Raw genomic sequence first — 144,179 nt, 5'->3', positions numbered from 1 at the left:
GATTGTGGGACTGTGGGGCTTGGTGGAACCTGGAGAGAAGCTCTCCAGCAACATTGTTCTTTCAAATTCATGGCCTCTTCTTCATTAATTGTTGCTACATGCACATGTGTATATATAGATGTATACATATATACATATATATTTCTAACTATAATATGCTCAATATGTATAATGCTACTCATAAGTTTTCAGGGCTGGCCAATTGGTATTGGAGAACTAATTGGTGTGCTCTTCCCTGGGGAAGACTATTTCTTAGTTGCCTGCAGTTCTTTGTGTAGGGTTGAGGCTTCACGGTCTTTCCCTGTCCACTTTGGCACGTCTATTAGTGTTGTCTTTGTTCAGCTCACATATGGGAGGTCATGCTGGTGATACTTTGTGTATAAAGCTTCTGACGTTCCTAGAAGACACAGTCTCACAGCAAACTCCCCTGTCCTCTGGCTCTTCCAGTCTCTCCGCCCCCTCTTCTGCAATGTACCCTAAGCCATGGGTACAGGAGCACTTTGTATATGTACACACTGGGACTGGACACCACTTCTTTGCATTTTGACTGGCTGTGCTTCTCTATCATGGTCTCCATTTCTTGCAAAGAGACGTTTCCTTGAAGAGGACTGAAAGCTGCACTCATCTGTGGGTATAAGGACCGATACTCAGAATCCAGTCGGGGATTGTGCTGACTTGGTAAAGTGGTGGCTGTAGCTTCTCCTCCAAGGCCCATGACTTCACTAACCTTGGGGAGTCGGCTAGGTTTCCATTATTACATTTGATTTAGTGTGTGGGTGCACTCCCATGGAGGTCAGAAGGCAACCTGCCAGAGTCGGTTCTCTCCTTCAAGTCACTGAGGTTGGTGGCAAGTGCCTTTACCCACTGAGCCATCTTGCTGGCTCTCAAAAGTCTCTCTTCAAGATACAAGTAGAGTCAGAAATAGCTTCCCAATATCCAGTGCTCACGTTAGCAGTGAATAGAGACACTGACTCCATCCTTCCCTAGTTCAGCCTCTTTTCTTTCTCGTGTCTTATCGCAGCAGTGAAGGCTTGGAGCACCTATACCAAGAGTGGAGGCATGAGACCCTCTGGCCTCACTCCCAATTTACAGGGAATGCTTCATGCTTCCCCCTCGTGGTATAATATAGAACCTTCATCATGTTGAGGCTGCTTCTATTCCCATTTCTTCAGGGCTTCTATCACGAGTGCTTGATGAGCTCTGTTGAAAGCGTTTTCTATGTCTATTGAGATCATGCGATTTCTGCCACCAGTGGTCATTTTTGCCCGCTTTTAACCTCAGCAAACTGGGTCACATAGATGCATTCTTCTGGGTCTGGCTTCTCTAGCTCAGGACTGGATTGGGATCCAGCCATGTTGAGGAATGCTGTCGCAGCCTCCTCTTCTTAGTGGCCATGGAATGGCTGAGCTGTCCACAGTGGTTCACCCATTCTCTCTGGGGCAGATGTCTGGGTGGTTCCAGTCTCAGCTCTGGCCATTCTCTTCTTGAACATCTATACATACTTATTTCAGGTTGCACCCAGGAGCAGGACACAGGTTGTGGTGTGTCTGTGTGCAGCCACGATAGATCCTATGAAATGGCTATTTTTTTTAAGATTATTTTGTATGTAGAGTATTTTGCCCCGATATGAGGGGACAATCCTCAGGCTCCATATGCCCACTCACACTGGGTACCTTCAGGCTCCCACTGAGTCACTGGGCTGGGCCTAATGGAATACAACTATCACAGCTCTGTAGTTTTTTGGTTTTGTTTTGTTTTGTTTTACTCCTTACTCCTTGGGAGCCTGCCACCCAAATAACTACACAGAGACTTATTCTTATTTGTAAATGTCCAGCCTTAGCTTGGCTTGTTTCTAGCCAGATTTTCTAACTTAAATTATCCTGTTTCTCTTTAACTACATTTTGCCTCTGGGCTTTTCACCTTTCTTTATTCTCTGTATCTTTTTCTTCCCTTCTTACTCTGTGACTGGCTGTGTGGCTGGGTGGTTGGCCCCTGGTGCCCTCCTCTCCTTCTCCATTTCTCGCTCCTCCCCCTTTCTTCTCCTCCTCCTATTTTTTCTCCCTGCCTGGTAGCCCCACCTACCCTTTCTCCTGCCTAGCTATTGGCCATTTGGCTCTTTATTAGACCAATCTGTGTTTTAGGCAGGCACAGTAGCACAGCTTCACAGAGTTAAAAAAAAATGCCACATAAAAGAAGGCAGCACATCTTTGCATCATTAAACAAATGTTCCACAGCAGAAAAGAATGTAACGCATCTTTAACTAATACTCCACAACACAGCGCCACCTATAGGGAGCCCACAGAGTTCACTGACACCATTAAGCAGTGATTCTTTGAGGGCATCAAAGAGGGCCAATGTGACCCTACCCCAAGCCTGGGGAAGGACAAGCTGTGCTCATGAGGGCACCAGAAGGCTAGGCAGAGAGAACCAGATTGGGGTCTAGCAGGGGTTAGCACTCTAAGCCCTGCCCACCATTGTCCAAGACCCCAACACTTCTATCTCACTCACAGTCACCCCAAAGGCTCTGCTTGGTGCCTTTCATCTCCCCACCTACTTTGTGGGTTCTCCTCTACCTCCTACCTATTGTGTGGCCCTAAGTGACCAGGCAGAGCAGGAGGCAACAACAGCTGCCTTGGTTACTGTTCATGGTGCACTTGACTGGGAGCCTGAAACCCAGGGGACAGACCCTCTGCCTGGGGAACACACAGACCACCCACTGTGGGGAAGTAAGAGCTGAACAGACGCTGGTACAGCATACCGGAAACACCTCTGAATGACAAGGGCCACAGCCCTGACTGTATGGGGTTTGGAGCCCGGTGATTAAGAGTTTTGCAAAGTTGGGCACAGTGACCGTGACACACACCTGTAATTCCAGCACTCAGAGGCTGAGGTAGGAAGACCACAAGTTTAAACCGGTTTGAGCTACACAGAAAAACCTTGTCTCCAAAGCAAAAGCAAGAGCTAGAAGTGCAGCTCAGCTTATATGGTGATTGCCCAGCATGACCAAGCCCTGGTCCAGTTCCCAGCACTGTACAAACTGAGTGTGGTGATGCATGTGTGTCTATGATTCCAGTACTTGGAAGTGAACAAAGATGGATCTGAGGTTCAAGGGGATCTTTGGCTACATGATGGGTTCAAGGCTACAAGAGACCCTGTCTCTAAAAAATAAAAATAAAAACATGCAATAAGAGAAGCCTAGGAACTACCTGGGAAGAAGTTGAAGAAGGATCTGGTAAAGGGGGGGATTGGGAGTAGGGGGTAGAAATGGGCACAACTCCAATAGGAGGCCAGAGAAGCCCTCTGAGGAGGAGCCGTCTGAGGGGAGATTAGAAAAAGAAGGAGCTGGACCCATGGGAAGACAAGTACCAAGAGCATGCCGGCGGAAGGAAGCAGGTGCAGAGGTCTCAAGAAAGAGAGGGCCAGGAAGCTTCTAGAAGCCAGCAGAAGGTTAGAGAGTTGAGATCTGGAGAATGGTGAGGGGTGAGCAAGAGAAGGAGGCTACAGGTTGGTCCAGGCAGAGCCCCAAGGTAGGACTAAAGAGCTTTCTTGTAAGGGCCACAGAAAGTCCAGGACACTCAGAACGAGGCAGCAGACATCGCATCACCCGTCACCGGTCACCAGCAGCCTGTCACCCTAGCATGTCTCTCCTTCTCCTGGACTGTGGTGAGGGGAGGGACAGACAAGTCCTGGGCCGCACTGCTGGGGAGGCTGGATTCCTGCTCCGTTTTCACTGACAGAAGACAGGACGCGAGGCAGGGTTGGATGCGTTCAACCCACAGGACTTGAGGGCCCCAGATTTGCTTGGACAGCTGGAGACATCTGTGAAGCCTTCCTCCAACACGCTGGAGGAAAGATTGTCCTGAGGAGAAGGACAGTCAGGAAACAGACGTTAGGGATGAAGAAAAGTCCTTGGCATTTGTTAGTTCCATATTCTGGGGCACCTGCAGTAGCGACAGCCACCTGCCTACGATGTGCTTAGAACATGTCAGACACACAGGAAAGGGCTTGGGGGTGACTCTGTGGATAAAGTGCTTGCTACACAAGTGTGAGAATCTGAGTTTGGATTCCTAGCAGACACATAAAAGCCAGGTGGGTATGGTGGCTCCCCTGTAATCCCAGGGCTGGAGAGGTGGAGACAGGAGGTCCCTGAGGCAAGTGGGCTGATGAGACTAGCTGGAATCAGCAAGAGAGCCTGCCTCAGTAATGTGAAAAGCCATCAGGTGGAGGAAGACATCCAATATCAACCATTGGCCTTACACACATACTCTCACATGCACAAGCACATGCAGACACATGCCAGCACGTACATCTACACACACAAAATGATGTACACCAGATTTCAAAGTTTCACTAAAAATAATGTAATATGGACTCTATTTTAATGTGCATGTGTCTGCATGGGTATGACGTGTGTGTACCTATGTGCATGCCTGTCTGTATGTGTATGATCTGTGTCTGTGTGTATGCCCATGTGTGTTTGTTTATGTGTATGTGTCTATGTGTGTATCTGTGTATGTATGATGTGTGTCTGCCTGTGTATGTGTATGTCTGTGTCTGTATGTGCCTGTGTGTGTCTGTATATGTACGGTGTGTATGTATCTCTGCATGTGTCTGTTTATGTGTGTGTATCTGTCTATGTGTGGGTCTATGTGTCTGTGCATGTGTGTCCATATCTGTTTGCATGCATGCATCTGTATGACTGTGTGTGTGTGTGTGTGTGTGTGTGTGTGTATGATGTGTATGTGTCTCTGTATGTGTATGTGCAGGTCAGTGGTTGGTGCAGGTTGTCATTACTTAGAAGTTGTCTATCTTGGCATTTGAGGTAGGGTTTCTCACCAGCCTAGAGCTCACCAATTAGTTTAGACTGTCTGGCCAGCGAGCCCAGGATCCTCCAGTCTCTGCCTCCCCAGCACTGGGATTTCAGGAGACTGCCACCATGCCTGGATTTTTCCTTGGGTTCTGGAGTGGTTAACTCAGGTCCTCATCCTTATATTGCAAGCATGTCACTGACTGAGCCCTCTCCCCAGTCCCTCTATAATACTTCTGACATTGATTCATTTAGAACTAATCATTTGGATGCACAAGATTAAATAAGATTAACTAAAATATATTATTTAAAGGAATTTTACCATTTCCTTTGTTCCTTCTGAGTGGCACGACCAGGGAGTCAGGAAGCTCTAAGATCTACTGCCCTTCACTTCCCCAACATAGTGCGAGTGACTAGTCTTAGCTTTTCCCCAACGCCAAATGCCAAAACTCTGCTGCCATATAGAAGGGGCTTCTCATAATGGTGATTCTTGACCCTCATTCTTGACTGGCCGGACAATTGATCTGAAGATCACACTCATCCTGGGGATCAGCAGAGTGGCTAGAGACCACACACACCCCAATCCCTCCCTCTCAGGCCCCCTGCTTCCAGATCTACTAACGGCTTCTCAGGTCCACCCTCTGGCTCCACCTACCTTATCTCCTGATCGTCCTCAGAGTGATGATGTATGGGGCTATCAAAGGTAATTAATGCTATACTTACAAAGCCATCCCAATGTAATTATTGTGTAATTGGATCATAACTAGGCAATTCCCCCCAAAGTGCCTATTGCCTATTGGAGAAATGCAGGGATTTTTTTTTTTTTAACAAGTGATGGATGGCGGGTGCTGGGGCCGCACAGAGAGACTGTGACAGTCTGAAGATGCTCTAGTGGGGGGGTCAGAGCTTGCAGCCCTGGGTGGAACAGAGAGATGAGGGAAGCAGATGTGCCCTGCATTCTGCCGTAATCCAAACCTGCCCTGTAGCCAGACTGACCGGAAGCCCCCTCTGCTCCTGGCTCCCCATACCTTACGAGCTTCTGCCCCCAGCCCACAGCCGGTTTCTAGCTCCTGTCCCACTCAGTATCCTGGGGCCTCTCTGTGTTTTCAGTAAGCCTGCTCAGGTCACCTCCCCCAGCAAACCCTGCATCGACCTGTTTTCTGAGTAAGCAGGGATTCTCTCTCCCCACCTCAAATCCACACATTGTTGTTGACCACTGTAATAGGGCAGCTAGCAGTAACGGCTAACAGACAGACAAGTTCATAGCTAGCACCATCTAGGTGTAGCTGGAGAGTCCCAGAAGGCCCAGGTCCATCCCTGGCTTGGTCCTGCCCACGGATTGATGATAGACCACTTTGGCACACTGTTGATGTCCAGACTCGCCTCTGCAGGCCACTGCTCACCTGTGTGGCCTGAACTGAGAGGGTCAAAACTTCCTGGAGCCTCGGTTTCCTGACTGGTTAAGGGGATGATCACAATTTCAGGCCCTTTGGAGTTTCTGATTATGAGGAACAGACACCCACACTAACGGAAAGGAATAGGGCTGGGTGTGTAGCTCAACGGTAGGGCACTGGCATGTGCAGGGCTCTAGGTTCAACCTCCGACACCACTTTAAAATTAAGTGAATAGAATCTTCCAGAAGGCTGTAGGACCCACAGGAGGTTAGAAGTCAGACTTGGGAAATCGATATCTGAAGAAATCACAGAAACAAAACCCAGCATGTTGGCAATGACCTGGTGTTGGAGAGTGCCCCCTCCCCTCCCCCCAGGAAGACAGGGTAGCAGAGTGATCAAGACCATCCATGGGGGCAGCATGTGCTCCTTGCCCGGGCTGTGGACCACAGGTGTCTCTAGCACCCCCCCCCACAGGTGTGCACCTCCCCCCACCCTCTGCCCCCCATGCTGGAGTGGAGACAGGGTGGCCTCAGGTGACTGCATCACACTGGGTGTCCTTATTCTTGTTCTTTCACCGATAAATTGTCCTCGTTAAATTAACGTGCCCAATGTCCCGCAGGAATCCCAGCTCGCCAAGGCTCTGGCTGAACTCACCTCTTCCCACCCATCTACCCTGGCCACGCCCTGTGGGAGGAGCTGCGTTGTCACAGGGGTGTCTGATTGGTCAGCTTAGGTCTGGCTCAGGTCCTGTCCCCAGAGTAGACAGAGGGAGGTCATTCTCCACTTACCATGTGACAGCAAGTGCCTGAACTGGCCCTGCCCTAGGGACCAGGAACAATAAGGGTGGTTGGGTGGCCAAAGGGAATTCTGGAAAGGTACGGTGGACTGGTAAGATAGATTCCCTCTTGAATCCTTCTGGACCAGCATTCTCAACCTTCCTAACGCTGCCACCCCTTATTACAGTTGCTCATGTTGTGGTGACCTCCAACCATGAAACTATTTCGTTGCTACTCCCTAACTGTAATTTTGCTACTGTTACAAATTGTAATAGAAATATCTAATAGGCTGGTTATCTGATATTCGACCCCTGTGAAAGGGTTGTTTGACCCCCCTGGGGGGTCACGACCCACAGGTTGAGAACAGTTGTCTTGGGCTGGAAGCCATGTTACCTGGAGGCAGTTCCTCATTCTCTGCCATGACGTCAGTGATGACAGCCACTGCCCGTGGGCTTGTCAGCCAGAGCCCTGGGACCTCGGAGCCACAGACGGCCTCCGACCTACCACCTTTAGCGTCATCGCAGCCGCTTCCCAAGGTTCTCCCATTCTACAGTGTTTATTGAGCAGCTTCCATATGCCAGGCCCTGTCCTGGGCACTGGGTTAAGCAGAAAGTGAGACCTGCAGACATTCCACCGGCGAGGCAAGAGATGTGGTCACAGGATAATGTGCAGTGGTGCCTGCCCTGTCACCTGAGGGAGCCACTAAGAAGTGGTCCGGTGTCCGATGACTCAAGCCACCCCACCCTGAAGGAGTGTACGTCTTCAGCATCTGTACCCACACAGCCCCAGAGCATCCCAATCCCCGAGCACCTGTCCTAGCTCCTCATCACCAAGCCACCAAACGTGCTGGCCATTGGGTGGGTGGGTCGGGGTAGCTCAGAGGATGGAGCATTCCCTGTGGGCTTCCTGGAAGAGGCTGAGGTGATGAGGACATCTCATGGTCATGATAGACCTGTGACCACACGACTATCTTTGGGCTCTTGGGGAAGCTTCCAGGCGTGGCCCCCATGGTCTAGGTAAGGGGTTCAGACATGGCCAGCCTCCTGGCCTCTGCTGGCGTCTGCCTGGAGCACACCATGCCGGAGTTGGGGGGGAGCCCTCTTCCTGTGCAGCACGCACACACCATCAGACCTAGTCTTGGCCACCAGGTGCCTCGTCAGGAAGCGAGCACCACGCCTATCCAAGAGCATGTCTCTTACCCTGCTTTCTACCCTGTCTGTAGTACACTTCCTGGTGCGTTCAATCTATTTTCTCTCTCTAAAAATAAGATGCTTGAAAGGCGTTCTATTTAAGCACAGAGACTGCACGTGTAGTGTTGGCGAGCTATCTTTAGAAAAGGCACACCAGGGTTCCCGCCTGTCTCATGTCCCGGACCATGGAAGCAGAGCCTGAGGCAAGGATCTAGGCCACAAGATGTACTGAGGGAACATGTCTGCAGGAACACCTCATGGTGTGTGTGTGTGCAGGGGGGCGGGGGCAGGGAGGAAGGAGGCTGAGAGGAGATGCGGCACAGCACAGGCGTGGCCTACCCCGCCGAGTCACAAGTAAGCTTCGTCACGTGGAAGGGCTGTCACCCTCCCAGGGTCCAGCCCTCTATGAGGTATCAGACCCTCCACAGGCTGTGACTCTGACTCCCCCATCCCATCCCAGTGTTTCCGTCCATGCTTTATCTGCCCATCTACCTACAGAAGAAAGGGGGAGAGGAGAGAGGAGGAAAAGGATAAGGAGGAAGGAGGACAGGCGGACAGAGGACACACAGCCTCTAAAATACAGTCTGAGAAGAAAAAAAAAACAAACAAAAAAAACTTGGCACAGAGAGAGAATGAAGACCAGGGGTTCCCAGTGCCCAACCCCCCCCCAACACCCCAGCCCACATCCTGAGTCACTTGTAAGTCTGGAGGCTGTGGGGATGAGCAACTGTTTGAAAAGCCAGGCTAGGGTCTGCCCACTGCATGGTTCCCGGCAGGTCATCTCCCTCAGTGAGACCCACTTCCCTCCCTGGTGGAGGGAATAAAGTCATTAGTCCTGCCTGGAGGGCCAGTAAGGAAAAAGGACCATAATTGGCTCAGAATACAACCAAGATCAGAGGGGGAGGGGAAGGGGAAGGAGGGGTCTCTCAGAGAGGAGCTCCAGGCTCTCAGTCATTCTCTCCCCCCTACCCCCCCCCCCCGGCATTTAATATCCATCAACACCATACCAACAGGACTGTTACACCCATCTTACAGATGAGGAAAAGTGAGGCCCAGAGCCCCAAGGCTATCCAACTCGTAAGTGGCACAGGCTGCACTCCAAACGGCCTTCACACATTAAATTCCTGTGCTTCCTACTATGCCAAGTAGGACCAGGAATTAATGAGGCCAATGTCTCAGAGGCAGTGAACCAACATCGTAAATAACCTCAGAGGCCTTGGGCTTCCCTTTTTAAATCACTGTTGTAGCAAAGTCATGGGCATACAAACCATGCTATTCCAGCCCTTTTTTTTAATATCTTGTGAACATTTTCCTGTGTCATTAAAATATTCTTTTACTGGGTCATCATTTTTAATGGCTGTATGGTATTCCATCACACAGAGGACCCATAATTTATTTAACCAATCTCTGGGTTGGCCCTCTGAGCCGTTTCCGGGCTTTCGGCCTCATAAACAAGGCTGTGATGAGCATCTTCAGACATAAATCTTTGCATCCTCCACATATTGCATCCCTGCGGCAGGAAGGGTGCATTCTTTTACGTGTCCCGAGGTTGTTCATTTTCTTTCCCTTGTTCTCAAAGATGATTAAAAAATTTTAACCCGAAATTGTTTCCATAGTCTGTGGGTTATCAATCACATGATGTTGGAAGGCCACCTCTTTTTTCTGGTCTTTTGCATGTCCATGTATCAAGCAAGGGTCTGGGGAGCTGGTCCTGGTGGAAGCAAGTCCTGTAGGCTTCCTGGATTTGGTTTGGACCACCCTTAAGAGACACACAAGGGGCGAGAGGTGGAGCTCGGTTGATAGATTGCTGCTAAACTTACATAAAACCCCCTAGATCCCGAGTACCACATACTCTGAGCATGGTGGTACACGCCTGTAATCCCAGCATTTAGGAGATCAAGGCAGGAGGATCAGGAGTACAAGGTCATCCTCACCTACACAGCAAATTTCAAGTTAGCCTGGGCTACCTAAGACCCTGTCTCAAAAAAATAAAACTTTTAAAAATAATAGACAAAATTGAAAGATGCCCAAGGAATCGGAAGAGGCATGGATGAAAGGGGTCCAACTGCCACTATCCTTGACTGGGCCGAGCTTGGAGAGGGAGACGAAGAAGCCAGAGAACAGGGAAAGAAGGACGTGAGGTCGAAACAGGATGGTCCAGCCTGGGGTACCAGGAAATGCTTCCTGGAAACATCAGCGTTTGTATGATGGAGGGAGAATACACAGGCATTCCAGTAAGAGAGAAAAGAGGGAGCCATCCATGACCTCCAAGGCCAGTCAGTACAGGGCCATGGAGGGGAGGACAGGAGGAGAGAGGTTGAGAGCTGGCAGGCCGCTGCAGGCCAGGTGTAACATGGGAAAGAAGGCCCTGAGGGCTGAGGCAGGGGTGTGCCCAGCTTGCAGAGAAGGGCAGAGGGAAATGAGAAGAGAGTAAACTCAAGAGCTGGGTGCCACGATGCCCATTTGTGGCCGTGGGGGTGCAGCCTGCCTAGATGTGCAGTGAGATGTGCATGTGACTGTCCCGTTCCTCATAACCGGCATGGCCAGCCAGGACGAGGAGGCTGCAGAGAAGAGGGGTCAGCTGTGGCAGGGCTGGAAGGTTGTAGGGAGACAAGACAGGCCCCGTAACTGTCGTCTCTCATGGAGACTGAGACCTCTACCACACTGGCCACCCAGCCAGATAGTCGGGGTATACACTCACCCACAGGGGTGGGTGCCCTTCCTGCTTGCCTGTGTGAAGGGTGGCCTTTTGAAATGCTGGCACTGGAGTCCACAGGTGACCTTCCAATGCAGCCCAGGTGCGAAAAGTCAGTCCTCCAGCCCCACTTACTGGATTCTGACCCAAGGGGGACACTGGGGTACAGCTCAGGAGCCAGGATGGTACACCAGGCTCTAAGCTGGCCCTTCCACTCAAGGCCTTAACCCCATCACCATACTAGGGTGGCAAAGCACCCCATGTGAAGATGGGGAAATGAGGCAGGGACTCCTCTCCCAGGGCCACACAGCCAGCAGCTAGAAAAGGCGGGTTCTCCCAGAGCCTATGGCCCACCCAGCTGAAGGCTCCCTAGGGTCATCCGGATGCTGGTGGGAACCCCAAGGCAAAGACTAGGCCCAGAGAGATGTCTCAGTCAGTGAATGTCTGCTCCACAAGTGTGAGGACTTGGCTCCAACCACGGAGCCCATGTCAAAAGCTGTAGATGGTGTAGTCTCCTCCAGCCCAAGTGAAGTTGCCGTAGAGGGCTGGACATGGGCAGCCTTGCGGCATGGGGAAGACAAAGCCCATGTGTAGCACACTTGCATCCCCCACGGTGGGTAGCCCTGGGGCCCGCTGGCTAGCCAACCCAGACGCTTCACTGATCTCCAGGACCCTGTCTCAAAAAGCAAGATGGATGGCACCAGGGTTGATCTCCGGCCTCCACATGCATACATTTTAAAAAGGAGAGAGAGACAGAGACAGATAGAGAGACAGAGAGGAGAAAGAGAGAGACAGAGAAAGAGAGACATAGACACACACACACACAGAGACAGAGAGAGAGGGAATGAATTAAGACTCCCCCTGCCACCACCACAAACACCAGTTCGCTGACCTCAGCTAATCAAAGCAGCTCCCTGCCTCAGTTTACCCATCTGTACATCAGGGTGTAAGATGTTGAGCTCACAAAGAGATGTGAGAATCACAGAGGATGTTTTGAATGAACACAGATGTGCAGGGCCTGGCGGGCAGTGCCGGTGTCCTTATTAATGTCATTAATATCACAGCCAGGTTTGCATCTCCAGTCCACCAGGTCACGTGATAAAGAGCAGCACATTGCTAATTTCCCCTCCTACTTGTCTGGCACTCGAAGCTCCTTAGGACCCTTCCAATCTATTATCCTTTAGCCATCCCATATTCTTCCCTGGACTTGACACAGGGGTCACCTCTGTTGACACACCGGAGTCAGAAGTGAACACAAGGAGTCAAATTCAGAGTCTCCTCCAGCCCAAGTGAAGTTGCCGTAGAGGGCTGGACACGGGCAGCCTTGCGGCATGGGGAAGACGGCGCCCATCAGACCTACAGGTCCTGCTGTGCCTCTCTGAGTGATGCCCATTCTGTGGACTTCGGTTTTTCTCGGTTGTGAACAAATCCGAGAGCGTCTGAGAGAACACATTTGAACGTGCCTTACACAGATTCTGCCGTCTGATAGATAAGGGCTTAGCCCAGGCTGTCCCCTTTTCTTGTTTTAGTTATCCAGGGAAGCAGCGCTTTGACAGAGTCTGTGTAGCCCAGACTGACTTTGAACTCATCATCCTCTGACTTCTGCTCCCAAGTGCTGCGGTTACAGGTTTAGGAGGGTGCCAGGCTGGGAGCGGGCAGGCCGGACTGTACAGGGCATTATTGACATATTGAAAACTGGGTCACTGTTTTCTGGAGGACCTGTCCCATCTTCTCCCCCCGCCACTAGCCCTGTTCCAGCCGCACCCCGACACTTGCCGCATTTGTCATTTTAATGTTCATTTCCTGTTTTAATAAGCGTCTGCTCATAACTTATGGTAGCTTAATTTACTTGCCACTGGTAACGTCTTTGTTGTTTTCGCCTTTTTGTGTTTTGAGACGGAGTCTCACTGTGTAGTCCCGGCTGACTTAGAACAACCCCTGTGTGGCTCAGGCTGGCCTTGGTCTTGCAGCCATCCCCCTGCTTCTGTCTCCCAAGTGCTGGGTTCTCTGAGCATGTTTAGTGAATGTCCAAGTATTTCGCCCATCTATAAAACTGGACTCTTTGTCCACGGTATTCTGTTGTCCAAGTATTTTGCCCATCTATAAAACTGGACCGCCAGTATCCACGTCCTTTCAAACACTCTTTCCACATCTATGGTCTTTTCACATTCTTACTTTTTCTAAGCTCAGAACTTCAACTCTCTCACACACGTTACAGTTTATTGATTGCTTTCTATTCCTAGACTGCTTGCTACGTTTTTTATTTTAAACTTTTTTCCCCCTGCATCTGTTGAGATGACCACACAATTTTATTTTCCAGTTTAGTTCCCGCATGGCACACCATTGACTGATTTTGAAGTGGTTTGCTAATCTTGCGTTTCTGGGATATGCCTCATTCGCTCATGATGTATTAGTGTTTAAAAGTATTTCATATAAACTTTCATTAAAGATTTTCATATCTATGTTTGTGGTATTAACCTGAATTTCTGTTAGGCTTTGAAGCATTTATCTTCTGGTAACAAGATTATCCTGTGGTTGAAAAATGAGAGGACTAGTCCCATGTCTATGCCAAGCTATTTTTAAAAACATTTTAATGTGTTGGTGTATATGGTGTGTATGTGTAGGCATGTATGTGTATATGTGCTCATGTGTGTGTTTGGGTATGAGTGTCGACACAGGCCTGTGAAGGTCAGAGGACAACTTTATGTGTCTGTCCTCATTCTCCACCTTGTCTGAGGCAGGGCCTGTTCATAGCTAGACACTCCCGGCCACCTGGACCTCTGACTCTTGGGGATGATCCTGTCTGTCTTCTCCCAGCTCACTGTGGGAATGCTGGGGTTACAGATGAGAACCCCCATGCCTGGCTGTGTGTGGGCCCTGAGAAGCCAGACTCCAGTCCTCACACTTGGGTGTATACACTTCATGCACCATGCTATCTCCCTAGCCGCTCAAGCTGTTCTCATAGACTTCTGCTTGTGTTAGCCTTCTGTCTCTGCAACAACATGCTTCATCTCTGAACTCACACCTCAGGGAGACCATGGGTCACAGACACTGCTTGCCACTTACCCTTCTCCCACCCTGGGTCCCAGGGGAGGGGACCACCAGGGCTAACCCCTGAAAACTGTATATATATCCTTCAAGGAAATTCCCAGGACCACACCCAGGATGCCACTCTCTTCAAAACAACAACAATGGCCTCTGTCTGGGTATGGCCTAGCCTTCCTGTACCTGTGTGCCTTGGTCCCCTAGGAAAAGGATTCTTGAAGTGGGGAAAGGGCACAAAACCAAGGGCCAGCCAAGGAACCCTCTCTCCCCTCCTGTCCTGGTCCCATCACCTTGAACTTCAGCTCCCTCATCCTCGGATGCCATGCTGTTTCTTCAAAGCCAAGGGCAAGTATAAGGCCCAGGAGTTCTGAGCTTCGAAACCAGGATACCAAACTCACATCAGCCTCATCACATGGTTCTTGCATGGAAAGTATGTATGAAGTCCCTCACTGAATAACGGGGTTTTCCCCCCATTTATTGGTTCATTCTGTATGTGGGTGTGCATGTTCCACAGTGTGTGTGTAGAGGTCCGAGGGTTCTATGTGGGTTCTGGGAATAGAACTCAGGTCATCAAGCAAGCGTGCCCGTATGCACTGAGCCATGCTGACAACGCTGGGTACTGTTTTAACTTTGTCACTGTGAATAATAACATCTGTAGTCACCACATGTCATCCTGACTCTGAGAGAGATGTGTCACACAGTCAACTGCTAATTCTCACAGCATATGGAACAGACATCATAATGACACTCGGACAAGTGGGAAACTGAGGCACAGAGCTGTGGGCTAATTTGGGTGGCGCTCCAGAACCAGGAGACCAGCAAGGTTGCCCAGCTTCCAGCTCAGGGAGAACCGAGGCACCATGTCCGAAGTCCCTCAGCCAGCCCAGAGCAGAACCACTGAAACTTGCTGGATCCCTGGAGTGGCCTCTCTGGCAAAGCTCCAATGAATGGTAGAAGCTATGTTGTTCCCATGGAAACCTAACTATGGTGAAAAAGAAACCTGCACAGACAGCGTCAGGTATGGCTGCAGGAGTCGCTGGGGTGGGACCCACCTCTCACACAGGTGCATGGCACTCTGGAGTTTACACTCTCTTTCTTGAGGGCGCTGACGTTGCCCCTGCAACAAGCTGAGCAGGCATTTACTATACTTGGTTTACAGATGAGGAACCTGAGGTTCCGAATAGTGACACATGGCCCTCTGATTATCAAGCACTTCATGGATGCCCCAGACAGGGACAAGAGATGGCTAGCCGAATGGCCCGAGATGACCATCACAGGACCTGCCTGATCTCAACATCATTGGTCTGAAAGGTAGTCCTGAGTGGGGAATGGAGGGACTTGAGCTCAGCTGGGCCCTCTGAACCAGAGCCTATGCTAAGGACCTGAATGAGGCAGGATGTACAGGGAGCCCCAGGGAGCAATGACCTGGAGACCTCTCTCTTTGGCACTAGCTGGGACTGAGCTGGGCCAAAGGGGCCCCAGCATCTCTCCCACCAGCAGTGGTATCTATCTGGAGCCAGGCAGAGGTCAGTGACCTTTTTCTGTCCTTTGCCCCTTTGCTATGAGCTCAGAGCAAGGCTTGGGTGGGATTGTCCTGGGAAACCTGCAATCGGAGCTCCCAAGGCAATTGCGAAGACTGACTCAGGCCGTGCATGGCAGAACAGAGAGCCAAGGACATCCTCTGAGCCCGGTGCTCTGAGGCCTCTTGGGAGGTTCACACGCATCAAACGCGTGTCTGCCAGGTGTAGTGACCAGGTGGGCCAGGCTGACAAGTGGGAACGGACCCAGGGCCAGCTGAGAGTTGTGGCTGCCCTGCCTCTGCCTGAGCAGTCCACAGTAGCATCCCCATCCGGTAGACAAACCAAGGATCTGAGATGCTGTGACTGGGCCAGGCACACAGCTGCCTAGAGGCAGGCCACCAACCCAAGCAAAATGGACTCACTCTTGTTCCCCCACGCCCTGCTTAGTACCTCTCAGTGGTGAAACAGTTTCCCCGGGCCAGACCATCCACTGAACGCTTTCTATTCATACTCCTTGCATTCCCATAATCAAGCCTTGAAAATCAGACTGTAGCAGAAAGGTTAGAGATGAGGAAATGCCATAGAACGGCTAAGTGGCTTGCTGAGACTCACATAGATCGGAATGTTTGACAGCCCAGGAGGCAGGGGCCTGAGGTTGATACGAGAAGCCGAGTCAGGCCAGCTGGGGAATGCACCAGCCATGAGAGACAAGTGGTTGAAACATAGTAGAGAGGTAATCCTGGAGAACCTTCTAGAGGAGGCAGACTCCACAGAACACAAGGGCCACAGCACAGTCTCTGTGCTTGGCTCCCTCTACTCTGTTACTCCCAGGCCTCCGGAAGCTTAAAGGAAAATGCATGTTTCTGGTTGAGCATCCAAACCTGGCAGGTCAAGATCCTGTGTTTCCACGGCAACCGTATCCTAACAGCATCCAATAAGGACATTTTTTGGCTGCTAGTAAGCACACAGGATCTTTTGATTTTTGCCGAAGGTACTGAGTCTCCCTCCCTCCTCCCTCCCCCTCTTTAAGAGCCTCTCTTTCTCCTTGGGAAAATAGATGCTGCCCCACCAAAACATGGGGGGATGGAAAGGGGGGAAGTCTTCATACAGAAGAGGAATAAATGGGGGGTATCCACACTAGCAAGAAGAGAAGTGCCCAGTGGGTGCTTAGATAACAGGAATATCTTCATTTTCCAGAGGCAAAAAAAAAAAAGTAATTGCTCACTAATGGTGCAATTCAGAAATTAATTTATGCTACCATCTCCAATATGTCATCATTAATCAGCGGGCCGTGGGTGGTGGGAGGAGGTGTTCACTAGGGTCTGCTGTGTTCAGGGTTTGACCCGTATTTAATGGAGAGTTCCATGCTGTGGAGGGAGCACTCAGCTGGGACTTGGGTGGCTCTAGGTCACTGCTTGTCTGAGTGTTGACCAGGGCTTACCGTGAGCAGGGCTCTCCCGGCTGGCTCTCCCGGCACTGCCCAGTCCATCCGTGCACAATGCTTGCATAAGCAAGGTCCTGGCGGCGGCGGCGGCGGCGGCGGCGGCGGCGGCGGCGGCGGCGGCGGCGGCGTCGGCGTCAGTCATGACCGCTCCAAGCCCCTCGGTTCTGCCCACTGTCCCCAGGCGTGGTCTCTGGGGCTCGGAGGAGCACTTGCTTTTCCAAGGCGTGAACCTTCAGGGAGATCTCCACAGTCCTAGCCCTGCTAAACACCGCCCCACACATTGTTCAAGTCCTACATGGACTCTCTGGGCTGGCCAGGAGGAGGCAGAAGGGTCAGAAGGGAAGGTTCACCTCGCCCACCCTCTGTACCTCCAAAGCCTAGACTACAAACTGGTCTTCAGTGGGCGCTTAATAATTGCTCGTTGGGTGAACAACGGTTTGGTGTTAGGCTACTAGAATGCGTAGAGTCAGCCAGATAGGAGGGTCCCATGATAACGGGCCAAGAGCCCGGGTGGGTTTGACCTGTAGGGAATGGAGGGCAGAAGGGAAAGAGCCAAAGGGGTCAAAGGTCAGGTTGAGGACTATGGAAAAGACGTGCCCTGGTTGGCCACCAGGCACCGCAGCACAAAAGCACAGGGAGTCACTTCAGGCTGGTGGTGCCAGTCCCGCTCAACGTGTCTCAACACGCTGACCATCTCAGGGTCCCCCCAGAACCCACAAAGTCAGCTACCGTTGGTGCCAACCACGGCCCTCCTAGCTCTGACTAAATACCTGAGAGAAATAATTTAGTGAGAGGATGGGAGGTTTTCTAAGATTTGTTTTAGTGTGCGGGCGTGTGCGCATGCGCATGCACAAATGTGCCAACAAAGCCAGAAAGGGGCATTGGATCCCCTGGAGCTGGAGCTGCAGGCACCTGTGAGCTCTGTGAACCAAAAATGAGTTCTCCACAAGAGCTGCGAGCGTCCCTAACCACTGAGCTATCACCCCAGCCCCAGGAATTCTTTAGCTCACAGTTTCTGAGAGGGATGGGAAGGGATGGGAGCAGCATGGAGCCCCCAAGTTGGTGCTGGCGGTGGAGAAGAAACTCCAACTACACCCACCCGAATCTCTCCTGCTGTTGGCGAGGAACTGCAGAGGCATTGAGGAGAGACGTAGCATTCGGCATGGTTTCCCTGACGACACCAACTGCCCACAGCCATTCTTACCCATGACAAATAGTAATTATAATCCTTCATGCCAATGGACATTCACAGCCGTTCTCCACACCCAGGGCAGGGGGAGGCCGAGGACAGGCAGAGTCATACAAGCTTCAAAGCCTGGAGAGCCATGTCTAGGTTCCAGCTCTACCCCACCCCTGTCCCCTCGTCAGTTAAACAGAGTTAGATGTGCCAGGCTTTGTGGAAAGACTCCCGCTGGAGGAAGCAGGTGAGGCTGCGTCCATCACTTCAGGCTAGTGAGTCTTTTGGTTTACAGCCCCCACCCTCCCACCACACTGACCTCCAGTGGGCGCTGAGTCATCTCACCAAGGTATGGCACAGGCCGATGACATGACCGAGTCATCACCTGCCCGGGGCTACAGATGTCGTCAGCTCAGAACGGCCCCTCAGGCTACAGCTGCCTTCCTCAGCACCTGCTCGGGCTGTAATCACAACCAGGCTCAACATAGCCAGCCGCATGCACACACCTACTTAAGCCAAAAACGTAGATGCACACGCCTGCTCACAGAGCTACGGCTGCCCTGGGACAGCCATGAAAGATGACCTCTCAGTGCATCTTCTAATGAAGCTCAACCCTGCGGGAGGGGGAGTTGGCGAAAGTAATCGGGAACATCACCTGGGCCGACCCCGGCAGCATCTGCCTGGGCACCCTTTCACATGACACAGCTCCTCATCCTTCCGTCCTCCCCAGAGGTGCTCCTTCAACAATGAGACTTGGCAGTGAGGGACCTGAGGGGAGATCTCAGAGGATAGGAGGCTAGGCACCACAGGGACCCACAGCAGGCCAGAGTCAGGGCAGATGAGAGTGTTGAGGGGGGTTGGTGGGTGTGTTAGGACAGAGCTTGCACCACTGTCGTCTGTGAGGTGCCTAGAGACTGGGTCTCCAATCCAGTGGGCAGGTCCTACTGAGACTCCCTACAGTGGTCCTCCTCCTGAGGAAGCTGCCATTTTAGAGCGTGAAGCTCTCACCTCAGAGTTCAAGTTCTCTGCTGCATAGCCTCAGAAAGGGGGGTGACTTTGAGAAATTCAGGAGCTTTTGGTCTCCACCAAGCACAAAGCAAAGGAAACAGCTCACTTCCCCTGGGTCAAGGCCAGCTCCAAGTTGGGGGTGGGGTGGGGGAATGTGTCACCAACTCATGTGACAATTGTAAGCAGTTGCCCAGGAGATGCTGTCCTCGTCTGTGCCATGGAAGAGGAAGGAAGGACAGTAGGTGATCTTTGTGAGTCCTGCATCAGAGCCCAGCCACACACGTGGTGACCACAGAACAAGGGCAGGAGTGCTGTACACATTATCCTGTTCTGAGGTCTGGAGCTGTAATTTCACAGCAAGGCTGCTGATTGTCCTCCAACCATTCACATTCATCAGTGCCCAGCCTCGTTCTGGAAACAACTGGGAACCACTGGGGAACCAGAGCAATCTCAGGCACGGCACGGTCCCCACCCTGTCTCCGGAAGAAGACAAAAAACACAAGACTGATTGATGGGCGTGGCTGGGTTGGGTCTGACCTATTACGCAATTTGCATAAAGCAGCCCACCACCGTTTCCTGGGAGCGGCTGGGAGTTTCTGAGCCCACAGAGTTAGAGGGGATTGGTGAGGGGGGAAAAGCCCTTTCTCTGTCCCCTGAAGCAGATGATGTGGCCCTGGGTTGGGGATGAGAGCTGGAAGCAGAGAGAACAGCCCACACAGTTATAAGGATTGTGGGTAAAGCAGTCCAAGCCGGTCCCAAACAAGTGTCTCGTCTCTGGCTACACTGATGGGGACATGTTGGGTTGTGGGCCACCTGAAACAGCCAAGGACCCACAAAAGCTCCTCCCAGAACACAAGGTCTCTGGGAACCTGGTATGTGGGGCATCAGTGATGAGAACAGAGAAACCCCTGAAACCTGAGTGACCAGAAACCCCCCTCCCTTTCTCTGTGACCCCCTCTGTCGCCCTTCCCCTAATTTCAGAGAGCTCAGAAGCAAAAAAAGGAAAAAAAAATGCACAAGGCTAGCAAAGCAGACTCACCCTCCACACAGCGTGTCCGGAAAATGGGGTGGAAATGTGGGCTGACCCTGAAAGTAAGACCCAATACAGAGGACAACAAATAGATCAGAAACGACGGAGCCAGTCCAGGAGGCCGAGAGACAAGGAGACCGGAGAGGACTGAGTTGAAAGCCAATGATGGACTCCTGTTCCATGTGCATCCCACCAAGGCCACCCCTCCCTGTGTTAGAGAATTCCCCTGGATGTCCGAACAAACAGCACCAAGGAACTCGGTGGGTTTGCACAGCTAAAGTTTACTTCTCAATCCAGCCAATGTAGCGCACACTTGTGATCAACACTGGGGGAGGCCTGAGGCAGGGGGATTGTGAATTCAAGTCTGGTTTGGGTCATACAGCAAGACGCTGTCTCAACAAAACCAAACCAAAATATATTTCCCCTTCGTGTAAAATCCGACCACGCCAGGCAGCTTTCTTGCCTGGATCTCTAGAAAGCAGTGACTCAGGGATGCAGGTTCCTTCCATCATCTTGAAGCTTCAAGATGATGCTGGCATCAGCCAGGTGTCAGTCTGGGAAAAATCTCCCAGAGGCTTATTCACCTAACACCAGGAATACCACACATACCTCCTGCTTGCGTTCTATTGGCTGGAAGGAGTCACAGGACCAAGTTAAGACTTCAGTTTGGCTGGGAATTATACCAAATGATTACTAGCAGTCATGGTGCTGTATACTGCCAAGCTTATCAGTGGCTGCCTGTGAGCTAGGGGCTATACAGGCCCTGGGAAGACCACGGGAAAGGGAGAACCTAGGGCTTGTCCCCAGCAGAGATATGTCTGCAGTGCAGTAGGCAAATAAGTCAGAATAACATGACCTGAGCCTACGTGGGAAGTGCAGAAAAACACGGGTGAGGAACTCCATAGCTCAGGTGAAGTAGGAGAAGTTCCCTCCTAGGCATGCTGGACAAAAAAAAAAAAAAAAAAAAAAAAGCACTCAGGAGCCCTTGGCTCATCTGGGTGCTCAGAGCTCTTTCCCTCGATCAGTCCAGATAGGGTCTGCCTGTGGAAACTCCCCATTCATTCATTCCCCATTCATTCATCCCATTCTTCAAGCTCGGCAGGTTAGGAGAGATCACCCTTATGCTCTATGACTTTGGACAAGTCAGTAAAAGTCAGTCCACTGATTCCCTCCCCCACCCAGGCCTTGACTTCCTACTGCTTGAATAAAGCAATTAGAAAGGTCTAGAAAGCCCTGTAACTCAAGTCTATGACTGATCCACCCGAAGCCCCTCCTTTCTATATCTCACCTGCTCAGTAGAGCAAGGCAAGCTGGACTGAGGAAGGGGAGGGAAGGCTGGGCTGGGACCAGGTGCTCTCAGAAGGACAGGGGTAGCAGGAGAAGCAGTCTGTCCCCCACCTTTCAACCCAAGCTTGTCACTAATGAAGCCTGTCTGTGGAGTAATTAGCCTCAATCATAGTCCACATTAGGCAGACACAGCCTCAGTATGGTGGTGGCAGTTCTAGGGACGTGCAGCCCAGGGCTTTGAACACTACATTACGGCAGCGGATATGTCCTAATGTCATTTAATTACCCCTAGACAGCCTCAGATGTAATTGAGCCTAAATGCACTGGCAGGAGAGGAGGCTGATGTGTGGGTAATGACGGCACTTTACAAGACAAAGCTGGTCTCAGTAGGCAGGGGCAGGAGTAGGAAGCAGAAAGCTGAGGTAGCATCCAGGCCAGCGCCCCCTTATTCCCAAACCTGCAAGGTTTTGACACTAGGTTGACCAGATGTCTTCATGTATCTACCTGAATCAGTAGGAAATTGAGGGGCAAGCCTTTGCCTTGGCCCTCTCATCTAGAGATCAGTTTCCCTCTTTGTGCTTCCATTTTGCTCCCCGAGAATAACAGATCACATGGAATGGGGATCAGTGGGTAGAAAGCCTTGCATGGTTATCCTTTCCTGTAATTCTAGCACTGGGATGTGGAGAGAGGAGAACCAGGAGTTCAAGGCCAGCATCAGCTGCATACGGAATTCAAGGCCAGCCTGGTCCACATGAGACTATCTAAAAAAACCAACAATAACAAAAATCCTGCTTTAATAGTAGAGAGATGGAAAGAATCTGTAGGTGGAAGTCGGGGAAGGGCAGTTCCAAGGGTCAATGGTCAAGGGAATAGAGGTGAGCAGTCCTCAAGGATGCTGTCTGAAATGAGGAAGTACTCTGTGCTATGAATCTGAGCCCTGAGCCTCAAGGGTAGACCCTACAGATAGCTGCTGCCATACAGCGCCCTCTGGAGGCCCGAGAGCCGCAGTACAGCAACCTGGGATGCATGGAAGGCTCTCCAGGGAAGGAGCACCTTGACCTCACTTGAGTGATCCCAGCTCCTAGCATGGAGCCTCAGGGGGTATTCTGTGGCATGAGTTTGTGACTGGATGCCATTCACTCACGGGTCACCTCGACATGTTCCCCTCTGGACTTCAGTGTCTTCCCAGGGACATGGAGCCTTTGAGGCACAGCTCATCTTCTGGGGTGGGGATGGTAGTAGCAGGTAAGCCCCAGACAAGTGGGGGTGGGGGCAATTCCACATGAGGCCTACTTTCTGTCTTGCCTCTTGAGTGAAGTCTCACAGACCATCTCAATCCAGACTGACCTCCTGAACCATAAGAAGCAAGGGTTCTATTCAATTCCTGTCTCTTTCTTAGACCTGTCATGGCCCCTCTGTGGACGCGGCCATTTCTAGCTACGGTGCTTCTGACATCAGGGATGGCCGCTATGGGAGGGCTAGTTGTTGGGGGTGTCCCTGATTAATCACAGAGTGGGGACATGATCTCACATGGTGATGGAGCAGAACTCAGGGTGGGGAGTTTGCCCACACCAAATTCAGAAGGACAAGCAGCAGCACATACTACTGCAAGAGACCTTCATGCACTTGAAACCTATAGATTAGCCAATGAGAGGGAGAGGCTTTGGAAGACAAGCCACCTTCTCAGGGCATGCGCTCGTGGGTAGGAGAGGTGGCCAGAGACCTCAGGCTACCAGGCAAAGAGCAGACAGGGTAGATGAGGGGGTGCATCTTTAATGGTAGTCCAGAAGTGGGAACTCTACCATCCCTTCTACCAATCCTGACCACAGCCATGTAGTGAAGGCTCATGGGCATACTCTTCCCTCCCTTTGGACCTCATAGGATCTTTTCAGGAATTTCTGTCCATGACTTGCTGTGCAACTTTGGCTAATTCAATAACTCCCTCTTGGTCTGCACAAGGACAATAAGCCATTTGAACCAGGAAGTTGCTATACACTTCTAACTTTGACATCCAGTCTTCTGGTCACACAAATGGGACACTGAGAGGTGCTTGCTCCCCTGGGGGTCATTGTCCCTCTGCCCCAGAGTTCCCATGTCCCCCTGCTAAGGGCCCAGCAGTGACTGGGTTCCACAGTGACATTGAGGGACATGCAGCTCTCTATCCTGCCCAATGGGCCATGTGCCAACACCTGCCTCCCTCCCCAGGGCCATCTGTCACTGTCTTGACATGTTAGTAGGGAGATGGCTTCATTAGCTCCCCCTGAGCCATCCATCCTTGGGTGCAGAGAAAAATGAAGCCCTCCTATGCCCCCCCATCAGCCCAGAGAGCTCAGAATTCTCAGGGCTCAGGGGCATCTCTGTTCTCTGCACAATTCCTCTACCCAAGGGCATAGGAGGAGAGATGCCTCACCTCTGTCACCATGCCCAAAGCACCCACTGTTAGGGGAGTCACTGAGTTAGTTCAGCCTCCGTGTGTCTATTAAAATGCATACAGTCCTGGCAGGAGGAAGAATTGCATAAGCTTGGGGCCAGAGGACAAGGTGGTCCTACCCCTGCCATGGGACCTGGGTGGCTACCTTCCCCTTCATAGGGGAGCCTCAGTTTCCACATTTTCTAAATGAAAGACTTTACTTAGAATCATAAAAAAGGAAACAACTAATCAAGTCTGATCATGACTTGAAGCACACACACACACACACACACACACACACACACACCTTTTTTTTTTTTAATTGTCTCAAGACAAGGTCTCTCCACGCAGCCGGATTGGCCTGGAATTCACGATGTAGACAAGGCTGACTTTGAACTTTCAGAGATCTGCCTCCTCAGTTCTGAGATTAAAGGTGTGCATGGCCTGGCCTGGCCTCCTGGAGAGCTCCAGAAGACACAAGCCTGGGCTCAAGGCCCTAGCATAAGAAGCTAGAAACACGTTTAAGGTGAAGCGTCTGCTGTCCATTGAAGAGCCCAGAGGGTCCATCCAATCGTAGATCAGAAGTGGAGAGTTATAGGAGGGAGCAGGGCAGTGGGGATGATGAAGGGCCGAGGAGCATGTCTGAGACCAGGGTGAAGGCTCTCTTGACTAGAATGAGAACTGCACGAGAGGCTGGAAGTGGCCACAGAGCGCGATCGGAGCCTGGCTACAGAATCCATACCTTGTTCTTCTAAGCAGAGAAAAACTGTGAAGAGCTCTGTGGAGCAGAACAGGCTTGAGCCTGAGAGTCCCGAGAGAACACCTAATCCAGCCCTTCACATCACAGGTGGAAACCCGAGACCCAGCAGGAGGATGGAACGTGCTGAACGCCAGCCGTAAGAACCACCGCTAGACGCAGTCAGCTTAAGCCACTGTCTCCTCCATGTCAGAAGCAATTATGTGCCCAGCCACTCCAGCCTGGGGACAGTAGATCCCTTTGACAGCACACAGGCCGTGAATAGCTCCTCTTGGAGCTACAGGAGCAGTGGGGAGATGCGTGGGGGCGGGAGGGGGAGGTGTCGATGTCAGCACCAAAGCTCATGGACAGCTCCAGGCCCAAGGCATCGCTCCCAGTGAGATATTTAGATCTTTGCAGATGTATGCAAACGATGGACACCAGTCTCCTAGTGTGAGCCCTGGAAGGGAGCAACTTGGAGAGGGTGGTATGTTGACTTCTGTTATCGGCGGGCCCAGATGTAAAATGAATGCCTGTGATACTTATCCACCGCTAATAATAAGTGGCCTGATTTGTCAAACAGGGACAAAATCAAAGATGTCAATTAAGAAGAGGGGGGGAAAAAAAGAAAAAGAAAAAGCCCAGCTGTGCTTCTGCTGTGCAGATGCTTGCTGGCGAAGCAGGCTACAGAACTTGAGACCTGCACGACCTCACCCCTCCCATGCCACTCACACCTTCTTCCCTGCCCACCCACCCCCCCCCCACCACCCGGCCTCTCCTTTGTCTCCACCTCACTAGCTCTCCCTTCAGGTCCCCTTTGTTCCATTCTCTCCCCCATCTTTCCTCTTCTCCCTCTCTCCTACTCCACTGAACTGCCTATCTCTCTCATTTTGGCTTACCCCTCTTCCCCCACACCAGTTCCCATCTTCTCTCCTCCCCGGATGCTCCTTTTCTCAACCGCTGGTTGCTCCGGCCAGCACCATTCCAGACTGGCCTCTTTCCGTAATCTCAGATCATAAAGCATATCCAGAGTCCGTTTCAGAGTAAACAGACATAAAGCGTGGAAGGGAAACTGAGAGACTCGGAAACCTGGAGTTTAAGTCACAAGCCAAGCCAATCTCTGAGGGGTTTCCCTTTGGAAAAGAAATAAAACCCCATCCTAGAAAACCCCCTGGACCAAACCCTCTGCCACCTGGGTTTGTCACCTGCACCTAAATCTAAGCAAGGACTTCTCAGCTCAGTCCTTCTTCTCCTGGCCCCACACTAGTCATGCCTGGGTCTGGAACCTCCAGTGCAGATCTCTCCCTCGCAGCTGAGGGCTCTGAGCAGCACCAACGATCCTCACCCTGCCTCTGGGGTCGCTCCCATTAAAAAAAAAATCACAGGGAGACAGGCCCCTAGCATGGAAACTAGCCCCGGAAGCCATTGCACTCTAAGTGTGATCCCAGACGCGGGGAGGGGATAAAGAGGTGCTGTCTGGTGGCATCATGGGAAATTGTCAGCCTGTTCTGGAGGACATAACCCCCACCCCCAGACATCCCAAGTTGGGGGTGCACTCTTTCCTGTCTCTGCCCTACCAGGGCCATGGCTTTCCCTCTCCCATAAATAGTGAAAATGGTTCATGGGTTATGGGACTCAGGCACCAGGACTGCTTGCGTGTGTGTGAGCCCCAGGCCCATCACCTCACCAGCCCACCATGATTCCACACTGCAGAGCATTGACTGGCCATTGGTAAGCACATGCTAAGATGTCCCCACATCCATTAGGAGATGGAGAAATTGTTCCCACTGGTTTTAGGATGAGCGCCCACTTCCTGGTTCCTCCATCTCTCTATCCACCCCTTGCTCATGTCTCAGAGCAGACACCCCTTGCTCATGTCTCAGAGCGGGACTTTAGGCCTCCCCTCCAAAGATCCTACTTCCCCATGTAGTCTTCCTTCTGATGTTCAGCCTGAGCTGTCCTTGGCAAGACATAGCACCACATGGCTTCTCAAGTGGACGTGCCACCTGGACCCTTTGGAAGAGCCCCAAGGGATAGTGATCATCATCTGACTCTAGTCCCAAGTCTGTCACTTCAGATGGTGAGCTCTCGTTTTCAAAACCATCCTACATCCATAATCTTATTGGGCCCTCACAATAGCCCTGGGAAGCAATGGACATAACACAGTGTTATCTCAAATTCCGAACAAAAAAACAGAGAGTCTGAAATTGAATCCCAACTCCTTGTCTTGAAATCCTTTTTCTGTTCCTTGTCTTCGGGGCCTGTTTTGAGGTCAACCTGGGGGTCACACAATGCTGAGCAGGAGATGCCTGAAGTTCAAGTTTATATACCAAGTCTGTGTTATCTGGGGGTGGAGCCTTTGGGAGATAATTAAAATACCTGAAGACATGAAGTGTGGGGCCCACAGGACAACATGGCGTTTTTAATGTAAGAAGAGAGGTCCTGGGCAACGTGTTATTTCTGTCTCACCAGGTGACGCCCTCATCATGCATCATGCCACCAAGTGTTCATGACAGGCTTTTGGATTTCCCAGCTTACAGAACCACGACCTAAACAAACCTCTAGTCTTTATAAATAATCCAGCCTGTAGTGTTTTGTTATAGCACCAGAAAACAGACTCAGAGGCGGGTATCATAAAGAGGTGATTGTCGCAACCACCGCCAATGCCCACAGGTCTGTAGACAGTTGGATCTCAACGAGTCCAGGAGTCTGTGGGTTAACTCCGACTGACAACAGAAGCTATGGAAAATGGCTGTGGGATGGTAATCCAGTGGCACTTTCCACAAACCTGCATCTTGCTCCTTTTGACACTTGCAAAACTCATGTGTGTCCATCCGTAGGCACGCATGTGACAGAGGTGTGCCTGTGAGGGTCAGAGGACAACTGGCAGGGGTCACTTCTCTCTCTCTCCCTACCTTGTGGGTTCTAGGGACTGAGCCCAGGTCCCCAAGCCCGGCGGCAAGCCCCTTTACCCGGAACATCTCTCACCTTTCACGCCTCAACTCAACGTCCCACAAGGAAGGTCACTGCCAACCCCTCCAAGAAAAAGTGACTCCTTCCTCCCTGGAGAAGCTCCCCGCGGACCCGAGACAGCCTATGTCGGTCTGTGTGACCCACTGCGGGGCCTTCTGGGTCTCCTCTCCCACAAAATGGTAAGCTCCTTGGGGTGAGAGTCAGTCTGTCTCACCTTTGGCTGTCAGAGTCTGTGTAGCTCGGGGGTCACCCGTGTGTGCGTGTGGAGACCTCAACCTCGAGGTATTGCTTGGGAGCCATTCACCTTGGTTTCTGAGACAAGGCCTCTCGCTGGGACTTGCTGAGATTTGCCCACTGGGCTGTGCTGTCTGGCCATGGAGTTCTGCTAATCCAACCGGCCCTGCTTCCCCAGTGCTGGGGTTACACATGTACATGCCACACTCGCCTTTTTTACATCCAACTCAGGCCCCTCACCTTTCCTTCGCCAACCGAGCCATTTTCCTAGGCCAGGCTTTGTCTTTGCGGGGTCAGGACAACCCCCTAAGAGCTGTACCTTGTCTTCGCTGAGGTGGGAGGAGGCAGCACATAGGGGCCTCTCACATGGGCATGCTGGGCTCTGCTCTGGTCTTGGGGTCTCTCCCCCAACGCTCCAACAGTTGAGCTCGTTGAGTTCAGTGGCTGTGTGTGGTGGTCTGAAAGAAAATGCCCCCCCCAAAGGGAGTGGCACTTTTAGAAGGCGTGGCCTTGTTGGAGGAAGTGCGTCACCGTGGGGGTGGGCTTTGAGGTCTTTTTCTCAAGCTTCACTCAGTGTGACAGTCAACCCACTTCCTGTTGCCTGCAAGAGGTAGGACCCTTGGCTATTTCTCTAGCACCATGCCTACCTACACGCCGCCATGCTCCCCGCCATGATGGACTGAACCTCTGAACTGTAAGCGAGCCGCCATAATAAAATGTTTTCCTTTATAAGAGTTGCCGTGGTCATGGTGTCTCTTCACAGCCATAGTAACCTTAAGACACTGTGATTTCTTCCCCTCCACCTACACCAGAGTCCTCTGTCCACCCACTTTGTCCCACGTGAGACAAATACTGGGTTTGAGCACAACCGGATGTGGGCCCTTGGCAAGGACGGGGGCTTTGGTAACATGGCCAAGGCCAGGGATCGTCAGGCAAGATTTCCACCAGGGCCCACAGTCTGAGTACCAGAACGCTGAGTACCACAGACCTGGCAGTGAACCCAGATCATCCCTGCTCCATCCCGGCCCTCCCCCGCAGCGTCTCCCGCCCCTCCCCACCCCCCAGAAGGGTTCTATTAATAACTTGTGACACCATTAGCTTTTGCTGTCACCAGCACTGACAACTCAGAGCTGTCTGCAAAGACACAATGAATGAGAACTCTTCATTAACACCTCCCTTAACGAAATAAATTAATTTTATGCAGTCGTGATGTCAGCGATGTGACTTGCAGAGATGGCTGAGGCAACGTGGACCCACCTGGCGGGGCCTCAGGGTGCACCAGGCTGGCGGGCTCTGCCAGGAACCTGGGAGCACAAGGCATGAGTGTGGCCGCTCAGGCCAGCCTGGGGACGTCACAGCAGCAGTGACCCAGGAGAGGACCAGAGCAGAGGTTGGGGACCAATGGGAGCTTCTTCCAGCTCTGCCTATGACTCCTGAACCACCTTGGGCAGGTCTTTTCAATGTCTCTGTTTCCCCTCTGAAAAATGGGCTTCGTCGCTTATCATACTATGTCTCAAGATTGTGAAGAAGATTTAAAAAAAAAAAAAAAGGTGAGCTAGGAAGGAGTTTAATATACTGTAGAGTGCTGTGCACAAGTAAGTGAGATATGGTGGCTGCCAGAGTCAAAGGGAGAAGAACCCTGCATTTTTCTTGTCACACGCGGACGAGACGAGATGGTCCCTGGAAGCCCCGAGTTTCTCTACGGATACCCCAAAGACAAAGGGGACATATCTGTGACCTTGACCCTCAGAAAGCCACTCTGCTGACAGGTGCTTACTACAAAGGAGGTCCTCCCCGTGGCTACCTTCCATCCAGCCCTTCGAAGGGAAAATGTATTCTTGTCTTGGGCTGAGTCTGCCCTGAGATGAAAGAGCCTCTGTCCAGCCCAGTCCTTCCCAAGTTCAGGACCCGGGTTCACCCTTAGGCCCTGGACAACCTCCAGCCCTCAGCTCCAAGGTCGGTTCATGGGCGGGACTCACCCTGGGAGAGGCGGAGGCCCTGCTTCTCCCAAGTTCATGCTGTCCTCCTACAAAAGGGAGAGTCCTCCATCCCAGAGCCTTCTCAGCATTTAGCCGTTACTTGCCATTCTTCCCAGTTAGCACCATCCCCAGGCATCTGTGAACAGAGACATCTCACAACTCCCCTTGGGTCACACAGCACAGCTGTGGCCAAGAAATGTCTGGGGTAGCCAAGCAGGGACCCTCTAGTGCCCCTTGGGGCTGGGAGGAGTGCTGTCCTTCTATCCCTGTTCTCACTTTTCCTGGGCTAAGGGTGCAGCCGTGGCTAATTCATTCTCTCATCCAGCCACTCCAACATTTCCTGTGTTCATTCTCTCATCCAGCCGGCCAAGTCCACCGGGGTCAGAGATTGACAAAGCAGGCGTGGCACCTGCTCTGCTGTGCACAGAGCCTGGGAAGAGAGAGAAACTGTCCCTTGGTAACTGTAATAAGCATTCCACAGTAGCTGCCTCCCTCCCTCTCCGACACACGCACACGCTCCGGGCTGGCAAAGTGAAAGCATGCCCTGGAAGGGGCTTTAATGGGCCCACTGGGGAGGGATGGGATCACTCTGTCCATCCGCACCGCTACCAGAAGAGAGGCGTCGTTGATGGCTGTGGGAACACCGAGTGCCGCATTAGTAACCCAGTCTGCACGGGCAGGGGAAAGCAGTGATGTCACCCCGTCCCCAAGCCCACAGCTGACCCAGGGTGACCTCACCTAGAACCCCACATCTCTGCAGCCACAGTGGAATGGCTAGACAAAAAGCCAGACCAGGGCGGCAGCCCCTAAACTTTCCCACGTGTGAGCCAAAGTCCACAGCCCAGAGTCCCCTGGCTCGTGACATCAGCAGATCACGGACCCTTCCAGCTTGGCTCCTTGAAATAATGGAGCCTTGATCTCATGTTCCTTTTGAAGAACTGGCCCTGTTCAGCTCACTGATTTCCCAGAAGCCTCCTCATCCCCTCAAACTGAAGTCACCCCAAGAATTTCAGAGGCAGGAGGCAATAGACCCTTGTTGCTCCCCATTTCCCATGAGCAGCTGTGTGGCCTTGGGCAAGATCCTGACCTCAGAGCCCCTAGCATCTCCTCTAAGAACTATGGCAGCCTGCAGGACCATCTCACAGGGCTGTAGCACCCTTAGCTGTTCTTGGAGTAGGGACAGCCTGACTCTTGCAATGGAGATCTAAGGTACATAGTCACATCCAAAGTTTCTTTGCCCAGATCCCACATACAGCTCTTCGTCTGCCTAACTTCAGGCTTCTGCTGCCATTCTCTGGAGGATGGAACACTTCTCTACTCAGAGAAGGCTGTGTAGGCCAATTCTGTGCCTTCCTGGGCCAGCTTCATATCCTAAAGACCTACCTGGTCCTGGTGATTCCCACACCTGTGACCATCACCCAAGCTGAGCATCACGTTCTCTAGGCTTTTAAATGTGAGCATCTCAGTAAAAGCAAACCTGAGGACCGGGTCAACACAAGGTGTCCCTTCCCATTTTCCCACATTCCACTATCTTTCATCCCCTTCCCTCATACATGAGTTTTCCTGATGTCTAGGGCCTCCAAGCTCTACTCACAAGGCACTAAAAGACATCACATCCCCAAGGAGCACTCCATCTCCTGGCCCTGTAGATTGAGAACTACAACTACTGACCTGAACCTCTCCAAAGACTGACTTCCTACAATAGAATTGTGGACATCAAGGTGTTTTAGAGACACCTTCCAGGCACACAACCCCAGGCTGCCCAACTCCTATTGCAGTGAGATTTTTTCCTGCTGAGACAAAAGATGAATGTTCTGGAGTCGCATCTTGCTCTTAGACAGAACACTGTGGCTTTAAGAAGCTCTGTGCTGGAGTGTGAGTGGAGAGCATTGATTTGGGGGGTGGGGGGGAGGATCCTTCTGGAGATTTGGATCAATGTGGCAATTACCTGGCAAGGTGGGACATGGCCACTGGGCTGCAAGCTCCTCTGTACCCCAGACTGCTCTTGCCTTTTCTGGAAGAGGGCTCTGCTGTGTCAAGAGATTCATCCTGTACCCTAGGCCTCTTGTGACAGACTCTTGAGAAGTCCAGGGCCTTGTCAACAAGGCAGGGCCATAGACTAGGCTTGGCTTAGTGGCAGGAAGCCAATTTTCTGGGCCCCTGGGTTTTTAGGAACCCAGAGGGAGCCCCTGGAGACTCTCAATGGCCTGAAGATCAGCAAAGTGAGGGCAGAGAGGTGTCCATCATGGCCTGCGGCCTGCGTCTGCCGGCTGACCATGCTGCTAGACCAGCAACTAGACCAGCTCATCTCAGTGCCCTCTAGTGGACCCCCAACTCCATGCCCCCAACACATCCCTAAGGAAGACAGTGGCTGTAGACTAGTATTTCTCAACCTGTGGGTCATAACCCCTTTGGGGGAATTGAACAACCCTTTCACGGGGGTCACATATCCGATATTTACATTACAATTCATAACAGTAGCAAAATTACAGTAATGAAGTAGCAATGAAAATAACTTTATGGTTGAGGAACACTACAACACGAGGAACTGTATTAAAGGGTCGCAGCATCAGGAAGGTTGAGAACCACTGGTCTAGAAGATCCTGGGGAAACAGGGGTGTCTCTACAGAGCCCTGGAACTGCCTGGAAGAGACTCCACAGACTGGGGCTCTGGCTTGTCTTTTCTGCTCTTCCCCTGCGCTGTGTGACATTGGATGAATCCCCTCTCCACTCTGGGCCTACAAGTCTTGTCTATAGGAGGTACGCCTGGAAGGCAGGAGTCATCAAGTAAGGTCAGATAGGGTGACTCTCAGGTCCTAGGCTGTGATACCAGTGAGGATTTTCCAAATGCAACATCCTGTGTTTGGGGAGATGTGGGCCTGGTGTCTGAGACAGGGTCATCTGCAGCCAGGTCCCCAGTAGGTAAGAGTCCTTTGAAGACTTGACCCCAAGCTCATGGACTCTAGCTTTCTCCCCTGACTCCTGGGTGAGGTTATAGGACATCAGAAGGAGCTCAGCTCTGCCCTGATGGCCTTCATTTGAGCCCAGATCTTGGTAGCTGAGTCTTGAGATTCCTCTACTTCCTAAGACTTTCATAGACTGTTTCTGAAACATATCAGAAGGGCCCAGCCAGCCCTCCCTGAAGACACAGAGTTAGGGGTTAACATTTCGAGAGGCTGCTAATAATGTTAATTTAAATAAGGCAGACATGGTTCTACATATCAGCAACACCAGCATTTGGATGGCAGAAGGGAGATTGGGAGTTTAAGGTTATCCTTGGCTACACAGAGATTTTGAGGCCAGCCTGGGCTACATAAGACCCTGTCTAAAACAAAACAAACAAACAAAAACTATGTTAATTCCCTAAGTCGTTGTTATATGCACCTTTTCTTCTTTCTGAGATAGTATCTTTGAGTTTTGTTTTGTTGTCTGAGACAGGGTCTCACTGTATAGCCTTGGCTCACCTAAAACTCATTAAATAGACCAGACTGGCCTGTGACTCCCAAGTGCTGGCATTAGAGATGTGTACCATCATGCTCGGCTGAGACAATACTTTATGCTTCTCAGGCTGACCTTGAACTCACTGTATAGCTGAGGATGACCTTGATGTTGGCTCTCAAGTTCATCTCTCAAGTGCTGGGATTACAGGCATGCACCCCATCCTGCTTTGGGCAGTACTGCCAATCAAACCAGGCTCTTTCTGGACAAGGACTCTGCCAACAAAGCTACATCTCTGGGCTCTGTTTTTTTAAACTACTTTTCTTTTTCTGAGATGGGTCTCATACAGCCCTGGCTGGCCTCAAACTTGTCACATAGCCAAGGATGGCCTTGAACTCCTAGGTCCTCCAGCTTCTACATCCTGTTAGGATTATAGATGGATGCTACCATGCCTGTTTTTTGTTTTTTGTTTTTTGGGGTTTTTTTTTATTGCTAGGGATCCAACTTGGGCTTTGTGTGTGGTAGGCAAGCACTCTACCAACTGAACTACAGTCCTAGAGCCCTTTAGTGTCTTGAACAGGCAAAAGCTACCAGGAGTGGGGTGGTTGTTGGTTCACTATAACTGTTGATTTTCCCCTTATGCCCGGGTACCTTGATCAGGAAGCTGCCAACCAGGCAGCCTCCTCTTCGTCAGGCAGCCTGTCACGGCAGCAATTCAGCTCCGTGAACACTCTACAGTCAGTCAGAAGAAGCTCTGCTCTTCGGCCACGGCAGCCTCTGAAATCCCAACTTCCGCTTCACGAAGCTGCATCAGTCATGACTGTCGTAAACAGCCTGCGCAGCTACAAGCCCTGGTGAAGTCTAGGTGACCCCGCCCACCCTACAACTGTTCCCACTGCAGGGGAGGGGAGCTTTTTAGTGGATCACCAAAAACTTCCGGCTTGGTGTTCATATGAGGCTTGGCTTGGTGGCACCAGATGTGTGCTACCATCCCTGGTAGCGCGCACACACACACACACACACACACACACACACAAGGCTATGATTGGTGGGATTACAATCCATGAACAAGCGTGACCTTCCCTCTAGATCCGGCTATAAGGGCTTTTCCACAGTTCTGGGGTTAGCCCAGGAGGCTTGTGTCATATGTATTACTCCACTCACGGTGTTGGGGACACTGGGCCCAATAAAGGGTTCTCTTGGCTGGTGCTTTGCTGACTTGTGATCTGTGTCCTGGGTGGAGCAGGTTGGGCTGGTTCAGAAAGAGAAAACACGACTCCAGAGCATTCTCCCTCCGCAGCAACAGCAGAAGGAACACAACCGTGGAGCATCAGAGTGGTCGGGGGCAGAAACTACAGATGGCGGAGACTGAGGGTGAGAAACTGCTAAGTGCCAAGACAGTGAGATCCGCCCTCCCAGGAGCTGCTAAGAGCCATGCCACCAAGAGCTCAGGGGCCTCAGTACTCACCCCAAGGCCTCTGGCCTGACCACCTAGAGCACTAAGCCTCTGGGTAAAAGCCAGAGCTGTAAGTGCCAGCTGTGGTGACTTAGAGTGACGGACTTTGGGGTTGGCACACACAGTCCAGGAGTCGCTGGCCATCGGGCACTCCAGCTGCTGGGGGGCTGTTCTCTGTTGATAATCTCTCCTTGAATAAAGCAAGAGGACCCTCAGCTAGCCGTCTGTGACACTCTCTCTGGAGCAAACGTTGGGTGAACAAGCTCTTCTCAGTCACAGTCAGCTGAGCACGACCCTGAGGTTCAAGGGTAGGCCTACCCACACCTCCTTCAATCCAACATGGACTCTTTGAATTGCCTCCCAAACACCAGATCCGGCTGAGAGCCAAGTGGCCTCTTCCCAAGTAGCAGGAAGAGGCGGGAAAGAGGCCTTCTCCTGCTGCGGGGAACTGATGGCTCCATCTGAACAAGGAGTATGTAACTCTCCCTCCACCTCCCATAGTCTTCCTCCACTCTCCCCACCCAGTGAAGGAGAGAACCACACCAACACAGCATTGGATGTCTCCGCACCAGCCATAATACAAGTAGATTACATGCACATGCATGTATCCATCCACCCTGCTTGCCCTCTAGTACAATATCAGACCAGGGCCCGGGGCAGACCAGAAAAGAATGCTACAGAACACCTGTCCCCAGAGAGCCCCCAAACCAATAGCAAGAACGGCACGAACAAGGCCCACCTGCCCTGAGACAGAGAAGGGTAGACAGGACCCAAGGGGCTTAAGGCCCCTCTTCCCCCAAAGAGTGCTACTAGCCACCCAGGGAGTGAGTGGCATAGGCTGCCCCTCTCTCCACCCTTCTCATGTAGAGAGGCCAGGCAAACAGAACCTGTAGGGTCATCTAGGATGAGCTCCCCTGTGCAGACATCTGGGCTCCTAAGAACATGTGCCTACTCTAGACGCATGGCCACTAAGCGCTAAGGACAGGAGCAGCAGGGTGAACTCTGAGTCTGCCAGGGAAGGTTTCTAGAGAGCCGAGGACTCCCCTAAGTTTTTGGGATGGGACCAGAAGGTGGGAGCTCAAGAGAAGAAACCAGCAGGTGCAGGGGTGAGCGTAGGGATAAGAGACACAGACCACGGTGCCTGGCAGGCACCACAGCTAAATGAAAGGGTGCTGGAGCAGAGGAAGCCCGCCAGATGCGGGCAGGAGCTCGCCCTAGCCACCACCCCCAGCATTGTATCAGCCAAGGTCTGTCTATCCTGCCTGGCAAGCAGGGGTCACCCTAGACCACGGATCTGCATCGCCCCCTTGTTCTTCAAGAGGCCAGCCAGAGAGCCAGCTTCCCAGCCTCCACTATTTCCCCAATGTCCAAATTTCTTTCCCTCGTTTTTCTTGCTAAGAGACGGTTTTTAAAAATGAGTCCTCGCGCTCAGCCCTTGCCAGCCTCGTTAATTTCATGCCCCACCTCATTTGTTCCCAAGGACCTACTTTCTCCTCCCAGCTGCCGCCTCCCCACCCCACCCCCCCACCCCCGCCAGCTATATTCGGGTTTCTGCTCCGTCCTCCGTCCTCGGTAACCTTGTGGGCCACTTTAGAGTGCTGCGTGTGTTTGTCTCTGCCAAGGAACTCTGGATTCAGAGGAACCGCAGAGGTCAGGTGTCTGCTCACATCCAAGCCCTTCCTCACACCTGAAATCAAGATCCCCTTTTCTGCGTGCCAAGCCCAAGGTGATCAATGCAGGTCTCAGCTGCACTCCTGCAAGGGTGGGATGCTTGCTGGCCACACGGCCTGCCTCAGCACATGGTGCCTTGCACTAAACCTGGCTTCTTCCAGGAAGACAAAGGCTGCTGGAGCCTCATTGTGCTCCCTTGACATGGTTCCTTCTGAGTGCTCTGTCTGTCTGTCTGAGCCTAGGCGGCAGGGGAGGGGGGAGTGCTCACGTCTTCCTTGGTAATATTTGAGACCTGATGTTCTTGGGTTGAGCAGGGCAGGGGACCAAGCACCATCCTTGGCTTGTATCACGACTGGTACCAAGATACCCCTTGCTGCCCCTTTTGGAGCCACTGCACTGGGGAATAGTAGGGATCTAGAAACATCTTCCCTATGTGAGCTGGAAATTGTCTCTGGGCTCCCCCTGCCCTGGAGTCAGCAGTGCCTTTAGAGAGCACCGAGAGGAAGTGAGACTCCTTTTACTGAGACAGACCTACAAGACACTTGACAACAGCCAGCCCTCTGCAGCCTCATGGCATTCACTGCCCTGACCCCCACCTGCTTTTCCACCCCAGCACCCCACCCACTCCCTCTCCAGGATCAAGTTTGACCCCACCAAAGGGGTGGAGGGCTGGAGGACAGTAAGACAGCTACCACATGCCAAAGATGCACAAGCACCTAGCACAAGTACCTAGCACAAGCACCTAGGACAAGCACCTAGCACAAGCACTGCTCTGGCTAAAGTCACCAGCAGTCCAGTCTCAGAGGGCATTTTCTATAAATGTCCCTCAGGCTAGTGTTTGAGTGACCGACTCTCGGGCCCTGACGGTGAGTTTAGCATTTGCTGAATGTTGGATCCAGTGTTTTCTCTGCCGTGGAAAGTTTTTTGGAACCTACAGGGGCTTCTCTTAGGAGGGCTGTCCCTTACAGGCTAGTAATGTTCGAGTTCCTTCCTTCAGGGGGGGAAACATAAACAGTGTCTACCCCTCTCTCCTAATGTCCCAACAATAAACCAAAGTACGATTTCACCAACGTTCACTCTGGGGAACCAATGAGTATATTTGGCCTATTTACAGGCAACTGGTGAGGGATTCCAAGGAGCCTGCGTGGCCTTAAAGAAGCCATACTGGACAGTCTTCACCCATCATAGATGATGACTCCCCCAGTTCCCACCCATCATAGATGACTCCCCCACTTCCCACCCATCATAGACGACTCCCCCACTTCCCACCCATCATAGATGACTCCCCCAGTTCCTACCCATGGTTATGTACATGGAATCTGCTCCCGAGTCCTTCCATGCTTATTATACACCAGCACTTCCCTGAGGCAATGTACGTTCAGGGTAAAATTGCATATGGCTGGTTGGGAGGAACGGCTGGATACACCGGTCCCTGACCTGAAGGTCCCTGGCCCACCCATCCCTCCTTCTATAAAGGAATGTCAACAGTCAACAGCCATGATGACCTTTTACAAGAGACCCAACTGACCTGATGATGGTGGAGGTTTGGCTCAGAGGATGGCTCCATAGAACACGGTAACCTTTGCCCTCCAGCTCTTACATTCTCTCCATCCCTCGCTTCTGCAAGGGTCCGTGGCCCTCGGATGGAGGGAGGGAGAGGTCTGACTGTCCTCCAACTCCAGCAAAGTACGGAACCCTCTCACTACAAGACACGAGTGAGGAAGAGGTTGAAACACGGGGAACTATCCAAACAGACTGGCTGCAGTAATACCCTGAGGCTGCAAACACAAACTAGTACAAGCCAGTGCACCTGGCCTGGCACGCCCATCACGAAGCATGCCGGACCCAGCAACCTTAGTAATAACTTCTGGCAGGCACTACAGGAGTTAGCTTGAACGGATGAGAGCCTTTTAGTTCAGCCTGAGCCTTCTTTCTCCAACTTCTGTGAACAATGCATGTGATGCCTTCAGCAACAGGGCCTTAGCATCTGGTTCTGGAATGCAACCAAGAGCAGTGAGAGCAGCCTTTACTGACCCTCCTCCCCAGCGCAGGAATTCTCAACAAACTTATGGCCCCTGGGATCCCCTATTACCATTCACACAAGATACCCTCACTTACTCCTTAGCATTTACAGGCCCAGGCTGGTGCAGAACTCTTCCACTTGGCACCAGTGGTCTACCCAATCATTAAAGTTCCCACCAATGCTACAGCTACACCTGGCCTTTGTACCCTTTGTAAACGAATTTCCCACACTTGCTCTTTCACGCACACTCCTGGTCTTTCAAATGGGTTCCCCCAACCTTCCATGCACTCAGAGGTTGGCATTGTGTGCCATCTGTATAGCAAATCCTTCTTTCAGAGGATGGGCTCAGCATCCTGAGAGGCCATTCCCATCACAAATAGTAGGGCTACAAAGATAACCCTGGGGAAGCACTCTGGAAGCCTGTTGTCATCTGTTCCGAGCACGTGTCAGGTGATTATTGAAGTCCAAAACCAAGATACCACACGAAAGTCGAAGCTGAGGTCTAACACGGCACCGAAAGATTCCACCCATTTGTATCAACTGCTTCCTCGACGGATAGATGTGGGGGACAGTGGCGTGGATAGGAGGAGGCACTAACTTAACGCTCCACAAACCTCAGTCATTCTCTCTGGGCTTTTCCACAGTGTTCTGGGGCTCTTCCATGGAGCCCCCTCCGTTTCTCCACTGGATGAATGCAGTGGGGCTTACTCAGCAGCCCTACCTTACGAGGACCAAGCGAGAATGAGGCCCCCACTCTTCTCTGCTGCACCCGCTGGTTACCTGGGTCCCGAGAGGCCCTGGGTTGGCTCTGTGGCTGTGACTGTAGCTGCAGCTGTTTGCAGATGTCTGCCACACCTGGCTGCGGGGGAGCCCCTGGCATCCCCACACCTAACATAACCTTTGGCAGGAGGGATATGCAGCCTCTTTAGCCTGGTGTGGAGGTGATAATTGCCCATCCCTGGGATAGGCTGGCTTAATCACCTTCAGCTGTGTCACTTTATCATGGATGCCTTCTGCGAACTGTTCCTCGGGCTTTAAAGCCTTCTCAAATCTCTTTAAAACAATTTGGCTTTCTTTCCCACCTCCCCTTAGGAACTTGGGCTCAACACAAATCTTTTGCCATTTGCCTTGGAATAGCCAAGACAGACCTCTCTTTCTCTGCTTTGCCCTTCTCTTCTCTCTAGGCTGCTCTCACTCTTGACACTCTTTCCATGGTAGTTTAAGCCCCCAAAGCCTTTCCTACTTGATAAAAATCTTGTCTCACAAAAGGACTCAGCAAAGCTGTTGACACTCCATGCTGGCTTGGCTGTCCTCACTGAATGCAGTTCCTCACGTTTCTGATGAACACAGTCCTTTCCTGTGAACTGGGCTTCAGGCATCGCTTCCCTCAGTCCTAGATCCCTCAGTAATGTCTGTCCCTGCTTTATTGTCCTCCAGGCCCTGCTATCCACGGGGACCTCCACTGGTGATCACCAAGCGTCTCTGATGGCTCCTGTGAGCCAGTCCATCCATCGGGAACCAGTTCCCTTTGTCCTGCCTCGGGCTATGCAGCTCACGTGTCAAGGACAGATGTGTGGTTATGCTGCTGGGTTGCCCATCTGCCTCCATATCCCACAGCCTCACAAGCCAGGCTATGAGCGATCGTGTATTGCCTGTTTAGAGCGTCCCCCTAACTCTGCAATTTTAGTCGTGAATATTCCGATTACCAGGGTCTCTCACACCAGACAGTTGCCCCTGTGTCTGCACGCTGGATCACTTTTTTTCCTTTCTCTGTGTCAAAGGTTGGCCTCCAGGGTTGTCTTCTGTGGCCTCTACTTGCTTCTTCCCTCTTGGCCACCTGACTCCTAGATTCCAGGTTTGGGGGGTTTCCAGAAAGAGCTCATTAATACAGAGATGCTCTGGGGTCTCTGTCCACTTGGGCCTCCCAGCTGTGAGAAGTACCAAGCCAATACCTCCATCTCCCTGCTCGTCTATCCAATATCCCACAGGATATCAGTTGTGTGTCTTTTTCTCATTGCAAACCCACCCCCCATACCTGCCGTCACCCTCCACGCTGCCCCCTTGGTCTCAGATCCATTATTACCCATAGCACGGCCAGGTCACCTCTGCAGCTGATTGCTGCTACTTCCACCCGTAGTGTGCTCCTCTCAGGGCTTGCAACATCTGCACTAGACCTTCAGCTGCTCTCAGAACATCTCTATACTCACAGCACAGACCCTACCCATCAGGCAGACACGCCATTTCACACCATCTAGAAGGTTTCCCCAAGAAAGTTCCTGCTTAGGGGGGGCTCACCTTAGTTACGAATCTCACAACCTTCTGCTTTGACCACGCCAGTGCCATGACTCCCCATAAGGCACACTGCAGGGGGGCCCACCCCCACTTTTACCCCAAGGTACTCTTGAGTAGGGAGAAGTGAGAAATATTTAGATAGAAATAAAGAAGGGAGAGAGGCAGATAGAAACACAAGACAGCCTAGGGAGGGCCTGGGTCAAAACCCACCAGCCCCTTCTGTCTCTTCTAAAAGGCTTTTTTAAAGGAGTGCCAAGGGGTGAAGCAAAAAGACCTCTCCCCAGCACAGCCAAGTGCAGACCCTTCCAAACACCTGGTAACCACGCCCGTGGTCCAGCCATCCCCCTCATGCAGCCCTGCTGGGTAAAGCAAGCTCAGATCTCACTAGGGAACCTCTGTAGACTCCCACAGCACACCTGCCACATGCCACACAGGGACAAGAAGCCATGCCAAATTTCCCGCAGCAGACGCTCCACCCTTAGCCAGCATCAACTTCAGCTCTTCCCAAACTCAGTTTCCCTCAGATCCTGCCTATGCTGCCAACTGGAGCTAGCTAAAACTCCTTCTCCTGGGGAGATGTAAAGAGTGTCTACCCCTCCGCCTACCTTCCCAGTGACAAACCAAGACACAGTTCCACCACCGGTCACTCACTCTGGGAACCATAGAGTTTATTAGGATGACCCACAGAGTAATGAGCAGGGGATCATGGGAGGACTGTGGGTGACCTTAAAGCGACTTCAGTGGAAGATCTGAACCCAGCATGGATGATGGAGCCCTCCCCCTTTGTCCTGCCATGCCTAAATCTTCTAGCCCCTCCCTGAGACCCATGGGCAATTAGGGGGAAAAAATGCATACAACAGGCCAGGGAGGCTGGTTGGATACTCAGGTGGGGGTCCTTCTGTGAAGTCAATAAGCCCAACTGTGGTGATCTTTTGCAAGCAGACACAACTGATCTGCTGAAGATGTGGGCAATGTGGCTCAGAGGTTAGTCCTGTACAAAAGGTAATGCAAGTCGCAGGTCCGCTCATCAGGAAGGGGCTGGCAAGGTGGCTTGATAAGTAGATGAGGCCCTTGCTGCTAAGCCCGAATTTGATCCCTGAAACCCAGATGGTGGATGGAAGGAGAGAACTGACTTCTACAAGTTGTCCTCTGACCTCCAGCTGCATACTGTGGCACGTGTGTGGGCACACATGGGTGAACACACACACACATCAAATAGATGTAATAAAGAATAATAAAGTGCCCCCACTGGAATCCTGTAGACAAATCAACATGTCACCCTACTCCCACCCCGCACCCAGGAAGGGCGTTTACCCAGAAGCTGCAGGCCAGAGAAGGAGACCATGAGCCCCAGTACTACAGAGAAGTGAGCCATGGCCTCCAGGCCCGACCCAACCATAGCCACCCTTAGACCTCCACCCCAAGCAGGTCCCTGGAGCCTAGAGGGAAAAGCTTGGGCCATGGGCAACTTAAGAGTACGGAGAACCATGTAGGACCAAGGATGGGGAGTCCACTGTTCCAGGCCCCAGGAACCCGGGACCTAGAAATGAGCATCAGATGTTGGGCAGAAATCATCTCATGCTCCCTCTGGTTTTTACTAGGCATCGTAATTAGGGTTTCTATTGCTGTGAAGAGACACCATGACCATGGCAACTCTTATAAAGGAAGACATTTAATCCGGGTGGTTCAGTCCATTGTCATCACGGTGGGACATGGTGGCATGCAGACAGACATGGTACTGGAGAAGGAGCTGAGAGTCCTACATCTTGATCCACAGGCAACAGGAAGTGAACTGAGTCACTAGGTGTAGCTTGAGCATAGGAGACCTCAAAGCCCAACCCCACAGTGACACACTTCCGCCAAAAGGCCACACCTACTCCAGCAAAGCCACACCTCCTAATAGCGCCACTCCCTATGGAGGGGGGGCATTTGCTTTCAAACCATCACACTGGGTGAGGACTTGGGTATGATTCACCACACTGAAACCATCTGGGGTGGGTACAGCAGATGGGCCCTGCCAGGCAACAGGTGCAAGGAGTCCAAGACAAGGGCCACTTCTTAGTGGTCTTCACACATGAGCTCTGCAGGAAGCTTCCTCCACACTACTCTAGGGCCTTCGATGCCGCCACACACCCCTTTGTAGGACATGCCCCAGAACACTGGCCGCCTTATACTGCCGGACAGGAAAGAGCATGTGAGCGTCAGGCAGCATCGGGACATTCCCAGGGTCACTTCTGGGGTCCATCACGATCACCTGCTGTGGCTGAGTGCTCCTGTCCTCACACTCGGGGACACACAGGAGTCCTGGCTAGTTGCTGCCCTGCTGGGGCCAGTGTGAAGTTGAAGATCTCTCAGGAATGTGTGAAAGCCGGAAAACAAATGGGAAGTGGGATCTGGCTGGGCTCTGTCCCTGACAAAGGAGGAAACAGAGGCCCAGGTAGCGTGGCCAAGGCTGAGGATGGATGGAGAGGGTTCAGACAGGGTCAGCTCACCGCTACCTTCTGATGGAAGCTAGTGCGTCTTGCAGCCTCTCTGGGGAAACTGGTTTCCTTCCTTGGTTTCCTGGCAACCTTGGGCCAGTCACCTTCGTGCTGGCCACCTTGATCCCTCTTGCAATTTAAAGAGGCCTGCAGCTATGTGAGGGGTGTAGGCTAGTGAGGGAAGAGCTGCTGCCTAGAGCTAGACAAAAAGGGAGCAGATCAGATGGCTCTGCAGGATGCAGGTCCCCTAGTGCTCTGCTGGGCTGGTCAGCAGGAAACCAGAGTCTGCTGCAGGACCCGGACCTCCAACCCAGAAGGCCTCATTTCCAAGGTAAGTGTTGTTCCCACCACTCTACCCACTGCAGTCTCCATTGTTCCTGACCAAGCCACTCCAGCAATTCCTCATGCTGACATGTCTACCTTTGCCTGTCATTCTATGGTGGCTCTAGAAATGGGATGGCACTTGTGCACACGCATGTGTGTGTATGCACGCACGTGTGTGTGTGTGTGTGCATGTGTGTGCGTGTGCATGTGTGCGTGCGTGTGTGCGTGTGTGTGTGTGTGTGTGTGTGTGTGTGTGTGTGTGTGTGTGTGTATGTGTGCGCGCGCCCAAGCCCAAAGGCATATGTGTGGAAGTCTGGCAATGGCCAGGGGTATCCAATAATGTTGAGTGTGGAGATGAAGACAGGTGGGGGGTGTCTGGTAGTAGGTGTAGGTATATAAAGCTGTGTGTCTGTGTGTATAAATACTTGTGTGCATGCAAGCATATGTGTTTTATGTGCATGTGTATGTCTGAGGTGGAGGAGGAGTCTCCTTAAAAGGAATAGCTCCTGCACCCACCTGAGGTGTCTGAACTTCAGCTCCTACCAGTGAAGCCACCCAGCAATTGGCAAAAAAGGATAATTTGTTGGCCTTTGAGTTTTGGACTGTCTCCCATCCATGGCAATGGGAACAGCGTAGAGCCCGTATCTCCCAGCTTCTAGGCTGGGCTGCCCTTCCATGTGTCCTCTGCTCTTACTTGACCTCAGCATGAATGATTGACACTCAACTGTGGGTGGCCCATGCTGCCCACCTGAGTCAGAGTGGGTCCCACAAAGGGACCAGATCTCTGTACATTGGGCCAGGGCACAGCTGTTCAAGGCTCTCTGCTTTATGAACTCTGATGCTCAGTAGGGGTTAATAATTATTGGTCTAGAAATGGCCAATAAGTCCTAGATAAAGAAAAGAGGGCCCTGGGTGATGCTGTCAGAGGAAGAGCCAGAATGCATGACCTCCGTTCCTGGCCCTGAACTAGAGATGCTCTCAGGGGTCCTGGGTGCCCTGGGATGGGCAGGAGGCCCCAGAGGGAGGGGCGGGGCCCAGAGGGAGGGGCGGGGCCTGCCTCCTCTTTGCTGCTGTCTTCCTCTTGCCTGAGCCCCAGATTGAGGCCGCCCTCCCCCTCCCTGTGTCCCCAGGCTCCTCCAGGCAGTAAACCTGTCTTATAAAAACCCATGAAAGGCCTGGCTGTCGGCCACAAAAGCCTTCTTGGTCCCGTGCTCCGGCCGCATGTGGCTCTCAGCAAAAGCAAGAGTCAGTGAGATGCAGGCATCCAGAGGCCCTGTAAATCTATCCGAGATCTTGTTTATCACTTCCCGACATGTCTCTAAAAGCCACTCCGCTGAGTTTACAAATTATGGAATTCATTCGATGTTGGGGACCTGGCTTCTAGCCTGGGTGAATCCAGCAGGGGAAGACAAGAGCCTGAGCTCAGCTCCTGTCCAGCTGGGTAACCAAATCAGGACAAATGTTTCTTCCTCTGCCTCTCTATCTGTAAAATGGGGGTGCAGGCAGCTGGACCAATGAAGCCCTGGGTGCGCAGACCCTGCTGGAGGCTTGGCACAGATGAGACGCTCAGTAAAGGAAGGTGACGAGATTAGGTTCTACCTAGAGTAAGAACTGGGTAACGAGTCGGGTGGGAACCTGATGCCTGAGGCTCCTAGCTTCCTCTTGCACAGTCCTGTGGCAGACCCTCCCCTCTGGATCAAAGCCAATCCCACAGAGACATCACCAGCATCTTCTTCCTCTTCCTCTTTCCACACAGCCAGCAGGAGATTACCTCTCCGTGGGGCACAGCTAGACCTTGTCTCTTCCAAACTAGTTTTATGCTTAGAAATTCAAGCTGTCCACGAACCGATCGGTTAAGGTTCGCTGGCTCTTACAGGAACAAGGATTCCGAGGCCGCTCCCAGTTGATTAGTGATGTCTGGCTTTAGAGAGTGTGGGGTGGCCTCGGGTATGATCTCACACTCTGCCATCTCTCAATCCTACTCTTCTTATGCACAGATTAGGAAGCCGACATTGGTGAAGGACACACGCCAGCCTGAGAAGTAGGAAAGGGTAGCCTGTGATTCCTTGTGCATCCCCTATGGACCACACAGGCCAGTGGCCATGACACAGCAGTTGCTGGGTCCTCCGTTGGTTCCAGTTGTTTGGAGGGGGTTCGGAGATGGGGGGGGGCAGAATTGGACTGGATCTGGAGCCCCAAACAGCCAAGAACAACCCCAGGGCAAGTCCCTGGGGCAGCGACAATGGAGGCCTGGGAAGCAGCTGGAGTGCCAGGCAGCAGGCTGTGGAGCCTCACCAGATCCATCCATACTACTTGCAAACTTTCTGACTATCACCTGCAAGGCAACCACCAGGGCCTCTCGTGGGTGGAGCTAGAGCCCCAGGCCCCTCCCACCTGAGCAGTGCTGGGAACTTCCCAGGTGCTGTCAGACCTGCAACCTCCAGTAGCCGCTGGGAGGCACGGAGGAAAACAAACACAGCCCATCAGCCTGCCCCAATCTATAGAGGAAGAAATAAAAGAGGGGGATATGCCCTGGCTGGAGGCCATTCTCTCCCCTCCCCTCCCCAACTCAAGTGTCTCTTCTGGGGTGAATGAGGCAGAACCGGGCAGCGCCCTTTTCAGCTTGCATCTAGAGTGAGGAGTGGCTACCCTCTCCTGTATGTCCCCTCCTCCTCCCCAGCATCCTCTAGCCCATCTACGATGCGCCCAAATTGTGGGGAGGGTTACTACTATCATCCCACCACAGCCTCACAAAGGTGGGAGCCCCCCCCCCCTTCACAGACTGAATCGAGGCTCAGAGCAGTTGTGGGTTCAACAGCAAGATCGAGATTTAAACCCTGCTTTTGCAGCCTCCCACTTCCAGGACTTCGGGCTCCCCAGCCTCCCGCACCCAACCAAGGACTCATATGCCGTGACTGTACATTCATGTGGTGATAGCCTGCATCTCTAAAAGTGGGGAGGTAACGATGGAAGCACCCCCCTCCAGGGAGGCAGAGGGAAGTGGGGTGGTGACCCGAGTGCCCGGAGTCACACTGTTTGACCATCCTCTGTTTCTGTTCTAGCAAGACCAGCCTGGTACAAGATGCTGCAGGCTTAAGTGATGCGCGGTGCTGTACCCAAGGCAGGGGTGGAAGAGGCTGGGCTGCCCTAGTGAGGGTTTGCGGATTGAGGGATGCAGGGAGAGAAAGGATGGCTAAGGCTTTTGTTTCCAAGCAGGGTTTTGTGCCAGTGGAACCTGCGAGGTGGTTGGCTTAGGGCTGAGACTAAGCTAAGACCAGATCCCAAAGGCCAGGCCCTTGAGCCCAGGTCCAGCCTGGCCTCCCAGGAGCCCATCTCTTGAATATGTACCTCCATGGGTTGGTTGGTTTGTTTTGATTTAAAAAAGGTCCCGCTGTGCAGCTCAGGCTGGCCTTGATCTCACAATCCCCCTGCCTCAGCCTCCTCTAGTGCTGTGATCACAGGTGCATGCCTTTCATATCTGGCTTCCTCGGGATCTTAACCTTGTGATCTTGGGGCTTCTGTCAAGCTTAAGTAGCTGCAACCAAGCGGCAGCCCTGCAGGAAGAGGTTAGAGCCTACGGACAGAGCAGGGGAGCTTCCGCCAAGCTCCTTGGCTCTCCCACACAGGAGAGTGCCGGTGAAGATATCAAAGAAGGCAGGATTGGATGAGGGCGTGCATGAATGTCCCAGCATCTCCATCCCTTCATCTGTGAGCTGGGATGGCAGCCATTAGGAGATACGATTGGCATGTACATCACAGCCAGCACCGAGCATACTGCGCACAGTGAGCACTGGAGAAGTTGTTATTTAGGCAAAGGCCTTTGCCCTTCGGGGATCATGAGCTAATTGCTTTCCCACGGTCGCCTGTCACCCCCAACTCGTGCAGGAACGGCAGGTCAACCTCCAGCCTCTGAGACTCAATCACTGTCTAATAACACCCCGGGGCTCTGCAAGCGCGTGCCCGTGTACAGTACACACACAGAGATATTGAGAGTAGAGAGCCGAGGAAGTTGGGCTGGCCTGGGTTGGAAAGCTTATATCTGCAGTTATTTCCGAGTTTTGTTTTGGAAAACACAGTCATCATGGGTGACACAAATCGATGTGATCGTCCACCCACCTGGGCATCAGAAGGAGGAGATCACAGCCTGTACCTGCTCTTATGAACTTGGCAGGGATCATAGGCCTCCTTTGGGACCAAAAGGTCCATGAAGGATAGAGCCCCCCTCCCCTGCCCTCATATTTCCCCCCTGAAAGAGACAAGGCAGAACTTGAGGCCTGGCACTTAGGATCCACTCCAGCCCGCTTCTGGAACCAGATACAAGTTTCCTGAGCCCTGACCCATGTTCCCCTCGTCACCTCTCTCTCCATACCTGTGATTTCTTTGTCCCCATTAGAGATCAAACCCAAGGCTTCATTCATTGCCAAGGGCCTGGGGGTCTGGATGAGACCTCTGTGCCTCAAAAGAAGCTGGCTCAGGGGACAGTTACAACTGAAGGTGGGCTCCGAGACTGCTGCCACCCAAGAGCCTTGCTCCTACGACTTCAGACAAAGAAACAAGGAAAATGAGGGAGACGATGTCCCCAGTCGCCTGTCTTTGCTCCTGAAAGCATCCCATTTGTCCTGCTCTGCTCAGCCCAGAAGAGGGAAAGACCCAGGGAAAGGTGACGCCTGGGAGTTACAGAAAGGAGACGATTCGTTCACAGAGCGGGGAAATTTCTCTCTCATCTACTCCTACCCATGCCAGCCAGCCCAGCACCCACAGCTCTACCTAACTCCTCCCCCAGCTGGAAGTCCCACCCCAGGACAGCACCAGAGCCTGGGCCCTCGGGGTAGCTTCATGCCCACCCATGGTCAGAGAAAACAAAGCGTCCATGTGGACGTATATGACTTACGGCTTTAATCTCCCTGATAGAAGGCCTTTAAAGATTATTTCAGGGATGAAAAAAAAATAATCCTGGGTAATGAATCAGGGTCTTAGGAAGCCGATAAGCAGGTGGGAAGCTGACGGGGCCCGAGTTCCTGATTTAATTAAAGTCTGGAAGATACTCCCTGAGACAAAATCCATGGAGGCCATCAAGGTGATAAAAAAGACTCCAGGTTCCTTTAAAACCAATTCACCTGCTTCGTGAATCTTCTCTCGAGTGGAAAGGGTGGACAAGGCTACATCTTTAAGGACCCAAGGAAGGATCACTGTAGATAGCCCAGCTTGGGGCTTGCTAAGAGGACCATGGGGGGGGGGGGCGGGAGATATAGAAGGTACTACACATAGAGCTCAGGAGCCAGAGGCAAGTCAAAACCCAGAGGATGTGGGAAACAGGTCAGATTTGGAGCAGGGTGCTGTGTGCCTGTGGATGGTTCGTCGTCGTCGCTCTCTGGGACTCAGTCATCACACCTGGTATCTGTCAATGAGGGAAGAAGATGGGTATTTAGGAAGCATTCTAGAGCTGACTTTCCATGTCCAGAATCCCACGTTCCTTAGTCGGGAAGAAGGAGACGGGCAATGTCTCTCTGTAGGTGGGTTCCTCTCTTCCAGGGTTGGCTGGGTACCTAAACTACAGCCAGGTCTGCCACTAGGTTCTGCAAAGGCTCCAGAGAAAAGCTATACGGGCTGGACCTGGAAGGATGGAGGGGGAGAACAGTGGTCAGGGTCTCTGTGTCCTCAGCTCTAGCCCATCCTCCTAGAGGATGGACAAACAGACAGGTGTATGAGTATCCAGAGCAGGTGACCATGAGTTGACATCGGCAGCCCTCAGCCTTAACAACAGGTTGGGACTCTGGCCTGGGTATAGGGGTGTGAGTGACAGTGGCCCCTATCACTGCTACAGGGTGGCTGGATGAATTTCAGATTGATGAAGAACAATATGGAGTGTGTTTGTGTCCTAAATGCTGCCGTTTATTTGCCACCTCTGGCCACCCTATGCTTAAGTGCCCTGCACCCCACGCCTGGCCCAGAGCTGCCTCAGAAAGAAGCCCCATGTAGCTAGTGTGGACAGCCACCCCTTGGGGACATGGCCATGGAGCCTCCAAGAAGCGGGTGGGAGGGTAAAGAGAGGAGATTCCACATTAAAACTGTAGGCTGGGATGGGCCAACCATATAAGCCAGGTCACTGTTCTGAAAGTCCTGGCTAATGCCAGGGCAGCCAAGCACTTGGCTGCCACCTAGTGGTCAGATTGGGAACGACAGGCTGTGGCACCCACAGCTGCAGAAGTGTCCTATTGGCTCATTAGTATGTCCTATTGGCTTGTTAATATTTTCATATCCACGTGACAGAAAAAAAACTAAAACTAAATAAACTAAAGCTCAGGGTTGCAAATTCATCTGCCCCACTGTCCCCTTGGAGCTTAACAGGCCGCTCAAACTTCAAATGGACTCCTATCCCTAGCAACCCTCTCTCTCCAGTTGTTCAAGCCGAAGAACGTGTGCTTTATAAACCCTACCTCCAACACAAGATCCCACTCACCACTGCCACTAGTCCCTGATCCCAGGGGACACCCATCACATTCATCACATGGGGCTTCTGGCCAAGGACAGACAGAGGCTCCCACGCTTCCCCCTCTCACCCCTGGGCCCACCTCCGGGCCTCCCGATGGCCTCGCTACATCTATCCTGGACCCTTCAGCCTCCTTTCTGTCTGCATCTCACTCGAGGGCAGGCCAAGTACCGCCTCCCTACTGTCATGGCGCCTTCACATGGCAAGTGTGATTCCAGGTGTGTGTGTGTGTGTGTGTGTGTGTGAGAGAGAGAGAGAGAGAGAGAGAGAGACAGAGAGACAGAGAGACAGAGAGACAGAGAGAGAGACAGAGAGAGAGACAGAGAGAGAGACAGAGAGAGAGACAGAGACAGACAGACAGAGACAGACAGACAGAGACATACAGACAGATGAGGGAAGGAAGGAGGGAGGGAGGGCGATACTGTGCAGGACAGAGTTCAGGAACTGTATACCTTGTTTTTTTGGAGAAATGTCTCTCAATGGCCTGGGCTAGCTGGCTGGTCCCAGGAACCCACATGTCTCTGCCTCCCCAGGACTGGGGTTACATGCATGTGTCACCGTGCCCCGGGCTCCCCTTCACGGGTGCTGGGACTTGAACCCGAGTCCTCACGCTTGTGCAGATGGCACTTAACCAGCTGAGCTGTTTCCCCCGCCCCCGGAAGTAGATATTAAACAGAAGGTGTCACAGCTCCTTGCTGCTGGGCTGAGTCGGCAGCCTCGGCTGGGAAGACAGAGGGAGGAACTACCACATTCTAAGGCCACAGCGGGCCACCCTGGGGAGGGAGCCCTTCATCTGAGCTCTCCAAGATGACTTTCCTCATGAAGCACAAGGAGAGGGGAGACTCGGAAGGAAGGATTCTCTAGGAGGGAGACGACAGTGAAGGAGAGCCCATCCCTGGGCCCCCAAGAGGCAGGGATCACTAAAGGGGTTAACGTGGCCTGGGAAAGCATGGCCACAATCTAGTTCACTCCAAGAGCCACCAGGGCAGGTGAAGGGAGGGCCCTGGAATTGGGATGTAGTGGATTGGAATTGGTGGGTGGGATGCTCCGGCCCCTTCTTCGGGAGCCAGGCTCACCAGCACAGCTCTGGCCCGACAGAGCAAGGGACTGCCCCACAACCCCGGGATCTGCTGCCAAGTCCAGGGAAGCATGGAGGCGGCGAGTGTCTTCTTCTGCAGGGTCCTCCAGCTAGGGAGGGACTCCAGCCAGCCCATTCGGTGCCGAGGGTTCTGGGCAATGGCCACAATGGCAGAGCTGGCCAGTCCAGAAGCAAGGGCAGCGTGAAGAACCTCAGCTGCCCTGCTGTTCCGGATGGGGCCACCTCTCCCAGGGGGTGGGAGGAGGCCTCAGGAGCTCCCAGGAAGCAGTTTCCAGGGAGATCCCAAGGGAACCTACAGCTCCCTGCAGGGAAATCTGGGAAGGCTCCCCAGAGGAAGGGCAGGGGAAGCATCAGTGCACTTTAGCAGAGGACAGGACCGTGTTTGCCTGGCCTGTGCAGTGCCCACCCTCAGACGGACTCAGGGGGAAGGGCACTGAGGGCCAGCAGAACATGGGAGGCCAGAGGATTGTACAGCCGAACAGGAAGATGGCATCTCAATGACACCAAGGTTGCTGCAACCATGCTCTACACACACACACACACACACACACACACACACACACACCTGAAAAGTCTTCCCAGGAGGCCCCACAGAACTCAGGAAGCCAGAACAGGGGTCATCAGGGGCTGGGCGGTGTGGCAGGGGATAGAAGAGGACGCAGAAGTGACAGCATGTAGAACACTCTGGCATCTGAGCTGGGGACACCTGGTATTCTTCTCTGCCTTCCCCTCCCCTTAATGAGCCTCAGTTGCCACATCTGTTAGCAGGGCACATGATCCTCCAGAAGAGAGGTGGTCAGGTGCCAGGCCTGCCAGAGGGGACCTGGGAAGGCTGGCACCGAGCCAGCCCTTCACTGAAGGCCTCACATCCTTCCAAGGGAGGAAGCAGGACGGCCAGGTGTTCCTTTATGCCCCTCCCAGAAGCCACAATGGTCCCATTGTATGCCTCCCATTGCCTTCCTTGCTGGTCTGGTAGGAGCTGGAAATGTCCCTCCCTCACCCACAAGCCCACAAAGACTGACCTCCTGCACCCCAGGTGCTCACTCTCCGAGGAGTCCCATGTTCTTCGCCCATCTCTGTTTGTTCCCATTTGGCAGAAGGAAAACCGAGGCTTCTTCCCCACCATTAAAGAGCTGGGGGTTACCAAGCATGGTGACGCATGCCTGTCATCCCAGGACTGGGGAGGCAGAAGCAGAAGGCTCAGAAACCCAGGGTTACCCTTGGCTAGATAGAAAGTTTGAGACCAGCCTGGGCTGCATGAGACCCTTTTTCCAAATGTGTATGTGTATGCATGGATGTATATATATGAGTCGGTCTGAGTTCTGCCCTCCCCCGCCCCACCCCACCCCCACTGCCCCATCTTTCTCAGTAATGAAGATGCCTCCTGGACCCTGCTCATCAGCCCAGGGAAAGTCCTTGGGAAAGCCCAGACCCATAGGCTATCTCATAAACGCCCACAACAAGTAGGCTAGCCCAGGTTGGCCTGAACTCACACTGTACTACAAACACACATGATATTCAGGCTAGCACAGCAACACAGGCATCCCAGAACTTGGGAGTAACTGGGAGTATTCACTAGCCCAAGATAGCCCAGAACTCAGAGGTCAGCCCAAAACACAGAAGCTAAGTATGGTGGCACATGCCTATAATCTCAGTAACTGAGAGACTGGGGCAGGAGGACCATGAGTTCAAAGCCGCCTAGGAAGAAAGGAAGGAAGGAAGGAAGGGAGAGAGGGAGACAGGGAGGGAGGGAGGGAGGAAGGAAAGAAGGAAAGAGGAAGGGAAGAAGGAAGGAAGAAGGGAGGGCGGGCAGGCAGGATGGCTCTGTACATGCGGGCTTGTTGATTGTCGCAACCATGTCACCATGTGAACACGCAAAAAAAGATCACCACTCTGTGTAAATGTCTTCAGTTGCTGTGCCAGTCACTTCAGTAAACAAATGAACTGTACCTGCACAATATTTTGGACAGTCAGGAAAGACCAGGAAAGAATTTACAACTACCTGCTGCGTTCTGCTGGTGTTAATCCCAGCCGAGGTTCCTCCATGAGAACTCTGCTCCCTCTGAGCATGCTCAGTGCCTCCTCCCAACTGCCTTTCCCAGCCTGGGCTTTGGGGGAACTGGTGTGCCTGACACTGCCCTCCCAGGTGGGTGGGGCCTGCAAGGGATCAGTAGCGGCTGCTGGGCTCATCTGTGGACCACACACTCTCTCATCTGGCATCTTTTCACGCTTGTTTTGTTTTTCTTTTTAGTTTGGTTGCTTGGCTTTGTTTTATTTTATGAGACAAGGTCTCCCTTATGTAGTCCTGACTGGCCTCGAACTCACAGAGATCTGCCTGCCTCTGCCTCCAAGTGCTGGATTAAAGGTGTACACTGCCATGCTCGGCCTTGTTTGGGTGTTAACTATTTTGTTTTTTGAGATTATAATATATCATTTCTCCCTTCCCCTTCCTTCCCAAACCTTCCCATACCCCTCTCCTTGCTCTCTTTCAGACGCATGGCTTCGCTTTTCATTAATTGCTGTTAGGTGTGTGTGTGTGTGTGTGTGTGTGTGTGTGTGTGTGTGTGTGTGTACATATATATTCATCAAAACACAAATACAACCTGCTCAGTCTGTATAATGTTACTCATGTGTGTCTGGCATGTCTATGGTTGTTGTTCAGCTCGTGTTTTGACAGTCATGTCGATGAGAACTGAGGGATGTAACTTCTGAAATGACTAGGAGACACAATCTCACAGCAAACTCATTGATGCATTCGCTCTGTCTTACCACCCCCTCTCCTGCGAGGATCCCTGAGCACCAGGTACTGGCTGTTCCGGTTTTGAGACAAGGTGTAGCTAGAGTTTTCCTGCTTTGCCCACAGTCAGGACAAATCTTTGTCACCCGGCAGTCCCACAGCCGCTCAGACCCAACCAAGTAAACACAGAGACTTATATTGCTTACAAAATGTATGGCCGTGGCAGGCTTTTTGCTAACTATTCTTTTATCTTAAATTAACCATTTCCATAAATCTATACCTTGCCACATGGCTGGTGGCTTCCCGGTGACTTCACATGCTGCTGGTCATGGCGGCGGCTGCAGTCAGTCCTTCTGCCTTCCTGTCCTTTTATTTCTCCTCTCTGTTAGTCCCGCCTATCCTTCCTGCCTAGCCACAGCCGATCAGGTTTTATTTATTGATCAATCAGAACAACTTGACATCCCCCAGCACAGCCAAGTGCAGACCATCTCAGACACCTGCACTCAGGCCCATGGTCCTAATCATCCTCTATGCGGACCTGCTGGGTAACGCCACAAAGAACCCAAGAAGGGCTCCTACAGGACATACAGAACATCCCACAGCAACAAGGTTTCGCTCTGAAGCCCAGGCTGACCTCCATTCATGGAGATCTGCCTTCTGATTGCTTGGATAGGCATGAGCCCAGCCTTCCCTTGCTTGTATGACTACCCAGTGAGATGTCACAGAAGGGAAACTGAGGCAGAGGGGGGTTGGCGTTTGCCTGAGAGCACATAGCACACTGCAGACTGGTCAGGACTAAACCCAGGGCTGTCTCAGATGTGCATATTGCCTTCTTAGATTTCCCCTTTCCTCAAGAGCTGTCCATCTCTAGGGCCTCCAGAAAAGGTCCACCTGACCGAATACATGCCACATTCAGAGTCCAGGGAGCCTTTAGGAAAGGCGGGGAGCCCGTGAGAGGGAGATAAAGACTGAAAAACACATCTGTAATCTGGAATGTTGAGGCAGAAGGATTACCAAGGGGCTGAGGGCCAACCTCATCTCTACACGGCAAGTTCCAAGCCAGCCAGGGCTACATAGCAAGACCCTGTCTAAAATGCATGGAGTGGAGAGAGAAAGACAAGAAAAAAGAAGACACATTTGTAAGTCATAGAATCAAGAAATCCAATAAATGACTCAAATCCAGAATACAGAAGGGGTGGGGCTGAGGATGTATCTCAGTTGGTAGAGGGCTTGTCTGGCATGCCCAAAGCCCTGGGTTCCAGCCCCAAGAACTGGGCTTTGGTGGCATCTGCCTGTCGTTCCAGCACTTGGGAGAGAGGTGGGGTCAGGAAGTCAGAAGTTGAAAGTCACCCTCTGATACATCACTGGAGGCAGTCGAGAGATAGAGAGACAGAGGAGAGGAGAGAGAACAAGACTTGCAGGGGCGCTCAACACAGGACGGCACAGTTATCTCGTAAGTAAAGTGCTACCAGCGCCGTGGACAGTCAAGGAGACAAACCAAAGCAGCTGAGCAGCTGTGAGAGGCCATGACACGCTAAAAAATCAAAAACAACAACAACAAAAAACAAAAACGAATGCTACCTCAAAGTGCTAGCAGGGTTATGTAGAGCAACGGGGACCCCCCTGCATTGCTGATAAGAGCACTAATCATCCCAACCACCTGGGAAACCAGTAGGCAATGGCCACTGAAGCTTAGACCATAACTATGTAATTCCATCACCGGCATTTACCCAATGGGAGCAGAAGAAAGTGATTGACGAAGGACATGCTCAAAAACAGTCATCAAAGCTTTACCCGTGGTAGCCAGCAAAAGGAGAGCAACCCCGATGGATGCCCAGCCCCCGTAGAGTGGATACATAAACCATCGTGGGATCTTCCGGTGAATACCACACAGCAATGAACAAGAACAAAGGTCGGTGCAGCCCCGAGATGAGTCTCAAACATCACCGAAGACAAGATCGTTCAGAATCGAGAATGTTCTCGGTGGTCTCTCGTGGGAAGCTCACAGATAAGTGGAATTAATTCTGTCGTTACAGTCTAAGTATTGGAGGAGGGATTATTGGCTGGGCATGAGGAAGTTTTGTAGGCTATCAGGACCCAGATCATGATATCAATCATGACATCTATCAGAATTTTGAACCCAGTATCACTTGGGTTCTATACCTGTGAAAATCAGCTGAGGTCTCTGCTTTAGATCTGAGGGCTTGATACCAAGGAAAAGCCCCAATAAAGCAGGTTTGGTTTTGTTTTTTAAACCTCTTAAGGGGTTAATAAGATAGCTGAGCAGTTAAGTAAGCACACTGCTACTCTTGCAGAGAAACCACTTGGGTTTGAATCACAGCACCCACAGGACTGTTCACAAGTGTCTGTAACTCCAGTTCATTCCAGGGGATCTGGTGCCCTCTTTTGGCCTCTGCAGGCACTGCACACACATGGTACACATACGCACATGCAGGCAGACACTCATACACAAAATTTAAAAATAATTTTCTAATCCCTTCAGGTGTAGATAGAAACTGGAATAGGCAGGACCAGAGGGACCAGACAACCACTCAGTGGCTCTGCATCCTCCCAAGTGAGGAACAGAAACAAGTGATTGACAAGGACAGCCAGAAGAAGGTAGAGCTGTGTAGTGGGTAGGGAGGCTTCCCACAGGGCAGAAAGGGCTCAACTGAAGCAGGTAGGGTCCTATACCATTGTGACATGTCAAGAAATCATCTAGAATGGATCCCCGTCCCATCCCCAGTCTGAGGGGTCTGTTCAACAAGGGTAAGAGGCCCCATCGTCCTGAGTATCCTGCACTGAGAGCTTACACAGAGACCTTGTTTTCCCATTTTACAGAGGGGCACACTGAAGTTCAGAGATGAGGTAGAGGCTGGATCCAATCTGTGACTGACTGGATGAATAGTCCCAGCACACCAGAGGTGAAGCCCACACAGGAAGGAAAATGTATCTGACCGAACAAAGGGACCACTGAACAGGAGCAAGCCAGGGTCCTGGCAGTCACAAGTAGCCCTCAGTCACATCCACACAAAGGTACTTCTCCTGTTCCCATGGCAAAGACTAGTCAGCTAGGCTCAGAGCAGCCATCCAGAGAACCCAGCCCACTCACCCAGCAGATAGATTCCCCTTCCCTGTGGGTCCTGGGAACTGGAAAGGGAATCATTGCCTGGTGGGTGAGGCCAGGTAACCAGGTCCTAAGACCCAGGATAGAGATAGGAAAGAGGAAGAAGCAGGGACCCAACAGGCTGAGTGGAGGACAGGGCAGAGGATGGAAGGACCCAGCCAGTGCCTCAGGAGGAGGTGGGGCTGCCAGGGGCCATCAGAAGAGCACTCAGATGCTGACCTGTGGCTGTGAAGCAGGGAGAAACTCAGGCAGAAACTGCCGGCTGCCTCGCCCCTCCCTGACTCAGACCTGGCCCCCCCTTACTCCAGCTTCGCCTCTCCCTGCACCAACTCAGACCCAGCCAGCTGATTTTGCCCATCTTGGTGGCAGTGTAGGAGGGTCATCGGGGCCCGTGTGGGGGTCCCCCCGGAGAGACTCCTCCCAACGGTGTGACCTGGAGCCTCCTTGCTTCCATCTGGGCACTGGACTCCTCGATCTCGGCAGCAATGCTCGGGCTCTGAGGTACCCAAGCATGTCTCCAGACCCCACTCCACTTGTACAAAGCAGCCCCCCCCCTGCAGTCCTCCACCCATTGCCCAGCATCCCACGCCCCTGTGCAAAAGTGGTCCATTCCAGCAGCCTCCATCTTTCTCTCCAAAGGATCCAACCAATTACTGTCCCCTGTATATCCATCCCTGGGGCCTTACTGTCTCCCCCCCCCCCCCGCCCCCGGCAACTAGTCTTTTGAGTTCTGGGGAGAGGGGCAGATGCAGAGGTGGGCAGAGGGATGCCAGGGGGGATCCATCTTGGGCACCCCTCCTGGGACTGGCTGGGTTCAAACTAAGCTGTGCCTGGAATGGTGACCGGAGGCCCATCACACAGCCTCTCTGAGCTCATCTCTAAGTGGGGTTCGGGGCGGGGGGGGGGGGGTGACAGTTCGTGTTTTGCAGAGGCCTACAGACTGGATGCCCTGTGATGTGAGAAGCTTGTCCAGCCCACGAGCGGCCTCAGAGTCTCCATATACTACAGAAAGACAACAACCTGGAGCCGGAAGACAAGGTACCCTGAGTGGGATTCCAGCCTCCTGAACTCACATCCAGAAAGACACACTGTCTCAGTCAGTGCTCTGTTGCTGTGAAGAGACACCACGGCAACTCTTATCAAAGAAGGCATTTAGTTGGGTCTGACTGGCAGTTTCAGAGGTGTAGTCCGTTATCACCGGGGTGGGAAGCTTGGCGGCACGCGGGCACACATGGTACTGGAGAAGCAGATGAGAGTTCTATGTCCAGATCTGCAGGCATCGGGAAGAGAAAGAAACACTGGGCCTGGAGTGAGCTTTTGTAACCTCAAAGCCCACCCCCCAGTGACACACTTCCTCCAACAAGGCCACGCCTTTCCCAACAAGGCCACACCTCCCAACCCTTTCAAATAGTGCCACTCCATAAGCATTCAAACACATGTGCTTATGGGGGTCATTCTTAAATTGTCACATGCCCCATGGGCAGTTGAGATGGGGGGGGTGCGATATGGAGAGGCCTTAAGGCCAAGTGAGGCCAGTAACCAACCAATCTCCCAGGCTAGCACTCCTGGATCAGAGGTGGGGTAGGAGGAGTTCAGAAGTCACCTCAAGCCACTCCTGCCTCCACCCACCAGGGCACCTAAGCCGTCAGGCAAAGCTAGGCACAGACAGAGGCAGCACAAACCACCAACACAGATCCACGGAGGAGCATGGAGGAACGGCCCTGGCAGAGCTGGAGAGGGCACCTGCAGGAGGAAGGCAGCTAACCCAAGCTGGGGCAGGAGGATGGCAGCCTGTGCCCGTGTCCTCATGGCCCTCTCCTTCAGAGGTGCTAAGCTGTGATTCCGCTGTCACGGCCGCTGTGACAGCATCTCTGTAGACTACGAGGGAGAGGATGGAGGTGAAGGTCATTTGAGTCAAGGCCCCTGGACAGGCGGCCCCGAACCCAGCAGAGTCTCCTTGGGTCCTGAATGCCAACCAGCTGCCCTGTGGGTACTCAACCCAGCCTCTCATGCAGGTGGGGGCCCTGCTGGCGGCCCTGCTTAATGAAATCAATAAAACACCACCGTGCAAACCTGGCTGAGGGCCAGCGTTTTACAGCACACCCATGCCGGGCGGACGACCAAATTAAGAGCTGCCGCAGGGAGAGAGAGGAAGGGACAAGGAATGGATGAGAGGAGAAGATGCAGATTAGCGGGGGACTGTGCAGAGGCAGGGTGGGCGTCAAGGACCTCCGCTCTCTTCTTCCCTTGTTCGGGTCACCCCAAGCCCACAATGCGGCTGCAAGAATGACTCTGCTATCAGTGATTTCCACCACCGTGAGAAGTTCACAGTGAGAAACTAGACGAGACGTCAGGTGCCTGGATCTCTCTCAATTTGGAGATGAAGGAGCTGGGGCTCTGAGGGGGCCATGGCCACAAGGTATGCTCATCCATCGGTGGCCAAGCTGAGAACTTCCTTACCACAGGTCTCTGTCATGGCCTCCCTGGCACTGAGGCTGGCCAGCTTCTGGTACATCTCACAGGATGGGTGAGACACCAGTGTGTCCCATCTGACGGCAAGGCTTGCCTTCCTTCTTCCCAGGCTGGCCCAGCAACTAACAGGGGATCCGGCCACGTCTCTCTTCAGTGTTTGGGGACCTAGGCAGGGTGGGACCCCAAGAAGAGCCTGAGTGGACACCCAAGGACAAGTGGTCACAGATCTCCCTCCATGCTGAGGTCCAGGGGTGGGAGTGGGGCAGCTGCTAAGAAACTCAGCCATCAGGGGAGGTGCAGGGTCACCAAGGGCTCAGAATCCAGAACCGTCTGTGGCTTTCTAGCTTAGTCACTCATGGGAACCTCCTTGACGAGGCCCCCAGAACTGTGAGAGCCGCTACAGCCCCCCGCCAACTTGCAGGGTACACCCCAGGGACCAGTCATGACTAGGAGCTCCCTCCAGTTCCCACATGGAAAATGGGACTAGCCACTGGGAAGACTCTGTAGGTGACAGTGTGGCTTCTGTGACCCCAGGTATTTTGCGGCCCAGGTGGCAAGTGGCCTCTGGGCTGTCCAGAACTCCCTCAGGTCTCTGGGCTTCGTCTCTGAGAGCATCCTAGCACACTTAGTCCACAGCCTGTCCTACCAGGATGATGGATGAAAGGACCAAGCAGACGCCATAACAGGCTGCTCAGTCTTCTCTCAGAGATCAGGCCTCAATTTCAGTTTCTTGAGACTGAGTGAGCAGTTTCTGGGAGGGCCGTGAACAAAAGACATAGTCCTTGCAGTAGCTCCCTTTCTGCACATACTCTGACGGCTCAAAGTTCAGCCAGATGTTTCCTGTCTGGGACCCCTCACCAACTTAGAGTTATGTGCATGAGTCAAGGACAGAGCCTGGACCACTGAGTCAGCCCCCACAGTCAGTACGTGCTTGGCCAGCCAGCCTCCATGGCAGCTCAAGGACAAAGCCTGGGACTTGTGCTGGACTGCCCCCAAAGTGATAATTGTAACCACCAACCAGTAAATTCAAAGGTTACATACCCTCACCCAATTAAAAGAGAACAGAGATAAAAATAAACCAATCCAGTTGCACCCATGCAACCCGCCCCTAACCCCCTGGAGGGCTTGTGGTTTTTGCCTTTAAAAAGCCAGCCTCACAAAGGAAGAGCAACTCCTCCCCGCCTCACTGTATTGGGTGTAGGAATGAGTTCCCTGTCTAGACTTGTATCTACAGAATAAACCTTGCTGTTGCATTCTGGACATCCAAGGTCTTTGGTGGTCTCTTTGGGGGGGTCACAATCTGGGCATAACAATGGATAGCACAAGAGACTCATGTCACTCAAGACAGAGTCACCAGGGATATTCCCACAGAGGGCGAACGGGAGAAGGATTGGGAGGGGGCAGGAACCCACAGACTACAGTGTTCTGACACCACCGTAGCATGAGGTGGGACAAGCTTCAGCAAGCCTACCCCATGAAGACACATCTGGCATGAGGCACTGTCCCCTAGGGGATCCTGTACCCCAAATGTGGCCCAGCGCTAGGACTCCCCAGCTCTGCCACTGACTAGACAGAAGGAAGAGAGGCAGGGGTGGGTGTTGGGGATACCATTGTGGGGCAGGCTGCCAGCCACAGTCCTGGGGAAATGTCTCTTGAAGAGAGGGCTTCAGGCTATCCCCTCAGCCACTGCTGCAGGTCCAGCCGATGTGCTGCACCACCACCCCACCACCCCCACCCCCATCACACACACACACATCCATCCATCCATCCCTTCCCCATCTCAGGCCCACCTGATACAGCCCAGCATCTTGTCTTCCCCCCGGCTCAACGGCAGTGTCGTTAACTGGGACTCATTCAGCTGGGCACAGCTCTGCCTCCTCAGCCTCTCCCAGGGTCGGAAACCATCTCCCACAAAGCTAGGAGGAGCCCCCAGAGCTGCCAGATACTCAGCCCAAGAGACTGTAAGGCGGGCTGTGGGCATGGCTGTCCCCTCCTCAGCTCTGGTATTCTCCATCCACAGCCACCAGGGGCTACGGGGAGGGGTGGCAGAAAAGGGGCCCTGGGTTATTTGACTGTGGCTGCCTTGGCCTTCACCCAACCTGGCAGCATGAACAGCTGCAGCCAACCGAGGAAGGAAGGACCCAACTTAGTGAGCAAGTGCCCGCGTCTAGAGGCTGGGGACTCTCCTGAAAGCCACAGGCCAACTCCATCCAAGTGTGCTGAGGACTCTGAGGGATTCTAAGCTGGCCCTCGGGTCTCTCGTCTCTCAACATTAGCAAGCACTTGGGCTGAGCCTGGCTCAGGATGCACTTGGGATGTGATGGCAAAAGACAAGATGATGCAGCCTCAGCCCTGCCCTGTAGACCTGTCCTCAATCAGGTCCAGCACTCAGAGAGGGCCAGCCACCGGGTTAGGGCCTGAGGGTGCCTGTTCAGGGACATGCATCACAGAAACTAGAGGCCACTGCTGTAAGCTCAGAAAGGTGCCCTGAATGAGGTCAGAGAAACAGGCCAGTTTCTGAACTTTGGAGGCCAAATTAGCTGGCTGTCAGGAAAAAGGAAGCCAGGATGACTCTCAGGCCTGTGGCTTGAGCAGCAAGCATCTGCGGCTTAGTGTGATAACCCAGAGTTACTTAAGCCTGGGCCTGGCTCCTTGTTTCTGCATTGAGTGTGAATTTGTATGTGGAAATTAATTAGGACAGCACTTGGTACCAAGTAGGTGCTTAATAAGCACAGACTATTGTTAATATCATTGTTGTTATGAGGAAGAGATGGATGGATGGATGGATGGATGGATGGATGGATGGATGGATGGATGGACGAATGGGTGGGGAAATAGATGTATGGCTAGCTGGATGAATGGATAAGTGGGCAGGTGGATTGATGGGTAGGCAAATAGATGGACAGATAGATGAATTGATGAACCCAGTGAGGAGGACAGTAATCCTACATCAGAAAGTTGAGGAGGCAAATGATAGGATGATGTAATGTTGTGTTTGTGTGGTGTGCATGATGCCTGTGTGTGTGTGTGTGTGTGTGTGTGTGTGTGTGTGTGTGTGTGTGTATGTGTGTGTGTTAGGCCAATGCTGTCTTTCTCAGTTGCTCTCTTCATTTTTTTTGTTTGTTTTCATTTTTGTTGTGTTTTTTGTTTGTTTGTTTCAGACAGGGTTTCTCCTCGTAGCTCTGGCTGTCCTGGAACTCCCTCTGTAGACCATGCTGACTATGCCGTAGATCTGCCCGCCTCTCTCTCCCGAGTGCTCAGGATCAAAGGCATGTGCCACCAAAGTGTTCTGACTGAACTTGGGGCTTGCCAACTCATCTAGGCTGGTCAGACAGCAAACCCAGAGGATCCTCCTGTCTCCACCACCCTAGCTCTGGAACGGCAGGTGCATGCCAGAGACACCAGGCGCTTTTTTTTTTTTTTTTTTTTTTTTTTTGGTTTTCGAGACAGGGTTTCTCTTGTGTAGCTTTGCGCCTTTCCTGGAACTCACTTGGTAGCCCAGGCTGGCCTCGAACTCACAGAGATCCGCCTGCCTCTGCCTCCCAAGTGCTGGGATTAAAGGCGTGCGCCACCACTGCCCGGCCGACACCAGGCTTTTTAAAAATGTGCTTCTAAGGATTCAACTCAGGCCCTCGTGTTTGTGCCTCGTAAGCCCTTTGCCAACTGAGCCATTGCCCCAGAACCTCACAGTGTGTGCCGAGTGCCACCACAGTCTTTCCACCCACAATATCTGGGGTAGCTGGTACCACAGAACAGTTCTGAGCACAGGCTATGCTGGGAACTTGGGGCTCTAGGCCACAGAATGGGAGAAACCACAGAGAAGAGGAGGAGAGTGAAGGGGAGGGATGAGGGTGGGTGGATGGGGATAGAAGCCAGACTGAGCCCAAGGGGTCAGTCAGAAAGCAGGCAATTAAAGGTGACAAAAAGCCGGGGCTAGAAAGATGGCTCAGCAGTTAAGAGCACTGGCTGCTCTTCCAGAGGACCTGAGTTCAAATCCCAGCAACCACACGGAAGCTCACAACGGTCTATACATCCAGTTCCAGGGGATCAAACACCCTCTTCTGGCTTCTGCAGGTACCAGGCATGCACGTGATGCACAGACATACATGCATGGAGGCAATCATTCATACACATAAAACAAAAATGTTTTTGATGGTTTCAGAAGAAAGCATGGGGACTGCTGGGGACAGGGGCTCGAGGTGGCCTTTGGGACTGACCTCTTATGACCGGCTCTGTATTCTTCCTTGCTGACCTGGTCATCAAGCTGGTGCTCTGTGCAATGGCCCAAATGCCAGGCAAAGAGAACTCAGTGCCATCCAGTGAGAACAAATCCATTCCAACAGAAGCCGAGGTTGGGCTCAGCCCAAGCAGGCCCCTATACACACACACACACACACACACACACACACACACACACACACACACACACACTTCTGACACCACTGTCAATCAGACCCTTTGAAAAACAGGGCTGCAGACTGGTGGAGAGCAGGGAAGCCTCGGTGGCCGCAAGTCGGCACCCCACTGCTCCCAAGTCACCAGCTGACTCGGAAAGTTAATGGAAAGGATAGAAGAAGCCTGAAGAACTCAGTGTCATGGACACCATGAAAAGATCAGGCTCCAGAAGGACGACGGAGTGGCTGCCTGCAGCCACAGAACTGCCACTCAAATAATTCACTAGTAGTTGAGGGGCGCGGGCTGTCTGGGGATAGGAATGGGGCACCACGAATAACTGCTGCCACCTGGTGGGTCGGAGGGACATTGCATAGAGATATCTCTAGAGGGGACCTTGGGAGAACAGCGGAGAAAGATTAACTAGGATGAGCCAGGGAGAAGAGCAAAGCCAGGACAGAGAGGAGAAGATGAGTGAAGGGAAGAAGCCTGGTGAGGGTGGGACATGGGAGGAGGGTGAACACGAGCAGGATGGAAGAGGGAAGAGGACAGACAGGAAGAGAGGTACCCCTCCTGGCCATCACCCTCCCTTGGCCCGCCCTCCCCTCCCTCAAGGCTGAAAGTTAAAAATAGGTCTTGTGGTAAAGGAAGACAGAATGGGAACAGTTGTCTAACAGAGGAGGCAATGAGGGGAGCTGGGGTGGGGAGAATCCCCACGGGCCTCGCCAAGGGTGGAAAAAGTGACCGTCGCTAGCCTCATCCACAGGACGAAGCACCCGATGCCACACCAGCCAGCCTTAGAACCCAACAGGGTCTGCTGGAGGACAGAGGGACAATGCCACAGCCCCATGCTGTGCCTAAGCAGACCCCTGCAGCTGGGGGTCAGCCTGGGGTCAGCCACTCTTCCGTGGCACAAGTGAGAAGTAGACCCTGAGCTACACACGTGTCCATGACAGTCGCTGGCCACAGACAAGATGCACAAACCCAAAGGTACCAGCGGTGTCCTTCCAGGGACAGAGAGGACAAGGTAGCAACCCGAGTCACACCTCCCACTCTGCCACGCTACCTTCTGTCAGGGGAAACTGAGGCCCAGGAAGAGAAATCCAGCTGCCCCGGGGAGGACAGAGGCAGACGTGGACCCTGGGAACTGGGGGAGCGTTCTGTTCCCAGCCCCACCCACCCCTGCTGAAGCTTCAGCTCTCACCTGCCCTCCTGCCCACCTCCTGGGCATACCGTGGAAAGAGCTAATTAGAGGCTGTGCTGGCAACGCCGCCGCCGCCAGTAAACAGCGCTGAAGCCAGAGAAGCCCTGCCCAAGCTATGGCTCCCGACAGGGCAGCTCCCCCAGCTGACTTCAAGGCTGCACCACAGTGTGGGTGCTGTTAACGATGCTTTCGTTTACGGGTGGCCTTTCTCTGAGCAGCTCCGAGAGCTGTGTTTAGTTTTCCCCCTTGTTGCTGGGAGGCTGACCACAAGGCACAGAGCGTCATTTATCTCCATGGTTGGAGGAGGCCCAGAGACGTCGGGCTTCACAGCAGATCAGCAACAGAGCTGGAGTTCGTGTCGATAGTGGGGGGTGGGGAAACGGCTTAGAGGGAAGACGGCTCATTCTGCAAGTGTAAGGACCTGAACTGGGATCCCCAGAAGCCAGGGAAATTCTGGGCGTGGTTGTATGATGCTGTAACTCAAGGGAATAGGGTGGAGAGTGATAAAGAAGGTACTTGTTGCCCGCTTCTGACCTCTGAGATTATGTACATACACACTCGCACACACACATACACACATGCACACACACATATCTCATACACACTCACATGCATAAACACAATCTTCTGGAGCCCTGCTCGGGCTACTATCAGCCTCTCTGTGGTCAATCAGGGAAAGTCTCCCCCTTGTGTGTGTACAGGGTTACCTTTTCATATGACTATCTGATCAAGGCAGAGTTAGTCTAAACTCAGAAGTGAACGGATTTACTAAAGGTCACACATTCCTAAACATTTAAATACAACCCGCTCAGCCCATATAGCGTGAATGTATATATTCTCTTGGCTAACCATTAGGTATTGGATAACCAGTTGGTGGTTATCTCTTCCCTAGGAGAGACTATACTACTCCTGCTCTCGATATCCCGTGGTTGCCTGTAGTTCTTCACATAGGGTTGAGGCCCTGTGAGCATCCCCCGCTCCCATGTTAGTGTCTGTCGGCGTCATCCTTGTTCAGGTCATGTTTAGGCAGTCATGCGGACGAAACCTCATGGGCATAGCTTCTCTGACATTTCTAGGAGACACGATCACACAGTGAACTTTGTTTCTCTGGCTCTTTCAGTTGTCTGTCCCCCTCTTCCTCAATGACCCCCCAGCCTTAGCTTCAAGAATCGTGTTGAAACTGGGCCGTGGTGGTGCATGCCTTTAATCCCAGCACTTGGGAGGCAAAGCCAGGCAGATCTCTAGGAGTTCCTGCGAGATCCAGGACACCAAAACTACACAGAGAAAAATCCTGTCTCAGAAAAAAAATAAAAATAAAAAAAAAAATGTGTTAAAGATGTATCACTGTGGCCTGGGCATACAGGCTGGATATAACCTCCTCAGCCTCACTTTGTCATGCCCCTCCCCTCTGAGTGGCAATCTAGAGAGCTCCTTTATGGACAGCTCAAGGAGACTTCTCACATGTGCAGCTGGCTGCCTTGTCTGTGTCTGGAGAACACTGTCCGCTTGGAGTCATTCCCACCCCTGGCCCTGGGGGTCCATTTGTCCTTCTTCCATTATGTTCCCTGAGCCTTGAGAGGAAGGGATATAACTCCACGTAGGGATAGGCGCTCCACAATCTTTTAGTCCCTGCACACCGACCAGTTGTGGGCCCCCCCCCCCCCCGTGTGTGGTGATAGTGTTCCCTAAAATATTGTGCACCCTAATAAACTTATCTGGTGTCAGAGAACAGAACAGCCACTAGATATAGAGGCCAGAAAATGAAGGCATACACGCCTTTAATCCTAGCATTTTGAAGGCATCTGGATCTCTGTGAGTTCAAGGCCACACTGGAAACAGCCAGGCATGGTGACTCATGCCTTTAATCCCAGGAAGTGATGGCAGAAAGCAGAAAGGTATTTAAGGTGTGAGGACCAGGAACTAGAGCCTGGTTAAGCTTTCAGGCTTCTAGCAGCAGTTCAGCTGAGATTCATTCTGGATGAGGACTCAGAGGCCTCCAGTCTTAGGAAACAGGATCAGCTGAGGAACTGGCAAGGTGAGGTAGCTGTGGCTTGTTCCGCTTCTCTGATCTTCCAGCATTCACCCCAATACCTGGCTCAGGTTTGATTTTATTAATAAGAACTTTGAAGATTCGTGCTACACCCATGTTCATGGCCACTTACTGCAAAAAGAAGTTTTCCTGACGAGGGTTGAGAGAATGCCCTAGTCAATGAGTATAATGATGTCATAAGGAGCCAGCTTAAAACTATGTCCATTTAATAGAATAATAGTAGATTCTTGTCTCGGGCCTATGACCTGTCTAGCCACAGGTTCTTGGGCTTAATAATGGTGCTGGACATGGATTCCACCTTGTGGAGCAGCTGTGTTGACATGCACATGACCTGCTCAAGACCAAGCCAAACAAACCAGTGTGGAGGGGAAGGTGGTCCCCAAGTCCCACCCCTCTCTGTGGGGCTGTTGGCAATCGATGGCTGCCGGGGGAGGGAGAGTCAGCTTTCTTTAATGATGTGGCCCCTAAGAGGCTGCCCACACTCCGTCCGGTACATGGTCCAATATCCAAGCATCTACGAGCAGCACTAAGAGGACTCAGTGAGTTCACACACACACACACACACACACACACACACACACACACACACACAATTGGGAAGGAATAATGGGTGGGCAAGGGAGTGATCGTAGGGGAGGGAGTGGGGGTGGACTTGATCAAAAACACATTATATGCGTGACGAGATTCTCCAACAAAGAAAAAAGAAAACCACAGTTGCACCGAACAGCAGTGGGAAAGAAATTGGTGGTTAACAGTGTTAAAATTATAGAATCACGCCGGGCGGTGGTGGCGCACGCCTTTAATCCCAGCACTCGGGAGGCAGAGCCAGGCGGATCTCCGTGAGTTCGAGGCCAGCCTGGGCTACCAAGTGAGCTCCAGGAAAGGCGCAAAGCTACGCAGAGAAACCCTGTCTCGAAAAACCAAAAAAAAAAAAAAAAAAAAAAAAAAAAAAAAAAAAAATTATAGAATCACATTCCATTCTGGCTAATAAAAATATGTTTTTACCGCTTAAGATAAAGAAAGACCCCGCCCTTTGGAAATACTTCTCGGGTCTTCCTCTGGATAGATTCTTCGCTGTCGCTGTGGAGTCCCCACATTCCTAGGGACGCATCCTGCAAATGATGGGGCTCTTTGTAGCTCACCTAGGTCCCAGCATAGAGTCTGGCACTTAGAGACTGTCCTCTGGACGTTGAAAGTTCTCACCTAGGGCTCCCTCCCTCTGCCTTGATTGCAGAGTTGCCGGGAACCTGTATCATTTCCTGAGGGTGCCCTGCCCCCTGTTGGCAGAAGGCAGCATTGCAGGATGCTTGGCCACCCAGCAGGACTCTCCTGTTCTCCGTCCCCCCCCCCCCCCACCATCACCGCAGAATTAAGAGCTGGAAAATATAAACATGAAGACTTTCACCGTGCACCCCCTCCTGACCCCTCCACTCCCATACAGATCCTCCTTTCAGGACCCTCAACTCCACAGTCTTGGTGTTGTTTAAGTTGCTTTCTCTCCCGGGTCACCCACCCCATCTCAGCCTGGCTGCCTCCTATGAACGCTAAAGCATGCGCCAGCCCTGCCTCCCTGCTGGCCACGCTGAGAGCCCATGTCTCTGCTCCAGGATGACCATGTGTCTTCTGTCTCAATACTTGTCACCTGCAGCACTGTGGGGACATCTCCTTCCCAAGACCAAGAGGTCCCTGACAGCGTACTGTCTCTCAGCATGGCCAAGACACATAACTGAATGCGTGTGTCTCGTTCCCACCACTATTGCCAGAAATTCCTTCCGTCCCCTCCCCCCGGAAGACAGCAGGCTCCTTGGAAAGGGAACAGACTTGGCTTCCTCCCTAACGACCTGACCTCTCAAGTTCTCCTTTTCTATCTTCTGTTTTGTTGCTGTTTGGCTTTTTTGAGACAAAGACTCACTCCACAGCCTTGGCCGGCCTGGAACTTGCTATGCAGGCCAGGGTGGTCTCGAACCCCTGTAAATACTCCTGCCTCTGCCTCTCTATTTCTCACAGCCAGACCTGTGCTGTCCCATCTAGTAGCTGTGGCCACTTGTGACCGGTAAGCACTGCGCTATGTAGGATCTGTGACCAAGTGATATTTTCTTTCATTCTAATTTACATTTAAATGCCTATAGGAAGCACCAGGGTGCCCAGCCCCGATTTTATGAAATCTAACTAAAGATCAAGCAATGCTGGTGAAAATTTAGTGTCTAATATACAAAGGGGCATAGGCCTAAGATCCTAACTGTATTCCAGAAACCTAGTATTGGGGGGGGGGGGAGATAACGTGCTTCAATTTTACTCTGATTATATGATAAAGTGATAACACCTGGGATCTGGTGGATAAATACCAGACACTGAATTAAATCTAATTTCGGGTCTGGAAATGTGGTTCCGTTGGTAGAGTGCTTGCCTAGCACACACAAAGCTCTGAGGTTGATCCTCATCATGCTGTAAACCGGCTGCCATGAGGAAGGCCTCTATCCCCAGTACTCAGGGGTGGCAGAAAAGGATCAGAAAAGTTCACGGTCATCCTCAGCTAGATGGTGAGTTTGAGACCTGTCACGACCAGTGAGACCCTTCCCAAAGGGAAATAAAGTAATTTCATATTTCTTTTGCTTTTTTTTTTTTTTGTTTTGTTGGTTTTTTGTTTTGTTTTGTTTTGTTTTGTTTTGTTTTTCGAGACAGGGTTTCTCTGTGTAGCTTTGCGCCTTTCCTGGGACTCACTTGGTAGTCCAGGCTGGCCTCGAACTCACAGAGATCCGCCTGGCTCTGCCTCCCAAGTGCTGGGATTAAAGGCGTGCGCCACCACCGCCCGGCTTTTTTTTTTTTTTTTTTTTTTTTGAGACAGGGTTTCTCTGTATAACAGTCCTGGCTGTCCTGGAACTCACTCTGTAGACCAGGCTGGCCTCGAACTCAGAGATCCTCCTGCCTCAGCTTCCTGAGTGAAGGGATCAATGGCGTGCACCACCATTGCCTGGTTGTTTTGCTCTTTCTAAGTGAAACTACTAGAGAATTGGAATATTCTCTATAGAGCCCTTACCCGTGGCTCCTATTATATTTACACTGAGTGTAGTGGTACCGTAGGAGACAGAGGTTTACCAGCCTCAGTAGCTGGCATCTGGAACTACCCCAATACTGGGTGATGCTTAGCAGCATGTTTAGTTGGTAACCACTGGAGACTGTACTACTTCCATTCCTAGATACGACTATTGAAAATGTCTCTAAACACCACCAGCTGTCTCCTTGAGGAAGCAAGAGCCAACACCACCCCAAAAGAGAACTCTGCAAATCACATCCCTGTGACAGATATTTGTGCTGGGAATGGAAGGAAAGAGTGTAAGGTTGTCTAGGTAACGGACCAGAGGTGGCTAGTTCAGGACTGGCGGGGAAGCAGGCACCAGGCAGGCACCAAACCTCACCTACTGGCTCCATGGAGAAATAGAGCGTGTCCTGGGAGTGGTCTTTGTTGCTGGGCTCAGAGGCTTGCTGTGGACGCCCTCTTTCAGAGCAGGCTGTTCACAGAGCTGCCAATTCTGTGCAGGAGCCTAAGAAGGCGTCAGAGAGGACAACAGAGAGGAAGGCATGAGTCATGGCAGTGACCCCAAATACAGTGAGAGCGAGGACCTCAGCTGGGCTCCTGAGGAGTGAGAACCCCCACATTGGGACTGTACAAATCCCTGGGTTCCGTCTTGGGAAGGAGGTAGTGCAGAGAAGAGCCCCTGGATACAGGTGACACTCCCAGAGGGTTGGAGAGGATTGTGACACTCCAGCATCCCTAGGGTGGAAAACATTTGTATCCAGGGCATCGCGGTGATCGACTCCTAGCACTTATTCCGAGACGTTGTGGAGACCAGAGAAAGGGCTAGACAGAGAGGGGCTGCAGCTCCGGGATGCAGCACAGAGCAGACACAGGCCCGGAATCACTTCATGGAAGTTCAAATGCTTTGCTCCACACAGCAGCCCTTACTGCCTTTCAGGAGGGGACAGGGCCGTGACCTTCAAAGAAGCCACAGTCTTTCTAACCCACCAGCAAACAAAAGATCGAATCAAGTTCATCAGCAGGACTAGAGGGGAGAAAACATATTAAAATCCACACAGCTCCTGTGCACCCTGAAGGCCAATTAGAACTGTAATGGAAAAACATCCCACGTGCCATGGCCAATCCAGATTCAAAAAAAAAAAGAAAGAAAAGAAAAGCAAATAAACAAAAAATGTCCACGTCTTCGTATGGGGACACAATAAAAGCTTACTGAAGGACGTGAAGAAGGCCTGAGTAAATGGAGTGATATATCATACTTGGGGACAGGGAGATGCAATAATATGAAGATGTCAATTCTTCCCAAATTAAATCTATAAATTCAATGCATAGCCAATCAGATCCCTAAGGGGATTTTTATGGAACTTGACAAGCTGACTGGAGAGCTCATCTGAAAGAGTAAACAAGCAGGAACATTTGGAAGAAGAAAAATGGGACGGAACTTGACCTACCAGATATCAAAATGAACTATAAAGCTGGAGAAATTCAAAGACGTTAGAGCTGGCAGATCAAAGGGACGAGACAGAAAATGCGGAGACCAATGCCAGGAAGATGGAGGAAGTCGGTCACAAAAGTCAATGTGTCTTTGTTACTACTTTTCTCAATACTGTGACAAAAATATCAACAAAAATCACCTTAAGGTAGGGGAGGGTCTATTTTGACTCACCGTGTGAGGGGTTACAATCCATCATGGCCAGAACATGAGGCTGAATGGTGTCTACAGTTAGGAATGAGAGAGACATGAATGCTTGTCCTCAGCTCACTTTCTCCGTCTTCCCTTTCTCATTTAGTCAAGGACCCCCGGGTCCTGGGACAGTGCCACCCACACTCAGGATGAGTCTTCCCTCCCTGGGTTAAAGTCCTCTGGAAAGACCATGACAAGCCCAGAAGTGTGTCTCCTAGGTGACTCCAAATCCAGTCAATGACAATGAAAACTAACTAACGGCAGGTGTTCAGGTCAGTGGGGAAAGATGGAACATTCGATGCTGGGGATAATTGCTTATCTGCTGGGATGAGTGAGTGAATGCTTTCACATCTGTGGGTATTGTTATTGTATCTCACACAATGCTCCTAAGTCAATGCCTCCTCCTACGATCTCAACAACACACTAAGGTAATGTGGGGGACCCATAACAGCTTGACCACATACCTGCCATGACAGGCTTACTGGCAGGTACCATCCGGTCCCCAGGAAAAGCCATAAGCTGATCCCACCCAGGGAGGGCCAGCATCTAAGTGGAAATACCGATATTCCAAGCAGTCTGTTCTAACAAGATATCACCAGGTGTCCTTTAGCCCAAGCACACACCCAAGATGCCCCTAGTCAATCAGGGTCCTGAATCCTGGAAATCTCCTCACCCCCAACCTCTATTATGATAAAAACCCCACCCTGCCCTGGCTCAGCACTCTGACCTTACCCCTGCATCAGACACACAGAGGGTCCAAGCTCAAGCTTGAATAAAGGCTCTTTGCTTTTGCATACAGATTCAGACTCCTTGGTGGTCTTTGGGGGACCCCACGATCTGGGCATAACAGCAGCTGTTGTGTAGCTCTAAGTATAATCCTGTATAACAGATTGACACAGCTTTTACCAACTGCTTTAAAAAACAACAAAAACAACAGTTAATATAAAAAAATTAGGAGATCACAGACAAATCCCCTTTAATGTTGAGGTGAAGGAGTCTTCCTCAGCAAGCCATAGATCCAGAAACGTAAAGAACAGCCCGACAGATTAGACTACGCAAAAATTTAATCTTTAGGCTGTCTAAATTGCTAAGCTGAAAAATAAATGAGACTGGGAGAAATTCTTGGATGCAGATTATAAACAAAGGCTTCCTCCCTGCAAGTCTACGAGAAAAGGAGAAGCTTGCAGCAGGAAAGACAGTGGGGTGATCTAGGGGGTTCCAAGAAGTATGTGCACCTAAGCAGGCTGTCACTGGCTCCTGCTGGGGACCTGAGAACTGTGTGCAATACACCAGATGTTTCCTCTTCCTCAATCACTGTCCACCCAGGGACGGGGAGTTCACACCCTCAAACCTGTCTGCCTTTGTTTGAGAGGGGACCTTAACTCCCTGTACCTTAAAGTCTCTAAGGGCTGAGTAGAGAGAATGTCTAAGACAGAAGAGGCAGACTGCCAGGGCCAAGGAAGAAAAGGGAGTGCTATTGTGGAATATTATTTGAACTGGGCAAAGATGTGTTACATTTGTTTATGCAGAGGAATAGTACTTTAACTGTGTAAAGGTGTGTTACATTGGTTTATGTTACATTTGTTTAACAATGTAAGGATGTGTGTGTTTAATGATGTAAAGATGTGTTGCATTTGTTTCACCTTGCCTGCCTAAGGTACCTGATTGGTCTAATAAAAAGCTGACCAGCCAATAGCTAGGGAGGAGAGGGATAAGTGGGGCTGGCGGGCAGAGAATAATAGGAGGAGAAAAGAAAAGGGGGAAGAGAAAGAAGAGATTGAGGAGAAAGAGAGAGGGACACACCTGGGGCCAGCCAGGCAACTGCCAGACAGACAGAAGCAGTGGAACTAAAATATACAAAAGGAAGAAAGGTAAACAGCCCCAAGGCAAAAGGTAGATAAAGAGAAACAGGTTAATTTAATTTAAAAGAGCTAGCCGCTGGCTGGGCAGCAGTGGTGGTGGTGGTGGTGGTGGTGGTGGTGGTGGTGGTGGTGGTGGTGGTGGGTTGGTGGGTTGGTGGGTTGGTGGGTTGGTGGGTGGGTGGGTGGGTGGGTGGGTGGGTGGGTGGGAGGCGGCGGCGGCGCACGCCTTTAATCCCAGCACTCAGGAGGCAGAGGCGGGTGGATCTGTGAGTTCGAGGCCAGCCTGGTCTACAGAGTGAGATCCAGGAAAGGTGCAAAGCTGCACAGAGAAACCCTGTCTCAAAAAACCAAAAAAAAAAAAAAAAAAAAAAGAGCTAACCGGAAATGAGCCTAAGCTAGGCTGAGCATTCCAAACTAATAAGTCCCTGTGTCATGATTGGGGAGCTGGTTGGTGACCCCAAAGAGAAAGCCTGATACAGAGTGAGTGGACCTGAGAAAAGATGTTAGACAAAAAGGTGGGCGGGAATAGGAGGGGTGAGGGGAGGGTGGGGGAGAAGGGAGAGAAGGGGACAGGGAAGGGGTGTGGAGAAGAAGGAAGGAGAGAAATGTTGGGTCTCACACTCAGGACAAATGGCTAACTGAGGTGCCTATTGGACGTATCAAAGTGGATGCTGGCCGCCAGTCTCTCTCAGAATGGCCAATACCTGGTACAGAGTCCTGGTTCCCCTCACACGGCACGACTCACCCTGTCCCCTAGCCTCAACCTCTCCAGCTCTGAGCTTCACTCCTCCCCTCCCCCCAGATGCTCTTCCCTAGAAAGCCCAGCCATTTTGGACCTTGGCCTCTTGGTGCTCATGGTCTCCTGGATCACATCTGGTTCCTCTGCTTCCTCTCCCCGCCCCAATGGACCAGTTCAGGCTGGATCTTCAGGCTGTGCTCTTCCTCATATTTACAATAAGCCCCTTCCACCATACCTAGGAGCAATCATGTCCTCATTTTTTTCTTTTTTAACTTGAGAGGAAGGTAGGGGAGGGGAATGGGAGAAGATCGAGATCTGGGGAGAGAGTGAAATCAGAGCCTAGCCCTTCCTCCAGTGGCGCATCCAAGGACCAGTTTCTTTTTCTCTTTCCAATCCCCCCTTCTCCACGTTTTTCAATGGAGATGTTGGGAAACATTTATCTGGGTTTCAAAGGGCATATCTATGTGACACGGAATCCCTGTTGTATCTCTGTAAGTCATTGCTAGATGTCCTGGTCATAGGAGTGTCTTCTGGAGTGTTTCCACTTGTGAGAGGCCCCAGCTGCTGGCAGAGGAGGAACAGTCAGGGGAACAGAGCCAGCATCCCGGGAAGTCCTCCACACACAAGAGATGCAATGCTTGTGAGCAAAAATTTCCAATACTTTGTTTTTGAGACAAGGTCTCACTATGTGGCCTAGGCTAACCTTGAACTCAAAATCCTCCTTCCTTAGTCTCTAGAGGCCTGGAATTACAGATGTGTGCCAGGATTATAGATGTGTATAACCATGCTTGGCTCATTTTCTGTTTTATTTTTATTTGTATCATTTGGTTTTTGTTTGTTTTTGCAGGACTAGGGAAAGAATCAAATGCCTCACACATGTCAGATCTGAGCTGCTGTCTACCCTGAATTATCAATTGTGTGTGTGTGTGTGTGTGTGTGTGTGTGTGTGTGTGTGTGTGGTGTATACACAAGTTTGGATTTGTGGGTACATGTATATACATGTGCATGTGAAGGCCAGAGGTTGATATTGAGTGTCTTATTTGATTATTCCCCACCATTTTTTTTTTATGTACATTGCACTGGTATGAGGACTTCAGATCCCCTGGAACTGGAGTTACAGACAGCCGTGAGCTACCATGTGGGTGCTGGGAATTGAACCTGGGTCCTCTGGAAGAGCAGCCAATGCTCTCAACTACTGAGCCATCTCTCCAGCCTCCCGCCCCCCCCACACACACCTTATTCATTTGAGACAGGGTCTCTCACTGAACCCAGAACTCACTCATTCAAGCTAGGCTGGCTGGCCCGCCTCCGCCTTCCCTACACTGGGATCACCGGCTGGTGCTGCCATGCCTGGTTTCTTCACACAGGTGCTGGGGATTTGAACTCACACAGGTGCTGGGGATTTGAATTCAGGCCCCCAGGCTTGCACAGCAAGCATTTTACCCACTGAGCCACCTCCCCAGCTCCCGGGTTAAGATTTCTGGCTGGGCTTTTGTTTATGACATTCTGGAACAGAGAGCTGTAGTCAATGGTGCTGGCAGAAGTGAAGCCCCAAATATCCTTTCCCAGGACTCTGGAGAGAGGAGGATGTGTAAAAATGTTTCATTGTTTCCAGATATAAGAAAGGTTGGTTTTGTTTTGTTTTTCTTACTCATTTGGGGCTCTCTTTAGCTTACAACAATTTGGTAAAGAAGGCCTTTTAAGCAAAATTGAAAGATAATTTTCCTCATACTGGATCCATTGTCCTTTCAAATCTTAAAACTATTATTGAAGATTGTTACTTTATAGTGATACACTTATTTCCTTAGATTCGGTGAGAATCTATTTCTCTTGTGGTGGAATGCTCACTTGATGGGCAGGCATGAGCACCTAGGCTGAATCTCCAACACTGCCCCCTTCCCAAACCCTATGGCAAACATTAAAATAAAGACAGCCTCTAAAGAAAAGAAACACAGCTCTTAGCTGGGCGGTGGTGGCGCACGTCTTTAATCCCAGCACTCGGGAGGCAGAGCCAGTCGGATCTCTGTGAGTTCGAGGCCAGCCTGGGCTACCAAGTAAGCTCCAGGAAAGGCGCAAAGCTACACAGAGAAACCCTGTCTCAAAAAACCAAAAAAAAAAAAAGAAAGAAAGAAAGAAAGAAAAAAGAAAAAGAAACACAGCTCTTGCTCCAGAAGCAGTAAGCATTTATCCTAAGCCAAATACAAGCAACCATAACTTCAGGTACCTGGATGATATTCCCCTCCACACACAGACACACACACAGAACCTATCAGAATTTCACTTTTTGTCATGGGCAGCCCCCAAGCACAGTGGGTGAGAAGTCACTGTTGCATTCAAAATGGCAATAATAAAAAGCAAGGTAGCACACATCTGGAATCCCAGCTCTAGGGAGGTAGGAAGAACATCAAAAGGTCAAGGTCATCCTCAGCCACACAGTGAATTTGAATCCAACCAGGACTACAAGAGACCTTGTCTCAAAACCAGAAAAAATAGCCAAGCAGTGGTGGCGCACTCCTTTAGTCCCAGCACTGGGGAGACAGAGGCAGGCGGATCTCTGTGAGTTCAAGGCCAGTCTACTCTACAGAGTGAGTTCCAGGACAGCCAGGGCTACACAGAGAAAACCTGTCTCAATAAACAAACGAACGAACAAATGAACAATGATCACAACCATAATGTCCCTCTGCTAACATGGAAAGATACTTGTCCAGCTCCTCTTTAGAAAATGCTGCCAGGTGATGGTAGTGCACACCTTTAATCTCAGCACTCGGGAGGCAGAGGCAGGCAGATCTCTGTGAGTTTGAAGCCAGTCTGGTCTACAGAGCGAGATCCAGGACAGGCATCAAAACAACACAGAGAAACCCTGTCTTTGGGGTGGGGTGGGGGGAGAAAATGCTAATGCATGGTTCATAGCTCATTACTGTCATCCCACCACTTGGGAGGGAGAGGCAACAGGTTCACAAGGTGCACCACACGGCAAAACACTGTCTCCCAAGACAAAAAACCAAAAATGCTAAATGGAAAACACATCATATGAAGATGGCCACTGACATAGGTACATGAAAGTGAGCCACTACTAGACGAAGATCAGACGACGATGAACCACCATGTCCCTATGGGCTGACAAGATGGTTACAGGTTCTTGCCTCCAACCTGACGAGTGGGCTAAGTTCAATCCCTGGGTCCCACATGGCCAAAGGAAGAGAATCCACTCCAGAAAGCTGCCCTCTAGCTGACCATCCTTCCCTTCCTTCCTTCCCCCCTCAGTAAACAAATGTAGCCTAAAAGAAATCATGGCTGAAGTTAGTGTACAGATGGCAGAGTGGCAGAAACTGTTTGCAAGACGGGAAGCTGATAAGCGGAGCCGCCTACCTCGGGACTCCCGCAGAGCCAACTGAAAAGAGAAATATAAATCGAAAAGATCGGCAAAAAGGATATGAAAAAGCCACTCACAGACAGCGCACCGCGAATGCTGATAAGCCTGCGAAATCCTCACTGCCCTCCGCGACCAGAGCAACTCAGTCTTAGCTGCCAGCTCCCCAGCCCCCACAAACAAAACAAAACAGTCTGACGCTGCCAAGGGTGAGATGTGTGAGGAACCCTCACATGGCACAAGTGAGAACAGCTGTTGCTGTCCCCATTCTGGGAACATCTGGAAGGTTCGGAGAGGCACACCTGTGAGGGGAAGTGCTGGCCTTGCAGGTTGTGTTTGTAGGAATCTTCCCGAGGGCTTGCCAGCTGCTGAGGAGGCAAATGCAGCCTTGTCCTGGGGTTTTTGAGGGAACATCTGCGCGCATGATGTTGGGGTGATCATGGTGTGGTAGTGGTAAGGAGCCGGAGACCACCGGAGTGGTCATCACCGGTAGGATAAGAAACCAGAGTGGACACTTTCATCACAGAATCCAGAGCAGCCGTTAGAATCTTTGCCACTATAGATTTAAGTGTGCTTGAGGCATCATGGATAGGACAAAAAACATCTGACTTAAATGTTATGTTTTATACAAAACAATGTGTAATGTAATACTCTTGTGATATATGTGTAATATAGTACGTAAGCTAAAATAGATGTATATGAAGCAACCCGAGTTTTGCAAAAAACAAATATGGGCAGAATTTCCATTGGCACATCAGCTGCATTGGGGAGAAGGGGAGAAGAGGAGGCATGCAGGAAGAAAGGCCAATAGAAAACAATGCTTTACGTGTTAGGAGACTCAGGTACCAGACTTTATTAGAAAGTTGTCGTGGTCAAGACAGTGGTGTGGGTGTCTCCAAGGAAGGTAGCACAATGAGCACCCAGAATCAACCCATATATATACACAGTCAATTGTTTTTCTAACAATAGTCCAGACAGTGCAGTTAAAAAAAAGGGGGGGGGGACTGGGCTTATTGAGATAGCTCATAAGGTGAAGGTACTTGCTGTTAAAACTTGATGACCTGAGTTCAACCCTTGGGCCCCACATGATAGAAAGAGAGGACTGACTCCTGCACGCTGTTTTCTGATTTTATACATCCATGTGGCACACATGTGCCCACATGAATACACACACACACACACACACACACACACACACACACACACGCAAATATGATCATGCAAATAAATGTAGGGTTTTGGGTTTTTTTTTTTGTTTGTTTGTTTTTTTGGTTTTTCGAGACAGGGTTTCTCTGTGTAGCTTTGCGCCTTTCCTAGAACTCACTTGTTAGACCAGGCTGGCCTCAAACTCACAGAGATCCGCCTGGCTCTGCCTCCCGAGTGCTGGGATTAAAGGCGTGCGCCACCACTGCCCGGCTGGATTTTTTGTTTTTTAATAAAGTTTCCTATTATACCAACCACAGGCTTCTTACCAGAGGGAAAAAGGTGCTGTAGGGAGAACAAGATTATCCACAGTTCACTGAGACCTGTGTCTCCCAGTCTTTTATAGGTTGCCTGGGATGGGTCTGACTGCAGCAAAGGCCCCAGCTGCAGCCCTGATTGCAGATCTGACCCCAGCTGCAGCCCTGATTGCAGATCTGGCCCCAGCTGCAGCCCCGATTGCAGATCTGGCCCCAGCTGCAGCCCCGATTGCAGTGGCCTTTGCACCTGGAGTGGCATTCCCTCAGAGTGACCAGGAAGCAGTCAACGCAGCTGGTCTGCTCTGCTGACCGTGGAGCCAGTTGCCAAGGAACGGGTTGCGTGGTTGACAGCCCCGTCTCCCCACCCCAGCTCTAGGCAGTCAGGCACAAAGGGCAGGTCTGTGGCTGTCGATCAAGAGGGGTGGCTAGTTCCCAATAGCTTAGTTGGTTTAAAGGCAGTAAAGGAAAGAGGCATCACAGGAAAATCCACTGAAGGGCACACACGATAAAGACACGACACGGAATTAACATTCTCAACAGCACTTAACGGTGCTTAACCGCTAGCCCAATATTCGTAGGAAGAATCGGGCCTTCGGGGACTGGCTCAGCAGTTAAGAGCACTTACTGCTCTTCCGGAGAAGCTGGGCTCAATGCCCAGAACTCACACCGGGTATCACAACTGCCTCCAGTTCTATGGGAGCCCGCCTCTGTGGGTACCTGAACTCATGTGCACACCAATACATACAGACACAAATAATGAACGTGAAGAGGCGTATTTTTTAAACTGTGGGCTTTAGGAAGAGCTTTATCCTTCTGATTTGTCGTCTCATTACTAAGATTTATTATCTATTTATTTATTTAGAGTCTCTGTAGTCCTGGCTGGACCTAGAACTCACTATGTAGACCAGGCTGGCCTTGAACTCACAGAGATCTGTTGTTGGTTGTTCTATTACTCTTTACTCTTTTGGCTCTTTGTTCTTTAGGGGGCCCGCCACCCAGCTCCCAAATAAATCACATGGAGGCTTATTCTTTCTTATAAATGCCCGACCTTATCTCAGCTTGTTTTAGCCCGTTTTTCTTAACTTTAAATTAACCCATCTAGGGCTGGAGAGATGGCTCAGAGGTTAAGAGCACTGCTTGCTCTTCCAAAGGTCCTGAGTTCAATTCCCAGCAACCACATGGTGGCTCACAACCATCTGTAATGAGATCTGGTGCCTTCTTCTGGCCTGTGGGGATATGTATAGACAGAACAATGTATACATAATAAATAAATAAATCTAAAAAAAAAAAAAAAAAATTAACCCATCTACTTTCGCCCCTGGACTTTTTACATTTCTCTTAGTTCTGAATATCTTACTTTCACTCTTACTCCGTGGCTGGGTGGCTGGGTGGCTGGGTGGCTGGGTGGCTGGGTGGCTGGGTGGCTGGGTGGCTAGCCTCTTGCGTCCTCCTCTTCTTGTTCTTGTTCCTTGATCTTTTTCTCTCTTTTTTCTCCTATTTATTCTGCCTGCCGGCCCCGCCTAGCCTTTCTCCTGCCTTGCTATTGGCCATCCAGTTCATTAGACCACCAGGTGTTTTAGACAGGCACTGTAACACAGCTTCACAGAGTTAAACAAATGTAACATAAAAGAAGGCAATACATCTTTGCATCATTAAACAAATGTTCCACAGCAGAAACAAATGTGACACATCTTAAAATAATAGTCTACAACAGAGACCTACCTGCCTCTGCCTCCCAAGTGCTGGGATTAAAAACATGTGGCACTGTGATGGTATTTTGTTTGTGTTCTGACAAATAAAGCTTGCCTGGAGATAAGAGTGTGGAGCTAGCCACTAGTTAGCCATAGAGGCCAGGCAGTGGTGGCACACACCTTTAATCCCAGCACTTGGGAGGCACACATGCCTTTAATCCCAGCACTAGGGAGGAGGAAACAGGAAGTGGTATGGCTGGGCAGAGAAAGGAATATGAGACGGGCAGAGACAGGAGCTCGGCCCCCTTTCAGGCTGAGGAGTTGGAGAGGGAAGAGGTGGCTGTGGCTGCTCCTTTGTCTCTCTGATCTTTCAGCATTTACCCCGGTATCTGGCTCCAGATTTTTATTACTAAGACCAATTGGGATTCACTCTACATGCCACCATGCTCAGCTCCCTAGGATTTCCTAAACATGTGCCTGTCACACAACCCAGGTATTTTTCCACACCTACATATTGACTCCCCCCAAAATGAAAGCATATGTTCATGCTAAGCCTTGCATATAACCACTCCTAATCACTTTATTTGTACTAGCCCTGTCAACACACACACACACACACACACACACACACACACACACACACACACCTCACCCCCAAAAGGATAGAGTCTATTCTGGAACCAAATGTGAGTGATGGAGGCCCAGGAACATTCACTTAGATTACCCCGAATTCCATGTTCCAACATGGTTAACAGTTTCATGATATTTTTCTAATAACAGAACAAAGAAAATTTTAAAAATCAAGACATTTTTTCAAACATGTTTGTGGAAGCATCAGGTAGATGAGTTCCAGAACAGTGGGTAACCTCAGCTATAGGCCTTACATGCCATCTGGCAGCCATTTTTAGCCATTGGCTTGGTGGAAGCCAGTGGTCTGTCTGTATGCTTCAAAGGATTTACCTACCAGTCACCAGCATGCTAAGTCACATACAGAGGGAAACAGGTGGTTGTTAAGGGAGCTGAAGACGCCCCAAGATGATCAGGTTCTGGACCTACAGCATTCCCAACTCTCCTGAACCACTGATGCTCCCAACAGCTCTCAACCCGTGGGTTATGACCCCCATAGGGGTCACGCATCAGATATTTAAATTGCAATGCGTAACAGTAGCAAAATTACAGTTAAGAAGTAGCAACAGAAATAATTTTATGGTTGGGGGTTGTGGTGGTTTGAAAGAAAACGGCCCCCAAAGAGTGGCACTATTAGGAGATATAGCTTTGGTGGAGTAGGTGTGGCCTTGTTGAAGGAAGTGTGTCACTACGGGGGTGGGCTTTGGGGTCTCCTATGCTCAAGCTACTTCTAGTGAAACAGACCACTTCCTGTTGCCTGCAAGTCAAGATGTAGGACCCTTGGCTCCTTCTCCAGCACCACATCTGCCTACATTCCACCATGTCCCCATGATGATAATGGACTAAACCTCTGAAAATGTAAGCCACCTCAATTAAATATTTTTCCTTTATAAGACTTGCCATGGTCATGGTGTTTCTTCACAGCAATAGAAACCTTAACTAAGACAGGCATCACCACAACACGAGGAACTGGATTAAAGGGTCCCAGCATTGGAAGGCTGAGAACCACTGCATCAGCTAACCAACCTTGTAGAAGGCTCAGCGGAAGGGGTAGTCCTTTTCAGCAACTTTGATTCACAGTCCAATCAGTGAGTTCAGAGGGTTGCCAGTCTGGCTTGGGAGGTTCTAGAAGACTCTAAGAGAAGGGGAAGCCCCCCTCCCAACAACTCACCTATATCCACCACCCCTTCCAGAGCTAAGGAAACAATAATTTTACTTAGCCATGAAAACAAAGAACTATTGGCACATGGAACATGGATGGACCTCCAAACAAAAAAGGAGAGTATATATTATATGGTTTTGTGTACAGGATTGTCTAGAAAATGCAAACTACTCTGCAGCAACTGGAAAGGGTTGGCTTAGGAGGAGCCCTGGAAGGAGAGAGGGTACCAGGAGGCACCGGAAACTCCAGAGCCGATGCTCATGATCTTGATTGTGCCAATGGTTTCCTAAAAGAAGCATGCGTCTCACCCCGTTACTGGAGTTGTTAGGGTCAGAGCCTGGGCCCTGGCACCCCTAAGGAACGAGGCTTGGCCACCTGTTCTCTATATGTCAACTAAAGAGACAAGTCATCGCAGAGGGGCTGGAGAGATGGTTGGCACAGAGGTTCAGAGTGCAGAAAAATCTGAATTTGGCTCCCAGCACCCATATCAGGCAGCTCACAACAGCATGTGACTCCAGTTCCTAGGGATCCAGTGCTCTTGTTTGGCCTCCATTGCACCTACATGCGTGGGGCGCACATAAACTCATACACATAGATACATAGATACATACATACATACAAATAAATAAACCCTTTTGAAACTTAAAACAGTGGAATGCAGAACAAGGTGATGTGTTCAATATGGCTGCACAGGGAAGAGGAAACGAAGAGGCCCAGGATCCTCCAAGGCCATCTTCTGAGACAAGGCTCAGTTTTAAATAGAGGGCAGGAGGACCGCCTAACTAAGCGGTTGTAGCCAAGGTGTGATCACCTTCAAGGTGGTCTGGCAAACTGTCAACGGTGGGAAATCTTTCCAGCAGACAAGTTTCTCTTCTGGCTGGCACCAGATCTCAGCCGATTCCTTCTCCTAACATGAGATTCCAAGGGAAATTCCAGTTTCTTGGGGTCCATCCTTTGAGTAGCCTGACAGCCAGCCCCAAGGGAGGGACACAGTGTCTCCCTTTAGATACCTTGTCTCCTGTCAGGGCGATTACAGCGGTGCACTTCACATGTGTGCAGTTCAGTGTGTGTCACATTTATCTGGGTGGCTTTTGTCGTCGTCGTTGTTAATATAACAACAGGTCAGGCAGGCTGGCACTCAGAGTCCTCCAGCAGACAGGCAGCAGAGCGAGGTGCCAAACAAAGCCTTTGCCCTGGAGCCCATCACAAGAGCACAGGGCTTAGAAAGCGCTGGAAGGGCGTGGAGCAAGGAGGACCCACGTTAATCATTACCCGCGGCGGCCGGATCTCTGCCCCGCCCCCGCGGTGGCCTGCTGCCTGCCGACCGCTTCTCCCTCTCTGCCGCCACCTGCTACCCGGGCTGGACATGGTAAGCTCGGGAGGTATGGCGGACCCTGAGCGGGGATCGGGAAGTGGGGCGAGGGCTCCGATGCTGAGGGTGCGGGCAGCGCCATCGCGCCAAGGCTAGGGTCACCTCGGGGGCGCTGGGGTGCAGATATGGGAGGTGGCGGTGGTGGCGGGCCCGGAGAGACTGGAGCCTGGCCTGTCTCGACTCCAGGCCCTGTCTGCTGGCGGGTTCCGGAGGCGGGGTGTGGCAGGAAGGCGGGTCTCCGTGGCGCAGTCCTGGCCCTACAGGCTAGCTGGTCCCTTGGGGTGCCGGATCTGGCGGGGGCTCAGTTCTCTCTGCACCCCAGTGCTGCCCCCGGCCTTGCGCCCCGTCCTAGCACCTAGCTGGGATTCTGTGTCCCACCTTGGTGCGGAGGTGGGTCAGGATCTTAGGTCCTTTGGAAAGGGGTGCCCCTGGAGCTGCTAGACCCTGAAACACTTAGCAACCAGCGCGATTCTCTGCACCCACTTTGGAGGAGTCGGGGATGGGAGGGCGTTTTGGCGGCTGTGGCCTGGGAAGGGTCATTGGGGACCAAAGGCACAGACTTGGATAATCAGTAATCCCTCAGCCCACGCTGCCAGAGGCTGACAGAGCTTTGCTAAGCAAACAAGGCCCTTACCCCTCTGACCCCAGAGTTCAGTGCCTTGTCGTTCTAAATTTGGAGGCTCTGGAAAACTCTAAAGAGACCACCCTCTCCTCCCCCATCCTACATCCCACCAGTTCACCTGTACCCACCCCTCCTTTGGGAGCCAAGGCGGGGAAGGGGGGAAAAAACCAGTGGTTTCTGGTGCCCTGTTGCTATCTGGTTGCCTGGTTACAAGGGCCCAGCTTATCAGCCATCGGAAGGGCCGGTCCTGGAAAGACCTCCTTATTAACCACAGTGCAGATCTCTGTTGCCTTCTCTACAGCCATCCCTAGTCAGTGCAGGAGAGTGAATACACACACACACACACACACACACACACACACACACACACACACACACACGATGGTCTGTAAAGCCCCAGTGCTGGCCTGGAACCTGTCATACAAGACTTCTTGCACGAGGAAACGCTTTTTAAACGTTAGTTTGTGCTTGTAATCCCAGCAAGGGGGGGGGGGGCAGAGATAGATGGATCTCCGAGGCTCAATGGCCAGCCAGTTTAGCCTACTTGGTGAAAGACCTTGTCTAAAAAAATACAAAGGGGAGAGGGGGGGGCAGGGCTGGAGAGTCGTTCAGTGGTTAAGAACACTGGCTTCTATTCCTAAGGACCTGGATTTGCTTTCCCAGCACTCACCTAACAGCTCACAACAGCATGCGATTCCAGGTCTAATGTACTGAACACCCCCTTCTGGCCTCTTCAGGCACCAGAATGTGAAGACAAAACACCCTAACACATAAAATAAAAAACTTTTAATGAAACCATTTTTAATTAAAATACAGGCAAATGATATCTGAAGATGACATCTGAGGTTGTCTTCTGGCCTCCATACACATGCATGCACATAACATGCCCCCACCCACACAAACACATACACCAAAATCAACCAACCAACCAACCAAAAAACCTGAAGCAAAAAAATAGGACCCAAGAGCCTATCAGTAAACCAGCCCAGACCCTACCTCCTGGCAGGGTGCTTCCCTGAAAACCTAAAGGCCTGCTCCTTGCTACAGGGCGCCTGTAAACACAGCAGCCAGCACGGGCTAAATTCTCCCCAAAGGTCTGGGGCAGGTTCTTGACTTAAAGTAGGAACGCCCTGGGGCCTCTGCTCTCCTCTTCTAGGCTGGCAAGGCACACAGGCTGAGTGCTGAGGAGCGGGACCAGCTGCTGCCAAATCTGAGGGCTGTGGGATGGAATGAGCTGGAAGGCCGGGATGCCATCTTCAAGCAGTTCCATTTTAAAGACTTCAACAGGGTATGTGTGTGGGGGGGGGGCGCTTACCAGGCCACACTCCGTGTTTATGCCACGTCCTGTTAGCCAAGGGGAAATACATTTCCAAAGTGACCTGCAAAGAGAAGGGCCTTGGACCCTGCCTTCCTGGAACTCCGAAGTCTTTGGAGGAGACAGTCCTCCAAAGGGTAGTTAAGTGCGTGTCTTTCTGAAGGCGCTTTAGTAAACAGCAAAAAACCTGGCAAATACTAACAGCCAGCCCATGCCACTTCCGCCACGTTGAGGATGCTAGTAACTCTAACATCAGAATCGGGGGCAGGATGTCACAAGGCAGATGATTAGAACTCCCTGGAAGAAGGTAGGCCCTCCTCCTGTATCGAGGCCATGATGAGGTCTGGGTCTTCCTTCATTTGATCAGGCTTTTGGCTTCATGACGAGAGTGGCCTTGCAGGCTGAAAAGCTGGACCACCATCCCGAGTGGTTTAACGTGTACAACAAGGTGAGTGAAGCTGGCCCCTCCCCCACCCCCCACCCCGTTCTGCTCCCGCCCTGTACATCTCTTAGGACCCCAAGACTTCCTGAAGGTGTGCTCTTGGAACCTCCCTCACCAATAAGTTGATGCCCGCTTCTGTCTGTCTCCATCCTACAGCCAGCGGAGACTCCCCACTAAGACAGCCAGTCTCACTGCTGACAAGAAGTTCAAACTAGAACACTTTGAACAACTGTGGCCAGACATTAGGAAGGCAAAAGCCAGGAAGCGAAGCCAAAAGGAAGGGCATAGACCCACTGTTAGCAGCACCAATGGCTTTCTTCTAGATGGGAAAACGGGACATCAGTAAACGCAACTCAGTTGTCTGTGCCAGCCAATCAGACTGTCTTAAGAACAGGCTAAGAGCTCTGCTGGACTGTTCATAAAAACATGAAGGATGTGTTTAGGAGCCCACCTTCGGTTCTGATTTTAACTTTTTTCTTAATTTTTTTTTTTTTTTAAAAAACCTTTCTTTAGTGTATGTGTATGGGCACAGACATGCCGTGCACGTGGAAGTCAGTGGACAACTCGTGGCAGTCGGTTCTCTCCTACTCTGTGGGTCCCGGAGGTTGAACTCAGGTTGTCAGGCCTATTGGAGGGCGTCTTTTCCCACTGAGCCATCTTTGCTGGCCCCTGGCTTTTGTTCGGTTTTTGCTCCTGATATCTGGCTGTCAACTTTTTATCCTATTACTGAGGTCATCCTTCATTGTGGAAATTATCCAAGGAAAACGATGTGTAAGCAGCTTTGCACACCTTGCTTAGAGCCGTCAGGAAAAGGGGCCAGCTGCTGTCTTCAGACATGACCAGCAGCAGCCAGTTCCTGTCCCCAGAAGGACTTAGAGTGACTAGCTATTACCCTGCAGTCCCTGGTGGAGCTGGGAACACGGCTGGCGATCCTCGTGCTCTTCCAGGGAGCGCACTTGCCTGCCTCTGAACTTTTGCTCTCCTCTCCTTCAGGTCCACATCACCCTGAGCACCCACGAGTGTGCTGGTCTCTCCGAACGGGACATAAACCTGGCCAGCTTCATCGAACAAGTCGCTGTGTCTATGACATAGAGCTGCCCCTTTTCCTATTTCCTGAGGGGGGGGTGACTGAACAAGGAACCTAGGGAGGGAACCAAGGAGGCTGGCCCTTGGTCCCTGCTGCTTGAAGTGCGCACCACCTCCATTTCGGGATGCGTCCCTGTGCAGGAAGATGTCGGTGTCGATGACAACAGCAGGAACTGAGACCTTTCCCTGTGTCACTCTGCTCATTGTCCTTTTGCCCTAATTTGAATAGGGTCTTCCTTTCTCCATAGGCTTCCCAGTAACTGTAGTGTTCTTTCCAGGCTGTTATCTTGCTCCTGGTCCACCCTTTCTAGTTCATTTTCCAAGTGTCTGTGTTAAAGTATGACATAAAGTTCAATCTCAGACCCCACAACTAAAACAAGCCCCACTGTACTGTGGAAACATGCTTTTACGCCTCCAATAAAACTATGCTGTCCATTGGTTCAGCTTCTAGAACCTTCTTTTCCACAGGACATGCCAAACTGAAATCAATCATGTTTAGCTTTTTTTTTTTTTTGGGGGGGGGGTTTAAGACAGGGTTTCGCTAGTAGCCCTGGCTATCCCAGAACTCACTCTGTAGACCATGCTAGCCTCAAACTCAGAGATGCGCCTGCCTCTGCCTCCTGAGGGCTGGGACTAAAGGTGTGCTCCGCCACCACCCTGGCACAATCATGTTTAGTTTTGAGGGTCCCACCCCCCCGGGTTTTTGTGGCTCTGGGGATCAAACCCAGGACTTTGCACATGCTCGGCCAACAGGAATGGATCTCACCAAGGCCATGGGCCTGTCCCCAGCCAAAATGCAATTGAAACACTGACTCGGTGCGGGCACCCAGGTAGGGTCAAGGTACTGGGTAAAGGGAGGGCGCAGAGTACTCTGCCTTCAGGTTCGTTAATCATGTGGGGTAACGAGGAAGGAAAACCACCAGTTACTAGAGGAGACATGGGCTAAGGGGACACAGAAAATGCTGAGAAAGAAGTATGCCGGTTATCCCTCAGAGACCAGGACTGCTGATGGGCATCGGAATAGGGCAATGTCTGCAAACAGCATGTGACGCTACATCTAGAAAGGCAGTCCGCACCTGTTCCTTCTGCTATCATGGTTGATTTTGTACGAATGAACCTAGATATGCCACGGGGTGCCAGACATTTGACCAAAGAGGATTCTGGGTGTGTTGGAGCAGAGGGGTTCTGGATGAGGTGAAGCTCTAAGTTGGTCCTTAGTAAAGCAGATTGCTCTGATCCAGGTGAGCTTCGTTCCATCAGCTGAAGGCTTATATAGAGAGCAAAAAAAGGCTGCCCATCCTCCTTCCCATAGAACCCTGGACTCCTATTTCAGCTGGGACTATCACTACTTTCCTGACTTCATGGGGCTTGAGCTCTAGGCTGGAACTGCTCCTCCAGCTAGCCAACTTGGCTTCCACGGTCATTGGAACCAGTTCCTTACCCCAAATCCCCTTCTGTGTAGAACGGTCATTTCCAAGACAGTTTCTAATACACTGGCTTGTATCAGAAATCAACATCTTAAGACCTCCAGTTCTGACAGTTTCTGCAATTCTCAGTCTTGGCTGAGGGCTGGGCTGCTGTTACTCGCCAGGGAGGACAAGGCGGTGGAGGAACTGATGGGCTATTTGCTACTGGAGCAGTTAAGGGACAGTTCACACAGGTCAGGTCCCTGGCTAGGAATTCCCAAGGGCAGAAAATGCCCAAGTGACAAAATGCGAAGAATGGGAACCAAGCCCTATTTTTTCTACCCCCGCGTGTATGCCATAAGACACCCAGGAGACACTGGAGCCCTCACTTAGGACCCCTGGCCTGGAGCCTGGTTAGCCTAGATAAGTTGGTATCTGTGCTAGTAATGCAATGGCAATCTGTCTGCACAGCTTACCATCAAGACCACCCAGACTCAGACGGTGACGTCATCTGTTCCAGACGATGTTCCCAAGTGTGCTTGGATCTAACATGGGGTAAAGATAGAAAACATGGGGGCCCGGGCTAGGCTGTTAATGGCCTTCCTAGTCCACTTAACATAGATCTGGATTTAAAAAACGCCAACCCAGGTGGCTCCCCGTCTTCATGAGGCACATCTATCTACAAATGACAGGCAACAGCTTTTCGAAACTAGTTTTATTCTCAGATCAACCAGGGTCACTAAAGTTCTAGGGGAGGGCGCTGAACAGAGACGGGGTAAATGAGTCACATGCAACCAACCCCAGGAGGAAGGCCTGAATCTCCGCAGCAAGAAAAGGCTGTCGAACTGGGCCTGACGGCACAGGCCTGAAAGCCACCTGCCTACTTGGGAGGCTGAGACAGGAGAATCAGAAGTTCAAGCCTACTCTGGGCAACTGAGTGAGAATCTACTTCACAACTAAAAATACAAAATAAAAAAGGGCCGGCTGGCCGGGAACATAGCTCAGTGGTAGGACATTCACCTACTGTGCAAGAGGCCCTGGGTCCAATACCCAGGATGGGGGGGCGGCAGGGGAAAAATGATGCGAAAGCCTGGCTTTTGCCCACCCAGGCTGTAACTGGTGGCCATCAGAGCAGGCCTGCCAATGCGTCTGTCACCACTGGGTATGGCTGAGGCAACTCAGTACCATCAAGAACCACACCAAAGCTGGGCAGCGGTCGTCGCCCATGCCTTTAATCCCAGCACTTGGGAGGCAGAGCCAGGCGGATCTCTGTGAGTTCGAGGACAGCCTGGGCTACAGAGTGAGTTCCAGGACAGGCACCGAAACTACACAGAGAAACCCAAGAAAAGAAAAGAACCACACCAAAGACAAAAAGGTATGCAGCCATCAGCATCCCAGCTGCTCTTCGTGAGTTCAGCCAGGTCTGCCCAGGGTGTAGTATGATCAATCACCTTATATATATATACTGTTGATCATCTTCAAGTGCACGGGTGACAATCTTGGGGTTTTCTGGTGACCAGGGATCTGGTCCATTTGTCAGAAACCACAGAAAAGATAACATTCTTTGCCCACACTCTGTCAAAGTTAGAATGTGCTGAAAGCTTGCTGGTGTTAAAGCTGGGCTACCTGAACCATAGGAGGCCTTCTCTTTCTTATTTAGAACAGAACGTGACACTCAGCACTCATTCATTAACCAGGAGTGTTACAGGCCCCCAAATCAAATGATGGGCTTTTGACTGGTCAGACAGAGCCACGCTGTCCAGTTGGTGGGGGACCACCCAGATGGCTAAACCATCAGAATGTTCTGGAACAAGTGGATGGAGAGGAGGTCAGGACCAAGGTCCCAGAGAACTAAGGGCCAGGACTATAGACCTCCCCCGACAGACATAACCACAGTTCCAGGAGACAACTAAGCTCCCTGCTGAAGTGCCCGGTGTCGACACATTCACAGCGTACGGAGCGATACCCGCAGCAGCCTGGACATGATGGCCCCTGCTGCAGGCATGTCACAATACCACCACCAGGGATGAGGTGCAGGGGGTGGGTGGGACGGGGGACTGGTCACCAGGTTCCCATTCAGCACCTGCTGTACTTGTGATCTGTATAAAATAACACAACCACCCAATAATTACAGTTTGGGATGTTTAATGATTCAATTGCTTTTTATGAGTTATTGCTGCAGTCAGGAAAGGGCATGGAGATGATGGGAGGTTAGAGAAGACAAAAGAGTTTTCAAAGAGGCGAGTACCATTTTCCAAGTATAAAACTGGTAATATTAAAAGGGACATGGTAGTATATTCACAGTACTACCTACGTCTACTACAGAAACAAGACAGTACAGTGTTTGCAGAAGCTACTGTGGTACCTAAGCCACATGACACTAGACATCCTACCCACCCGACACCAGCTAACACGGCATGCACACACAAAGACACACACAGTGAGAGGAAGCCTGGAGTCACACTGAAGTCCCTAATCATCAAGTGGCTACAGCAGGTCCCTCTGAAAAACACCATCACCCCACACCGGTGCTGTCACGAGGGAGGAAGGTGGCTCCGTTCCTGGCTCCTCTGAGACTACTGAGGACCTGATTCTCCATTTGAGCCACTGGCAAGCCGGTGGTGCCTGCTGGGTGGTCCCTGGTCCTCTCCAGCATGACGCACTGTAGGCCCCGAGACAGTCCTGCATAGCTCTATCCACTGGAAGTCTCTCTCTGACACATCAGAACACCAACCATCCCTGGACCCCACAGCGCACTGCAGCGCACACAGAAATGGAAGTGGAAATACACACTTGCCCTGCAATGAGCCAGCTATTAACAGTTATGGGGGGCAGAACAGTGCTGAGGAACACGTCCCGAGGAGGGGGAGGAAGAGCCTGGTGGTTCTGACTCTCTCAGCCAGCAATACTCGGGAGTCCCTGAGAAGGGGAGGGAACAGAGCAAGGCTCCTGCTGACTTGTCCTGCACACGGACACACCTCAAAGACTGGTCCGTTTCTGCCAGGGCCTGGGTGAGCAGTTAAGTCTGCTACTCACGGCTGGGGAGAAAGGCACATGGTATGATCACCACAGCAGGACAGGGGCTCGGCCGAGATCGCAGCCCCCATCCCTGAAAGGGAGAAGTGAGTGGGAAGTTGGCACAGGGCTTGGCCCTGTCCCTGCATCACCCTGAGCAATCAGTCTTGGGAAGGAACCCCAGGCCCCAGGGGTAATGGCTGCAGCCACGCCTTTCTACTCTGAAACACCTCTCTTGTCCTCTGCTGCTTCCTGTCAGTGGGGGCTGAGGAACATCCAGTACCTGAAGCTCAGACGCCATCGCCATCGTACCTTTGGAAGCTGAGTAAGGGGGGAAGGGCAGGAAGAACGCGCTGATGGAGGAAGCGTCCCCTGCACATCTTCACACTCACTGGGGCAAGTCAAGGACACTTGGGGAGTGCTTCCTTCAATCAAAACGGGCTCTCATCACACGACAGATTAAGGCAATGCGGAAGGGGAGGGCCACTGCCCACATGGGCGCACAGGTGCTTACCTACACTGCTAGTCAAGAAAACACGGGAAAGGGTCTGGTTTCGGCTCAGCAGGCCCAGGAGAGGGCTCGGGCACGATCTACCCCTACTCCAGAGAGGTGGCACCGCAGCCGGAAAGCCCTAGATTCTCTGACAACATGTTCTTTTCCTACCCTACAGAGATAAGAATGAACAAGGAGAGTATCACTGCCAACAGGCTTCTCCAAAGATGGCAGCAGCCACGGCCAAGCGCAGAAGACAAAGGAACACTTCAGACCCTGCTAAGGGAAGATGCTCCACTTGTGCCAAGAGAGGCCAACGACCTGGCCCACCTGTGCTGGGAGAAGTACAACAGGCCGCCAGGGGAGCGGTCCCGAGAGACAAGTGACATCTCCTGAAGCAGAGGCCGAGATCACCTCCTGCCTGGGACACAGTACACCCACCTGGGGAACACAGTACATAAATGCCTCCTGCCCGACAGCCAAAACATTGGGCTGAGGTAGCTAAGACACCCTCTTGCTATCTCGCCCTTCCCTAAGCAATCAGGACAGGTCAGAGCCACTGCACGATGATTAAGGGAAGACGATGCTAAAGACATTAGAGAAGAATCCGGTTAAAACAATTCCTAGGGTAACATTTATAACCAGGGCAGACTCATTACGCAGTGGAATCCTTCAGGGTCTTCACATTCAAAGCCACCAAAGGAAACGAAAGGAGTCCTGAGGCTGAAGCTATCTTATGGTTTATCGGATTTGTGCTCTAAGGAGCAGGTCCAGACGTCAAGTTGCATGTGGTCTGTTCCAAATGCCAGGAACCTTCTGAAGGCCTGAAGCTCCATGGAACTAACAAGGGTCCAAGTTCTCAGCGGGGCTTTGGAGAACCGTTCATCTGGCTGCCCTGGGTCACAGGGTCCGTACTGTAAATGCTGTCCAAGAAGACGGAGGATATTTCTGAAACCAGGTTCCTGTCAACAGTTGCCTGGGCCATGCCATAGATGGCACCCTGCAAATCCAACCAGGGACATGTAATTAGTAGTGTAAGTATAGCCGCCATTCATGTGCACCCAGCCCCATCCAATCTTTCCATCAGAAAAGCAGCTGCCTTGGGAGATTTTCACAGGTGCTTTCCAGCCTGCCCTCCCAAGAAAAAGAACTACTCTATGGGATTTATTGGGTTTTTTGTTTGTTTTGTTTTGTTTTTAAAGAGCTCACTGTCTTTTCTGTGTCAAAAGTTTCTTTACAGACAGGACAAGAGCACCCCTGCTTGGGTTCAGCAGCTTCTGCTTTCTGGCTCATCTCAGATAGGCAAGGGAGCGAGGGACCAGCAGCAACATTAGCTGTGGAGGAGTGTTTGTGCACACTGACCTGAGGCACACACAGACTCCAAACAGTCTGATGATTTCGGGTGCCCACAAAACTCCTGATATTTCTAAGGGGGGATACCGTGGTGTCCTTACCATTCCTGTGGTCTTAGCTTTGGGATTCTTCATGATCTGTGTGACTGATTCCCGGATGTCCTTTAGGAACTGGGTCGCCACTCGCTTCCGAGTGTGCACTAATGTAATGCAGAAGTGGATGCTGTGGGAGAGGAGAGGGAGTGAGAGGGACAGACTCTGAGACAGAGGGAACCCTAGAATAAAGCCACCCCGGGGGAGGGGGCCCTGGCGGACCCTCTGAGCTGCTGCTGTTCCCAGCCCTGGGGTCAGAGAGAAGATAAGATTCTTCAGCATGACCAAGAGCCACCGTAACAAAATAAACACTGCTGGCTCTTCTCTCCTGTCCCCACCCCAGAAACTGTCCGTGGTGGCTCCTTAGATCACATGTGTGAGCGCAACGGTGAAGAAGAGGCTTTCATCTTAGAGGGTAAGCCCTGGGGGGGGGGGGGGGGGGAGAACCATAGAGCTGGGTCCTGAAGGACTTCGATGCTCCTAAGGAGCCCTAACTCGCTCTGGGGAAGGATGGGGTTGGCGAGGCCTGTCACCTGTGGGAGGCAGGCTGCAGATGTGAGGACAAGCAGGCCTGTGTGATCAGGAACCTGTTAGAGGGCTTTGAGTGAAATACACATCACCCAGGTAACGGTATCTGTCAGAGAGCTGACAGCTACGGACAAGATGGAGCACAGAACAGAGAGACCAGGGAACGAACAGAGGGGAACCTCACAAGTGACATCGTGTCTATCTCAGGAGGCTGGGGAACCTTACAAGTGACATCCTGTCTATCTCAGGAGGCTGGCAGCCAGTTCGACTAGAGCTTAAAGCAGAGCATTTTGTTTCTTATGTCTACAAACTCCAGTGGCTGCAATGTGCTGGGCTCTAGAGGCTGAACTCCGTACACCAGGCTACCCTGCTACCTCAGCTCTGAAGGTCATGAAATGAAGGGAGGGGCAGAGGCTTTCAGCATTACCTTTTTGGGAACTGCAAGTAGTTAAAATTCCACCCCTTAGCAGCCATCATATTAGACAGTCGGTAGATGTCAAAATCGTGGGAGCCCAGAGCAATAACTGACAACTGAGGATCCCCAAAAATGAAGATGCTTTTGATGGTTTCCAGTCTAAAGATAAGCAAATGAAAAAAGAAATTGAGCCATATCCATTCCTCTGGTCTTAATCTCAGTTGACGAACACAGCCTGCTCTCCCGGGACGTTAGTCTCCTACACCAGAGTCCAGGCTGGCATGGGCGACCCTTATGGAGATCAAAACCCCAGACAGAACATCAGGAACATTTCAAGGCCCAAACTCTATCCAGAACCACTAGCTTCTCCCAGTCCATCCCACCCCTAAGTCACAGCCCAGAATGCAAGGGTCTCCTCCCCACGCAGCATCTGGTAAGGGGCTGGCCTAAACCCCAGCCTATCAGGAGACAGTTAAGGAGTCAAGGAGTGTGTTGTACCACCAGGCAGAGAGATGCCGCGGGCCAACTAGGAGAAGGAGCAAGAGACAGAGCAGAACCCGTTTCCCGCACATACTCTGACTTGAGGTAGCGAGCCGTTTTGATGATCTGCTTGGTAGCTTCCACATAGCCGTTCTCGCCGAAGTGCATCAAGGCGGCCCAACAGGCCGCAATGATGCCGCCGGGCCGCGAACCGGCTATGCACGGAGAGGCGTAGATGCCACCCTGCCAATCGGCGCCAACGAAGAACTGGTACCTCCTGTACTTCTCGTCAGAGTACAACAGCACTGATGAACCTTTGGGGGCGTAGCCGTACTGAGGGGAGAAGCAAAGAGGTCAGCGTGCGGGTGTGTCCGGCCACCGTCCACACTGTCCACACACAGCCAAGCCCGAGTTCTCACTGGGTTCCGCGTTCTCGTTGTCAGGGGCAAGAATCTGAGACCCAGAGGAAAATTAAGACTAGGCTTCCTCCCTCTCTCACTCAGCCTTTGACTTTCCTTACTTAAAACCTTTCCCTGGGAAGCAAGAGCCATAGCATCTACCTAAAGTCCCAGCACTTGGGAGGAGGCAGCAGGAGGATCAGGAATTCAAGGCCATCTTTGGCTACATAGTGAGTTTCAAGTCAGCCCAGGCTATAGAAATACCTTGTCTTAAAAACAAAACAAGCCGGGCGGTGGTGGCGCATGCCTTTAATTCCAGCATTTGGGGGGCAGAGGCAGGCGGATCTCGTGAGTTCAAGGCCAGCCTGGGCTACCAAGTGAGTTCCAGGAAAGGCGCAAAGCTACACAGAGAAAAACAAAACAAAACAAAACACTTTCTCTGGGACAACAGCCAGCCTGGGCTACCAAGTGAGTTCCAGGAAAGGCGCAAAGCTACACAGAGAAAAACAAAACAAAACAAAACACTTTCTCTGGGACAACATGTTAGTATGAAAATAAGGCTAAATTTCTAAAAAAAAAAAAAAAAAGGCCAGGAAAAAAAAAATGGAACCCAAGTCACTTGGAAGCTCCAATTATAATCTGAGCTGATTCTCATCTCCTTTGCTTGACATTACACTTTTTTTTTTTTAAAGATTTATTTATTTATTATATACACAGAAGAGGGAGCCAGATCTTGTTACAGATGGTTGTGAGCCACCATGTGGTTGCTGGGAATTGAACTCAGGACCTCTGGAAGAACAATCAGTGCTCTTAACCTCTGAGCCATCTCTCCAGCCCGACATTACACTTCTTTTTAAGAACATACTGGTGTTTCAAATGCAAAACTACTTATTCCACCTTGGGATGCATGTGCAACTCGATTCCTGCAGGCCTCACTCCCAGACCCACACGGAAGTGGTCCGTTAAAGGGGAGGACACAGGAGTGGTCCATTAAAGGGGAGGACACAGGAGTCATTCCAGTGGTAAAGCAGACACGGACTGTGATTACAATTTTATGGTAGATCATTTAGAGTCTGAAAAACAAGTCTTCACTATGATTGAGTTTTAAACAAGCTCTAGAAATACACTCAAAACAAGGTACATATCCCTGTAGCCATTAAGATTTTTTTTTCCAGAGCTGGATATACTTCCTTTTCTAAAAATTTACTTATTTAACTTTATGTGCACTGGTGTGAAGAGATCAGATGCCCTGGAACTGGTCCAAGTTACAGACAGTAGTGAGCTGCCATGTGGGTGCTGGGAATTGAACCTGGGCCCTCTGGAAGAACAGCCTGTGCTCTTAACCACTGAGCTACCTTTCCAGCCTCCTGGATATACTTTCAAGAGTTGCCAACTAAGACAGATTTCATTTCAGCCTACCAAGGGTGGCAAACACAGACACATCAAACATTGTTAACCAGTTGCTCCTGAACACACAGGATTCTTTTTTAAAAGGACTCTGCTATTAGCATACTGTCACTTAGGTTCAGGAACTCCAGTATCAATCCTCCTCATCTTTAATAACCTCAAGACTTCAGAGACTTTTGGCACAGGGGCCCTGGCTGTATAGTCAGTCAGTTGACAGGGAAATACTCTTAGCCCAGTATGAGCAAAGGCAGGAGCTCCTTTTCTCCATGACTTGTCATCTCTGCACTGTAACCACCACCTGATGGCTGACCTGACTACTGTGGTGATGTTGTGTCCCCCAAAATATTATGCACCCTAATAAACTTATCTGGGGTCAGAGAACAGAACAGCCACTAAATAGACATAGAGGCCAGAAAATGGTGGCACTCACACCTTTAATCCTATCACTTGGGAAGCAGAGACCTATCTGGATCTCTGTGAGTTTAAAGCCACACTGGAAACAGCCAGGCATGGTGACTCATGCCTTTAATCCCAGGAAGTGATGGCAGAAAGCAGAAAGGTATATAAGGCATGAGAAAGGTATATAAGGCACCAGAAACTAGGCTGGTTAAGCTTTTGAGCAGCACAGTTCAGCTGAGAGGCATCCAGTCTGAGGAAACAGGATCAGCTGAGGAATCGGCAAGGTGAAGTGGCTGTGGCTTGTTCTGCTTCTCTGATCTTCCAGCATTCACCCCAATACCTGGCTCCAGGTTTGTTTTTATTAATAAGACTCTTTAAGTTTTATGCTACAGATGACAGACAAGAGTCAGAGTTGACTTTATACATTGCTATGTGTGCTGGTTTGAATGAAAATGGCCCAAGAGGCTCATAGGCACTATTGGGAGGTGTGGCCTTCTTGGAGTAGGTGTGGCATTGTTGGAGGAATACGTCACTGGGGTGGGGGGGTTTGAGGTCTCAGATGCTCAGGCCAGGTCTTTCTGCTGCCTGCAGATCCAGATGTAGAACTCTCAGCTACCTCTCCAGCACCATGTCTGCCTGAATGTTGTCCTGCTTCCCACCATGATGATAATGGAGTAAACCTCTGAACTGTAAGCCAGCCCTAATTGACTGTTTTCCTTATAAGAGCTGCCATAGTTGCTGGGGGGCAATGGTGCACGCCTTTAATCTCAGCACTTGGGAGGCAGAGCCAGGCAGATCTCTGTGAGTTCGAGGCCAGCCTGGTCTACAGCCTGAGATCTAGAACAGGCACCAAAACTACACAGAGAAACCTTGTCTCGAAATACCCAAAACAAAGAAACAAACAAACAAAAAAAGTTGCAGTAGTCACAGTGTCTCTTCACAGCAACAGAAACTGTAACTAAGACAGCACACATGTGGGGAGATTAATGTTTCAGTCAAGTCATTTTGCGGAGAATAGCTACAATCACCAACTGTCAGCAACCGGACACTTCCTTGGCTCACCTTATGAGTATCTGCTGAAATGCTGGTCACACCTTTCACCCGAAAATCAAACTGTTTCTTCAGTGGGTACCCTGCTTTCTCCGTGAAGACAATGAGGAAGCCTCCAAGACAAGCATCCACATGAAGAGGGATTTTATATTTGACAGCCAGCTAGTTAAAAAGAACATATGAGAATATAAATAAACCCTTAGCAGGATGTGAGTGGAAAGACAGGCTACTCTGAACTATATCCCGTAGGTGTTAAAAAGTGGCTATGTAGCCGGGCGGTGGTGGCGCACGCCTTTAATCCCAGCACTTGGGAGGCAGAGCCAGGCGGATCTCTGTGAGTTCGAGGCCAGCCTGGTCTACCAAGTGAGCTCCAGGAAAGGCGCAAAGCTACACAGAGAAACCCTGTCTCGAAAAACCAAAAAAAAAAAAAAAAAAAAAAAAAAAAGTGGCTATGTATATATTTATTTGAAGACAGGGTCTCGTGTATTCCAGCCCGGCCTTGAATTTTTCTGATCCTCCTGCCTCAGATGACCAGCATATGCTACCATGCCCAGTTTTATGGGGTGCTGAAGATCAAACCCCAGGCTTCACACTTGCCTGGGGTGCCCTCTACCAACTGACCCTCAACTCCAGACCCCAAATAGTTACTTTTAACATTGTTAAATGAAGTCTTGTTTTTCATGTATACTTAGTCTTGAAAAGAGTCCATCTGCAATGCATTTCATGTAATTTGTATTTAAATATGCCTTGACCTCAAGCTCCCCCGACCCCTGCCCCTGCCCCCACCATGTGAGAAATAGCAGAGCTCTCAGTTAACAGTCTCTGGAGGGAAGGTCCTACTTCAGTCATTATGTGGTGGGAATCTAAGAATCAGTGCTATTTCAAAATACCTGGGTTAAAGGCGGCCTGGGTCATGTACTACTCTTCTCCTAACCCAGATGCCAGTGACTCCCACAAGAGTGCAGGGGCTTGCCTTCGGGTCGCTGAGTGCCAGCGATCCCTGGTATGTCCACACCTAAAGTCAGAACTCCTCTTCACAAAGCCCTGCACCATCACATCTATCTTAAGTACTGATTGGCACAGCCCACATTTCTCACCTTGGCCACTTCAGGGATAGGATCTATCACGCCATGAGGATACTGTGGGGCAGAACAGACCAGCATAGCTGTGTTCCTGGAGATGGCTCTTCTCATTGCCTAGGGAGTTTAAGAGAAGTAAGTCTTGGTCACAGCTGCTCACGTTTCAACTGTAAGGACAATATGGACCACTGGCTTAGAGTCCAGGTTCCCAGGGGCGGCCTCTGCCTCTTCTACACCCTGGGAAGACTGCCTTCTGCTAGGAAGGGTGCACCCAAGTCCACACGGAAACACCACCCGAGAGCAACGCAGCTGCTATGGAAACAAACAATACTGAGTGGGGAGGCAAAGGAGCCAACTGTGAGTCCCAGCCCCACAATCCATCAGTGATGACCTAGTAAAAACTTGACTTAACCTCGCAGCCCACGAGTTCCAATAATGGGACAGCTTCAAAATGAAAAGTTCCTCTACACATGTGTGAGACATAAAAACATGCTCAGGTCCGTGAAAGGGGGTGTTGGGACGAGTCCATCCATACTCATCTTACAAATGAAGGGAAGAAAGTAAAGGACTTGCAAGTCAACTCTGGCTCTGCACCATCGGGGACCAGATCATCCACCTTTCAGTACTCAGCAACCTGGCTGGCTGTCACACGGCCAGTCTGGTTTCTGCTCTGGCTGGCTGCTCTAGTCTGAGCAGGGGAGTCCATCTGTGTGCAACTGGAGAGGGGTCCCTGTGACATTATTCTGCCCCTTGAGCCTTCAGAGGACTCACCCGCACATCCACCTCCATGTTCTTGTTCTGTGAGACACGTACGATCTTCATTCCAAAATAATGAGCTGCTTTGTCAAAGGCCGCATGGGCACTCTGAGGAGCCACACTAGGTGATGAGGGAAAAGGGACTAATGAAACGTAGAGCACACCAGAATCCAGGAGAACACTGCAGCAAACCGTCACCAGTTCAAATTCTGATCATTTTTCCTCACACTACTCTGTTTATATTTCCTTGGTGTAAACAAGAAGAGACGTACTGATTTTTCTGCAATTTCTTCCTACTATTTGGGACATTTAAAAATGTTCAAAAGGCAAGAGGAAGGAAAACTCAGGAACACAAAAGGACACAAAGCCTAAGTTGCACCAGACAGGAAATGGTCATCAGACAGAGGGTTCAGAGGAGGGTGTGTGAGTGAGGCAGACCCTCCAGAGGACCCCTGAGAGAAGCAAGATTCGGAGAGTAAGGCTGCCCAGCAGAGACGCAGAGGCAGCAGCCAGGCCTCAGGCAGAGGGGCCTGCCAACCCTGAACAATCACCAACCTACGGAAAACTCAACTCTGTCCCTCCTCCGTGGTTACAAATCGTTCTCAAACACTGTTCGAAGAGGAAAAGAGCCACGGTACATGTTTGCTTCCACACATCCCCATTACTCCACTCTGGCCATTACTGCTTCCTTTAAGGGAGACAACTCTCTCCACGGACTAAGCGCCAAGCACCAAAGGTTGGCGTGTGAAGATGAGGATGGCAGCCAGGGTGGTTTTCCTCGGCAAAGCGAGTCAGTCTGGCGACACATTCAACAAAAACTTACTTAGTTACCTATGCTTGGAGAAAAAGCAAAACACAAAAACATTAGCCTCAAAGGTACAGCATCAATTCCCTGTATAGAAGGTGGTCTGAGGAGATGGGTCAGAGGTTAAGAGCACCGGCTGCTCTTCCAGAGGTCCTGAGTTCAATTCCCAGCACCCACATGGTGGCTCACGACCATCTGTAATGAGATCTGCTGCCCTCTTCTGGTCTGCAGGCATTTATGCTGTATACATAATAAATAAATCTTTTTAAAAAAAAAAAAGAAGGTGGTCTAGAGGAAAGTCAGCCAAGAACCAAAATGACATCCACACCAACGGCAATAATAGTAACTAAACCTAAAAAAAAAATTATCTTTAAATTCTTCCTTCTAGCAATAGCTCTCAGGGGGAAATGTTCCTGCTGAGCGCTTGGGGTGGTCTAAGATGCTTCAGAAACATTCACCGAAGTACGGGACAAGGACAGTTTTCCTGAGGTTCTGGGTAAATTAACGACAGAGGACTCAGACAGGGAAAAGGATGCCATTCTTACTGACAGTGTCCAGTGTGTTTAAGCTCGTGTAAGCAACTGCTCCATTCAGAAGATGACTAGATGAGAAGGGATAAGGCTGAGGGGTGGGCCAGGGAGAGAAGGCTGGCATTGTAGGAGGAAGAGAAGCGGCAAACAGACTGGGCTCAGCTGACACTGCACTGCCCCAAACAGGCATTATCAGAGGGGAAACACACACACACACACACACACACACACACACACACACACACACACACACACACACACACACATACATTTCTGGAGTTTTGATCCCCTTCTCAAAGGCCAAGTCTCGATAAGCTTTGCAAGCCATCAGGATGCTTTCTGTGCCCCCAGAAGTCACCTACACAAAGAAAAGAAGACAGGAGTAAGTTAGGGATCGGGGAGGGATCAGGAGGTACAGCCCACTTTGACCTTAACAATGTCTGATGCAGAAACAGACCAGGGTGTGGGCCATGCTGCAGAGCAGACACTGTCCATAAGGACAGTGTGGGTCAGAGACCACAGGGATTACAGGGTGTGCCAGTGTCCAGCCATTAACACTTCAGAAACTCCACTTGATGTTCAGTAAACGCACCCTATTACCTCACTATCTTTTAGTAACAGCTGAGCTTGAATAATTTCCTACCAAGCCAAAGGCTCCAGCACTGAGCCGGTAGGATCTCATCTTAGACTCAGCATCTGTGAAGAGTCACACACTCTTGGGTTCACCATTAGTTCTGTTGATAAGAAGTAAAGCGTTCTGTATTTTGGATTATACATTCATTAGAGTTAGAATGAAGAATGAGTACTAAACTTTCCTAACATTTACATACAGGATAAAAATACCATTGAATCCCAGTGGTCTAGAGTTACAAAGAAGGCCGGGCGGTGGTGGCGCACGCCTTTAATCCCAGCACTCGGGAGACAGAGGCAGGCGGATCTCTATGAGTTCGAGGCCAGTCTGGTCTACAGAGTGAGATCCAGGACAGGCACCAAAACTACACAGAGAAACCCTGTCTTGAAAAACCAAAAAACAAAACAAAACAAAAAAAAGTTATGAAGAAGATTAACTCGGAAAATTTAAGTAATTTTTTTTACTCAGGAAGCCTTTCATGAAACATGTGACCATCTTCCTCCCCTAAAACAGCTCACAGGATGAGGACACAGGAACCTTGTCTGTAGATCTCTATGCTGGACAGACAGATTGCTAGTGGTTGAGATTAACTCTGCTAATCAGCAACACCACCCCGTGGCCTGGCCTAAAACCTCAGCGTCGTCACATGGGACACCAGGACAGCTGTGTAGAAAGCTGGGCAAGTACCAGGCCTTACACGCTTACCAAGCCCGACAATGACCTAAACAAAACATTTCCTAATTCCCAGCCATCTGCATCATGTGTCCTGTCTTCGGGACAGAAATTCAATTATGGAATAAGAAAACAGAGGTCACAAGCCACTTGTGTCTATCAACTTCCTTCACAATACATTAAAAAAAAAAATCACTTTGAAGTATGTGTTTAAGAACATAAAACACTTCCTTTCAGTTGTGGCTGAACTTGGTGGCATTTATGCAAGCCAGCCCACGTACCTGTAATCTGTTTTTTTTAGTGTATGAATTTGCCCTCTTATCCACTGTGAAAGAGGTGAATGAGTTCATATAGGAGAAGGTATTCTGAAGCAAGAGAAGAAGGCCTCAGAAGTGTTTAGGACCCACAGCTAGGTTCAGTCTAAAGATTCCCCTTTAATTTGGCTCCATCTTCTTGCTTCTCTCAACAGCGAACCCTTTTTCAGCTCATCAAGATAGACACGCAGAGAGAAGCAGAGACAGAAGAGAGACTAAGGTGGGGGGGGGCAAGGAGAGCACGCTATAGAAGTCTAGACACAAGGAGAGAGAGAATTGGACATCGTCCTCCCTCCTGGTCCCTGCCACACCACCACAGAGGTTTCACTGCAGCAGTGTGACGTCCACAGCTGTATCTGTGCGTTACTAGGGAAGACCTGAGAAAGGGGGACAGCAGCATCAGCCCAAGACTCCGCGATAACCGCCACCAAGCACGGGAAGAGAAATCTACGGGACAGACGTCACACACAGGCAAGGAGACAGCAGCACAGGACAGACTCGGAGGTGACAACCACACAGTGCCCAGCCAGCCCTGGAAATCAGGGAGTCAGCCAAGAGTCTCATGAGCACACCCTGGCGGGAGTTCCATCTTCAGGAAACAGAGCTCTCCTAGCCTCCTCCTTTCTCTGTGTAGTGGACACGACTGATGGGGAGCAAGAAGTAACATGGAAAGACAGGACAGCACACCTGACCCCTTTAAAGAGGAAAGATCTCGGGGACTCGTGGTGGAGAAAAGCTCAGTATACACCCCTCTTTCAACTGCGCAGAGAGAACGTCTCATGGCATCTCGGAAGGTTCTAATCGGGGAGGAACAAAGCTCCAGCCAGCCGGGCAGGCATCAGCACAAACAGACCATCAGGAGAGACCACGGCAAGAACCAAGACGGAGCAAATGGCGACCGCTGTAAACCTGGGGGTGGGGTATGAAAACTAGAAGGAGACAGCTGGAGGTGCTTCCTTATAACGGTTTCTCACCCTAGCACTCCAGTTCTCAACCTGTGCGTTGGGACCGTCGGAAACACGTACATTTCCGATGGTCTTAGGAACCCCCAACCATGAATGTACTTTTGCTGCTACTTCCTAACTGTGATTTTACTACTGAGCGGTGGGTGTCTCACTTCTCAACCCACAGGCTGAGAAGCACTCACCGCTCCAGTGCATGATCATAAGAACATAATTCAGGACAACAGGAGACAAAGCCAGACCACAGAACAGCAGATGAGGTAACAGATCAACAACCAAAGAGCAAATGGCCCTCACTGGGGAGTAAGTATGTCAAGAACAGCAAGAGACAGAATAAACACCCCCCGAAATAAAAAATTCTGACTCGGAAAAAAGATCTGAGATACACTTAGTGAATCCAGATGGTAAAAAAGACAAGGACAGAGGGACCAGCGCCCTCTACACTTAGAGAGCTGGGTGGTGCTGCCAATGTCTGGACGGCTGGAGAGCCGAGGAATCGTGCAAATACTGGATAACCTAGAAAAGATGTGAGGGTGGGCTGGAGGGATGGCTCAGTGGTTAGGAGCACAGGCTGCTCTTGCAAAGGACTTGGGTTCAATTCCCAGCACCCACACGGCAGCTCACAACTGTCTGTAACTCCAGTTCCAGTGGATCCGACGTCTTCATATAGACATACACGCAGGCCAAATACCAACACACATAAAAATTAAATGAATAAATTAATTAATTAAAAAAAAAGATGTGAGGGCAAGAAAGGATTCAGAAGGAAGGGGCTTTCTATTGATTTAGGTGTGTCCCGAAAGAAAAATATGATGTAAGAAAAATATGATGATGTGTTGCTTTATTTCCAGCAACACACAGTAATAACCTAAGTAACTTTCCTAAGAAAAATCACTAAAAAGTTTGATAAGGCATTAAAAAAATTATATCCATCACTGAACTAACACTAAGAATTATCTAAACCCTAAAACAAAGTACAACCCAACTTTCTACAAGACAATCTGCCAAAGCCAGATCCTCCCCTCTAACAGTGTGTCGACCAGGGGTTTACCCAAGGTCACAGTACAATGGGAGACTGCAGAAAACCCAAACTCCCGGTTGTTCCAGAAATAAACCTCACTAGTGTGAGAGAAGGTGGCTCTTTGCAACGTGACACTGAGGTTAAGAAAAACACTTTCAAGAAAAGAAGATGCAGAAAAAGCCAACACACCTACAATCACAGCACTAGGGAGTGGGAGGCAGGAGTTTCAGGAGTTCAAGGTTACCCTCAGCTACAAAGCAGGTTCGAGGCCAGCCTGGGCTGTGAGACAATCTCAAAATACCAAAAGGAAATGGGGGTGGGTGGGGTGGAGAGTAGATAAATGCCAATCTATAGGATTCGTAGTGAGAAGAGAAAAGAGCCAAGCAGAGAGATGTGGCAAAATATCTAGTGACCCACAGTGTTCTTAAACCGTCCTAGCAGCTCTGTACAGGCTTAAAGATTTGTGACAGCATGAAGTTGAAGAGAAAAAATACCAAGGATATATACCAAAATGTTGACACTCAACATTCCAAAAGCACAAGGAACATTTGAAAATTGCACTTCCTCTAGATCATTCTACAATAACAACACAGTAATCGTGTAACAACCTATTTTAAACCTTCTATTAGAAGCCACTTACACATCCACAGGAATCTGGTCCCCCGTTGAAGAGGGAACAAGTCATCCTTACAATCTCTGCCTCTAACTTCCGTAGTCCGGGGAAGATATCTGGATGTAATGGATTGCTCCACGCGAACTCTCCATAAGCCTGCAAAGAAATGTAGGGGTGTAATGTAAGACGGACTGTTCCACTAAACGACAAAGGAGCACTCATGAGTAAGGTTCTCAGGTATTGGGTCCAACAGTAAGAACTGGAAAAAGGGTATGAACTATTCCCCAACTTAAAGATCAAAATATAATGGAAGAGATAGACATCTACATGTTTTACAATGTGGTAAGGGAAGAAGTATAAATGCAGTTAAAAGTATTAAACTCTAACACCAACAGATCACTATCGCTTTGAATTCATACAGCCACTGTTATTGAATTAATATATCTGTATGTGCTAAGGGATCCTGATGAGGGGACTGCGAACATCCCGAGTGCTCTAGAGGGGTTTGATGAGAGGAACCTCAAGAGATGCATGGAAACTCATCCTATGGAACAGGAGGGAAAGAAATGTGAACGATCAAGACACGTATCTACACGGAAGGTATCAGGGATAATTAAAATAGCAGGTAGCAGTTGGAATGTAAAGAGACACGTCATTCCTACTACATGAGAACTTGACCTTCATCTACAGATAATGAAGAGTTTAAACAAAGAATTATGACCAGGACATTATGTCAAGACATAACTAAGTAAGCCCTCTAACACTAAGGTGTGTGTGGTTTCACAGTAATAAACACAAGGCCTGAAAGACCACAACTCTAACTGTAATTTCATATAAGAAGTGGCGTTCAAAACTAAGCTTGATTTCAAATGGAAGAAGCTACATCCCGTTCTAAAGTCAGGATCATCTTGTGGGGTATGCTTTGAGAACATTATGATCAAGCAGCCTTGCCCTGACTCCTGTATCAAACAACATCACTTCCAGCATAAAAAAATCTCAAATGAAGCCAGCAAAGTGGAACAGACCGTTAGTCCCAGCACTCGGGAGGCAGAGGCAGGAGGATCTCTGTGAGTTTGAAGCAGCCTGGTCTACAGAGTGAGTTCCAGGACAGCCAGGGCTACATAGAGAAACCCTATCTCAAAAAACAAAAACAGTATCCTCAAAATCCAGCCTCCTTCACTAAAAATATGGTTTCCTCAGAGAACCTAGTAAAGACCAGAGATATAAATGACATTTCACCTTTTCACAGTCTGAAGACGCATTTGACATTATTATGCTCAGTCACCTGTTTACATGAAAAGAAACTTCTAAATTGCTCCGGTTTTATTTCAACAGTGAACTTCCCTTAGATGATATTACTACTGTTATTACAAAAGGACACTAAACAGTTAAGTGGACTAGGAACGGCGCCCGTGCACACAGTGCCCCGTGCTCACCTGCACCAGCAGCTCTGTGAGTTTCGGCTCCCCACTGTACACGGCCCCTGAGGCTTTCCCTTCTTGCCAGAAGACATCTGCAGAAAAAGTCAAGGCCCCTCAGTCAGCAAGCAGGCATCACTGGGAAGACGGGTATTAATACAGACAGGACAGACAAAAACTTCAGTGCATGGGTAAAAAAATTCAGGAACCAGACATATGGCTCAGCAGCTAAGAATATGTATTCTCTGGCGGTGGACCAGAGTTCGGATCCCAGTGCCCGCATCAGGCAGCTCACAACTTCCTGCTTCTCCAGCTCTAGGGGACCCCATGCTGTCTTCTAGCTTCTGAGGGCATCTGCACTCAAGTATACGTATCCCCACACAGACACACACCCATACATATCATTTTAAAAATACTTTTAAAGAGTAAAAGAATAAGTTGAGAAGAAACTCAATGCTGTTCTTATATTAAAAAAAAAATTTAATAATGATTTACCACAGCAAAATAGAGATGAAAGGCCATTCATTAATTGTGAGAAAAGACGGGAACTGCATCAAGGTATCATAAAGACAGACAGTGATGTCGCCCCACCCTCAGCTACCTTCTCAACATCAAAGCTGCCCTTTGCCTCCATGTATTTCCTGGTCCCCGTATGACCCTTCTCTGCAGCAACTTCCCCATCCCTTCCTTTCCCAATCCAGGCACAGGAAGTGGAGGAACTGCTATAAGCAGAGCTGACAGAAAAGAGCAAGTGTGAAGTCTCACTACACACACACCCCAGGGCCGCAGCCTCAGCACAGAGCACACCAATGGAGGAGCAGCTCCAGCTCAGGCCCTCCCGTTCTTCCAGGCCTGGAATACACCCTGCAGTAGCCACTTGCCCGGGCCACAACCACCGTTCAAGTGCAGGCATGGAAGTGACCACAAGACAAGGCGAGAAGGGTTCCCCACCGGAATCCCGCTGGCTGTCCCGGAAACAGTCTGTACATATTAACAGATCTGCTGAGACGGGCCCGTCAGGTCTTCCTGCTCCCACAAGGCTGCACCCTATTGGAAGTAGTCTGGGAGAGGGGTGTTGCAGGAACACACTAACCAAAAAGTACATGGAACCACCGGCCCTCCAAAGCAGGGTTCTCCGGTTCTAACAAGAGCTGAACAGCAAATGTAGAGGCAAAGCTCTCCTTCCCACAGCCATGTGTCATCCAGTCTGACTTTCATTCTCTCCTTACAGGACATGGCTGTGTACCATACATCTCCAGGCCGATGGTCACCATGCTTAAGGATAGACAGGGTGCATGGTTTCACATCCTGCTCTTTGACTATTCCAAAGAATACAGATGGGGCCGGGCGTTGGTGGCGCATGCCTTTAATCCCAGCACTCGGGAGGCAGAGGCAGGCGGATCTCTGTGAGTTCAAGGCCAGCCTGGGCTACCAAGTGAGTTCCAGGAAAAGGCGCAAAGCTACACAGAGAAACCCTGTCTCGAAAAAAGAAAAAAAAAAAAAAAAAAAAGAATACAGATGGGTTAGGACATAAAAAATGAAGGCAGGATGGCAGCATATGCCCTGAAAACCATGGAAATCTAGACAACGCAGGTCCCAGGGCTGCTAACGCCTGTTCCATTATTATGGCATCCTGGGCCAGGAGTGCTCAACCTTTTAACATTATAATATGGCACTGTTATCTGCAAACGTGTTGAGCCTCACTCACGGCTACCTTGGGAAACGTGTCTCCATGGGCTACAGGCTGGACATACTTGTCCCAGACCAAATGTAATTCTGTACTACACAATATCAAAAAATCTTCACGTATCCATCATAAACTTTAAAAGCTGTTTGTCAAAGTGCAATCTGAACTGGGCCCTAGAATAGAAAAATGGATACGAGTAGAAAAAAAACCGGTTAAACAGAATTTGTTCCTAGTTCCTAGTGCTGTATTGGTGTTATTTTTCTTCTTTTGACAAATGTAACATGCTTTTAATCAGGGTGAGGAGCACACAGGAAATTGCTATACCATTTTTGCTACTTGATTATAAATTTAAAATGTCAAACTGAAAAGCTTATTTGGAAGGAGATGTTGCCTAGTTGGTGAGTTGCCTAGTTTTTAAATCTAAAAACTAAATCTTAGTTATAGGTAAGATTTCACACTTACCTATAACAGACATGCATGTGTTTATGTTAATAATAGCAGCAGTAATACTGAACATCTATTGAACAACTATTATATGACATATGCTAGACATTACATGTTTCCATGTATGATGTCCTTTAATCTCTTAATCCAACTTTTAGGGAAGTAGAGATTGTAAGAATAAACTGGAGGACACAGAAGGTAAATTATCTCTCCCAAGGTCATACTGAAGTTGAACGTCCAGGCATTTTTGAACCCGAGTAATTCTCAGGTTATGGTCTTGAGCATGAGACTATATGGTATGTGCCAATACATATTTGTATAGCTCAGTAGGTATTAACAAATACACACGCCGGGGCGGTGGTGGCGCACGCTTTTAATCCCAGCACTCGGGAGGCAGAGCCAGGTGGATCTCTGTGAGTTCGAGGCCAGCCTGGGCTACCAAGTGAGTCCCAGGAAAGGCGCAAAGCTACACAGAGAAACCCTGTCTCGAAAAACCAAAAACAAAACAAAACAAATACACACCCATACAGATCAATCATCCATTCATACATCCACCTTCTGATTTTTCCTATTTATTTATTTATTTATTTATTTATTTATTTATTTATTTATTTATTTATTTATTTATTTATTATGTTTATGTTATATTTGGCCTGGGACAAGTATGTCCAACCTGTAGCCCATGGAAACACATTTTTTTTATGTTTGTTTTTATGTTTATGAGTGTTTTCCCTGCATATCTGTCTGTGTACCCATGTGCACGCCTCATGCCATGGAGAACAGAAGAGGGACCTGGATCTCCTAGAAACAGAGTTACAGATAGTTGTTAGTCACCAGGTGGGCGCTGGGAATTGAATCCCAGGCCTCTGGAAGAGCAGCCGGTGTTCTTAAGCGCTAAACCATCTCTCTAGCCCCTGCCTACCTATCTCTCTCATCTGTGCTCATCTTCTTTCATTTTTAAAATTTTGCTTGTTTACTGTTTGAAACAGTATCTATAGAAGCCTAGATGGCCTGATACTACAAGATCTGAGCTGGTCTTCGGCTTGCACCAATCCTCTTAACTCAGCCTCCTAAGTACTGGAATTACAGGCAAGTACCGCCACACCCAGCTTTGTGCTCATCTTTGGATGGTAGAGTTATAGTAAATGTTTTTTAGTAATCTGTGCCTTGAAACGGTTATCACAATTTTCACAGAAATCTGTATTTCATCTGCAATATGCAAACTGGTCTTTGAAGCAGGGAATGGGTCCTCCCGTACATGTAAGCGCCAAGTGACCCTTGGCCTACGTCATCAGTAGCCAATGATAAGGACAGAGGCAGCACCCTTGGGCCGAGGCTTACCCATGGAACTGTACTCCTTGAGTCTCTCCAGAACCTCAGCTGTGCTCAGACCCTGAGCAGGTAGAACTTTCACATACTCTTTGTCCACCTTCAGGAACGGCATGTTCTTGACGACGTCCTTCTTGGCCTTACTCAGCTGTTCTTCGATCTTCAAGGATAAAGGAAACAAAGTTAACTAGAGGGTAAAAGAGTGAGGTGCAGACGGGGAAAGGCCATCTCTGAGATCCAGGCAACGGATCGACACCAGGTACTGCAGAGGTGCTGCTAAATTAGAAGGGGCTTGTCTTTTTTTTTCCCTCCAGGAAACTGAACATTTAGCCAGCCAGCATATACGATGCCCCTTAGAAGTTTAAAAAGCCAGCTTTGCTTCTAAAAGTCGAAGATGCATTGAGTTTCCCCCTCTGCCAGCTGTGCTAATACCCACAACACTGTGCTGCACTTGGTGTGAACTGACTTCAGTCAGCACTAGCCCGAGTGCGACATCGGGCCTTTGTTGCTGGGTTGTCCACAGGGATACTGTGATTGACAAGACAGTCATAAAACAGGCCAAGCTACAGTCAAAGGGGGATCCTGCTGTTTTGCAAGTGATGAATAACTTCAACAGACATCTGCAATGTACCACGAATACGGAGATCCACACAGCTCCCAAGGTACCCACATAGACCTAATAATTGCCAAGAGGACTAGACTACGTCTCCTTAAGCTGCTATGGCCCGTCTATCTGACCCAGAAATGCTAGGAGGAACTAAGGGCCTTTCTGCCATGTCATTTACCAACTATGATTCTTTTCCATCCTCACAGCTACACTTTCTACAACAAGTATTTGCTGAAATACTACTACAGGCTAGGGATACAGTTATTAAAAAACAAAAAAACAGCTGGGTGGTGGTGGCACACGACTTAAATTAATCCCAGCACTCGGGAGGCAGAGGCAAGCAGATCTCTGAGTTCAAGGCCAGCATGGTCTACAGAGTGAGTTCCAGGACAGCCAGGGCTGTTAAACAGAGAAACCCTGTCTTGAAAAAAACAAAACAAAAAACCAACCAAAAACCCGATATACGTTGTATTAAAAAAAAAAAAAAAGCCCTCATCTCATGAAGCTTCTTTTTAGTAAAAGAGACAGAAAATTCTACTAATGGTGCTCAGGAGAGAAACAACAGCAAATTATGGACACAAGATGGCAAGAGCTGCTACTTTTGAGACTCTTGGGTGCTAAGTGTAGAGAGAAAAGCTGTATGTTATAATCAATCTATATGCTACAGTGCTGTGCTTCGGCAATATAGTCAGTGAAGTCGAATGCCCAAGATCTCGCACCACGATTTAAATTTTTCTCAGTCCTGGCCACAGATGAACAGAATACAGAGGATCTTCTTACATGTGGCCCTCAGTGGAGCCACTGAAAAGCTACTCCTTTAAAGCATGTCAGCACCGCAGGCAGCAGACAACTGAGCAATGTTGAGTCATGTTATGCACATTTTTAAGTTATAAATAGAAGGCCATGCTGCATGTACAGTGACCATACAACAGGAACACACTATGAAAGCTGAGTGCTCATGGACAGATCACACTGTTTTAAGGAAAAATGGAACTCCCCACAAAAAAAATCCCATTGGGAAGTATATTAAAAAGCACAGCAAGTACTTCCCCTCCCCAATTCTTACATCTATTACATTATAAAATTTATTTTTTATAAATTTGTAAATTTTTATATTTATACAAAATTTATGTACTTATATATAAATTTTTATATTTTTTTATAAAATTATAAAATGCACATGTTATGTTTGTTTGCTTTCTGTCTTTTCTACTAAAATGCAAGTTCCACAAGAGGAAGGACTTGCTGCTTGTTCAACTAGCACTTTAAAATAGTAAAACGGACTAAGATTGAGGACGCGCATGTGTACACACAATAACTTCCTGTCTCTAAGCCTCAGAATCTGCTTCTGAAAAATGAAGGCACTTACATAGCCTCTAAGGATCTTCAAGTCTATACTTTCCTAAAATTAAGAATGGGTTCTGGAATCCTAGCATTTCTTTGTCTCCAAACTTCCGAGGGGCGAGGACTGCAGGTAAGCAGTAGAGTGCCTGCCTGGCCGGGTTGGGGTCCCACCCATGTGTGATGACTAGCATCACCACTGCTGCCGCCATCACCTTCTCCACCATCACCTTCTCCACCATTACCACCACCACCACCGCCAAGGTCACCACCGCCACTGTTACTCCCAAACCTCGACAAAAGGAACACTGTACTGCAGCTCAGCAGCCAAGTGACTGCCTTGCGTTGGTCAGGTCCCAGAGTCCATCCCCAGTCCCCCACTACCACCACCAAAGAAGGAGTTCTCTTTGGGGATCCTGCTCCGTAGCAGAAAAAGCTTGCCTTTTCTGTATGAGGTACCTGATTTGATTCCCATCACTGCAAAAATCAATCAGTTAAATCCAATCATTCTTGGAAGTGAAGGAGAAAGGTGGAGACATTAAAATCACAAGGAATACTAATGGGGAGTCCTCCTCCCCTTGGTGACACAGCGGGTCTTTCACAGTTGCCCCCCCCTCCCCCACTCTGGGAGACTCCGAGTCAAAAGTGTAGGAAACCAGGAAAGTAAGTGAAGCTGGGAGAAGTCAGAGAAGGTGAGAGACAGGTCAGAGCCGGGCACTGGGGCTCTGAGGACACACGGAATTCACGGGCCTTTACACTTTGCAAGGAGCCTGTCCTGCTAATCTCCCCTTGATAAAGAGCCCAGCCCTGAGGAGGACTATCTTATCCAGTGTGAGTGATAGCAAAGAGGACACAGTGAAGACAGCAAGTCGACGAAAGAGGAGCAAAGAGCAGGAGAACAGCTGTTATCGCTCCTGAGTTTCCAACCTGGGATCAGGGCACTACTGCAGAGGCCCACCTGTTTTTGTGAAAACCGTCTCCCTGGAACATAGGCAGGTTCGCTCCTTACCTATCATCGTTCTGGGACCCACAGACGCAAGAATGTTTCCTGTCTGGATCTTCACAGAAAAGTTTGCCAACCTATGATCTACTCCCCAGATGAGTATCTAAATTCAGTCTGGCCAAATACTGTCCCAAAGCACAGTAATTTCGGTCGGGTTTTCTAATTTCAAGTTGTTCCTTAACAGACTCCTCACCTCTCCTTTGGAGAAAGTGTTAAGGTGAGGTTTCTCAAATGTGGCCTTTCCAACATCTTAAGCCAGATACACCTGCTGGGGGGCATCCATCCCATGCACTGGGAAGCGTTTTACAGTCACCTGGCCTCCACCCACAGATGCCAGGAGCCTGTCTTTAGAACTCCACAACCTGATCAGTTTCCAAACACTGTCAAATGCCCCGTAAGTTTGGGGGACAAAAAGGTCACTCCTCTTCCTTGAGAATACTGATCTGGCAACAGAAAGAAGAGGTACACACACTAAACAGGGAAAGACCCGCAGATTGTGCCTACCTTGCGTCCAATAAATGGCATCTTCCTTATTAGCTTAAATAGTTTCTTTTTAAACCGTGACCATAAACCTACAAGAAAAAAATAGTTCTATTAGTCACATGAAATTCCATGGATATAGCCTACTAGTCAACAGAGAGCAATTATTCAGCTGTCTCTCACAACTTCACTTTCCTCCAGAGGGAATGTTTCTTCTAATTTTTGAATAATATATTTATGTGGCCCTAGATGTCAATAAATGAACACATGTGGTAATGTTTTCTCACCCTCATCCCTCCGCCCAGACCTCATCCTGCCCTCATCTACACACACTTTGTTTCCAGCATATACTTCTAGAGTCTGATGTATTTACCAGTAACAGTAAAGATAAAGTCCCATTTATTTCTCTTTTACTGAAGAGGTAGTATAGTCTACATAGTAAGCCTTGTTTTTCCACTCAGAAATATTAAAGATTAGCATCTCCTCATTCATTCCTGCTGTGTATATATTAAGGTATGAGCAAACGTGTGTTCATGATCATCTATGTGCCAGTGTGCATGCACATGTGCATTCCATGAAAGTGTCACAGCCTAGTTAACCTTCTCCTCACCGAAGGACACATAGGTTCTTCTTAATTCTTGCTGTTACAAACCATCCTAAAAAGAAATAACCTTTTAATACACGTCATACTGAACACACAAAAGTATGTCCACGGGCTAAATTCACAGAAGCAGAATTGCCAGTCAAATGATAGATGTATTCCAGAGTTCCTGACCTTCCCAAGGTTGCCCAATGTGCAGACATCTCTCTACCCTCAAAGCACATGACCAATTCATGCGTCCCTCCAGGACTTATATACCAGTCTCTCAAACAACACTGACCCTGACAACATTTTCCAGACCTAAAAGGAACCTGAAAATCATGGCTGTCAGAGTCCACTTTGAGGCAGTTACAAAGGACAAAGAATTCTGACCCTGTCGATGACAATAATTATAAATCAACAAGTTGGCAGGCCGCTTGTGCATTCACACTGAATACACTTCAACCGATCCTGGAAGCAGCATTTTAAGGCTGGGCTAGGAGGCTTTAGAGGCTCTTTAAGAAGGACAGACATAAAAGATAACTGAGGATCGGAGAATCAGAACTTGTTCAATGTGGAAAAACACAGTTCAGAGCAGCGAGAGAGTAGGCGTTAAGTGAAGTCTTCACTTTTTCAGTCTAGGACCCCCAGGACTCTACCCTGCTTCAAATGCAATGTAGAGACTCTTTTGTTATCCAGGCGTAACTAGGAGACCCTAGGCCGGCTTTCATCCGAGGCGTGCACTGAATACGGACCTTTGTTGCATTCCGAAGGGACCTGGGTAGGGCAAGTCCTAACTCGGTGCCACACGGGCATGTCTACTCCCTCAGCTGGTACTCCTCAGGGCCTGTCTGCACCTCTGCCTTACTGTGCTTGCTTTAGGTGACAATGTCCTACTACTACCGTATCCCATCAACACTGTCAATCCTGGCGACAGAATCACTGAGACCCAGACTACGATAAAACAAGACTGAAGCCACGCCTTTGTTTGCAGAATATTTTCTTCTGGACACTGTAATGTACAACTAAATATGTGTACATGAATTAGCTATATCCCTTTTCTGTATTAAAAATTCTTGCTGGATATGGTGATGCACACCTTTGATCTTAGTACTCAGGAGGCAGAGGCAAGCAGATCTCTGTGAGTTCAAGGCCAGCGTGATCTACAGATCAAGTTCCCGAACAGCCAAAGCTGTTACACAGAGAAACCCTGTCTCAAAAAACAAAACGAACAGACAAAAATTCTTCTGGCCCAGGGAGATGTCTCAGCAGGTAAAAGCACTTGCTGTCTCACTACCTGAATTCAATCTCAGGAACCCACATAAAGGTAGAAAGTAGAAATCGACACCCGAGTTATCCTCTGACCACATGTGTGCTGTGGGACACACACACACACACACATCATATATACACCTAGATGTACATACATACCCCCATAATCAATAAAGATTTTAAAATGTCTTTCCTTCCAAGTGTGGTGGCACATGCTTTTAATACTAACTTGGGAGGAGGCAGAGACAGGCAGACCTCTGTGAATTTGAGACTAGTCTGGTCTACACAGTGAGTTCCAGGCCAGTCAGGGTCACACGAAACCATGGCTCTACATAAATATAAAAAGTGAAAATTCCTTTTAATATATTTGGGGGAAGGAAGGACATGGCACTTGTGGAAGTCAGAGACCAACTTCCAGGATTGGTCCTTGCCTTCCACCTTGAGACAGGGTCTCCTCTTTGCTGTTCACTGCTGTGCACACAGGCTCTGGATTTCCAGGGACTCTCCTATCTCTACCTCTTGTCTTGCCATAGGAGCCCTGAGATTACAGACACACGAAACGGTATCTGGCTTTTTTACGTGGGGGCCAGAAATTCAAACCCAGATGGCCAGGCTTGCACAGCAGGTGCCTTTATGTAACCGCAGAGCCGCAGTTAGAATCAACAGTACACGGGCGTACACTGTGAGCTCACGTTCCTCAGTCAGCAGTAAGGAAGAAGCGGCACCTCAGACAGCTTGCTGACCCCTCCCCTGACTTCCAGCATATGTTCCAGAATTACCCTCCCTACCCTCTGGAGGAGAGCAGAGTTTAAAGATCAGTCAGATTTAACACTGGGCTGGATTTCAGATGTCCAAGTACAAGACACTAAAAATAACTTAACTGTTCTACTATGTAGCGTATTTCACAAGAGCAAGGCAGGCAAAGTCAATTCTACAATTCCATCAAAAAATAATACCCAATCCACTCATCCAGCCTTCCCTTTTTTGGTTTTTCCAGACAGGGTTTCTCTGTGTAGTTTTGGAGCCTGTCCTGGATATTGCTCTGTAGCCCAGGCTGGCCTCGAACTCACAGAGATCCGCCTAGCTCTGCCTCTTAAGTGCTGGGATTAAAGTCGTGTGCCACCACCGCCCGAATCTTTCCTTCCTTTCAAGACAGGGTCTCACTCTATAGTCCAGGCTGGCCTGGAACTTGCTATGTAGTCCAACCCCACTTCCATCTGCAGATTCTCTTGCCTCAGCCTCCCGAGTGTTGAGATTTTAGGCATGAGCTACAATGTCTTCTGAAGGAGTAACATTCTTATCTGTGTTCAACATTCCATTTGGAAGTTAAAAATAAAAACTGGTATGGGTGTATATGGTAAGCCCAATGAAACTGTCAATGTCCACCTAGTTTTAGCCTATAAAAACTCCATCTTGCCTGATTCAATCTATTCATATTAGAGATAGACAGCCAGCTGTGTGATGGTTAATCTCGAATGCCAGCTCCTTTGTATTTGGAATCAAGAGACAAACCTCTGTCTGAGCATTTCCAGGAAGGATTAACCCAGGGAGAAGAACCTCTTCCAGAGTGGGCCACACCCTCAGGGGCCCAGATAGGATGTGGTTTAGGGAAAGGCAGAGCTGTGGCTTTTCTGTGGCCCTTCTCAGCCACTAGAACCTATGTCTTTGGCCTCCCCAGACAGACTAAGGCCAGTGGCTCTCGTGTATCCTCTAGGCAGGCCTGGAGCACAAGACTGCTGAAAGACCCAGCTTCAGAATGAGTAGCTACTGGGGTCTCAGTCTTCCAATGCCAAGACAGTCATTATTGGACCTACTCAGTACCTATTATGTAAGCCAATCTAACGAATCTCTTTCATTTTATTGGTCTGGTTCCTCTAGGAACCCTGACTAATGTAATTCTCTAGTAGCAAGATTTTAATTGGTCTCAGCGGCTTATACATATTGTATACGTTTCCTACAATGAGCAGACTCCTTTTTAATGAAAAATCACATTAAAAGTTAAAATGGCTTGGAGTTCAATCCACAAAGACGTAAATAACACATCTTACTAATTTGTTTGGTAGTTTTCATATGGAATGTTCAGGGTCAGCAAGTAAGCAAGCACCAGGACCCAAGATGATTGTGTTTCTGCTATAAGTTCAGCAAAATGCATGGCACAGCCAACCGACAACTGAAATCTCTAACCACAGAAAACAGAGGCAATGAATGCTAACTAGCTCAACCTGACCATTACACACTACATACATACTTCAAAACAGTATGTTGTACTAAATACACTTTTTAATTTAAAGAAGTAAATACCTAAAACTAATACTAATTACAATAAATAGGTAAAAATGTCAACAGCTCTAATTTTAGTCTGGTTTTATAAATATACAATCTTAAAATGAAAAGTATGGTGATTTTTAGGGGTTAGGGAAAATGGGGACTTTGAAATTTTCTGGGTTTTGAGACAAGGTCAATATAGTCCAGGCTGACCCCAAACTTAGAATCTTCTTGCTTAGCTTTCCAAGGGCTGAGAGGTCAAAGTTGCACCATCATGCCTAGCTCAGGGATTGTTTGCTTGTTGGAAGTTCAACTTAGACTAAAGAGAAAATTCTGAAGAGAGAGATTGTACAATGTGAATTAAGTATGAATACCACTGAACAGTATACTTTAAAATGAGAGGCTGGAGTCTAGTTCAGTGGTAGAGTACTTGCCCAGCATGCTCAAGGCCCAGTGTTTGATCCCAGCAAGCCTCTTCCCAAGCTTAAAAAGGTAACGTAAGGCATGAACATGGTGCACAGACAGGTATGTAAGCAAACACCCACACACATAAAATAGAGAATAATTTTAAAAGGCAACATAGATGTAAATGTACTATCACAAGACAAGACAGATGAGATGAGATGAGATGGAGGAGAGGGGGCGGGAGGGAGGAAGGGAGGAAGGGAGGAAGGGAGGGAGAGAGGGAGAAAGGGAGGGAGGGAGGAAGGGAGGGAGGAGAGGAAGACAGAGAGCATAAATGAATAGATGAATACGATGGGCTCCTTGCCACTGACTCAAACACTTCCCGGGTAAGGAGTCCACCCGAATAGACAACTAAGGCTACAGCCACACGTAAACCATGATCTGAAATGAAAGGCCAGTCTCATCAACAGTGTAGGAGGAAATCCAGCAGGGAAGAGGACCAGAAACTGAAGACAGTGTGTTAGAGCTGCGGTGAACTATAATTTTAGACAGGGCAGTCACGTCTCATCTCCACTTTAATTAACAAGCTCTAAAGCATATAGCCGGGCGGTGGTGGGGCACGCCTTTAATTCTAGCACTCGGGAGGCAGAGCCAGGCGGATCTCTATGAGTTCAAGGCCAGCTTGGGCTACTAAGTGAGTTCCAGGAAAGGAGCAAAGCTACACAGAGAAACCATGTCTCGAAAAACCAAGAAGAAAAAAAAAAAAACAAGCTCTAAAGCAGTGGAACTTGCCTCTCAGCTGTCATGTTTTGCAACATTTATTTTGTCTTAACTGCAATGCTACTAAAATAGCTCAATGGCTACATGATAAGGAGATAAAAACAACACACATACACACACACATACATGCGCGCGCACGCACAAAACCAGAGCTGGAGAGATGGCTCAATGGTTAAGAGCACGGTCTGCTCCTTCTGGAGGACCCAGTTTCATTCCCAGCACCCACATGGCAGCTCATAACTGTCTGTAGCTCCAGTTCCAGGGGATGTGACATCCTCACACAGACAGACATGCAGACAAAACACCAATGCACATGAAAATAATAAGAATAAAATCATTTTTTAAAAAGGATAAAAACAATCTAGTTTCTAAGCGGACTTTCCCGGGGAAATGAAAAAAGAACAGTTAAAGTGCCCCCAACAGATAGCATTAAGGAGGTGAAGCAATGGAGAAATACCAAACAAATGAAAAATGATTAGATTTTCTTCAGTTATTTATTTCTACCAAGGAAGTTACCCAAGATATTAGTAAGTGTGGGGAGAGCCCAGAGAGCATATAAATATAATCAAACAACTTCCCAAAGACAGCAGCCTGTGGAAGAAAATAACTCATAGGGTTACAGTCACAGTCACCTAGAGGTCTAGGTGAGCGAGAGATGGATGTGTGGGAAAGGTGCTTAGGCCTTAGGAAGGTTGGGACATTTGCAGGCCAATCACTGAAAGACATCTCATCCTCTGCAGCCCTGAGGAGTGGCATCCTTCCCATGTCCACCTGAGAAGTCACTACTACTGTCCTTTAAGAGAAGTTCAACTCCAAAGGAAGGGGAGCCATACATTACCGTGCAGATATCCCTAGGGCCCACTTGGCAGGCAAGCGTTAGCTTACGAGCACTGCTTCTAGTCTTTAATGAAAAGGAAGGCCATGAATGAAAGCAATACATTTTTACTCTGGGATGACACAATTATGTTCTAGGAAGAAACTGGTACTTAAAAAAGGTATAACTACACTCTGAGACACCTGTGAATCTTTACAATAACTAGTAGCTCAGGAATGTTTATGTCAACTACAAATGGAAAAAAAAAACCCACAAAACCATAAATAATAATAGTTACCCAAAAGTACTAACAGAACTTCCCATCTAAATAGATTTTCAAAGGCAGAACTAAACTCAAAGAGATGTTTCCAACCCATCACCCACGAGTGACATTCCAGCCTACCTTTACAGAAGGGGCAGTATACTTACTCTCTGGCTGGAAGATAAGCTCATACACCCAGACTATCAGCAGAGTACACAGGACACTCCATGCAATTAGCTGCCAGGGCTCGTATTTGGTGCAATACCCGTTCACATAATTCTTGGCTTTTGTGGAATATGCTTCCAAAATCTCCAAGTAAGGCTCAAAGTCCTTCTAGAAATATAAGAGGGAAAACAGAAACATTACTAAACTCAGAGAAAGGAAGTCTGTTCTCGGTTCATTCTTCAATCCTCATTTTTCAAGGGCAAAGTGTTATTCACAATGTGGCCGCACCTCAGCAATAATCTTATCATCTTCTGCAGCCCTCAAAGTTTCTACACCAGTTGCTCCCATCTAACAGTGCCACGTGGACTTTGATACAATTTTTGATCTGCTTATTCTGTAAAATAAGAGGACTAATCTTGATCGCGTCCGTGTTAGCGATCACCTTTATCTCACTGCCAGGACTCTGAGACCGTTTCTCTCTAACAGCTCTCAATGTGAGTGCCACTTTTCCTGTACTCTGTATGAATTTCCCCTTCTGTGTGGATCCAGACTGTGACGACTTCAGGTGTGAACCGGTTCTGTCACAGCTACTCACCTCGGTGTGCTAACAAATGTGGCGGGGTTCCTCCACAACTTAACTATATGCACACTGAAATCTGAACTTCATATTATTCCCATATCACAAAATACAATCTGAAAATGTAAAAACCAAGCATCAAGATGGTTCATGAAAACAATCCTAGCACTCCGAGGTTGAAGTAGTACCACAAGTGTGAGACCAGCCTGGACTACATAATGAGACTCTGTCTAAAAAGAAAGTATAAATCATTCTTGGATCATGGCGGCAGATTCGACTATGAGGTTACTGCTGGCTAGTCCCTGCTCTAAAAACTCACTTACCCACTCTTGACGTCTGGCACAGTAGTTTATTATCACTGTATCCCACACCGTACCTGACATAAACAACAACAAAATCTCATCTGTAAACTTACCAGACCCAGTCACAAGCTGGGATGGAACCTAGGATCTCCTTCATGCATGCCAGATCCAGGTAAATATTCTACCACTGAGCGACATCCCAAGCTCCTCTTTACTTTTAATTTGGAGACAGGGTATAACCAGGTTGCCAGGCTAGTCTCGTACTCCCTTTATAGGCAAAAGCAGTTCTCAAACTTACACCCTCTTGCCTCAGCCTCCCAAGCAGCTGGGATCACAGAACTGAACCACTAAGACTGGACAGATCTCACTCTTAAGAACTCATCTCTCTCTCCCTGTTTCTGTCAAGTATTAATTTGTGACAGGCTTATTGCAACCTGCCTTGCAGTCTACTCTTCTATTTCTTATCTCCCTGACTACAAGGTGAAGCCCTTTAAGACCTGTTCTTATGCCTATTTAGGAGGCCACAGCGCCTTGCAAAATTTAGTTCATTGGATACTTTGTTATTCATTCACTCAGTTTTTTTTTGGGGGGGGGCGCAGGGGAGGGGGTGGAGAGGTGAGAGGGAGTAGGGTGGGGGAGATGCGGGGAATGGGGGGGGGTTGGTTTTTCCAGACAGGGCTTTTCTGTGTAACAGCTCTGGCTGTCCTGGAACTTACTTTGTAGAGCAGACTGGCCTCAAACTCACAGAGATCCACCTGCCCCTACTTCCCTAGTGCTGGTATTAAAGGCGTGCGCCGCCGCCGCCACCACCACCCAGCTGAGAGGATAAATTTTAAGCTAGTTAGAAAGGTAAAAGAAAATTCTACAGGACATTTAAAAAATTATTTTAAAAACGGCCTATCAGGAAGAGTACAGCAGCTGAAAATGCATAAAAAGAACCCAGGAAGAGCCCAAGTTCTTACCATGTGTAAGAGTGAAGTACCAGAACTGGGACCGTCTTACCCCCTTCGGAGTTTCCACCACGGAGCAGGCACACAGCCTTAACTGAACACCACTGTGGACAGCGGAGGGGAAGGGAAGCAGCAAGCAGAGAACTGAGGCAAGGAGGAGTTGGAACCCTGGCATAAAAGCACACTGCACCTACAATCCCAGAATCTGGAGCAATGAGGCAGCATAGGAGGATGCTGATTGGAGTTCCAAGCTAGCCTAGTCTACATAGTGAAACCCCTTCTCAATAATGATATGATAATAATAATAATAAATAACCATAGAGAAAAATAGTACAGAAGGTAAAATTACAAATCAGTAAGTTTTGGTAAAGTTGTAGGTGGCATCTACTAACATTGTAAATCTGTATCTACTTTGATCCAAAAACACCACTTTGGGGCTTCTATATTGTTCTATATTGATCTCTCATTACGTTCACAGAGAGAAATGCTCAAGTGTGTTCCTCTCAATGTTCTTTCTAACAGCAAAAGAAAAATTCAAGAAATAGAAATGTCCACAGATAGAGAAATGGTTAAACTATAACATATTTTGTGTACCCATGTTGAAACACTAAAAATAAAGATCTTTTTATAAAGGAAAATAATACTGAGTAAAAGGAAACAAATCAGGACAATAAAAAAAAAAGATATAAACTGTTGAACATGCAAGTAATTTTTTGCTGATTATCTGGTGAAGATGACTAAGAGGAGACAGATATCAGCAACTTCAGCTGAGTGATTGCTAGAAAGGGAGAAATGAACTAGGTTTGCCCTTACGTGATATAACATTGGGAATGTTGTATCAATTTCTTATCAATTTGATAAGAAAAAATACACAGTTTTGCTTTGTGCTTCCTATGTTCAGATGGAAAACCAAATGAGATATAGCTAGCTTTTGCTCCTGGTACCACATTTCTTGCCTTCTCCTACCATGATGGGCTCCACCCCTCTGGAGTCATAGCCCTAGACAAATGTGTCTCTCCACGTAAAAAAAAAAAAAAAAAATGAGGGCTGGAGAGATGGCTCAGAGGTTAAGAGCACCGACTGCTCCTCCAGAGGTCCTGAGTTCAATTCCCAGCAACCACATGGTGGCTCACAACCATCTGTAATGAGATCTGGCTCCCTCTTCTGGCCTGCAGGGATACATGCAAACAGAACACTGTATACATAATAAATAAATAAATCTTAAAAAAAAAATGAAAAATGAAAAATTGGGGTGATGTGTGTTTTGTTTTAAAGACAAGATCTCAACACTATAGCCCAAGCTATCCTAGAACTCACTACATGGCCCAGGATAGCCTTGAACTAGCAGTAATCTTAAGGATCCAGCCTCTGCATGCTGGGATTATAGATGAAAGCCACCATACTCAGCTAGCAACACAAACCTGAAAGACATCTCTGAAGGTGCAGAAGCTGGATTTAGTGACTGTCCCAGTTAGCATCAACGTCAACCAGACACAGCTTAGTCACGTAAGAAGGGAGTCTTGAATAAGGGACTACTAGGTCACCCTGGCCTACGGGCATGTCTGTGGGGACTGTCTTGACTGTTCCTTGGTGTAGGAGGGCCCAGACAACTGTGGGTTTCACTATCCCGAGTAGGTGTTCTTGGGCTGCACTCAGTTAAGCTTGAGCCTGTGAGTAAACCAGCAGGCAACATTCCTCTGCAGTTTCTGCTTCAAGTTCAGGCCCCGACTTCCACCAACGATGGTCTGTGACCTGGAAGTATAAGCCAAATAAATCCTTTCCTTTCCTACGATGCTTTTGGTCAGTGTTTTATCACAGTAACAGGAAGAATACTTGAACAAAACCTTTTGGCTATGAGCAATCATGGAGTGAGAATAGTACAAATAATTCCAACTTTTCAAGTTCAAGTTTGAGAGATTAGTTAAGTGGTTTACAGTTAACTATGGTAAGACTAGAAGAAAAAGAAAGCTAAAGAGGTAGGAAGATGGTTTGAAAAAGGATAGTACTGGCTTGCGTTCTGTTCCTCTTGGGTATCTACTGTTGTTACGAACATGAAATCTCACAAATACAACAGGTACTTAAATCCTTCTTGAACCTACTAAGGACCAAATGCTTACATTCCCCACATAATTTCTGACCCCTCAAGCTGGAGTTATCAGGAGGTAGAAACCTTTAGAGGTTACAAAATCATGGAGGATCCTCCATGAGTACAATTAGTTCCCTTACAAGAAGAGACAGACCCCAGAGAGTGAACTTGCTCCTTCTAAGGGAGGTCACAGCAAACAGACGCTGTCTGGGAACCCCTCATACGAACTCTCTTCTGAACTCTCTTCACCTTCTAGAAGTGGGCCCTCAACTTATGTCGCCTTAAACTTAGACTTCCAGCCTCCAGAACTGTCAAAAAAAATGAGGTTTTGTTGTTTATAAGCCACTGTTTAAGGCATTATGTTAAGCATCCCAAATGGACTAAAACAATACCTTTCATAATTGGACTAATAAAAGGCAATTAACATTAGGCAAGTTTTAGGTTCCCTGAGGGCTACCCATGGAAACAGCTTATCTACAACAGGTGGCCATTCCCCAGAGTCCACTGTTGCTATCAACAACTTCAATCCTACAAAGCAATGGCAATTCAGCAAAAAAAATTGGGAAAGACCAGAGCGGTCTGTCACCATCAAAGGGATGCCATGATTTCTACCAGAGGAGACTTGGGTCAAAACTGTGATCAAACCATATAGTTAAACAGTATGTTTTGAGTGGTGGTACTAACTCTTAATTCACATAGAAATTACATGTTAGCAATGTCAAAAGATAACATCTGATACTGATTCTTCATAGCATTGAATGAAAAGGAACATTGGAGACAAAGTGAAGAACCAGGAGATGAAAAACAAATGCTCAAAAGCCTTAAAATTATATTATATAGACAGTCTTCATTAACTCAATCACAAAATTAAATTCAGCCAAAACATATTTTCTTGGTGACTGCGTCGATTCTTTTTCAAAAATTATTTTTAATTTTCAAGTGGGGGGGGGTTGGAAACTACCCATCATGGGTGCTGGGAACTGAACTAAGGTCCTCTATAACAGCAGCTCCTGCTCTTTGCCCTTGGTCAACTCTCTAGACCCAACTCTGTTGATTATCAGGAAGAGAACGGGAATCCTGGAATTCCGTTTCACTCTAAAGTCTCTATCTCCAAAGACAGAATAACAACAAAGTAAGATGGGTCATGACAAGCGTTTCGTAGGCAACTAAGTAATAATAACAGAAAGTACTTCTGGCTTCATGCTAACGCCCTTCTAGTGTCACTACAAACAAGCAACGGGCTCAGTCCCCAGTGAGGACGCACCTCAGCACACAGACGGCTCACCGAACAGTTCTGTGGAGTAACCTAGCATTGCCTCCTTGAAAGAAGGCAGCTCCTTTGGGTCTTGAAAATAGTACAAACCCCAAGTTGGGTCCTGATGCAACACTCCAACACAGAATCTAGGACCTAAAGGGAACCTTAGTGACCAAGTACAACATAAACATTCTCACTTTATAAGCAGAGGCCCCACGGGTTTGAAGTGATGTGCTTTCGATCCTACAGAAAGGTTTAGGACAGAATCAAGGGCCAGAAACCTACGTTTCCTAACTCAATAATCAGCCCTCTCCCCTCTCTCTGTTGCGATTGCAGGTCTTGGGACTGAGCCAAGCTTGAATACCAAGTGTACACTCTACCACTGAGCTAGAGCCCCAGCCTTCCCAGTCTTCTTTCAATGCTGGATTCCTAGTGTCCCTGGGCAGAAGACGGCACACTGCATTCAACGGTACCCCAAGGGCTTGCTGTTTATAACTCAGGTTCAGGGCGGACTCTATTTTGGATATACACTACCATTCACATCTAACTAAAGCTGTACATCTAGTCCTAACTACCTATCAGTAGCCGCTGGCACAAGAACTTAGTAAGGACTAATAACTCCAAAACCTCAGGTGAGCTGAGACACTCTAGAACAGGTAAACTGACACACTGAAAACATCTTCAGGATGTTAGGATCCAGGGACTCCGAATAAGAAATCAACACACCGGGGCTGGAGAGATGGCTCAGTGGTTAAGAGCACACTGGCTGTTCTTCCAGAGACCCTGAGTTCAATTCCCAGCAACCACATGGCAGCTCACAACTGTCTGTAACTCCAGTTCCAGGGGATCTGACACATTCACACCAATGCACATAAAATAAATTAGAAAAAAAAGAAAGAAATCAACACACCAACTTCCATTGGTATTTTTAACCTCAAGACTGCAGAGGAACAGCCCTGCATGTGGAATCTTCCACCCTAAAAGTTCCCTTTTTTGCTCTATAAAAGCCCCGAGCCTCCTGCCCCTGGGCACACAGTCTCCATTCCCTCATAGAGACTTCTGCCCTTCAGTGTTCTGATGAAGGAAAATCTATTTCCATAGAGATCTGTCTCCTCTTTTATTTTCACATCAGCTCAATCAATCCCAATCTAAATTTAGTACCTACTGTCTCCTCTAACAACTGGCTACTGGTTTTTAAATAGCGGAATATAAGCTAAGATTGTATGGTCAAAACCTCTCAAATTGCCTGTTTGTTCCAAAGCATACATCTGGCCATAAGTGAAACCTTAGGCAGAGAGTAGATCAGTCACACCCAGGAAGACATTCAAACAGTAATGATTTTCTTGATCTCTATAAATCACTATAAAATTAGTTCTGGGAAAGCTATTTCCCAACAGAAGATTGATCCTTATACCACAGCACAATGCACTTCTAATGTGCTAAACATCTAATACGCCTTGAATTGGTCAGTTTTTAATGTGTCAGTCACAGTCAACTGCACTAGCCTAGGGGCACTGTAGTTTAATCTGACCTGGAGCAAAGCATTCAACCCAATGAGGGAGAACAGTCCAAAGATTTTTAATCCACGGTCTTCTGGTATTAGTAAGAATATAAATAAGATGGATTAACCCCCTATCTGCTACAACACCCAAAAGAGCAGCTTTACCACTGTAGGAAATCAACACTTACTCAACTAGTGAAATAATTATAATGCTTATATCCTTTAGATCAAGTTTTGCAAGATCCTAGAAGTTTTACATCTCTACACTGAAGCTGTTCAGGGCACAATGGCTTCGGACTGAATATGGAAAAGAAAGGCCAGTCACTTGTAACTGAGCTCTGCATCCACTCAACTGACAAGCTCACTAATCACAGTATCACAGGTCATCAGAGCAGATCTGTCCTCCACAGGCAAAGATACTGAGATCCAAAGATCACACTGTAACAGGTGGGAGGGGCCAGGGGAAAGGATACAAACTTGTTTCATTTTTCTTTCCCACGGCCTCATTTTTCAGCATCTAACTATGGGGGTGCAAACCAGAAGATCCTCAGTTCTCACAGTTCCTCCCACTTCGTTTATCTTAACAGCCAAAGTCAAGCCTCCCAGCTTCACCACCCCACGACCAAGAGACAACACTGTCCAACGACCAGAATGGCGTCGACAAAGGCCAAGTACCTCAGACTACAGGCTTACGTGCCTGCTACCTGTTTCTAAAAGAGATGGACCTCTACTGAAAGAAATTGGTTCAAAAAGTCCTCTGGGGATTAGGGAGATGGCACAGCAGTTAGGTGAGTCTGCTGCTCTGGCAGAGGAACCAGGTTCGGTTCCCAGCACCCACACAGCTGCTTACAACTATCTGGAACTCTGGTTTCAGGAGATATGACACTCTGTTCTGGCTTCCACAGGCACACATGTGGTACATATATACATATGGGCAAACACCATACACATGCAATTTCTTAATTTTTTTAATTAACAACTTCAAAGTCATAAAAAGTTGCTGTTTGAAATAATCTCAAAAACTACTCCAATCTCATTTCGATGTTGAGGAGACTAAGGCTCAAACACTAATCTCAAAATGTGTATCCCTTAGCAAAAGAATCTACTGTCTGGTTCACCACTTTCTACTAAACCAATGGAGTCCATCAACATTACTCAAGGGCTGTGGTAGAGAATATCCCCACTAGAAGTTTACTTAGTGCAGAAGGCCCAGAAATATGTATTCTGAAACAGGAGCACCACAAGTTCAAGGCCAGACTGGGCAACTTAGTGAGACTGTCTCAAAATCAAATAATAAAAACAGAGGGTGAGAGGGCTGAGCTGGTGCTGAGTGGTAGAGCACTTGACTAGCCCGAGGTTCAATTTCTGGGACAAGGGGTGGGCAGAAATGGGGGGCCCTTTCCCCATCCCTTTCTTTATAGGGAAATAGCAAAACAGCCCACTTATATTACTGAGACCCAATTACCCAGCTCTTGGGAAGGAAGAAGAGGAAATCCCCCAAGCTTTCTCAGGAAGCAGTAAATGAGCCACATCAATCCACCAGGCCAAATGGATAGATCAGTGGTTCCTAGTATTTATTTCTTGGACAGACACTACACAAATCTGAATCTTCTACCTTGCGATCCTTCAAAGAAAGGCACAGAAGTGGAGATCCCTTACGTAGCATTCCTAAGGCCCTAGATGCAACCTCTGCCAGAAATGAATCACTACCAGCCGTGTTTGGTACGAAGCACACTGAGCGCTCATCAGAAAGGCACAGATCAGCAGAACTGACCCTTTCCCCCAGTTGGCAGTTGGCTCAGCACTTCAGAGTTCTTTACTGATTGTCCCCAATCAGAAAAGAAGATAAGGCTTAGAAAATTAGATAAGGCTCTGCATCCGAAAGGATGGGCAGTTCAGAGACGGGTCTACACTAGAAGAATGTGAAGACTGTAACTCTGAATAACCACCTATAGGGAAAAGAGGGCAGAAATTTCTCACATCTGGGGATTCCAAAAACCACTGTCTTGAACAAAAGCACCACACCAGCCATTTTTTGCCTTTTCTCTATGCCGGTGTCCTTTTCTACAGAATCATATATTAAAAACTGTTTCACTCTGTGAGTTCAAGGCCAGCCTGGTCTACTGACTGAGTTCCAGGACAGCCAAGGCTACATAGTAAAACCCTGTCTCAAACAAACAAACAAACAAACAAAACCAGCGTTTTGCTTTCACCGGTAGAGTGAATGTGTTATTACAAAGTGAAGATTCTGTTTCTCACACATTCTGATAAGGAAAAATAACTGACTTTTGGTAGGAAAAGTATTCATTTCATCTTGCCATTCAGTCATCTGTCTTGTTTCCCACCCCATACCTCAGCAAAAGGCTGAGCTTTAGAGCAGAAATCCACTACCGAGGAAAAGAAAAACCTGTTTTACCCAGATCAAATACCACTTGAGAGGTCTTTGATCAAGACCCAGAATCTGATTCTCTTACAGAATACATTCTATAAAACTTCAAAGTACTAAGTAAACAGGTAAGAAAACATTATCTCTAGGAGCCTCAAAAGGCAGCAGAGTTAATCAGCAAAAGCAGATCATAAGCCCAAAGGGAAAACTCTCTGGGGTCATTAAAGAAGTGAGAATTGAGCAACCCACCAGACAGCCACTGCGACCAACTAGCTGCAACACAGAAGAAACAGGCTCCATCCAGAGCAAACTGCACACGTCCTCTAAACCTCCACCGCAGGAGTCAAGGGGATCAGTACCTGAGGTTCACCTCAGAGAGCACAAAGGCCCAAAGGTTCTTTTCAGCCACCCACTGTCAGGTCAGACTGTCTGCTCAGGATTATTCCACAAGCACTTCCGAGTTTAACTGAGCTCCGCTTGCAGCCCTGGGGTATTGAAGTAAAGCATTTCCCCAGTCACTGAGATATCAAACAACCCTGGCCACGGGAAGGAGAAAGAATACAAAGCTCCCAAGTCGCCGGGAGTACACCTGTGGAAAAGTAAAGTCTTTTAAACTCACAGATGTGGATACGCCAAAGTACTGTAAGATACATACACACACACACACACACACACACACACACACATATGTATGTGTGTGCTTGCCTATGTGTACAATCAGGACAAGTCACCAAAAAAGATGAGATGATTTCTTTGAGTAACAATTCTGAGTGTCTCTCTTCTGAAATACATCAAAAATGTACTACAGGGGCTGGCAAGATGTCTTGTCGGTTGAGAACTGCTCTTGCAGCTTGATTCCCAGTGCCCACATCAGGAGAATTAAAACAGCCTGTAACTCCAGCTCGAGGGGGCTCCAAGGCCTCTAGCTTCCACAGGCACTGGACTTATTCATAAGTACATACCCACACATATACAAAATTTAAAAAATATATAAATACATCTTTTAAAAATGTACTAGAGGGAGCTTAAATTAGGTGAAGAAAAATGCATAAAACTAAATTCAATTAGCAAAAGAAACACTGAAAGGTGTAGAAGAGTATTATGAAGCCAGGTATGACAGCACACTCATATACAGTCAGACCTTATCTCAAAAAAGGTCCCCAAATTAAAAAAAAAAAAAGATTTCATAGAGAAATACTCTCTCAGCCTATGCAAGCGTCCTCCAATGTGTTATTAAATGTGCTCCGAACTATACTAATCATCATTAAATGGCTTACTATGTAGACCCAGTCAGGTTGCCTTTCAAAGCAAGAAAGTGTATTATCCTTTTGTGGTGATCTGAATGAGAATGGTCCCCATAGGCTCATGTTTGAATGCTTGGTCCCCAGTTGGTGGAACTGTTTGAGAAGGATTAGGAGGTGTGGCCTTGTTGGAGACGTGTAACTGAGTTTGAGGTTTCAAAAGCCCACACCGTTTCTGGTTAGATCTCTCTGCCTCTTACCTGTAGATCAGATATAAGCTCTCAGCTACTGCTCCAGCACCATGCCTGCCTGCTTACTGCCATGCTCCCCGCCATGACGGTCACACACTCACTCTCTGAGCTGTAAACCCCCAATAAACTCTTTCTTCTTTCTTCTATAAGTTGCCTTGGTCACGTTGTCTTATCACAGTTACAGGAAAGTAACTAAGACAGCTTTGAAGACTAGAAATGTGAATTTATTGAATAAGCAAGATCCATTAAAATAAGCTATATTCACCGGGCAGTGGTGGCGCACACCTTTAATCCCAGCACTCGGGATGCAGAGACAGGCGGATCTCCGTGAGTTCGAGGCCAGCCTGGGCTACAGAGCGAGTTCCAGGAAAGGCGCAAAGCTACACAGAGAAACCCTGTCTTGAAGAAACCAAAAACAAAAAAAACCCAAAAAACTATATTCTTCATGAAGAAAAGTTTTAATTTCTTTGAGCATATTACTACTGAGAAAGAAGTTAGCACATAAGTTAAAACATAACTACCATACTAGATTATCTTTATTACTGAGTTAAGAAGGCAAGACTTCTAAAATTTTTTTAAAGACTATATTTTTAATTATGTGTACATGCATATGTCTGTACGGGATTATTCACATGCATGTAAGTGCCTGCAGAGGCCAGGAGCATCAGATCTTACTAAAGCGAGAATTACAGGTCGTTGTGAGCCGCCTGATATGGGTGCTGGGAACCGAACTTGAGTCCCCAAAAGAAGAGCACATGCTCTTAACTGCTGAGCCATTTCTCCAGCCCTGACTTTCTAAATTTTTAACCATTGTGGAAGTCTTTCCCCTACAATAAGCATGCTAGTATCAGAGAAAGATATTTTCATATGCACTACCTACCACAATCACAATGACGACGACACCGGAAACGTGCAATGCTGTTCACAGGAACAAAACAGGGACTTGATCCTGCTCTCTGACCTATCACCTATACAAACACCCTTTGGAAAGTCCACCGTCCACACTTAACACTGAAATAAGCAGTGAGGGAACTCAATCTAAAAGTAACATCTGACAGAGTGTCAGGTATTTTAATAATCTGTGAAAAGCAACGGAGAAATGTTTGCTTCCAACGGAAAGCCAGTATTATCTAGGTCACCCTCTGGGTTACAGCTTCTGACCCTAAGGTAACATTACAGCTTACCAACCTGTAGATAACTGATGGACAGGCACATAAATTTTCATATGTAAACAACAAAGTTTGCCAAGGTTCAGTAAAAGTTCTAACTTCCATTCCCACTACTGAAGAAACTAGTCCGGTCTCCACTCACACCTTCTCTTTTCTTAGTTTTTTGTTTTCCTTTGTTTTGAGATCAGGACTTACTATTACGTAGCTCCTGGTTGACCTGTTACTTAACATGAAGCCCATGAAGCCCATGAGGCTGGCCTCAAACTCACAGAAATCCTCTTCCATCAACCTCCCAATTGCTGGGATTACAGGTGTGTGCCATCTCACTGGGCTCATTTTCAATATCCCTGCTCTATAGATATATGTGTTCTCTGGATTTCTCTTTTGATTTAATTATGTGACAAGTTTCCCTAATATGACCAAAAGTCTTTAATATGTTCATTTTATATTTGTATTATGAATCATGATTTTACCTTATTAAAGCTTTTTTTTTTTAAGCACACACTTTAAAAAAAAATACATTAAAATAAAAACCCAAACTGGAACATCTCCTCCCCTCCCCCTTTATCCTTCATCCCATTCTGGAGAAGTAGTAGACTTAAGTTCAGACAGCAGGAGAATTTCCAGCACTATCATTTTTCTTATTCAAAAATCTGATTCAAAAATCTGTTTAGTGAGACAGGTGTGGTGGTGCACACCTTTAATCCCAGCACTCGGGAGGCAGAGGCAGGTGGATCTCTGTGAGTTCCAGGCCAGCCTGGTCTACAGAGTGAGTTCCAGGACAGTTAGAGCTAAAGAGTGAGAACACTCCCATCTCAAAAAAATTCTCTACTTATCAGGTGACTGTCCCCATTAAAAAAATTCCAGGCCAGCCTCACCTACAAAATGAAGACCCTGTCTAGAAAAACAAACAAACAAAAAGGCCTTAAGTTATTTAATTTCTGTGTGTGAAGTTTTATTTTGTCACAGAGAGTAATAGTAGAATATATTTTAATAAGCATATGCCCCTGTTTGGTAACAAATACATCAATTTTTAACCTTCAACATCAAATCAATCAATCAGAAGGCTGCAAGTGCCCTTTAACCTACCAACAAAACAGAACCAAGTCAGCTAACTACTGGACTTGCAGATCATAACCCACATGTCTCTGACAGCCAAACAGACTGCTGGGAAAGTATGTGAAAACACTTTCAAAATGGACTGAGCAAAACAATCCCAGGCTTTCTTCTACTCTGCCAAAAAAACAAAAACAAAGTACTAGACAAAGACCAGGTCCACCATGGCATCTTTGCCCTAGACTTTTCTACTAGAATCTGAAAACAAATTTTTGCCTCTCAAGTTTTTAAACCTGGGAGCCATTAAGACTGAAACTCAATAAATAATTGATCTATTCCATTTTAGACCTATCTGCCAGATGCAGTTCAAAACAGTGACTACATACTTCAGAAAAAAATGTCCAGAGAATACAGTCACTCCAGTTGCAAATATAAGGAGTTCAAAGACAAAGATTCACAGTGACACTCTATGTCTTAGTTGAGTTTTTACTGCTGCGAAGAGACGCCATCACCAAGGCAACGCTTATAAAGAAAACATTTAATTGGGATGGCTCGCTTACAGTTTCAGAGGTTCAGTCCATTATCATCAGGACGGGGAGCACAGCAGCATGCAGACAGATGTGCTGCTGGAGTAGTAGCTGAGAGTCCTACACCTTGCAGAAAGTCGACTGGGGAGACACTGGGCAGTATCCTGAGCATAGGAAACCACAAAGTCTGGCCCCCACTTCCCCAGTGACACACTTCCTCCAACAAAGCCACACCTCCTAATAGTGCCACTCCCTATGAGATTATGGGGGCCAATTACATTCAAACTACCACGCTCTGCCTTAAAAGTAAATAGAAAGAAATTAAAGGGTGGGGATGTAGCTCAGCTGGCAGCATTACCTAGTAGGCACGAAGCTTTGGGTTCAATCCTCAGCACCACATAAACTGGGTGTGGCTGGGGCATGCCCGTAATCTCAGTACTCTGGAGGTTACAGCAGGAAGAACAAAAGTTAAGGTTATATTCTCAGCTACAAATAGAATTGAGAACATCTCAAAAGCAAAAAATGAATGAAGCAGCAGTGATAGATGCCACCCCAGCACTCAGGCAATGAGTTCAAGGTCATCCCGTGCTGCAGTGTAAGGAAGGACCCATCTTAAAACTACAAAGAGTCAGGTGTGGGGGTGGTACATGCCTGTCATTCCAGCACTTGTGAGACAGAAACAAGAGGATACAGAGTTCAAAGTCAGCCTTGACTATGAATGAAGTTTGAGGCCAGCCTTGACTACATGAAACCCTGTCTCAAAAGAGAAAGGGAGAGAAAGGAAATCAAGTAACAACAAAAAAGAAACAAGGAAAACCCTAAAGAACTCTAAATTTGTTTAAAAACTACTATAGAAATCTGGCACCATATATTTTGACATAATTTTTTTTCATGTTTACAGAAAGACAAGTTCAAGAACGTAACAATATCATTCACACCAACCCAAACACTGGAAAACATAAATGTTCACCAAGTATAAATGGAATAAATTGCAATACACTTATACATTGTAATACCCACAGAGCAACTAGAAGCAACAATAGACATAAAGAGACAAAACACTGACCAAAATGGCCACTCACAAAGTAATGTATGGCTCCACTTAAAATTCTGAAAGTCAGCATCGTAATCTAAAGTGAGAGGAATAACCACCTGTAGTAGACAGCAAGTAGGAGTGGAAAGACATGAGGACCTGCTGGAGTGCTGGGAATTCCTTTTTGTTGTGATCTAGGTAGTAAGAACAGTGTCTCCAGATATAAATTATCTATTGACCTGTACAATTACCATGTGCAGCCTTTGGGGCTGGGAAGAGAGCTGAACTGGTTAAAAAAAAAAAAAAAAAAAAAAAAAAAAACAACACTTGCTGTATGTTCGATCCCCAACACCCACACACAAAGCAAGGCTTGGCAGCAGCCACTTATAATCCTGGAGCTTACTGGCCAGCTAGCCTAACTTAATGGGCAAGCCCCAGGTCCCAGTGAGAGACCCTGTCTCCACCAACAAGGTGAATGGCTCCTGAGGAACAACACGCTAAGGTGACCTCTGGCTTCCGCGTACAGGGACTTCAAGCTCTTGGGGTGACACATGCCCATAACTGAGGGAGTGGGTGAAAATGGTGAGCACAAGGCCAACCTGGGCTACATGGCCAGACTGTCTTCCCGGAAAAAAGAAAAGAAAAGAGAAAAGAAAGAGACGTACTGGGGAGATATAATGAGGAAGAGGAAGAGAGGGAGGGAGAAAGGAGAGGAGGGAGAAGGGAGAGGAGGGGAGGGGAGGGGAGGGGAGGGGAGGGGAGGGGAGGGGAGGGGAGGGGAGGGGAGGGGAGGGGAGGGGAGGGAGTTCAGGTTTCTAAAGACCCTTCACAAAGGTAATTAAAATTATATGGACAGTACCAGGACAAAGGCGCTCTGGGCTAGGCGGAGCTGGAGCTGTAGCAGCACGCTGCTGCCTGTGATTCTACCCTGTTACTAACAGGTCCACCCTGTCCATTCTCCATCTTCTGCTCAGACACTAACTCCTCTCTGGCTCCTGTGAAAACGAACCTGACTTCGGCATGCTAAGCATTCCTTCACCCTTGGTTCCTCCAGCAACCTGTTCTAGCTCTACCATGCTCCTCACGAGGCTGCCTCAATGAACCAAATTCACTAGGCTCCTTTGATCCTCTGGGGTGGGTCTGTTGGGGAACACCAACTTCAGCGGAAAAAGCAGAGCGTGGGAAAATAGTTTGTTCCCCTGGGTACTGGCCAGGCCTCCCAGTGGCTACAATCTTACAGGATACCTGGTGTCCCCTTCAGCTCAACTCCCCAGGTTCTAAAAATAAATACTCCTCAGCTATCTTCTCAGGCCTAAGAGAGACAAAGGCTCCCTATCTGCCAGTGCCTGGATGTCCCAAAGCACTCCCTGTTGTTTTTTTGTTAGCTATGATTTTGGTCTTTGTTTTGTTCTGTTGACACTGTCTCACCAGGTGGTCCAGTTTGCCTGGAGCTCAGTGTTTTAACTCAGTCTGGTCTCCACGGAAGGAGCCTCCGGCCCCTGGAGATGACAGGTGGGATGTCTAGTCTTGGTGGTCAACCTGACTACATCTGGAATTAACTAAAAACCCAAGCATCTGGGCACACCTGTGAGGGAATTTTCTTGATCAAATCATGTGAGGTCAGGAGACCCACCCTAAATCTGGGCCACCCCTTCTCACACAGCCTATATAAAGGACACACGGAAGCAAGAAGCTTTTGCTCTTCACTTGCTTGCCCTCATTCCCACTGGCAAGTTCATACATCCTGCCACTGAGGCACTCCTTCACTGGTATTAGAACCTATTTCTTTGGGACTCCAAGGTATACTGAAGACCAGCTGAGACACCCAGCTTCATGGACTGAACGACTATTGGATTCTTGAACTTTTTGTCAGGAGACAGCCATTGTTGGACTAGCTGGGTCACAGCCTGTAAGGCTAACAAATCTCAGATAGATAGATAGATAGATAGATAGATAGATAGATAGATAGATAGATAGATAGATGATTGATGGATGGATGGATGGATGGGTGGGTGGTGGGGAGGAAGGTAGGTAGGTAGGTGGATGGATGGACGGACGGACAGACATACATACATAGAGATTCATTCTATCAGTTCTGTTTCTCTAAAGAACCCTAACTAACATGTAACCACTACTCATGGCTCCCCTCTAGTTTTCTTTAAGCCTGCCCTGCCTTGGTGAGCAGTCCCTAAAACACTCCAAACACACAGCTGGAATATGCCAGATGCCTGATGAGGCCATCCACTCTGGCCTTCACTGCTCCGTTTACTGCAGGGGTTTTCTCTCAGTAACTGGACTCTGGGTGTTTATACGTGAAGACTGATTCACTGCAGATCAACTCTCCATGGAAAATTCTGGTTCTCAATTCTGCCACCTATGTGTACAAATGTATTTAATATTAGAGTAATGTTTATTAATTCGGAAGGTAAATGTTACTTAAAATTACTAGCACACAGAATGCAAAGTTAAGCCAAATGTGGGATTTATAGCTTATCTATAATTCCCCTTTCCTTTATATTAGCGTTCTGCTTCATCCTAAGACAGCATCAAATATAGTATCCACCCTACAATTACCTCCGGGGTGCCCACACAATTTTAAATGTCCTGTCAGTCATATGAAATTTCCCTTTCTTCCAATTAATCCTACAATCAAGAAACCAGGCTCAAATAATAGGAAACAACTTTTAGTGTCAATCTCAATTTATTCTTAAATTCCACTTGAGATGCAAAAGAAAGTATCTCGGAAAAATGGGAGTCAAAAGTCAGGGCTGGAGAGAGAACTCAGTAGTTAAGAGCACTGGTTGACTGTCCAGAAAACCCAGGTTCAATGACCAGCACCCACATGGCGGCTCACCATGTTACAGGAGATCTGATGCCTTCTTCTGGCCTCTGTGACACTGCACACACACACAGTGCCTACACATATTACAAACAAAACATCCAGACACATAAAATAAAAAATACAAGATATTTAAAATAATTTTTAAGAGTCAAAGATCATGGATCAAGTTCAAAGACCTGGAAAGATTTGATTTTTTTTTTTTAAACATGATGATTTGACAGATCAACATAATGCTCTTGTGCTCTTTTCAGACCAGACAATCAATCAATCAATCAATAAAAAAATAAATAATAAAAAAAAACCACACGATAGATATTTCACCTGCATGTATGTCTGTGTGTACCACTCGCACGCCTGGTTAGGAAAAGGCCAGAAGACACTGAATCCCCTAGAACTGGAATTATAGTTGTTAGCCACCATGTGGGAATCAAACCTGAGTCTTCCTGGAGGAATAGTTAGTGCTCTTGACCACTGAAGTCATCTCTTCAGCCCCAAGATTTTATTTTTGAACCAAAAATAAAAACTGAAGGAGGCCTGATTTCAAAGGGTGCTGCAAAAATGTTGACTAGGAAGACGTTAATTTCTTCAGGATGTCGTTCTGCTGACAGGCACACTATATAGATTCATTTAGATATATCCCAAGATAACAAGGCTTGAGCCATGGGCAAAATAGCTTAAGTAACACTGCAAGCATTCCCTACTCACAGGAAATAAAGCCTGTAGATAAGCAGTTAGCCATACTAGAGACCTCTGACTGGGGTTCTCAACCTCAGGACTGCAGACACTCTATAACACAGCCCTTAGTTTGGGAGGTCATGGTCATTACTGGATACTTGATTTTATTCCTGGCTTTTATCTAGTAGATGTCAGTAACCAAGAAGGGTTTCCCAAGATAGTCAAATGTCTCTCAGAAGCAAAACTGCCTAGGTTAAGAACTTACCTAAATAAACAATTATCAACAGGGTGGTAGTGGCACTCATTTTTAATACCAGCACCCGGGAGGCAGAGGCAGGTGGATCTTTGTGAGTTCGAGGCCAGCCAGGTCTACATAGTGAGTTCCAGGACAGCCAGGTCTACACAGAGAAACCCTGTCTCGGGGAGGGACACGGACTATTACTATCAAAATAAGGCAAGCTTGTTTTACCTAGAATATCTAACAAACTTATTCTTCATCTTTGGACAAGAGAAAAGATACCTGTTACCGGGCTTTATGAAGTAAAATTTCCTTTTAAAACTCTTACGTATTTGACAACTGACCAAGTGATACCATTGGGTGGAACTGGAACTGAAGAAAACATGGGTAAAAATGTTGCCCGAGTGAAGAAAGGCTGCTACAAAATTGCCTAACTCAAATTCCCTCTTGAGATGCTCTCTGCAGAGGAACATGCTCATTTATTCTCCCCAGGACATAGATGGAAAGTGTTATGGTCCCATGACATGTCACATGTGACTAAATGGAAAAAGGGCAGGTAAACCACCCTCACCAGACAGAGCTGAAAACAGGAACACATGGAGCTCAAGCTCCTTGACGATACGCGGACTCTAGGTGGTCTTCACACTTTCTCTCCGGCACACTGTACACACAGTGGCTTTCTGGCCTGTCACTCAATATCCCCTTTACAGTAATTACTTTGACATCATACTTACAGGCACAAAGTTCAAAACCGCAATACCGTACCTGCTATATACAGAAAAACATGCAAGGTTTTATAATACATCAAGGGACCATCAGGAGAGATACTGGGAGACAAGAATCTTCTCCCCACATGCACTTCCAAAGTGCCCCCCAAATAATGCCGATTTCTGGTCTCCTTAAATCCTCTGCTGTCAACCACAATGATCAACAAACCTCTACCTCTCAGAAATTTGTTCCAAAAGCAGTTTTATAAAGGTGAGAGGGAGGGATTTTCTGAAATCCTTTCACTGGAGGTAAAAGAACTCCACTACTTAACCACTGTGGAAGTCAGTGGAGGCTGAGTTTTTCATTTATTAAAATAGGGTGGCAGAATGTTTTTCAGAGGTTTTGGTAAAAAAATTAAGAAGCATATAGACTATCTCTTTCTGTATATAATACATTCCTTTTTTAAAAAATAATTTATGTATTTGTATTTTATGTGTATTGGTGTTTTGCCTACATGTATGTTTGTGTGAGGGTGTCAGATCCCCCAGAACTAGAGTTACATTTGTGAGCTGCCATTTTGGTGCTGAGATTTGAACCCAGGTCCTCTGGAAGAGCAGTCAGTGCTCTTAACCAGAGCCATTTCTCCGGCCCCTCTAACACATTCTTGATGTGAGTTGTCTATTATTCCTTATTCCAGAATCCACTTTGACTGATTTCCTACCTCGTGTTAATCTTATTCTGCTAGCATAAAGGATGACTATCTGGATTCATATACAATATTAAGCTCACCATATGACTTTTAAGATTGTTTTAGCCGGGCGGTGGTGGCCCACGCCTTTAATCCCAGCACTTGGGAGGCAGAGCCAGGTGGATCTCTGTGAGTTCAAGGCCAGCCTGGGCTACAGAGTGAGTTCCAGGAAAGGCGCAAAGCTACACAGAGAAACCCTGTCTTGAAAAACCAAAAAAAAAAAAAAAAAAAAAAAAAAAGATTGTTTTAAATCAGGGCCTAGTGAGCATGAGGATTCTAAGTTCAAAGCCTGACTGAGACATTTAGTAAGATCCTGTTTCAAAATTAAAAAAAAAAAAAAAAAAAAAAAACAAAAAAACTAAAAGAAGTGATGAGGTTTAAGCGGAGCACTTGCCTATCATATAAGACCCTGAAGCCAACTCCCTCCCTCCCTCCCTCCCCCTCTCTCTCTCTCTCTCTCTCTCTCTCACACACACACACACACACACACACACACACACACACACTTTTTTTTTTGAGATTCTGAGAAATTTTCCTGTACTGAGGTTGTTTTTTTTTTTTTTTTTCCCCCACTTTCTTAGATTCTTTCTTCCCAGGTGAAGTGTCTTGAACTCAGATCATAATAAAAATCACTGAAAATTTGATCTGTTGTTTTGTTTTGTTTTTTTAACCATTTAACCCCAGGCAACAATACACTACAGTCTGGAAAGAGATGGCAACTTTTCTAGTGAAAGCATTTTATGCAACCTCTGTTATCTTCAGAAAATGTGTCCAGATCCTTCTATCTATCCTTACTGCAATAAGCAGAACAAAGTCCCCATTATAGGGTGCCAGGAAGTCATCAATGGGTATGAGGACAGCTAAAGAAATAACTCAGAACAAAAAGGATTCCAAATATACTACATAAACGCAAGTCCTGCTCAGGTGTAAAAGTTCATTAACCCTCCCCTTGACCCCCAAATAAGCATACATCCTTACATGAAGAGATATTCTACTTCTGTGTGGGAATTCATCATTTACATACACATCCAGATGTATTAGAGGAAAGAAAAGAAACTGCTCATCTGTTAGGAGCCATTCTCCATTAACCATCCAATATGCCAAGAGCAATCGTCTCTTGGTAATAATTGTTGCAAGGAGGAGGTGAAGGGGGATGGAGAGACTAGATTTCTTTTATTTAGTTTCCAACATTTCTAAACATAATTCTCTTGTAACAAAAATTTGAAGTTAATAAGGCTACTTATCACCTACTGGAAACTCATGAAATCTGGGACAAGAACCTATTTTAGATGAACTTTTCATTAGGCTCTGAAGACAAAGCAAGCATTCCCCTCTCATCTGAACTACACCGAGTTCAAGGCCAGCTCCAGCTACATAAGGAGTTCACAGACAGCCTTGTCTACTGTCTCAAAAAGGGCCCAGCCTGATGGTGCACTTAGGAGGCTGAGGGATGATGGCTAGTTCAAGGCCATCCTAGGTTACATTGAGAGATTCTCCCTCAAAAACAAACAAAACAAGCTAGGCTTGTGGTTGCTCCTTTGTTTAATCCCAGCACTCGGGGGACAGAGACAGGCAAATCTCTTGGAATTCCAGGCCAGCCTGCTCTACACAGTGAGGTACAGCCTAGCCAGGACTACATAGGAGAGACCCTGTCTCCAAAAACCAACCAAGCAAAACCTAAAACCACCACAACAAAAAACCCAGCACTAGGAGGTAAAGAGAAGAAAATCACTAAAAGTCCAAGGCTAAGCTGTATATGCCACCCGAGTTGCAGGCCACCCGGGGTCACACAGCCAGACAGTTATTTCAGAAACAAAACAAAAGCAATTCTCTAGTCTCTAGTGGTGACAGCGGGAAGAGCGGAAAGCCATCTGCAAGGACTCTGTAAAGTATGCCCCAAGACTTTGTAAGTTCTACTGTATTCAGCCGTCTTCATCCTGATCATCAACTCCAGTGTTTTTAAAAAGTGGCAGAGATGCTCAGCTTTTACCAAACATCAGAGGTGAAATCATAACTCAGATCCTTCTAACTAAGAGTTAAGGGACGAGGGTCTGCTAGGTTGGACTCACCAACTTCAGAAGGTCGGTACTAGGCATCTTGCTCTGCAGGAAGGAGTCTTCTCCGGACTCCGCTTTCTCAGCGTCTGAAAAAGGGGAAACGCATCTGTTTACTCCAAGGCTTGAAGGCGTCGTCGGCACACTGCTGGATCAGCTGCCTGGCTTGCTAGCTCCTGGGCAAGCTCGGGATTTCACGGCCCGGCTTATCCACACTCAAACTCGGGCCGAACCAGAACATCAGAACCCAGAAGAACCCAGCCGAGGAGTCCACGAGGGGGGGACACGCCCCTTCCCAGGCTGGGACACGAGATAGCTCGGTCCCCGGGCCCCGGGCCCCACGGCCCGCCAGACCCCGGGCTGCTCCAGCCCGCTCTGCCACCCCGCCCAGCCTCAGCCGGAGCTCGGCGCCCCGACTTCTCCGCGCCACTGCTCAGCCGGGGCCTCCAACTCCCGCCCCTTAGCTCCCCAGAGCTCAGCACCCCACAGCCCGGGGCCCCGATCCCCTCAGCCCAGCTCCCCTTCAGCCCCCCCTCCTTCCCGCTCAGCTCGCCCCTGCTCCTCTCGGCTCGCACCCCATCCTCCACCCCCGCGCCCCGCAGCTCGCCCCTGCTCCTCTAAGCTTGGCCCCCCTCTCCTCCTCTTCCCTGCCCTCAGCCCGGCCTGGCTCCCCGTCAGCCGCAGCCCGGTCCGGCCCGCCGCAGCGGCTCCACCTCCTCAAGCCGGGGACCCCGCGCCTTCTTCCCCGTAGAGTGGCTCAGCCTCGCCGCCGCACACCTCACGCGCCTCCGCTCTGCAAGCGCCTGACCCGCGCCGGCCGCTGGACCCGAGTTCCCCCTTCCGCCGCCGGCGCAGAGATTGGAGTTGTGCCTCCGCCGGCCCCGCCCCTCCCGGAAATGGCCTTGGGGTACCCACCCGCCTTAAGGGAGCCCCGGGCGTGCGCGGCCACGCGGCTGCAGGGCGCGCGTACGTCCGTTCCCCCCCCCCCCCGCGACGCTGCGCGGAGCTGGCCCCCACCCCCACCCCACCCTGCACTCCGCCCTACGGCGCGTGCGCGCCGCCTGCTGGCCGGGGAAGGGCGGCGTCTCGGGGTCTCGCCTAGAGCCGATGTCTGGCCCTGGTGGGTTCCAAAGTCTCCTTCAGGCTACCCTTTTATGTATTTGTCTTACATTGTTTTAGGATGCAGGATTTTTCTAAGTTGCCTAGGCTGGCCTTGAGCTCTTTCTGTAGGGCAGGCAAGGCTTTGATCTAGGTATCCTCCTGCCTCAGCACAGCCTCCCAAGTAGCTAGGATGACATCTCTCTACCAATTCTTTGTTTTGAGACAAGTTCTGATGTAGGCCGTGCTGGCCTCAAACTGGTCATGCATCTGAGGGTAACTTTGAACTCTCAGCCTTCCTGCCTCCACCTCCCAAATGTTGAGAGTACAGACGTGGGACACCATGCTCAGCAGTTTGGGGGATGATTAGCGTTTATTTGATAGTTTGAGACAGAGGTCTCACTCTGTTGTGAAAGCTATAACCTGGCCTGGAACTTGAGTCAATCCTTCTGCCTCAGGCTCCCAAGTACATACATTATAGGCATGAAAAGTTGATTGTTTAAAAGGGTAGCTTGAAGTAAAAGTAAAAGTTCAGTGGGTTCAGTGAGTTCCCAACACCCACATAAGATGGCTCCCAAGTGCCTATAACTCCAGGTCCACACCGTCTGACATTCTCTTCTGGCCTCTGAGAACCATACATACACATTTGGCAAACAACCACACACACACACACACACACACACACACATAAAAATAAAGCAGCTTGAACCTGGTATGATGGTTCACTCCTGTAATTCCAGCATTCAAGAGGCTTGAGCAAGGGCCATTTCTTCAAAGCAAGACTC

General features: G+C 49.2%; 2 protein-coding genes across 3 annotated transcripts; one reads left to right on the top strand and one right to left on the bottom strand.

Annotated features, from left to right (window-relative positions):
* Positions 1-83,825: 83,825 nt before the first annotated feature.
* Positions 83,826-87,864, top strand: Pcbd1 (pterin-4 alpha-carbinolamine dehydratase 1). Its single transcript, XM_006972698.4, has 4 exons — positions 83,826-83,958; positions 85,740-85,871; positions 86,266-86,346; positions 87,334-87,864. Exons 1-4 carry the CDS (start codon positions 83,956-83,958, stop codon positions 87,430-87,432), a joined length of 315 nt encoding a protein of 104 aa, XP_006972760.1. The 5' UTR covers positions 83,826-83,955; the 3' UTR covers positions 87,433-87,864.
* Positions 87,865-90,960: 3,096 nt separating this feature from the next.
* Sgpl1 (sphingosine-1-phosphate lyase 1) lies at positions 90,961-143,298 on the bottom strand. Of its 2 annotated transcripts, none has more exons than XM_042266528.2 (15): positions 143,074-143,298; positions 142,312-142,385; positions 120,700-120,865; positions 114,179-114,246; positions 110,736-110,883; positions 107,282-107,358; positions 105,873-106,001; positions 101,902-101,990; positions 100,313-100,418; positions 99,560-99,658; positions 98,475-98,624; positions 95,303-95,541; positions 94,741-94,887; positions 93,795-93,915; positions 90,961-93,340 (listed from the first exon to the last, which is right to left on the bottom strand). In XM_042266528.2, exons 2-15 carry the CDS (start codon positions 142,336-142,338, stop codon positions 93,200-93,202), a joined length of 1,707 nt encoding a protein of 568 aa, XP_042122462.2. In that variant the 5' UTR covers positions 142,339-142,385; positions 143,074-143,298; the 3' UTR covers positions 90,961-93,199. The 2 variants fall into 2 exon arrangements, with proteins under 2 accessions (XP_042122462.2, XP_006972762.2); XM_006972700.4 differs by having other exon boundaries at positions 143,010-143,286.
* Positions 143,299-144,179: the final 881 nt, after the last annotated feature.

The sequence above is a fragment of the Peromyscus maniculatus genome, chromosome 21 (assembly GCF_049852395.1).
Source record: "Peromyscus maniculatus bairdii isolate BWxNUB_F1_BW_parent chromosome 21, HU_Pman_BW_mat_3.1, whole genome shotgun sequence".
NCBI lineage: Eukaryota > Metazoa > Chordata > Mammalia > Rodentia > Cricetidae > Peromyscus > Peromyscus maniculatus.
This window is presented reverse-complemented; position numbering and strand designations above follow the sequence as displayed.

Bases quoted from the DNA above. Each gene is read 5' to 3' on its own strand.
- Pcbd1 (XM_006972698.4), top strand. The intron at 85,872-86,265 runs GTATGTGTGTGG...TCATTTGATCAG, and splicing joins ATTTTAAAGACTTCAACAGG to GCTTTTGGCTTCATGACGAG. The intron at 86,347-87,333 runs GTGAGTGAAGCT...CCTCTCCTTCAG, and splicing joins GGTTTAACGTGTACAACAAG to GTCCACATCACCCTGAGCAC.
- Sgpl1 (XM_042266528.2), bottom strand. From the start codon at position 142,338: ATGCCTAGTACCGACCTTCTGAAGTTG. The intron at 99,659-100,312 runs GTGAGTCCTCTG...TAAACTCCCTAG, and splicing joins ACATGGAGGTGGATGTGCGG to GCAATGAGAAGAGCCATCTC. The intron at 98,625-99,559 runs GTGAGAAATGTG...CTTTTTAACTAG, and splicing joins CTATCCCTGAAGTGGCCAAG to CTGGCTGTCAAATATAAAAT.